This window comes from Trichomycterus rosablanca, chromosome 5 (assembly GCF_030014385.1).
Source record: "Trichomycterus rosablanca isolate fTriRos1 chromosome 5, fTriRos1.hap1, whole genome shotgun sequence".
Classification (NCBI taxonomy): Eukaryota; Metazoa; Chordata; class Actinopteri; order Siluriformes; family Trichomycteridae; genus Trichomycterus; species Trichomycterus rosablanca.
In genome coordinates this window covers 49,375,364-49,479,350 of record NC_085992.1, presented here as the reverse complement: position 1 = coordinate 49,479,350, position 103,987 = coordinate 49,375,364, and the positions used below count along the sequence as shown (strand labels likewise).

General features: G+C 40.8%; 2 protein-coding genes across 4 annotated transcripts; one reads left to right on the top strand and one right to left on the bottom strand.

Moving 5' to 3' along the window:
* Nucleotides 1-17,302: 17,302 nt before the first annotated feature.
* phactr2 (phosphatase and actin regulator 2) lies at nucleotides 17,303-69,959 on the top strand. Of its 3 annotated transcripts, XM_062996256.1 has the most exons (13): nucleotides 17,303-17,515; nucleotides 38,725-38,892; nucleotides 41,356-41,430; nucleotides 44,267-44,407; nucleotides 46,317-46,589; nucleotides 52,390-52,846; nucleotides 55,849-56,015; nucleotides 56,862-57,018; nucleotides 58,502-58,557; nucleotides 58,960-59,021; nucleotides 60,643-60,780; nucleotides 63,698-63,774; nucleotides 68,323-69,959. In XM_062996256.1, the coding sequence occupies exons 1-13, from the start codon at nucleotides 17,473-17,475 to the stop codon at nucleotides 68,336-68,338; spliced, it is 1,830 nt and encodes a 609-aa protein (XP_062852326.1). In that variant the 5' UTR covers nucleotides 17,303-17,472; the 3' UTR covers nucleotides 68,339-69,959. The 3 variants fall into 3 exon arrangements, with proteins under 3 accessions (XP_062852326.1, XP_062852328.1, XP_062852327.1); XM_062996258.1 differs by lacking the exon at nucleotides 46,317-46,589 and having other exon boundaries at nucleotides 55,852-56,015; XM_062996257.1 differs by lacking the exon at nucleotides 46,317-46,589.
* Nucleotides 69,960-81,129: 11,170 nt separating this feature from the next.
* Nucleotides 81,130-86,350, bottom strand: sf3b5 (splicing factor 3b, subunit 5). Its single transcript, XM_062995323.1, has 2 exons — nucleotides 86,238-86,350; nucleotides 81,130-81,554 (listed from the first exon to the last, which is right to left on the bottom strand). The coding sequence occupies exon 2, from the start codon at nucleotides 81,523-81,525 to the stop codon at nucleotides 81,265-81,267; it is 261 nt and encodes an 86-aa protein (XP_062851393.1). The 5' UTR covers nucleotides 81,526-81,554; nucleotides 86,238-86,350; the 3' UTR covers nucleotides 81,130-81,264.
* Between the last annotated feature and the right edge of the window lie 17,637 nt (nucleotides 86,351-103,987).

Below are 103,987 nucleotides of genomic sequence, written 5' to 3'. Positions count from 1 at the left end.
ATTATAGGTCAGATTTATCAAGGATTTATTCATTTTATAATTATTAAAACCTTCCGATTACATTTGTAGCATTTAAGAGACACTTTTATCCAAAGAGACTTACAATTACAACGGTACCTTGAAACTCGACGTCAGTTGGTTCTGGGAGTGGCGTTGAGTTTTAAAGACGTTGAGTTTCAAGCTATTTTTCCCCTTAAGGATGTTTGGGAAACCTGTTAATACGTTCCATGATCTAATGTAAAATAATGAGGTTGTTTTTGACCCTTATACACAAAAAATAACACAAATATATTATAAAAACACTGAAATACAATAAAAGAAAAAGTTAAAAATACAATAAAAGCTGCATTTTACTTCTTTATTGTTTCATTATGCTGCTTAATCGTGGAGATGCTTGATCTTGGACTTCTGTATTCTTTAGCACGTTCAGTAAGGGTGCGTTTACATGAGAAGTGACAAAAAAATACATTAAACCACGTTAAGCTTTTTTTTTTAACGATAAGTGTTTTAGACTCTGGGAGAAGCTGATTCTGACACTGGATCTGACGCTTATTCCACACAAATGCACCACTCTAGACTGAACACGTTGAGTTTAAGGGTACACATTTCTCCATGAAGGGCGTCGAGTATCAAAGATTTCGAGTTTAAGGGACGTCAGGTTACAAGGTACCATTGTATTGATTATTTACAGTTTGTCCTGTTAAGGGCCTTGCTCTGGGGCGCATCAGTAGCCATTTGGCAGCAACATGGGGCTTGAACTGGCAACCTTCTGATTACTAGTCCAGTACCTTAATCACCAGGCTAACACTGCAACAAAGAAAAGAGAAGCAGATTTTATTTTTAGGTTATGTTTAAATGATCAAACTGTATTTTTTGTTTACTGTTCTCTCTCGCTTGAGTGACACAATGACACAGTGAATGACCAATGACTTTTTTATTTTAAATAATGGTTTGTCTCCTCTATGTACCACATTTATTTGGCAGTATTAGATGTGCAAAACCTCGGGAGTGATTTTCAGTTTTAGTGTTTCAGTTCGTCAGTATTTCTGACATACCTTGTTTACTCAGCCCTCTTCTGGTCACACCACAGAACTTCCATAGGCTTTTAGGTCAGAATCCAAACGTTCTTCTTTTTTTATCTGTTCTTTAGTTGTTTTATTTAGTATTTCTTCAGCTTGAGGTCATGGACTGCTGGCTTCACATTCTCCTGTACAATGTTTTCATACACCTTAGAATTTAATTTTTTTTCTCAATGATCACAAGGCGTCCAGGACCTGAAGGCAGCAAAGCAGCACCAACCCCTGATGCACCCTCCAAGGTTTTGCTGGTTTTGGTGTTGCCTGTCTATAGAACATAAAGCTGCAATGTATATACACAGATCATCCATAACATTAAAACCACCTCCTTGTTCTACAATTACTGACTGTAGTCCATCTGTCTCTCTACATGCTTTGTTAGCCCCCTTTCATGCTGTGCTTCAATGGTCAGGACCACCACAGAGCAGGTATTATTTAGGTGGTGGATGATTCTCAGCACTGCAGTGACACTGACATGGTGGTGGTGTGTTAGTGTGTGTTGTGCTGGTATGAGTGGATCAGACACAGCAGCGCTGCTGGAGTTTTTAAACACTGTGTCCACTCACTGTCCACTCTATTAGACACTCCTACCTAGTCGGTCCACCTTGTAGATGTAAAGTCAGAGACGATCGCTCATCTATTGCTGCTGTTTGAGTCGGTCATCTTCTAGACCTCCACGGGGCGCTGTTGGCTGGATATATTTTGGTTGGTGAACTATTCTCAGTCCAGCAGTGACAGTGAGGTGTCTCTGTGGTGGTCCTGACCATTGAAGAACAGCATGAAAGGAGGCTAACAAAGTTAACAAACAGTTTAGTCAGTAACTCGGCTTTCTGTGCTTTTAATTGAAGAGCAAAGCACCTTCCAACCTCATTTTCTTAATTAAAACATCTTTTCCCAATTAGCTTCTTGGAGAAGTCATTAACACGGAGGTTCACTTCATATTCCGTGCTTGTTAAGACATGAACAGTTCAACTACTGGGTGTTATTAGTTTAGTTAGATCAAATTTGTCTGTAATTGTGACTTATAAAACAGACACATTTTATTAGTATTCCAGGTAACTCAGAGGGGTTCACTTACTTTTACTTTGTCTTCCAACTATATGAAGTACCTGAATGATTCATTAGCTTTTTAATGCATTTTTCTCCCAATGTAGTTGTATTCGTACTCGATCACATTTTGCCTCCTGACCGAGGAGGGTTGTAACTAACACACGGCTCCTCAGACACAATTACATTAACGATAGCTTCTATACACCTGCACACATCATCTAGAGATCCGCATCATGCACAGAAAGCACTGATAACCATCATCCTCCATCAACCTTGCATCAACCATCCAGCAGAGGGCGTAATTTCAGCAGTTGTGAGAAACTCTAAGGCCTCGCTCAGACTCAGACTCGGCTTTATAGTCATTCAACCCCGTACTTGATAGAAAGAAATACAGTTACCCAGGCCTCGGTGTGTGTGACATGAATAAAATAAGAATAGAGTATGATAAGTATAAAAATAGAATAAACTAAGAAACTAAAAATGTACAAATAAAAAGTATTTACATTTTAAAGTATTGCACAAAATTGTTTGTTTGTTTATTAGGATTTTAACGTCATGTTTTACACTTTGGTTACATTCATGACAGGAACGGTAGTTACTCATTACACAAGATTCATCAATCACAAGGTTATATCAAACACAGTCATGCACAATTTTGTATCTCCAATTCACCTCACTTGCACGTCTTTGGACTGTGGGGGGAAACCGGAGCACCAGGAGGAAACCCACTCAGACACAATGAGAACATGCAAACTCCACACAGAAAGGACCCGGACCTTCTTGCTGTGAGGCGACAGTGCTACCCACTTAGCCACTGTGCCGCCCCATTGCACAAAAACTGCAGCAGCTTATGTTGTCTAAAGTGCATAAATGCAAAAAGTGTGGCAGCAAAACTAAGCAGCAGATTGGTAAAGTGACAGTGTGCTAGTTGTGTTCAGTATGGCAGCGTGTGTAGTGTTTATAAATGGTTGATAAGGTGTTTAATATATATGTAGGTTGTTAGGAAGTATGTTTATATAAGGTGCATAGACAGTGTATCACAGCAAGAAGGTCCAGGGTCCTTTTTGTGTGGAGTTTGCATGTTCTCCCCGTGTCTGTGTGGGTTTCCTTCGGGTGCTTCGATTTCCTCCCACAGTCCAAAGACATGCAGTCAGGTTAATTGGAGACACTGAATTGCTGTGTCTGTGTGTCTGCCATGCGATGGACTGGCACCCCGTCCAGGGTGTTACTGTGTGCCTTGTGCCCATTGAAAAGCTGGGATAGGCTCCAGCACCCCCATCCCCCCGCGACCCTAACTGGATAAGCGGTTAAGAAAGTGAGTGAGTGAGTAATATAATATAATAAATAATGTACAAGAACCAACCACAAATCAGTGTGCCTTAGCCAGCCAACCCAAAACAAGACCCAAGCATACTGTTAAATTACTGGAGAGGGCTCTTCTCAGCACCCAGGTTTTGTAGGTGGTGGTGCTACAAAAAACAACCTTCTATTTTTCTACCAATACTTCCTTCAAACAAGGTTGTGTCATTAGACAAAATAATCCACTTTTGACTGAATGGGCACAAATTCCCACAGACCTACTTCAAAGTTTTGTGAGAAGCCTTCTCTAAAGAGTGTCTGTTGTTATAGATGAAAAGATCACATACAGATCACTCTACTTTAATACCATTTGTCCAACAAGCTTATGATCTGTGTACGTGTGGTGCCATTGGAAGAGTTTGGTATGTTCTCTGCTTTTTCTGAGCGTTTACTTATGAGCTACCAGCCTCACACACATCCAGTCTCTCCTCCCCCGCCTGGACTATCTGTTTAAAGGTCATCAGACAGTGAACACTTGACCAGGAGATGGCGCTGTTTTCTGGGAGCGTTTGACAGTCTGAGGAGGATGAGGAGGAGGTTGGTACCTCAGTGACTCACCGAGACGCCCACATTAAACCATCACTAACAAGAAAACATTATAGGATGCTGTGAGTCAGCACTCTGGTGGGCATCAAACACAGACTGTGCTCTATTCCAGCATATTCCCAACAACTAAGAAGTGGAGCGCCTTTATTTGTCACATATACACACGTACAGTACAGTTTATTTATTTATTTATTAGGATTTTAACATCATGTTTTAATGTCAGGTAGTTACACAAGTTACAATATATATATATATACACCCCCACAGGACCCCCACAGAGCAGGTATTATTTAGGTGGTGGATCATTCTCATCACTGCAGTGACACTGACATGTGGTGGTGTGTTAGTGTGTGTTGTGCTGGTATGAGTGGATCAGACACAGCAGCGCTGCTGGAGTTTTTAAACACCTCACTGTCACTGCTGGACTGAGAATAGTCCACCAACCTAAAATATATCCAGCCAACAGCGCCCCGTGGGCAGCGTCCTGTGACCACTGATGAAGGTCTAGAAGATGACCGACTCAAACAGCAGCAGTAGATGAGCGATCGTCTCTGACTTTACATCTACAAGGTGGACCGACTAGGTAGGAGTGTCTAATAGAGTGGACAGTGAGTGGACACGGTGTTTAAAAACTCCAGTCGCGCTGCTGTGTCTGATCCCCTCATACCAGCACAACACACACTAACACAACACCATCATGTCAGTGTCACTGCAGTGCTGAGAATGATCCACCACCTAAATAATACCTGCTCTGTGGTGGTCCTGTGGGGGTCCTGACCATTGAAGAACAGGGTGAAAGCAGGCTAAAAATGTATGTAGAAAAATAGATGGACTACAAATAGTAATTGTAAAACTACAAAGTGCTTCTATATGGTAAGTGGAGCTGATAATATACAGTGTATCACAAAAGTGAGTACACCCCTCACATTTCTGCAAATATTTCATTATATCTTTTCATGGGACAACACTATAGACATGAAACTTGGATATAACTTAGAGTAGTCAGTGTACAACTTGTATAGCAGTGTAGATTTACTGTCTTCTGAAAATAACTCAACACACAGCCATTAATGTCTAAATAGCTGCAACATAAGTGAGTACACCCCACAGTGAACATGTCCAAATTGTGCCCAAATGTGTCGTTGTCCCTCCCTGGTGTCATGTGTCAAGGTCCCAGGTGTAAATGGGGAGCAGGGCTGTTAAATTTGGTGTTTTGGGTACAATTCTCTCATACTGGCCACTGGATATTCAACATGGCACCTCATGGCAAAGAACTCTCTGAGGATGTGAGAAATAGAATTGTTGCTCTCCACAAAGATGGCCTGGGCTATAAGAAGATTGCTAACACCCTGAAACTGAGCTACAGCATGGTGGCCAAGGTCATACAGCGGTTTTCCAGGACAGGTTCCACTCGGAACAGGCTTCGCCAGGGTCGACCAAAGAAGTTGAGTCCACGTGTTCGGCGTCATATCCAGAGGTTGGCTTTAAAAAATAGACACATGAGTGCTGCCAGCATTGCTGCAGAGGTTGAAGACGTGGGAGGTCAGCCTGTCAGTGCTCAGACCATACGCCGCACACTGCATCAACTCGGTCTGCATGGTCGTCATCCCAGAAGGAAGCTGACGTACAAGAAAGCCCGCAAACAGTTTGCTGAAGACAAGCAGTCCAAGAACATGGATTACTGGAATGCCCTGTGGTCTGACGAGACCAAGATAAACTTGTTTGGCTCAGATGGTGTCCAGCATGTGTGGCGGCGCCCTGGTGAGAAGTACCAAGACAACTGTATCTTGCCTACAGTCAAGCATGGTGGTGGTAGCATCATGGTCTTGGGCTGCATGAGTGTTGCTGGCACTGGGGAGCTGCAGTTCATTGAGGGAAACATGAATTCCAACATGTACTGTGACATTCTGAAACAGAGCATGATCCCCTCCCTTCGAAAACTGGGCCTCATGGCAGTTTTCCAACAGGATAACGACCCCAAACACAACCTCCAAGATGACAACTGCCTTGCTGAGGAAGCTGAAGGTAAAGGTGATGGACTAAACCCAATTGAGCACCTGTGGCGCATCCTCAAGTGGAAGGTGGAGGAGTTCAAGGTGTCTAACATCCACCAGCTCTGTGATGTCATCATGGAGGAGTGGAAGAGGATTCCAGTAGCAACCTGTGCAGCTCTGGTGAATTCCATGCCCAGGAGGGTTAAGGCAGTGCTGGATAATAATGGTGGTCACACAAAATATTGACACTTTGGGCACAATTTGGACATGTTCACTGTGGGGTGTACTCACTTATTTAGACATTAATGGCTGTGTGTTGAGTTATTTTCAGAAGACAGTAAATCTACACTGCTATACAAGCTGTACACTGACTACTCTAAGTTATATCCAAGTTTCATGTCTATAGTGTTGTCCCATGAAAAGATATAATAAAATATTTGCAGAAATGTGAGGGGTGTACTCACTTTTGTGATACACTGTATATGATTATAATGTATTCTAATGTTGATTATAATGGGGGATGCAGCGGCGGGTGCTGTCGCTTCACAGCAAGAAGGGCCTGGGTCCGAATCCCAGTGTTCTTTCTGAGTGGAGTTTGCATGTTCTCTCTGTGTTTGTGTGTTTCGGGATCTCTGGTTTCCTCTCACAAGTCCAAAAACATTCAATGTGGCCAATTGGAGCTACGAAAATTACCCTAGTGTGTGTGTGTGTGTGTGTGTTTGCCTTGTGATGAACTGTCGACCTGTCCGGAGTGTTTCCTGCCTTTTGTCTAATGAATCAGACCCACTGTGACCCTGACCAGGATAAAGCGGTGGTAAAACAGACAGTAAATGAATGTTTACGGTGTATTATTTATTGTACTGTAACACAAGTGCACACACTGAGTATTGAAGCAGGTTTATCATTGTTTGTCAAGGCCGCGTTGATATTGAGTTAGAATATTGCTTTGCTCCTAATGTAAATATTTGGACAGTATGGTGAGGACACTATGTGGTGTTCCGGTGTCTCTCTTGGCCACTGTTTTGTGATCAGAAGCAGGCTGTGCACGCTATCAGTTTCACATGCCGTCATTTTCTAGCCGTAAAAGCAACCGGCGGCTGATGTCGGGGGAGCTGAACGCTAAATACAATCCAGACTGTGACGAACCACAGTGACGTCCTTTAATAGCTAAGCTTGTGTCCAAACCACTTACATGGGGTGGTCAAAATAATGAAAACTCATGAAAATAGATTAATATAAAGGACCTAATGTGAAGAGGGGCCAGTTTTGCCTCCAGAACAGCTTAATCCTTCAGAAAACGCTCTCATTTAAGTCCTGTATAGTTTGTGGTTAAATCTTTCCAGCTTTTTATAAATAAATCGAGCAGAATTTACTTTACAGTCTGTGTTTGCATTGCAGAGTGAAACCTGCTGCTGTAGAATCGCCTCATATTTGTAGACTGTTATACAATCATTTAGGGCAATTACTGGACATAATGCTTCCACCAGATAAACACTGACAGCCTAGTGGGTAGAGCTCTGGGTTATCAATCAGAAAATTTTGTCCAGGCTCATGTGTAGATGTGTACACTGATCAGCCATAACATTAAAACCACCTCCTTGTTTCTACACTCACTGTCCATTTTATCAGCTCCACTTACCATATAGAAGCACTTTGTAGTTCTACAATTACTGACTGTAGTCCATCCGTTTCTCTACATACTTTGTTAGCCCTCTTTCACCCTGAGCAGGTATTATTTAGGTGGTGGATCATTCTCAGCACTGCAGTGACACTGACATGGTGGTGGTGTGTTAGTGTGTGTTGTGCTGGTATGAGTGGATCAGACACAGCAGCACTGCTGGAGTTTTTAAACACCTCACTGTCACTGCTGGACTGAAAATAGTCCCCCAACCAAATAAATATCCAGCCAAGAGCGCCCCGTGGGCAGCGTCCTGTGTCCACTGATAAGGGTCTAGAACAGGGGTATTCAACTAAAATTTAAAGGGGTCCAGTTAGAGAAAATTTCTTGAAGCAAAGGTCCGGAATGTTTAACTATATATATATATATATATATATATAATGTAAATATATTGATATTTACATTTACATTTTCAGCATTTAGCAGACGCTTTTATCCAAAGTGACTTACACAATGAGCGGAACACAATGAGCAATTGAGGGTTAAGGGCCTTGCTCAGGGACCCAACAGTGGCAACTTGGTGGTGGCGGGGCTTGAACCGGCAACCTTCTGTTTATTAGTCCAGTACCTTAACCACTATAACATACAGTGTATCACAAAAGTGAGTACACCCCTCACATTTCTGCAAATATTTCATTATATCTTTTCATGGGACAACACTATAGACATGAAACTTGGATATAACTTAGAGTAGTCAGTGTACAGCTTGTATAGCAGTGTAGATTTACTGTCTTCTGAAAATAACTCAACACACAGCCATTAATGTCTAAATGGCTGGCAACATAAGTGAGTACACCCCACAGTGAACATGTCCAAATTGTGCCCAAATGTGTCGTTGTCCCTCCCTGGTGTCATGTGTCAAAATCCCAGGTGTAAATGGGGAGCAGGGCTGTTAAATTTGGTGTTTTGGGTACAATTCTCTCATACTGGCCACTGGATATTCAACATGGCACCTCATGGCTAAGAACTCTCTGAGGATGTGAGAAATAGAATTGTTGCTCTCCACAAAGATGGCCTGGGCTTTAAGAAGATTGCTAACACCCTGAAACTGAGCTACAGCATGGTGGCCAAGGTCATACAGCAGTTTTCCAGGACAGGTTCCACTCGGAACAGGCTTCGCCAGGGTCGACCAAAGAAGTTGAGTCCACGTGTTTGGCGTCATATCCAGAGGTTGGCTTTAAAAAATAGACACATGAGTGCTGCCAGCATTGCTGCAGAGGTTGAAGACGTGGGAGGTCAGCCTGTCAGTGCTCAGACCATACGCCGCACACTGCATCAACTTGGTCTGCATGGTCGTCATCCCAGAAGGAAGCTGACGCACAAGAAAGCCAGCAAACAGTTTGCTGAAGACAAGCAGTCCAAGAACATGGATTACTGGAATGCCCTGTGGTCTGACGAGACCAAGATAAACTTGTTTGGCTCAGATGGTGTCCAGCATGTGTGGCGGCGCCCTGGTGAGAAGTACCAAGACAACTGTATCTTGCCTACAGTCAAGCATGGTGGTGGTAGCATCATGGTCTTGGGCTGCATGAGTGTTGCTGGCCCTGGGGAGCTGCGGTTCATTGAGGGAAACATGAATTCCAACATGTACTGTGACATTCTGAAACAGAGCATGATCCCCTCCCTTCGAAAACTGGGCCTCATGGCAGTTTTCCAACAGGATAACGACCCCAAACACAACCTCCAAGATGACAACTGCCTTGCTGAGGAAGCTGAAGGTAAAGGTGATGGACTAAACCCAATTGAGCACCTGTGGCGCATCCTCAAGTGGAAGGTGGAGGAGTTCAAGGTGTCTAACATCCACCAGCTCCGTGATGTCATCATGGAGGAGTGGAAGAGGATTCCAGTAGCAACCTGTGCAGCTCTGGTGAATTCCATGCCCAGGAGGGTTAAGGCAGTGATAATAATGGTGGTCACACAAAATATTGACACTTTGGGCACAATTTGGACATGTTCACTGTGGGGTGTACTCACTTATGTTGCCAGCCATTTAGACATTAATGGCTGTGTGTTGAGTTATTTTCAGAAGACAGTAAATCTACACTGCTATACAAGTTGTACACTGACTACTCTAAATTATATCCAAGTTTCATGTCTATAGTGTCGTCCCATGAAAAGATATAATAAAATATTTGCAGAAATGTGAGGGGTGTACTCACTTTTGTGATACACTGTATATACAATATAGTATAATGTAGCCTAGTAGTTGTATCAACATCTGCATGTTATCAATAACTGTCAAATCAAATGTCTGTTTGTTTATTAGGATTTTAACGTCATGTTTTACACTTTGGTTACATTCATGACAGGAACGGTAGTTACTCATTACACAAGATTCATCAGGTCACAAGGTTATATTGAACACAGTCATGGACAATTTAGTATCTCCAATACACCTCACTTGCATGTTTTTGTACTGTGGGAGGAAACCGGAGCACCGAAGGAAACCCATGCGGACACGGGGAGAACATGCACACACAGAGAGGACCCGGACCGCCCCACCTTATAAAACCTTTCTCTTATCAAATTAAGAGAAAATAAAAATAAATTGTGCTCCAGTGGGAAGTAAGAACAGAAATGAGTCTCTCCATCACGGATTAAATGCTGTATTTTTGCTGTACACGTTTCTTTTTTGGAGAGCGCTATTTGTCTCCTGTCTCACTCGTCTTTTTCTCAACTTTCTCCGGCACGGTCGTCTGTATCTCTCCCTTCGTTTTTTCTACGTTCGCTATCTTTCTTTTTCTTTCCACCGTCTTTTCACATGCAACTCGCCTCTAACTCTCTCAACTGTCTGCACTGTAGAGTCGCAGTGTTTACCGGCTGGAATGCACAGACTTGATTGGCTGAGTGGTGTCACGTGATTGGTTCTCATCCGCTAAACCGCTACCGTAAAGACTACAAAAGCTGCGCCGGTTAAAATAGAAGCGCTCCGTCAGGTTTCAAATCCTAACTTTCTGTTTTGGCTATAGGTCCGGGTCCGTATGGGACAGCTTCTGGGTCCGGACCCGGACCGCGGTCCGCCTGTTAGTGACCTCTGGTCTAGAAGATGACCGACTCAAACAGCAGCAATAGATGAGCGATCGTCTCTGACTTTACATCTACAAGGTGGACCGACTAGGTAGGAGTGTCTAATAGAGTGGACAGTGAGTGTGTCTGATCCACTCATACCAGCACAACAAACACTAACACACCACCACCATGTCAGTGTCACTGCAGTGCTGAGAATGATCCACCACCTAAATAATACCTGCTCTGTGGTTGTCCTGTGGGGGTCCTGACCATTAATGAACAGCATAAAAGGGGGCTAACAAAGCATTCAGAGAAACAGATGGACTACAGTCAGTAATTGTAGAACTACAAAGTGCTTCTATATGGTAAGTGGAGCTGATAAAATGGACAGTGAGTGTAGAAACAAGAAGGTGCTTTAAATGTTATGGCTGACCAGTGTATATACAGTGTATCACAAAAGTGAGTACACCCCTCACATTTCTGCAAATATTTTATTATATCTTTTCATGGGACGACACTAAAGAAATAAAACTTGGATATAACTTAGAGTAGTCAGTGTACAGCTTGTATAGCAGTGTAGATTTACTGTCTTCTGAAAATAACTCAACACACAGCCATTAATGTCTAAATGGCTGGCAACATAAGTGAGTACACCCCACAGTGAACATGTCCAAATTGTGCCCAAAGTGTCAATATTTTGTGTGACCACCATTATTATCCAGCACTGCCTTAACCCTCCTGGGCATGGAATTCACCAGAGCTGCACAGGTTGCTACTGGAATCCTCTTCCACTCCTCCATGATGACATCACGGAGCTGGTGGATGTTAGACACCTTGAACTCCTCCACCTTCCACTTGAGGATGCGCCACAGGTGCTCAATTGGGTTTAGTCCATCACCTTTACCTTCAGCTTCCTCAGCAAGGCAGTTGTCATCTTGGAGGTTGTGTTTGGGGTCGTTATCCTGTTGGAAAACTGCCATGAGGCCCAGTTTTCGAAGGGAGGGGATCATGCTCTGTTTCAGAATGTCACAGTACATGTTGGAATTCATGTTTCCCTCAATGAACTGCAGCTCCCCAGTGCCAGCAACACTCATGCAGCCCAAGACCATGATGCTACCACCACCATGCTTGACTGTAGGCAAGATACAGTTGTCTTGGTACTTCTCACCAGGGCGCCGCCACACATGCTGGACACCATCTGAGCCAAACAAGTTTATCTTGGTCTCGTCAGACCACAGGGCATTCCAGTAATCCATGTTCTTGGACTGCTTGTCTTCAGCAAACTGTTTGCGGGCTTTCTTGTGCGTCAGCTTCCTTCTGGGATGACGACCATGCAGACCGAGTTGATGCAGTGTGCGGCGTATGGTCTGAGCACTGACAGGCTGACCTCCCACGTCTACAACCTCTGCAGCAATGCTGGCAGCACTCATGTGTCTAGTTTTTAAAGCCAACCTCTGAATATGACGCCGAACACGTGGACTCAACTTCTTTGGTCGACCCTGGCGAAGCCTGTTCCGAGTGGAACCTGTCCTGGAAAATCGCTGTATGACCTTGGCCACCATGCTGTAGCTCAGTTTCAGGGTGTTAGCAATCTTCTTATAGTCCAGGCCATCTTTGTGGAGAGCAACAATTCTATTTCTCACATCCTCAGAGAGTTTTTTGCCATGAGGTGCCATGTTGAATATCCAGTGGCCAGTATGAGAGAATTGTACCCAAAACACCAAATTTAACAGCCCTGCTCCCCATTTACACCTGGGACCTTGACACATGACACCAGGGAGGGACAACGACACATTTGGGCACAATTTGGACATGTTCACTGTGGGGTGTACTCACTTATGTTGCCAGCTATTTAGACATTAATGGCTGTGTGTTGAGTTATTTTCAGAAGACAGTAAATCCACACTGCTATACAAGCTGTACACTGACTACTCTAAGTTATATCCAAGTTTCATGTCTATAGTGTTGTCCCATGAAAAGATATAATGAAATATTTGCAGAAATGTGAGGGGTGTACTCACTTTTGTGATACACTGTATATGCATATTTGCCATGACCATAACAGTCCACTGACCTTATCTCTAATGAAAAACTATTATTAGGGCCCTACTAAATTCACGGGAAGCGGATATGTGCTTAATTTCACCACATTTCACTACGAGCCACATTTCACTACGGTCATTAAATTACACTCATAAACTGAATGATAGAATAAATAGAAGCTACGATACACAGCACAGCTACCTTAATAGTTGAATATAAACCTAGAACATCCAGTGAGGGTGCGAAGCTTCATGTTCTGTCTCAAATATGAAAATACTTGCCCATGTTCCCACGTCCACAGAATCGGTTGTTAGTTTTCCAGACTCAGTTACCCCGAGTCGTGTTTTTATCTGCTTTACACTTTGACATCTTGGACATTTTGACTAAGCGATTGCTAACTGAATTGCTGTAGGATTGCTAGACACTTGCATGAAATGCTGCAAACCATGAAACCATGAAACTTTGAAAGTCTGAATTTCAGAGCAAATTGCATATTACACTGAAACGGCTTGTTTCACTGTCCGTGATGTGATTTTCACAGCCGTGAATTATGTACGGCGTCACTTATGTGGTAAAGTGCTCTCCGTCTTAAGAGCATTAGAGATAAAGACCTTGTACTCATAAATCCATACAAACGAAGGCAAAATGCTGGTGTCCCAATCAATGCGACACATGAATTTGTTAAATATTTGTATTTAAACTGTGGAATTGTGCTCGTGCATCCTGTCACGGATCCCAAACAGTCATAGAATCAGTGTTGTGATAGTAAAGTGGGCGATCAGGCGATCAGGAGCGCTGGGAGTGCAGCTGGATGACAAACACAGTATGAACATGTAGAACAATGCTTTCCATCTCTAGAGCAGGCTCGTTTCCGCAGGACTTCCTGACCGGATCTCTCCCACACACCCCCCGCTCGCTCAGACAAAGGGGAACTGAATCCAGCACGGCTTTCGGTCTATCGTTACTTAGATGCCAGCGCTGAATCGAACCCAGTAGTAGCACTGCCATGTTTATTCTACATTCTGCCATGTACATTTTATTTACATTCTTCCTGTACCACCCACCCCCTTATTTACACTTTATTCTTTATTATATTGTTATATATTTTTAATCTAAAGGTCAGGCTTGCTACAAACTTCAGATTTGTGAAGCTCATGACGTACCATCATGAACCGGGTTCTAGAGACGCTCGTTTAATTCTTGCTTTGTACTTTGTGACTATACTTAAAGCATTTGAAGAAGATTAAATAGAATGATAAAAAGTGTGCAGTGTGTGAAAATTAAAGTATGAACACTTTGATTTTAATAAAATAGTAATACTGTAATATTGTTTTAGGCCAATATGTGCATATATGGATTTCAAACATGCAAGAACACACTTAGAGATTGGCGCTTCAATTCTAAACTCCACACAGAAAGGACCGTGGCTGCTCGGCCAGGGAATTGAACCCAGGCCTTTCTTGCTGTGAGGCAAAAGCGCTACCCACTGCGCCATCGTGCCAGCGCTCCAATAGTTTCTAATACTGGTCAGACAGCGGCGTACCTTCAACAACAGACTCATTAAACTCCTGTTACAAGAAAATGTACAAGAGGTTGTTTATTCCGACAGTGAAATCACTGTCACAGTCACTTTATATTTGATGCTTTTTGCACATACAGTGCCTTGCAAAAGTATTCAGCCCCCTTGAACTTTTCAACCTTTTGCCACATTTCAGGCTTTAAACATAAAGATATGAAATTGTAATTTTTTGTGAAGAATCAATAACAAGTGCGACACAATTGTGAAGTGGAACGAAATTTATTGGATATTTTAAACTTTTTTTAGAAATAAAAACCTGAAAAGTGGGGCGTGCAATATTATTCAGCCCCTTTACTTTCAGTGCAGCAAACTCACTCCAGAAGTTCAGTGAGGATCTCTGAATGATCCAATGTTGACCTAAATGACTGATGGTGATAAATAGAATCCACCTGTGTGTAATCAAGTCTCCGTATAAATGCACCTGCTCTGTGATAGTCTCAGAGTTCTGTTTAAAGCGCAGAGAGCATCATGAAGACCAAGGAACACACCAGGCAGGTCCGAGATACTGTTGTGGAGAAGTTTAAAGCCGGATTTGGATACAAAAAGATTTCCCAAGCTTTAAACATCTCAAGGAGCACTGTGCAAGCGATCATATTGAAATGAAGGGAGTATCAGACCACTGCAAATCTACCAAGACCCGGCCGTCCCTCTAAACTTTCAGCTCAAACAAGGAGAAGACTGATCAGAGATGCAGCCAAGAGGCCCATGATCACTCTGAATGAACTGCAGAGATCTACAGCTGAGGTGGGAGAATCTGTCCATAGGACAACAATCAGTCGTACACTGCACAAATCTGGCCTTTATGGAAGAGTGGCAAGAAGAAAGCCATTTCTCAAAGATATCTATAAAAAGTCACCTGGGAGACACACCAAGCATGTGGAAGAAGGTGCTCTGGTCAGATGAAACCAAAATCGAACTTTTTGGCCACAACGCAAAACGTTATGTTTGGCATAAAAGCAACACAGCTCATCACCCTGAACACACCATCCCCACTGTCAAACATGGTGGTGGCAGCATCATGGTTTGGGCCTGCTTTTCTTCAGCAGGGACAGGGAAGATGGTTAAAATTGATGGGAAGATGGATGGAGCCAAATACAGGACCATTCTGGAAGAAAACCTGTTGCAGTCTGCAAAAGACCTGAGACTGGGACGGTGATTTATCTTCCAACAAGACAATGATCCAAAACATAAAGCAAAATCTACAATGGAATGGTTCACAAATAAACTTATCCAGGTGTTAAAATGGCCAAGTCAAAGTCCAGACCTGAATCCCATCGAGAATCTGTGGAAAGAGCTGAAAACTGCTGTTCACAAACGCTCTCCATCCAACCTCACTGAGCTCGAACTGTTTTGCAAGGAAGAATGGGCAAAAATATCTGTCTCTCGATGTGCAAAACTGATAGAGACATACCCCAAGCGACTTGCAGCTGTAATCGCAGCAAAAGGTGGCGCTACAAAGTATTAACGCAAGGGGGCTGAATAATATTGCACGCCCCACTTTTCAGTTTTTTATTTCTAAAAAAAGTTTTAAATATCCAATAAATTTCGTTCCACTTCACGATTGTGTCCCACTTGTTGTTGATTCTTCACAAAAAATTACAATTTCATATCGTTATGTTTAAAGCCTGAAATGTGGCAAAAGGTTGAAAAGTTCAAGGGGGCTGAATACTTTTGCAAGGCACTGTATTATCTTACATATTACTGTTCTATTCTCGGTATGAATGTTCACTGCACTGTTTTCATTGTTGATATATTTTATTTTGCAATATAAATCTCTATACTATACTATAGAAATAATAATAAACAATAGTGATTTATCTGTTTATCTATCTGTCTGTCCGTTCCTCCGTCTGTCCATCTATCTGTCTGTCTGTCTGTCTGTCTGTCTGTCTGTCTGTCTGTCTGTCTGTCTATCTATCTATCTATCTATCTATCTATCTATCTATCTATCTATCTATCTATCTATCTGTCTGTCTGCCTGCCTGCCTGCCTGCCTGTCTATCTATTTAGCTATCAAGCTATCTTATCTATCTGTCTGTCTGTCTGCCTGCCTATCTATCTATCTATCCATCTATCTATCTATCTATCTATCTATCTATCTATCTATCTATCTATCTATCTATCTATCTATCTATCTATCTATCAAGCTATCTATCTATCTACCTATCTATCTATCTATCTATCTATCTATCTATCTATCTATCTATCTATCTATCTATCTATATATCTATCTGTCTATCTGTCTATCTATCTATCTATCTATCTATCTATCTATCTATCTATCTATCTATCTATCTATCTATCTATCTATCAAGCTATCTATCTATCTATCTATCTATCTATCTATCTATCTATCTATCTATCTATCTATCTATCTATCTATCTATCTATCTATCTATCTATTTAGCTATCAAGCTATCTTATCTGTCTGTCTGTCTGTCTATCTATCTATCTATCTGTCTGTCTGTCTGCCTGCCTGTCTATCTATTTAGCTATCAAGCTATCTTATCTGTCTGTCTGTCTGTCTGTCTGTCTATCTGTCTGTCTTAATATCTATCTATAGTAGAGCCTTAAGTAATGACAGTGGACTGTAAAGGCCACAGCACAGGACTTGTTGTAAACACTAAAGACTAATGTTAGATGAGGATTTTGGTGGTATTTGATCTGTTTTATGATGATGTTCCATCCCTGCAGTACAGCAGAGTAACAGAAGTACAGAACCCAGGTTGAGTTGCTGAATGTTCTGGTGGATCAGAAGAGTAAAACTGTGGTATAACATGTAAAATAGTTACTTTATTTCCTGATATATATATTGCTCCGAAGACTCTTGGTGTGGTTTCTCTGTGCTGAAGTGTGTGTGTGTGTGTGTGTGTGTGTGAGTGTGAGTGTGTGTGTGAGGAGGAGTCAGACCGCTTCCTCCGTCTGATCAGTGCCGCCCTACACACACACACTTCGTGAAGCGATGAGAAGGGTTTGAGACGTTTCGAGTCGTTTTCTCAGCAGTCGCAGCAGCTTTGTGCTCCAGTCTGAGTTAACTGAACCCTGGACAAACTTCAGGTCAGAATGAAGAAGAAAAAGTAGCGATGGAAGCTCGCGCTGGGTTCACTTAACGATCCGGTACAGCGGAAAGACTCGGACATGGGTCAGACATCAGTGTCCAGCCTGGGTCCCGAGAGCTCCGGTGAGTGTGTTCAGTGTGAGATAAGTCTGTGTTTAGTGTGTACAGTGTGTGATGAGTCTGTATGTAGAGTATGGAGTGTGTAGAGACTTGTTATGGAGTGTGTATTTAGAGTATGGAGTGTGTAACAAGTCTGTATGGAGTGTGTATTTAGAGTATGGAGTGTGTATTTAGAGTATGGAGTGTGTAACAAGTCTGTATGGAGTGTGTATTTAGAGTATGGAGTGTGTATTTAGAGTATGGAGTGTGTAACAAGTCTGTATGGAGTGTGTATTTAGAGTATGGAGTGTGTATTTAGAGTATGGAGTGTGTAACAAGTCTGTATGGAGTGTGTATTTAGAGTATGGAGTGTGTAACAAGTCTGTATGGAGTTTGTATTTAGAGTATGGAGTGTGTATTTAGAGTATGGAGTGTGTATTTAGAGTATGGAGTGTGTAACAAGTCTGTATGGAGTGTGTATTTAGAGTATGGAGTGTGTATTTAGAGTATGGAGTGTGTATTTAGAGTATGAGTGTGTATTTAGAGTATGGAGTGTGTAACAAGTCTGTATGGAGTGTGTATTTAGAGTATGGAGTGTGTAACAAGTCTGTATGGAGTGTGTATTTAGAGTATGGAGTGTGTATTTAGAGTAGGGAGTGTGTATTTAGAGTATGGAGTGTGTATTTAGAGTATGGAGTGTGTAACAAGTCTGTATGGAGTTTGTATTTAGAGTATGGAGTGTGTATTTAGAGTATGGAGTGTGTAACAAGTCTGTATGGAGTGTGTATTTAGAGTATGGAGTGTGTATTTAGAGTATGGAGTGTGTAACAAGTCTGTATGGAGTGTGTATTTAGAGTATGGAGTGTGTAACAAGTCTGTATGGAGTTTGTATTTAGAGTATGGAGTGTGTATTTAGAGTATGGAGTGTGTATTTAGAGTATGGAGTGTGTAACAAGTCTGTATGGAGTGTGTATTTAGAGTATGGAGTGTGTATTTAGAGTATGGAGTGTGTATTTAGAGTATGAGTGTGTATTTAGAGTATGGAGTGTGTAACAAGTCTGTATGGAGTGTGTATTTAGAGTATGGAGTGTGTAACAAGTCTGTATGGAGTGTGTATTTAGAGTATGGAGTGTGTATTTAGAGTAGGGAGTGTGTATTTAGAGTAGGGAGTGTGTATTTAGAGTATGGAGTGTGTAACAAGTCTGTATGGAGTGTGTATTTAGAGTATGGAGTGTGTATTTAGAGTAGGGAGTGTGTATTTAGAGTAGGGAGTGTGTATTTAGAGTATGGAGTGTGTAACAAGTCTGTATGGAGTGTGTATTTAGAGTAGGGAGTGTGTATTTAGAGTAGGGAGTGTGTATTTAGAGTATGGAGTGTGTAACAAGTCTGTATGGAGTGTGTATTTAGAGTATGGAGTGTGTAACAAGTCTGTATGGAGTGTGTATTTAGAGTATGGAGTGTGTAACAAGTCTGTATGGAGTGTGTATTTAGAGTATGGAGTGTGTATTTAGAGTATGGAGTGTGTATTTAGAGTATGGAGTGTGTATTTAGAGTATGGAGTGTGTAACAAGTCTGTATGGAGTGTGTTTTTAGAGTATGGAGTGTGTAACAAGTCTGTATGGAGTGTGTATTTAGAGTATGGAGTGTGTATTTAGGGTATGGAGTGTGTAACAAGTCTGTATGGAGTGTGTATTTAGAGTATGGAGTGTGTAACAAGTCTGTATGGAGTGTGTATTTAGAGTATGGAGTGTGTAACAAGTCTGTATGGAGTGTGTATTTAGAGTATGGAGTGTGTATTTAGAGTAGGGCGTGTGTATTTAGAGTAGGGAGTGTGTATTTAGAGTAGGGAGTGTGTATTTAGAGTAGGGAGTGTGTATTTAGAGTATGGAGTGTGTAACAAGTCTGTATGGAGTGTGTATTTAGAGTATGGAGTGTGTATTTAGAGTAGGGAGTGTGTATTTAGAGTAGGGAGTGTGTATTTAGAGTATGGAGTGTGTAACAAGTCTGTATGGAGTGTGTATTTAGAGTATGGAGTGTGTAACAAGTCTGTATGGAGTGTGTATTTAGAGTATGGAGTGTGTATTTAGAGTAGGGAGTGTGTATTTAGAGTATGGAGTGTGTATTTAGAGTATGGAGTGTGTAACAAGTCTGTATGGAGTGTGTATTTAGAGTATGGAGTGTGTAACAAGTCTGTATGGAGTGTGTATTTAGAGTATGGAGTGTGTAACAAGTCTGTATGGAGTGTGTATTTAGAGTATGGAGTGTGTATTTAGAGTATGGAGTGTGTAACAAGTCTGTATGGAGTGTGTTTTTAGAGTATGGAGTGTGTAACAAGTCTGTATGGAGTGTGTATTTAGAGTATGGAGTGTGTATTTAGAGTATGGAGTGTGTAACAAGTCTGTATGGAGTGTGTATTTAGAGTATGGAGTGTGTATTTAGAGTATGGAGTGTGTATTTAGGGTATGGAGTGTGTAACAAGTCTGTATGGAGTGTGTATTTAGAGTATGGAGTGTGTAACAAGTCTGTATGGAGTGTGTATTTAGAGTATGGAGTGTGTAACAAGTCTGTATGGAGTGTGTATTTAGAGTATGGAGTGTGTAACAAGTCTGTATGGAGTGTGTATTTAGAGTATGGAGTGTGTATTTAGAGTATGGAGTGTGTAACAAGTCTGTATGGAGTGTGTATTTAGAGTATGGAGTGTGTATTTAGAGTATGGAGTGTGTAACAAGTCTGTATGGAGTGTGTATTTAGAGTATGGAGTGTGTAACAAGTCTGTATGGAGTGTGTATTTAGAGTATGGAGTGTGTATTTAGAGTATGGAGTGTGTATTTAGAGTATGGAGTGTGTATCAAGTCTGTATGGAGTGTGTATTTAGAGTATGGAGTGTGTAACAAGTCTGTATGGAGTGTGTATTTAGAGTATGGAGTGTGTAACAAGTCTGTATGGAGTGTGTATTTAGAGTATGGAGTGTGTATTTAGAGTATGGAGTGTGTATTTAGAGTATGGAGTGTGTATCAAGTCTGTATGGAGTGTGTATTTAGAGTATGGAGTGTGTATCAAGTCTGTATGGAGTGTGTATTTAGAGTATGGAGTGTGTAACAAGTCTGTATGGAGTGTGTATTTAGAGTATGGAGTGTGTATTTAGAGTATGGAGTGTGTAACAAGTCTGTATGGAGTGTGTATTTAGAGTATGGAGTATGTGTGTGTAGTATGGAGTGTGTACAGAGTGTATATGTAGAGTACGGAGTATGTATGCAGTATGGAGTGTGTAGAGAGTCTGTATGTACCATGGAGTGTGTACAGTGTGTGTATGTAGAGTATGGAGTGTGTACAGCCAGTATGTGCAGTATTGAGTGTATATAGAGTGTATATGCAGAGTATAGAGTGTGTACTGAGTGTGTATGTAGAGTATAGAGTGTGTACAGTGTGTTTGTTTGGAGTAAGTGTGTGTGCACAGAGTGTGTATATAGATTTTGGAGTGTGTATAGAGTGTGTATGTATGGTGTAAGTGTGTGTAGTGTGTGTACAGAGTGTGTATGTACAGTATGGAGTGTGTATGTACAGTATGGAGTGTGTACAGAGTGTGTATGTACAGTATGGAGTGTGTACAGAGTGTGTATGTACAGTATGGAGTGTGTATGTACAGTATGGAGTGTGTACAGAGTGTGTATGTACAGTATGTAGTGTGTACAGAGTGTGTATGTACAGTATGGAGTGTGTACAGAGTGTGTATGTACAGTATGGAGTGTGTATGTACAGTATGGAGTGTGTACAGAGTGTGTATGTACAGTATGGAGTGTGTATGTACAGTATGGAGTGTGCATGTACAGTATGGAGTGTGTACAGAGTGTGTATGTACAGTATGGAGTGTGTACAGAGTGTGTATGTACAGTATGGAGTGTGTATGTACAGTATGGAGTGTGTACAGAGTGTGTATGTACAGTATGGAGTGTGTACAGAGTGTGTATGTACAGTATGGAGTGTGTATGTACAGTATGGAGTGTGTACAGAGTGTGTATGTACAGTATGGAGTGTGTATGTACAGTATGGAGTGTGTACAGAGTGTGTATGTACAGTATGGAGTGTGTACAGAGTGTGTATGTACAGTATGGAGTGTGTATGTACAGTATGGAGTGTGTACAGAGTGTGTATGTACAGTATGGAGTGTGTATGTACAGTATGGAGTGTGTACAGAGTGTGTATGTACAGTATGGATTGTGTATGTACAGTATGGATTGTGTACAGAGTGTGTATGTACAGTATGGATTGTGTATGTACAGTATGGAGTGTGTACAGAGTGTGTATGTACAGTATGGAGTGTGTATGTACAGTATGGAGTGTGTATGTACAGTATGGAGTGTGTACAGAGTGTGTATGTACAGTATGGATTGTGTATGTACAGTATGGAGTGTGTACAGAGTGTGTATGTACAGTATGGAGTGTGTATGTACAGTATGGAGTGTGTACAGAGTGTGTATGTACAGTATGGAGTGTGTATGTACAGTATGGAGTGTGTATGTACAGTATGGAGTGTGTACAGAGTGTGTATGTACAGTATGGATTGTGTATGTACAGTATGGAGTGTGTATGTACAGTATGGAGTGTGTACAGAGTGTGTATGTACAGTATGGAGTGTGTATGTACAGTATGGAGTGTGTACAGAGTGTGTATGTACAGTATGGAGTGTGTATGTACAGTATGGAGTGTGTATGTACAGTATGGAGTGTGTACAGAGTGTGTATGTACAGTATGGAGTGTGTATGTACAGTATGGAGTGTGTACAGAGTGTGTATGTACAGTATGGAGTGTGTATGTACAGTATGGAGTGTGTATGTACAGTATGGAGTGTGTACAGAGTGTGTATGTACAGTATGGAGTGTGTATGTACAGTATGGAGTGTGTACAGAGTGTGTATGTACAGTATGGAGTGTGTATGTACAGTTTGGAGTGTGTACAGAGTGTGTATGTACAGTATGGAGTGTGTACAGAGTATGTACAGTATGGAGTGTGTACAGAGTGTGTATGTACAGTATGGAGTGTGTACAGAGTGTGTATGTACAGTATGGAGTGTGTACAGAGTGTGTATGTACAGTATGGAGTAAGTGTGTGTGTAGTGTGTACAGTGTGTGTATGTAGAATAGAGAGTGTGTATGTAGAGTAGAGAGTATGTAGAGTTTGGTGTAAGTGTGTGTGTAGTGTGTACAGAGTGTGTGTGTGTGTGTGTGTGTGTGTGTGTGTAGTTTGCGTTTGATGCCACTTGGTTGTTGGTATGAACAGGGAGGTCTTCAGACTCACTGAGCACTTGGGTCTCGTCTGACAGTCGTTTACTGTAATATGGTACAGGGTGGCATGATCGCTCGGTTAATAGCACTGTCATCTTACAGCCAGAAGGTCCTGGGTTTGAATCCCAGACGTAGCGATCAGGCTCCTTTCTGTGTGGAGTCTGCATGCTCTCCCCGTGTCTGTGTGGGTTTCCTTCAGGAGCTCTGGTTAAATTGAGGAATTGGATCCAGGAACCATTTAAACCTGCTCTGCTATGAATTAGAGGCTGGCTGACGCTGTTCACAGTCAAGTGAGTTTAAAATTGCCATTGCTTAAAACCTCTGTTCATGCTTTTTATCGTCCATACGGTCATTAAAGTGGCGGATTCTGGAGCATGGGCTGTTTTTAGCCTCTAAACCCATTACTTATATCTCAGAACATCTAGATTGTCCACGCTGGTCCAGTTTTGGTCTTGGTTGTCTCAGTTAAATAATTCCTGCCACAAACATTAGAAAGACTTTGGAGAGCTGAAATGGCAGCTGAGATGGTATTTGTTTTGCTAATTGTGAGGAGGCAAAAATTCAAATTAGTTTGGCCTTGTTTAGGACACTTCCTGTTTAGTCTCCGCCTCCTTTCTGGCTCATCTATAAACCTGCTGCAGTTCTTCATCTTTGCTTTTTATTTTAGTTGAATCAGATACAGCTCTCGGACATTTAGGAGCTAATTACCCTTGTTCTAGGTGAACCAGGGTCACTGTTCCACATATTTAAACATATTTATTCAATAACAGGACATAAACTCACACACAGCTACGTACAATTTACAGTAGACGGTTTTATACACACCTCTTTTACAACAACAAAGAGCTGGTGATAAAAAGAGGAAAGGCGGGTAATGTTACTATGGTTACGCTAGGACTATCTTCCCTGCCCATCAGCTGCTTGTGTCACAGGTTTGCTGGTTCCAGACCAGCAACATTATGGACCCAGAACTGTACCACTTATAATAATATGGTAGTGTGTGTTGTACTGGTACTAGATGCTGCAGGATATCTGTTTTTTTAATATTTGTTACACTTATAATAATCTTTATTAACCTTTTCTTATCTTATGGTTGGCCTCACTGGCCCTGACTGAAATGTCGTTGCAATCTTTTCTTGGGGGAACTCCCTACATATTTATCCACAGGCCAATTCTGCTGGTCTATACTGTTGACGTCTATGGGTGTGTGTCCTCTTTGTAGCTATTTATAGACTGTTTTCAGTAATTTATTGGTATTTCTGTGGTAGCAAATATAGCAATAACGCTCCGCTAGCCTTTTATTATTGGGCATTTTTTAAACAGAGGATACTGTTGTCCTTTTTGCTCAAAGGACTATTTTCTTCCCAGCACTGACGTTTTAGTACATTGTTGTACCTATAACACTCATACCTGTACAAAGCAGTACCATGGTCATATACAGGTGCGTTTAGACTTATGATGGGGTTCTGTTCTAATAGCCCCATCATAAGATGAAAATATCGTAAATCAAAGACAGTGCTATGGTAGCCAAATCGAAGTCTAGCCTACAGTAATCAGTAGGGCTGGGTATCGCCACTAATTTCCTGGATCGATTCGATTCGATTCACAAGGTCCCGATTCGATTCGATTTCCGATTCGATTCGATTTCGATTCAACACAGTTAGGCATATTTGAGTTACATTAACAGGTTTTGTTTAAATATGTACAGATGTTCAGAGAACGAATGTGATAATTGTTTAAAGAACACTCATTATTAGGGCTGAAACGATTCCTCGAGTAACTCGAGTAAATCGATTACTAAAAATCATCGATTCAAATTTTTTGCATCGAGGAATCGTTTAATCCGCACAACCATATACAGCTCACGGTGTTTTACACGGACGACTTTCACTTTTGCGCAGCGTGTTTAACGCTGTGTGCAGGTGACGTGAAGAATCTGAGGGCTGCGTCCCAAATATCTTAAACATAAACAGAACTTAACAGGACTTGATCCGGGTTCTTTTTGCGGACAGTTTAATGAACACTACGTATTTGGACACGTTCGCCGCTCCTGCGAACTGAACGTATCGGTTTAGGACGCAGCCGAGATTTGATAGCGCGGACTGCAAAATATAGAGAGAAAATAGCGAACAGGAGGAGACTGGACAGAGAAAACCACAGAAAGTTTGAGATCATTTTAAGCTGATAAAACTAAAACTCAGTATAACATCCACACCATCAGAGCGTTGTGTTTACTTTACTCATGTTTACTGACTTTACTTCGTTTCAACCACCACAGGCTTTTATGAAGATTTAGGCAAACACACACACACACACACACACACACACACACACCAGATCTACCTCATCTAGAGACACAATCCTGACAGATTTTTATCCCCCTACAAACACCACAAAACCTCCCAACAAAATATTAAAGCTTTATGTTCTGCGTGAGCTGTAGCTGAAACTTTGAGTTTTGAAAGTTGCACAAATTACAGGCTTATGTTCATTTTAAAAGTAAATTGATTTATTTTTGATTTATTTATTTTTGCATTTAAAAAATGTTAAACTGTCCTGTATGCAAGGAATACAAATGTACAGTTTGGTTTAAGAAACATGTCTTATTTAATCTAATATGTATTTGTTTTTGCTCTTTGTTAAAGCAAAAGTATTTCTTATCCGATTACTCGATTAATCGCTGGAATAATCGATAGAATACTCGATTACAAAAATAATCGATAGTTGCAGCCCTACTCATTATTAAAAATATTTGTGTATTTTGTTTACATAAATAATTAATCCAAAACAGAAAACAGTAACATTCATTTTTTATTATTATTTTATATGTCTGACACACTACAACATTGTAAATGTAATGTAAACATACACCTGGCTGTTGAACAGCTTATGCCAAGTTTACACTACACGACACTCTGATTTGCCGGGTCGCTGTAATGTTCACACTACACGACTCACAGGTGATAGGGGGGGTTTCACACTACACCATCTATCACCAGCTGGAATCACAGGCGAGCTTCTCTGCTCTCCAAAACTACGTTTTATCACGAAAACAAACGTGAGAAGTGATGAAAGGTTTAATGATACCACGTCCAAACATGCACATCAACAAGTAGCGAGAGATCAAAGTTTGTGCGCTGATGTAGAAAACAGAGAAAAATAAATGAATCTGAGTGGATCTGGCAACACGAGCAGCATGGCTTGTTCTATAGTGAGTTGGAGGTTAATAAATATTTTGTTTTGTAGAGAACGATCAGGTCAGAAATCCTGTAAAACTCGTGTGCTGATGTATTCTGATAGAAACTATATTACGCCCCTGAACCACCTGTTTACAACCTCGCCCCTGTGTTTCCCCTCGCTGTTTCTCACATTGATCGAGAGCCGAGTTTTGATCGCAGAGCGAACACCGAGTTCCTCCCGAACCTAGCGCCGACCCGTCGCCGAGCGAAAATCAGGGCAAAAATCGTGTAGTGTGAACCAGACATAACTTGAGCTTCTGCCGTGCTGAACTGATGTGCAGGTCAGATCTCGTTGCGCAAAAAAAACACTGGCCGGTCACGCGAAATGAAAGGGGGTAACAGATTTCCGTGTGCACCGTAAAAAGGGGCGTATTTAAAAGATCGATCTCGCGTTTATATGAATCGATATCGGATCGTTCAAATAAAGATCGATTCGAATCGAAAAATCGATTTTATAAACCCACCCCTAGTAATCAGTAATTTGTCAAATTTCCTAATATTTTAACATGAAACATGGTCATCGTGCTATTAATGATAATAATAGCAGTTTACAATAACAAGCATTATTTTGTGTCGGTTCTGTACTCACCTGTTGAAGCTACTGAACGCAAGATACTCTGAATTTTTCAGAAGGAATTCAACATTCTAAATGCAGTTAGGAACAGAGCTTCAGAAGCGATACGTTTACAGGAGATTAACTTGGGCATTTGGTAGACATCATTGTTTACACATGTATGTCTGGATAACAAATACAGAGGTACCTTGTAACTCAACGTCCCCTAAACTCAAAACCTGTGAAACTCAACACTCTTCATCAAGAAAACTACCGTTTTGTTCAGCGCTCGGCTTGAGTGGTGCAATAAAACATCATTAAAGGGATAATATGAGACGAATCTGCATTAGTGTGGAATAAGCATCAGATCCAGGGTTACAGCTCCACATGTATCTGTGTTTATCTGGATTTTCCTCCCTGTTTCACTTTTAAACTTGTGTTACAGCTCGAGCTTCTGAGAAATGGTGAGAATCCGAATCAGCTTCTCCCACACTTAACGTTAAAAAAAAGCTTAACGTGGTTTAATGTAGTAAAAGAAGGAGACAGGAGCACTAAACTTCTCTTCATTATTACTGCTCATAAGTTCTCTCTCCGATTAAGAAGAATAATATTGTAAAGTGGACAGATCGTAACTAGAGGAGCATCTGTAATTGCAGTACTGAGATTATTGTCCACTGTTGGACCGTAGGGTTTTTATACTTACAGTGTACCTCGACAGTGTATGGTAGGTGTAGCTCATAAAATGGTTAGCGTCCCTTTTTTTTAATCAGTGCCAGTATATTAAAGGTTTATGGACTTGGTATTTTACCTGCAAATGAAAGCATTCTATTCACACGGCTGTGGAATTTAAACTGGGGTGGGGGGTTGGTGTTAGCGCTGGAGGTATGACGGTGTAATTATGTGTCCGGAGGCCCGGAATTCCTACTGCTGTCCCTGACCAGTGGTCTGTGTTTGGCTGCATTTTTTCACCACTTGCAGCTGATGGTCTGGAATCGATGTTTGGAATCAGAAGACGATGAGATGATGTCGTGATGTTATTTATCCTGGTCAGTGTTGCAGTGCTCTGGTTTCCTTGGAGTCACTGGGCGCGATGCAGTAACACATCCCGGACAGGGTGTCAATCCCCCGCCCTCAGACATAGATACCTGACTGGTTGGTAGCACCGCTGGAGATTCAGACCCTGGATCCCAGCAGTATTGGGTTTAGCTGTGCTGAAATCTGCTGCGACTCGACTGTGATGACTCCTGGATGCTGAGCGGGGGTCGCTTTCCATTAAAATAAATAGAATAGAATACCCTGCACAGGGCGGCAATCTTCTTGCTACTGATTTCAGCAAAATGAAGTTTTTAAATAAATCAGACACCATGGGTCTGTGTAAAAAGCTAGTGAGCTGCATCACAGCCTCAGTAGAGAGGATTCTGATAAGACGTCAAACTCATACAGCAGATTATTTAGATGCTTTACTTAGACAGAGATGACCCTTTCTGGTCCGACTTGGGGCTTGGGTCCGGCACTGAGAGTGCATTGGCAAATGCATCTCCCAATGACTAGGGCAATCATATCCATGCAGATGCTCGACCGGCTGATAGCACAGCTGAGATTTGAACCCTGGATCCCCAGATCAGCATACTTAACTGAGCGCTCTTTTTAGAGTGCACTATGATACACTGTTTAAATTCATGTAGAATTAGGAGCTAGAAGATTAATTAATCCCCATTATACCCCAAATCTCCTTTTGGGGTATAATGTCCTCCTTTTTGGGGTATGATGTCCTCCTTTTGGGGTCTGATGTTCTCCTTTTTGGGATCTGATGTTCTCCTTTTGGGGTATAATGTCCTCCTTTTTGGGGTATGATGTCCTCCTTTTGGGGTATAATGTCCTCCTTTTTGGGGTATGATGTCCTCCTTTTGGGGTCTGATGTTCTCCTTTTTGGGATCTGATGTTCTCCTTTTTGGGGTATAATGTCCTCCTTTATGGGGTCTGGTGTTCTCCTTTTTGTGATCTGATGTTCTCCTTTTGGGGTATAATGTCCTCCTTTTTGGGATCTGATGTTCTCCTTTTGGGGTATAATGTCCTCCTTTTTGGGGTATGATGTCCTCCTTTTTGGGGTATAATGTCCTCCTTTATGGGGTCTGGTGTTCTCCTTTTTGGGATCTGATGTTCTCCTTTTGGGGTATAATGTCCTCCTTTTTGGGATCTGATGTTCTCCTTTTGGGGTATAATGTCCTCCTTTTTGGTATCTGATGTCCTCCTTTTTGGGGTCTGATGTTCTCCTTTTGGGGTATAATGTCCTCCTTTTTGGGATCTGATGTCCTCTTTTTGGAGTCTGATGTCCTTCTTTCAGGGATCTGATGTCCTCTTCTTTGGAGTATGATGTCCTTCTTTTAGGGGTCTGATGTCCTCCTTATTAGAGTCTAATGTCCTCCTTTGTGGGGTCTGATGTCCTCCTTTTTAGAGTCTGATGTCCTCCTCTTTGGGGTCTGATGTCCTCCTTTTTAAGGTATGATGTCCTCCTTTTTAGAGTCTGATGTCCTCCTTTTTGGGGTCTGATGTCCTTCTTTTTGGGGACTGATGTCCTCCTTTTTAAGGTATGATGTCCTTTTTTGGGGGGTATGATGTCTTCCTTTTAGGGGTCTGATGTCCTCCTTATTAGAGTCTAATGTCCTCCTTTGTGGGGTCTGATGTCCTTCTTTTTAAGGTATGATGTCCTTTTTTGGGGGGTCTGATGTCCTCCTTTTTAGAGTCTAATGTCCTCCTCTTTGGGATCTGATCCCATCTCTTTGGGGTATAATGACCTCTTTTTTAGAGTCTGTTGCCTTCTTTTTGGGATCTGATACCCTGATCTGATGGGGACTGATTTCTTGTCCTGTCAGCATTTCATTTAATTTAGTTCAGTTTTAATGTTTGGGTAGCAGGTGGACAGCAGGTTCTGATGACTCCACCCTTGACAGTCAAGTGCAGAAAGTCCCCAGTGTTCCACATAAAGGTTGTAGTCAGTCGTCCGGGTATTTTTAGTGTCCTGTACTGTGCTGAATTTCCTAGAGCGCCTAAACATACCAGATTATTTCGTGTAAAGTGTAGATTAGCTCATGCTTCTATATAAACATGAGTGATGTATTCTGGGTGTTTACGTCACACATGATGACACGTCAGAATAACGGAGAAGATCGTGTTAAGTTATGATATATCGTCCATACTTGCTGTGTAATAAATAAAGGATCCTGACCTTAATGGTATTGATCAGGTCCAAACATGATCTGTTTATGTATCGATGTAAAACGCTAATGTCTTAAAATGCAGCATTATTGTTTAATAGAAGTCGTAGATAATTCTGGACATCACGGCTCTTCCTGATACATAACTGAGTAAAACATTCTCTGAACTGATTATTATTTGGTCGATTCTTTGTAATATCAGGAACTGAAACATCAAGATCAGGAAATAGGAAGTGAAGTTAAAGACGACAAAACATGAGTTCCTTCATGTTTGGTGCAGTGCAGACGATGTGTCTTAAGAGTCGTGTTTCTGTAGCTGGGGAGTGTGACCCCTCGGTGGGTCGCCAAAACAATTTGAGGGTCGTGAGATGATATTGTTCTGATATTGTTTTTAACATTTAAAACTGTGACTTTTAAAGATTGTCGCAATTGAGAGTGTTTCCTTCCTCCAAAATAAAGAGACTGGATGCCCTGTCCACACAAACTCAGATTTCTTTTTTTCCTCCCCAGTTCTATCCCAGAAAAAATCTCACTCAATTTTCATCAACTGATTTATCCTGGTCAGGATCGCACCAGGAAACACTGGGAGCAAGACATGAATACCCTAAATTGGATATGAAATGGAGCACAAACAATTCCAGCAAACGAGAGTTTAAAACCAGTCAAAATGAAGAAGCATTTTGAAACGAGACGTCATGATCAATATTACAAACCTAGAACGAATCTGGTCAGTGAAAGGACACAAAAGTGTCTGAACTAGGGTGTCAATCTGTCCGGTTTTAGGACGGACATACCGGTTTTTCATCTGCCTGTCCGCAGCCTGGCGCAATGCCTAGACAGACATGTATTTTTCCTCCTTTGGAAGCTACCAGATTCTTGTAACGATCATAATTAATTTGCCGTGGTTGTCTTACGAACATGTCAAAAGAAATTACTCGTATTTCATTGGTTTAAAGCCGTCACTTTCCGTAAGGACGTCCACCACTTTATGTGGAACGTCCAGTCCTGAAATGTTCCTTAATTACTGTGATGATCTCCTTTTTGGGACCTGGTGCCCTTCTTTTTGGGGTCTAATGTCCTTTTTGGGGTATGATGTTCTCCTTTTTGGGGCCTGATGCCCTTCTTTTTGGGGTCTGATGTCCTTTTTTGGGATCTGATGCCCTTCTTTTTGGGGTCTGATGCCCTTCTTTTTGGGGTCTGATGCCCTTCTTTTTAGGGTCTGATGTCCTTTTTTGGGGTCTGATGTCCTCCTTTTAGAGTCTGATGTGCTTCTCTTTAGGGTCTGATGCCCTTCTCTTTAGGGTCTGATATTCTCCTTTTTGGGATCTGATGTCCTTCTCTTTAGGGTCTGATATTCTCCTTTTTGGGATCTGATGTCCTTCTTTTTGGGGTCTGATGTCCTTTTTTGGGGTCTGATGTCCTCCTCTTAGAGTCTGATGTGCTTCTCTTTAGAGTCTGATGTGCTTCTCTTTAGGGTCTGATGTCCTTCTCTTTAGGGTCTGATATTCTCCTTTTTAGGGTCTGATGTCCTTTATTTTGGGATCTGATGTCCTTCTTTTTGGGGTTTGATGTCCTTTTTTGGGGTCTGATGTCCTCCTTTTAGAGTCTGATGTCCTTCTCTTTGGGGTCTGATATTCTCCTTTTTGGGGTCTGATGCCCTTCTTTTTGGGGTCTGATGTTCTCCTTTTTGGGGTGTGATGTCCTTTTCTTTAGGGTCTGATGTCCTTCTCTTTGGGGTCTGATATTCTCCTTTTTGGGGTCTGATGCCCTTCTTTTTGGGGTCTGATGTTCTCCTTTTTGGGGTGTGATGTCCTTCTCTTTAGGGTCTGATGTACTTTTTTTGGGGTCTGATGTCCTTCTCTTTAGAGTCTGATGTCCTTCTCTTTAGAGTCTGATGTCCTTCTCTTTAGGGTCTGATGTCCTTCTTTTTAGGTTCTGACATCCTTCTTTTTGGGGTCTGATGTCCTTCTCTTTAGGGTCTGATGGAAGTGACCACTCTAGTGTGAACACACATTTTCTTCCTCTCCTTCACTTCATTTCCTACACAGATTGGCTGCTATGACTTTTTTTTCTTTTTTACGTTGCACTTTCTGTTGTTAAGAATAATCACTGCGTTTTAGCTTCTGCTTTGCGTTCTGTGGCGTGGTTAATGCTTGAGAAAGATTAGCCGTGACAGTACGCTGTCAAATCAGTGGGTTTGGAAAGAGGGGTGGCGAGAATCACTGCTGTAGGACACGACGAGTAATCTGTCCAGGTTTTTCAGAAGTTGGAGTAAATGACGGTAAATTGTACGAATATACTGGACAGACGCGTCATACTTGTGTTTAAATCCACGAAACTAAAGTCGTTCTTTTTCGTCCCCCCTCACTCTTATTCTCTTGCTCTATATTTAGCAGCTGATGTTCGCCAACACTATGACTAACCTAATGTGAAACACGTTGCCTGCAGCGCTGACACAAAAGACACGGTAACACACTTAAATCCCTCTCGTATCTATCTGTAACCCTGCCTGCTGAAGACTATCATTTATCCAGCCAGCTAATCTTAGCCATGCTCATAAAGTTGTATTATTATAATAGCTCTATATTATGTGGTGTTGTGTGGAGTCGTAAACCTCCGAAGCTGAAGTCGTTGGCATTTTTCTTTCCCTGAATTATTTTGTGACTTCCAGAATAAGCTGCTGAGCTTGCTGACCAATCCTGGACGGATTAACCACTGTTCTTTATTTAAATAAAATGATTCTCACTATATCTGTTCTTTACCATTTTCAGACTGATATACACCAATCAGGCGTAACAATATGACCACCTTCCTAATATTGTGTTGGTCCCCCTTTTGCTGCCTCATACGCACCAAACTGTGATGCTCTGTGTATTCTGACACCTTTCTATCAGAACCAGCATGAACTTCTTCAGCAGTTTGAGCTACAGCAGCTCGTCTGTTGGATCGGATCACACGGACATCAATGAGCCTTGGCCGCCCATGACCCTGTCGCCGGTTTACCACTGTTCCTTTCTTGGACCACTTTTGATAGATACTGACCACTGCAGACCGGGACACACCCCACAAGAGCTGCAGTTTTGGAGATGCTCTGAACCAGTCGTCTAGCCATCACAATCTGGCCCTCGTCAAACTGGCTCAGATCCTCACGCTCGATTTTTCCTGCTTCTAACATCAACTTTGAGGATAAAATGTTCACTTGCTGCCACAGGTGTTCACAGGTGCCGTGATGAAGAGATAATCAGTGTTATTCACTTCACCTGTCAGTGGTCATAATGTTATGCCTAGTCGGTTTTGTTCAACATTTGTATAATTAAAATATTTTTTATTGCTTTGCTTTGATCTGACTGCTTGACCTTGTTGGTCAGCTCTAAGATGAGTAAGATTTACAGATCTACAGGGCTAAAATATATAAAAACGATCTACAATATATGCCGTGTTTACCCAAGTTCTGTTTGTGTGATACTATGGTTTTTTTTGGCTGCGTCGCTACAGCGGATCTGGTCTGTATACTGGTTTCCTGTGTTTGATATAACCTTGTGAACTGATGAATCTTGTGTAATGAGTAACTACCGTTCCTGTCATGAATGTAACCAAAGTGTAAAACATGACGCTAAAATCCTAATAAACAAACTGATATTGATATAATGACAATAAAGTTGAATTCAGGGCAGTGCAGGGACTGGGTGTCGTACGTATCATCGCAAAAGCAGTATGCCAGTAGTATTTCTTTTGGGATGCAAATTTAAAAACCTTGGCAATATTGATGTTGTTTTCTTAGAGATGCAAATTTAAAACATGAATTCTGTCTTTTTTTTTTCACAAGTATAATCTTGGATACTGAAATAAACGTGTGTTTATCCATCACAAATGCAAGCGACAATGAAATAGTCTGAACTGAACTAAACCTATTTAAACGTAATAATTCCCTGATATTTGTTTAAGTGTGAGTTCCGTTATGGTTCTTTCACCATGTTGTGATGGTAAAGTAAACCACACAAGGTAATACATCTGATCAGGGTAATTCAGACACTGTTTTTTTCTGTCTGTTGTCTTACACTTTATTACTACCTCAGACCTTGCAAATTTTCTGTATTGACCATCTATGCACCTTTGTCGTGTGTTTTTTGTCTGTCGTCTTTTATATCTACACACCAGTAATAGTCTGACAGTCTTTCATTATACTGTAATCAAGTCAAATCAGTCAAATTAAATCAAAGTCGTACACAGTACAGCTGGCAGTGAAATGCTTTAGTGACTGCTCAGCCACATTAGTAATAGAAATGTTTTTAAAATGTAAAAAGTGTAAAAAATTTGAACATTTAAAATAAAAAAAGAAACTTAAAAATAGAAGCAATTTGAAGTGAACAACGTGAAGAAAATAAGAACATTTACAAATTAAAAAAGGGAACTTTAAAGTTTTTTTTTTTCATTTTCTAATTTTATACACTTTTCACTTTAAATTGCTTCTATTTTGTTTTTAACATTTTAGGTGAACAAAGAGAGAAAATTAGAAAATTTTAAATTAAAAAGAAACTTAAAATAGTTTAAAAAAATAGAAGCAATTTACAGTAAACAAATTATAAAAATTAGAAAATGTAATATAAAAAAATTAAACTTAAAATATAATTTAAAAAATAGAAACAATTTACAGTGACCCAAGTGTGCAAAACTGACGAAGAAAAGTCGTGCAAGAACTGAACAGAATACTGAACATAATAATGTGCAACATAATGCTGTGACAGTTGTGATTTTTATATATATTAATATAACATATATGTATGTATGTGTATATATACAGGTCCTTCTCAAAAAATTAGCATATTGTGATAAAGTTCATTATTTTCCATAATGTAATGATAAAAATTAAACTTTCATATATTTTAGATTCATTGCACACCAACTGAAATATTTCAGGTCTTTTATTGTTTTAATACTGATGATTTTGGCATACAGCTCATGAAAACCCAAAATTCTCTCAAAAATCTCAAAAAATTAGCATATTTCATCCGACCAATAAAAGAAAAGTGTTTTTAATTCAAAAAAAGTCAACCTTCAAATAATTATGTTCAGTTATGCACTCAATACTTGGTCGGGAATCCTTTTGCAGAAATGACTGCTTCAATGCGGCGTGGCATGGAGGCAATCAGCCTGTGTCACTGCTGAGGTGTTATGGAGGCCCAGGATGCTTCGATAGCGGCCTTAAGCTCATCCAGAGTGTTGGGTCTTGTGTCTCTCAACTTTCTCTTCACAATATCCCACAGATTCTCTATGGGGTTCAGGTCAGGAGAGTTGGCAGGCCAATTGAGCACAGTAATACCATGGTCAGTAAACCATTCACCAGTGGTTTTGGCACTGTGAGCAGGTGCCAGGTCGTGCTGAAAAATGAAATCTTCATCTCCATAAAGCTTTTCAGCAGATGGAAGCATGAAGTGCTCCAAAATCTCCTGATAGCTAGCTGCATTGACCCTGCCCTTGATAAAACACAGTGGACCAACACCAGCAGCTGACATGGCACCCCAGACCATCACTGACTGTGGGTACTTGACACTGGACTTCAGGCATTTTGGCATTTCCTTCTCCCCAGTCTTCCTCCAGACTCTGGCACCTTGATATCCGAAAACAGTACTTTGGACCACTGAGCAACAGTCCAGTGCTGCTTCTCTGTAGCCCAGGTCAGGCGCTTCTGCCGCTGTTTCTGGTTCAAAAGTGGCTTGACCTGGGGAATGCGGCACTTGTAGCCCATTTCCTGCACACGCCTGTGCACGGTGGCTCTGGATGTTTCTACTCCAGACTCAGTCCACTGCTTCCGCAGGTCCCCCAAGGTCTGGAATCGGCCCTTCTCCACAATCTTCCTCAGGGTCCGGTCACCTCTTCTCGTTGTGCAGCGTTTTCTGCCACACTTTTTCCTTCCCACAGACTTCCCACTGAGGTGCCTTGATACAGCACTCTGGGAACAGCCTATTCGTTCAGAAATTTCTTTCTGTGTCTTACCCTCTTGCTTGAGGGTGTCAATGATGGCCTTCTGGACAGCAGTCAGGTCGGCAGTCTTACCCATGATTGCAGTTTTGAGTAATGAACCAGGCTGGGAGTTTTTAAAAGCCTCAGGAATCTTTTGCAGGTGTTTAGAGTTAATTCGTTGATTCAGATGATTAGGTTAATAGCTCGTTTAGAGAACCTTTTCATGATATGCTAATTTTTTGAGATAGGAATTTTGGGTTTTCATGAGCTGTATGCCAAAATCATCAGTATTAAAACAATAAAAGACCTGAAATATTTCAGTTGGTGTGCAATGAATCTAAAATATATGAAAGTTTAATTTTTATCATTACATTATGGAAAATAATGAACTTTATCACAATATGCTAATTTTTTGAGAAGGACCTGTATATATATATATATATATATATATATATATATATATATATATATACTATATACGTATATATATATTTAAATTATTATTTTATTATTATTATTATTTATATATATATACGCACATACATGTATCCTCTCTGTTTTCACCTTCAAGTCGCGAAAACGCTTCCCAGACTGTAACAGAGAAGACAGTCCATTACTGGGATGACTGTACAACTCTGTACTGGTATAAAGACAATAAAGTTGAATAGAATTGACTTAAATTCAGGGCAGTACGGATTATCACAAACCAGTACACATTTCCATTTCTTTTAGGATGCAAATTTAAAAACCTTGGCAATGTTGTTTTTGTAGAGCTGCAGATTAAAGTATCTTAACGGTCTTAAGAAGATGCTGCTCACCATTTCCTCTATTAATTCCACTTTGTTTTAAATGTCATTTTTAAGTGTACTCGGACTGTTAGATCGGTGAGGTCAGAGCCCCACGAGTCCCGTGATAGAGAGAGGTGATTAAGGGCAGGAACATGCTGGCATTTTAAAGTGCTGGGTGAAAGATCAGGGTAGATGAACCTGTCGTGTTCTTTATTGCACATGGTCACTAATGAACTCTGTCACTGCCGTGTGAGGAGGAACCTTGTAACTGTGCATTCCTCTGAGACGTGTTAGTCATGCTGGTCAGGATATTTACTGGATGGTGTTGTAGGGGTGGAAGTGAATAAAGATGGTCGGTGTAGGCCAGTCTAGTATATGCAGGGCCCTAATAAATTGCTTAATTTTTTGGACCTTGTTTTTTAATTACAGATTTCACAGATTTCTTAAAGAAGAGAGCCTCATTCCACAGCAGTCATTAAATTTAATGATAGAATCAATGGAAGCTACAATACACAGCACAGCTACCTTAATAGATCTGTAAATACTTGTCCGTGTTTTGTGTTGTGACCCCCTCTCTGCATCCACAGAATTGATTGTTAGTTTTCGGAACTCCGTTACCCCGAGTCGTATTTTTAGCTGCTTTACACTTCCACATCTTGGACATTTTGACTAACCGATTGCTAACTGAATTGCCGTAGGATTGCTGGTGTAACCGAGCGTCTTTAAAGTTTGCTGAGTTTATAAAGAAAGTAATAAACTAAATATTTAAGCATATCCGAATAATGGGGCAGAGGGGTCATGTCCCCCACAATATATATTGTGATTACGGCCTTGATCAACAAATGGATTACACCGATCACCACATACAACAGTGTAAATACTCACTGCAGTTTCAACCACACTTAATTATTTACATTTTTTATTACATTATTTAGCGTACAGTAGACTCTTGAGTTACTAACGGTTTACCATACGAACATTTCGGGTTACGAACGATCTGTTTCAACTTAACGTACGAACAAATTTCGGATTACGAACCGAAATTCGCGAAACACGTGATGTCATGAACAAGTTGACTCCGACCGTCTCTCTCTCTCTCTCTCTCTCTCTCTCTCTCTCTCTCTCCCTCTCTCTCTCTCTCTCTCTCTATATATATATATATATATATACATATATATACAGTGAGCGAACATTCGGACAGTGGACGGTGTTTTTTCAGTGTTTTCTTTATATTTTGTAAAATTCTATATTAAACTGGCCCCAAAGAAGGTGCAGAGGAAGTGTAGTGGTGAGAAAATCACTATTTGTTGTTGTATAATTAGTCCAGTAGGTGTCATTGTGTATCAGACAGAGGGGACAGTGAGTGAGAGAGAAGAAGGAATTCGGCTCAGTAAAGTATTCTTTCTTTCGTGCAGTTACACCTACATTATACAACACTACTGAAATAAAGAAGGAAATTATAGAGAAATATGAGAGTTATTGTTGTTTCTGGTAGATACATTTTATATAAAAGAAGGAAATGTATTATGGTGTATGATACAGCACACGTACTGTACTGAAATGTGATGTGTGTTTATGTACAGTACTACTGTGTATTGTTGTTTATTATTTACATTTACATTTTCGGCATTTAGCGGACGCTTTTATCCAAAGCGTCTTACATTATTGTGACAGTGTACAGTCTGAGCAATTGAGGGTTTAGGGTATTGCTCAAGGGCCCAACAGTGGCAACCTGGCAGTGGTGGGGCTTGAACCGGCAACCTTTTGGTTACTAGTCTAGTACCTTAACCACTAGGCTACACCTGCCCTACTATTATTGTTTATTACAGGAATGTCTATTCTATAATTTAAGATTTAAGGGAAAATATGCTTGTATTTATAACAAAAAAGAGCATTTAAGACATTAGAGAGGTTAGGGGTAAGGGAGGTTTGGGAGGTCTGGCATGGATTAATTCTATTTACATTATTTCTTATGGGAAAAATAGGTTTAACTAACGAACATTTTGACTTAAGAACAGCCCTTCAGAACCAATTACATTCGTAAGTCAAGGGTCTACTGTATATTTAACACTATTCGCCCCCAGCTCTCACGAGAGTGCCGCCCACTCTCGCTAGCTCTGAGCGAGCCAGCCGCTCACCACAACGTTTTATCCGGCCGTCTCACTCATCGATCTGTTTGTGTTCTTTCTCTGCAGTGGAGGGACTGGAAAAAGCTTCTCTGGCCAATTGCGACATGGTGGTAGACGCTTCCCAGGCCTCTCAGCTGAAAGGAAAGGGCAAGCTGTCGTCGCTGGGCAAAATCTTCAAACCCTGGAAGTGGCGCAAGAAAAGAACCAGCGACAAGTTTCAGGATCTATCCAAAGGTGAAACTTCATCTTCTGTTCCCTAAAGTGGATATTAAAAAGTTTACACACCCCTGTTACAGTGTGATGTAAAACAAATCAGATCAAGATGAATTATTTCAGAACTTCTTCCACCTTTAATGTGACCTATAATCTGTACTTTGTTAAAGAACCTGTTGATTTTACTCCAGCGTTCATTGTTTGGGTTGGAGTCTGTCAGCATGGCACATCTTTCCCACTGTTCCTTACAGAAGTTTTCCAAATGTGTCAGGTTGCGAGGGCGTCTTCTGAGCACCGCCCACTTTAGGTCACCAAACAGAGTTTCAATTGGATTCAGGTCTGAGCTCTGTTGGTGCTTTTCCATCAAAAGAACTCTGGTCCTTGGCGCTCAGGTGGCGCAGCGGTAAAACACGCTAGCACACCAAAGCTGACATTTCAAACTCGTCGGTTCGAAAATCAGCTCTGCCATCTGCCTGGGCTGGGCGCCTACATGACAACGATTGGCTTGTTGTTCATACAGGGTGGGAGCCAGATAGGGTGTGGCTTTCCGTACACAAAGCTGATCCGCATATGAACTCGCCACGTGCAGGTGAAAAAACTCACGTACTGCACACGTGTTGGAGGAGGCGTGTGGCAGTCTCGCTCTCCTCACTCAGGGGCGGAGGCCAGCATTAGTAGAGAATTGGGTAAAAATTGGACACGCTAAAAAGCAAGAGAAAAAGGGACAAAATGCATAAAAAAGAACCCTGGTTCTTAAACCGGTTCTGTTCGGGTTTCTTTGAACCTTGGTGTTTTATAGAGAACTCGCCCGCATTTCCACCAGTTTTTGGGAGCCAAGGATGCGTTGACAACGGTGGGCACTGCACAACGAAAGTAAAGAGCAGTAACATGATGGAGCATGTAGATTACCTGTGAGGATTTGTGCTTTTGTTACAGATGTTTGTTTTTGTGCAAAAAGCGTTGATTATCGACTAGGGCTGCACGATATATCAGTTCAGCATCGTCATCGCGATGTGTGCATGCGCTATAGTCACATCGCAGGACGTGCGATGTCACTTAATGCAAATTATATCGAATACGTCATGCTACAACTTTTTTGCTGCTTGACACAAAACGAAAATTCACACCGTTCTCATTTCCCATGACGTATCTACACCTGTGTGTTCGAAAACCTAGTGAGCCGCCTTGCTGTCTTACTACCTACATAGGCAGCTGCTTCAGTAGAGAGGATTCTAATAAGTCATTGACTTATAAGGCAGGTTATTCGAACGCGCTACTTAGCGATTCCATCGGGTTTCGCGTTTAGCATTTAGCATCTTGCCATTAAAACCAATAGAATGAGGTGGGACAGCGCTAACATGTCAATATAACATCTCGATTCGTCTACAGAAAACTGTTACATTTGCTGACAAGCCCAAACTTGCAAATAAAAACACTCGTTAAAAATCTATAATTATTTATTTACGTTTGAAAATAACTTTGTCCGCACCGTCAGCCATGTTTATTTTTCTAGAATTCTGTGCCGCAATGAATTCTGGGATTGCCTCCATCACTAAGGACGCTTCCAATTCTCACTCGTTCTTGAGTCAAAATAACATTGAAATATTAAGATGCCTCAGTAGTGAGCTTAGTAAGGCATCTCGGATTTGGAACAGGTGTATAGCTGCTCTTTTGTTTGTATAGTTTAAAAAAAAATAATGTTTACTACTTGAAGAGGTTTTGATTGTGAATCAAAATATTAAATGACCCATTTTGTCAATCCTGTTAATTCCCTCATGGGATATTGAAGCTTTCTTAGTTTAATGCTCAATTTCAACCCAGTACAAAGATGTAGCTGGTCATAATCTTTTGTATCCCTTGTAGGCACCACCCTTTTTCACAGGTGAGCCCCTTATTTAGAGTAGATACATGCATTATTAATATTATTAATAATGTGGTGAAAATTCCTGCATTTTTTTAATATCGCAGTATACAGTATATCGCAGGAAAAAAAAAAATCGCAATGTCAGTTTTTTCCAATATCGTGCAGCCCTATTATCGACTATTGTTGCTTTCTCCAGTGTATTTACATAAGAAGCGTTTTGTGCTTCGCTCACCGCGGCCCTCGGCACTTTGCTCAGCACTTGGTTTGTGAAGGATTGAGTCAGGGGCACACTCGGCGTAAAAACAAAATGGTGCCAAATCAGGTATGCAGACCAGAATGAGGGCAGCCAAAAGGAAAACACGGATGTGCTCTAAAAGATACCATTTGCAGTCTTTGTTGTCAGTGAGAACTTCTTAATCTGCACTCTCGGTTATATTATCCAATCTGAGTTCTGACATCATTATATGTCATATTTACAACATACCTGGATCATAAAGTCTCGTTACAGCGTGACTGTTGACTGTTTTTAATTAACGTGAGCCGTGTGCTGCACTGATAGCCGATCCTTCACAAGCATGACTTTATAATGATTAACTTTTCTCTTCTGTTTATTCTTTTAGTTCTGGAGAGGAAAATCTCCACCAGACAGACCAGAGAGGAGCTGATTAAGAAGGGGGTTCTTATTCCAGATCAAGGTACCATCATCATTCATTCATTTATCTGTTTTACTACAGCTTTATCCCGTTCAGGGTCAAAAGGCATCACAGGGCGCACACACACACACTCAAACCTAGGGACAATTTTAGTATCTCCAATTAACCTGACTGCACGTCTTTGTACTGCGGGAGGAACCGGAGCACCCGGAGGAAACCCACACAGACACGAGGAGAACATGCCAACTCCACACAGAAAGTACCCCACTGCTCCACAGGCTACAAACGCAACAACGGACTCTGCCTCCACCATTTTCTGTGCAGATATCCGGCTGATTGATAGCACAGTTGGGGTTCATACCTAAGAACTAGCACGTTAGACCGCCGTGCCACCCCGAGCGTCTGGTATTGCCAGACGTGTTTGATGGGATGAATATTAGGACAAGATCTTTTTGTGTGCGCACAACTTATTTCCAAATTATCAGGTCTTTCTGTTAGAAATCCTCCATAACGTGATGCTACCACCATCATATTTTAAAGCAGGGATGTCAAAGTCATTTTCACCAAGGGCCACATCTGCATTATGGTGGCCCTCAAAGGGCCGACTGTAACGTATCCTGCTGTGATTTTAAGTTTTGGACAATCTGTTGTTTTTCTTGGAGGCTAAATTCTGTGTTTGGTGTCAAAATGCCAAATTTATTCTGTATATTTATAACATATATCTACAGGGGTTGGACAAAATAACTGAAACACCTGTCATTTTAGTGTGGGAGGTTTCATGGCTAAATTGGACCAGTCTGGTGGCCAATCTTCATTAATTGCACATTGCACCAGTAAGAGCAGAGTGTGAAGGTTCAATTAGCAGGGTAAGAGCACAGTTTTGCTCAAAATATTGCAATGCACACAACATTATGGGTGACATACCAGAGTTCAAAAGAGGACAAATTGTTGGTGCACGTCTTGCTGGCGCATCTGTGACCAAGACAGCAAGTCTTTGTGATGTATCAAGAGCCACGGTATCCAGGGTAATGTCAGCATACCACCAAGAAGGACAAACCACATCCAACAGGATTAACTGTGGACGCAAGAGGAAGCTGTCTGAAAGGGATGTTCGGGTGCTAACCCGGATTGTATCCAAAAAACATAAAACCACGGCTGCCCAAACCACGGCAGAATTAAATGTGCACCTCAACTCTCCTGTTTCCACCAGAACTGTCCGTCGGGAGCTCCACAGGGTCGATATACACGGCCGGGCTGCTATAGCCAAACCTTTGGTCACTCGTGCCAATGCCAAACGTCGATTTCAATGGTGCAAGGAGCGCAAATCTTGGGCTGTGGACAATGTGAAACATGTATTGTTCTCTGATGAGTCCACCTTTACTGTTTTCCCCACATCCGGGAGAGTTACGGTGTGGAGAAGCCCCAAAGAAGCGTACCACCCAGACTGTTGCATGCCCAGAGTGAAGCATGGGGGTGGATCAGTGATGGTTTGGGCTGCCATATCATGGCATTCCCTTGGCCCAATACTTGTGCTAGATGGGCGCGTCACTGCCAAGGACTACCGAACCATTCTGGAGGACCATGTGCATCCAATGGCGGTGCCGTGTATCAGGATGACAATGCACCAATACACACAGCAAGACTGGTGAAAGATTGGTTTGATGAACATGAAAGTGAAGTTGAACATCTCCCATGGCCTGCACAGTCACCAGATCTAAATATTATTGAGCCACTTTGGGGTGTTTTGGAGAAGCGAGTCAGGAAACGTTTTCCTCCACCAGCATCACGTAGTGACCTGGCCACTATCCTGCAAGAAGAATGGCTTAAAATCCCTCTGACCACTGTGCAGGACTTGTATATGTCATTTCCAAGACCAATTGACGCTGTATTGGCCGCAAAAGGAGGTCCTACACCATACTAATAAATTATTGTGGTCTAAAACCAGGTGTTTCAGTTATTTTGTCCAACCCCTGTACATTTATATTGTCCTCCTTTACCACAGACATGGCCTCATAACGCAAGAGACGTACAGGTTTCTCTTCCTGAAGCACAAACTAGTTTTCACTTTCACATCTTTCATTAAATTTCCTCCTTCTGCTTCAATTTTCTCTTCTTGTACATTTTGGGATTACTTGTAAATATTTCTCAGCATCACTTGTTAGAAAACCGCCTCAGTTAAACGCTGATGTAGTAGCGGGATGCGGTCACTTTGCGGGTCTTAAAATCGCCATGCATTGTGGGAGATGCAGTTTATGTACGATTTTACAGTGTGTTATAAGACAATCGTACGCGGGCCACATAAATGATGTGGCGGGTCTGATTCGGCCCACAGGCCTCGAGTTTGACATGTGTTTTATAGCATGAATGGTATTACCTGACTTATGTGCCTTGTTAGATTTATACCACACATACTGCTTTTCAGTGGTGACTCGGTGGTTAAGGTAATAGACTAGTAATCTGTAGGTCATTGATTCGAGCCCTACCACTGCCACCTTGCCACTGTTGGACCCCTGAGCAAGGCCCTTAACCGTCAATTGCTTAAATTGTATTCAGTCAGAATTTGGGTAAAAGTGTTTGATAAATGTTGCAAATGATCTTAGAGCCGGGCTGTTTATCTTTCTAAAAATGTACAAATGGGATTCACTGGTGTGTAGTTTTTTTTATTTAGATAGTGTATTGCATCCATTCACAAAGGATATTTGTCATTTTGGGGCATTTTTTTTGGTCTGGTCAGTGTGGGTCCAAAGCCCGGATAGAAATAGGAGGGTTACGTCAGGACCAGACCGTGCCAGGTCTGGTATGCAGACCAGCAGGAGCAGCTGAGATAAAAAATAACTAATGTAAGAGTTCAGTGACGGTGTTGTTTGTCATTTTTCAGATGAAGCGGTCAGCACCGAGACTCCAAACGGACATGCGGTTTCCAGCGGAGTTACTGAGGAGGTGAAAGTGGATATCGAGTCTCCAGAAACTCCGGCCGAGGTGAAGACAGAGGCGACAACAGAGGCCCAAATCACAGAAGGTGACGGATTTTAAACTGTGCTGTGTTTGCTTGTATTGTTTTTTGGGATTGTGTTTGGGATTTTTTGAACACCCACTTCTTTACAGGAATAAAGGTTCATGTATTAAGATTTGCAGTATTTTATTTGGTTAATGTTTGAAAAGGAAGTTTTACAAAGTGCAAAACGAGACAAAAACTAAACTGGACAGAGCAATAACCATTGATCTGAACCAAAACAGTGGGTGAACAGTGACCATGGTAATGCTGTACTATGCTGATGTTTAATGCTTTTGATAATTGCCAATCCAATGCTAAACACCCCTACTTTAAGCTGCTCTTAACCATAAACTAGGAGAAGCAGGAATGCTAAAACCTATGCTAATGACTACGCTAAGCTAACAGACTAAACAGTGACCATGGCAAGGACCTGGGACAGGAAGCAAGACAGGAACTCATTCTCGATAACAATCAAGATAACAGTAACAATAACAATGACCATGACTGATGAGGGGGGCTGTAAACAATGGGACCTGACATGAGAAACAACTGGGGGTGTTTAGCACAAGGACGAATTAGGGAAAAAAGGGCGGAGACCAGAGGGGTGTGTAATAAAAACAAACAGAGTAGACCGTGATCATGACAGCAATATCACCACCGTGAACAATGTGCAAGATTTATATATATATATATATATACTGATGAGGCATAACATTACGACCACCTTCCTAACATCGTGTTGGTCCCCCTTTGCTTCCAAAACAGCCTTGACCCGTCGAAGATGTGCTGATCCTTTAACTCCTGTAAGTTGTGAGGTTTGGCCTCCATGGATCGAACTTGTTTGTCCAGCACGTCCCACAGATGCTCGATTAGATTGAGATCTGAGGAATTTGGAAGCCAAGTCAACACCTCAAACTCGTCGTTGTGCTCCTCAAACCGTTCCAGAAGCATTTTATCTTTGTGGCAGGGAGCATCATCCTGCTGAAAGAGGCCACAGATATCAGGGAATACCTTTACCATGAAAGGGTGAACATGGTCTGCAACGATGCTTAGGTAGGTGCTACGTGTCAAAGTAACATCCACATGGACGGCAGGACCCAAGGTTTCCCAGCAGAACATTGCCCAAAGCATCACACTGCCTCCGCCGGCTCGTCTTCTTCCCATAGTGCATCCTGGTGCCGTGTGTTCCTCAAGTAAGCGACACACACGCACCCGGCCATCCACGTGATGGAAAAATAAACGTGATTCATCAGACCAGGCCACCTTCTTCCATTGCTCCGTGGTCCACGTGCCCATTGTTGGCACTTTCGACGGTGGACAGGGGTCAGCATGGGCACCCTGACTGGTCTGCGACTATGCAGCCCCGTACACAACAAACTGTAATACACTGTGTATTCTGACACCTTTCTATCAGAACCAGCATGAACTTCTTCAGCAGTTTGAGCTACAGTAGCTCGTCTGTTGGATCGGACCACACGGGCCAGCCTTCGCTCCCCACGTGCATCGATGAGCCTTGGCCGCCCATGACCCTGTCACCGGTTTATCACTGTTCCTTCCTTGGACCACTTTTGAGCTGCTGTTGAGTATAATGTGCTGTTATTTATTTATGAAGGAGGTGTCAGAAGTTTATTCCCTTCAGCAGTGTTTGTTCTGGTACAATAAGGGTTCTAATCCCTTTTATCCACGTTTGAGGGAATAATCAGAGAGTGTCACACTAATCAAATGATCTTTCCTTTTGAAAGCGAAATGTCATTTATTTTTGTTCTTTTTATCTATTTCCACTCATCATGACATGAATCAAGCTGTGATTTATTATTTCTGACTCCACCGAGTCACCGGAACACCGGAACTACCACATACTAATTCTCCTCTCCATCTTCATCTCCATCTCTTCTCTCCACTTCTTTTCACATTTTCATCCCGAACGCACCAGAGAGCTGTCGCCCCGCCTGCGCACCGGTAGAAAAGAAAGAAAAGCCACGCAGCCCGAAGGCCGGCACTTCGGCCGCTCAGAAACCGGCCGCTAAAAAACAGCAGGCCGCGGCCAGCAAGGCACCGAGCGGGCCGGCGGGGGCGGCGGGCGCGGGGGCCAGGAAGGACGCCAAGTCGGGGGGTAAAAAAGTACCGAAGGGTACGGGCAAACAGGCCTCCGCTCCTCCGCCCAAACAAAACACAAGAACCACGACCACCACAGCACGTGGAAACGGTGAGTGTCGGGGCTCGAGATGGTGAAGGAGCATCGTGGTTGCATGTGCAGTGGACTCTCTGCATGGGCTTTACGTTATTACTCCTCCTGGTATTATCAGTTATTCAATAATCCCAAACTTTGTGTTTATTTAATTAATATAAGTAATTAAATAGGTTTCGGGGCGGCACGGTGGCTAAGTGGGTAGCACTGTCGCCTCACAGCAAGAAGGTCCTGGGTTCGATCCTCAGGTGGGGCGGTCCGGGTCCTTTCTGTGAGGAGTTTCTATGTTCTCCGTGTGCTCCGGTTTCCTCCCACAGTCCAAAAACATGCAGCCAGGCTAATTGGAGACACTGAATTGCCCTATAGGTACCTGGCCGCTAGGATGCATAAACGAGTGCATTGTAGTGCCGGTCCCAAGCCCGGATAAATAGGGAGAGTCGTGTCAGGAAGGGCATCCAGCATAAAAACTGTTCCAAATCAATAATGAGGATCACGATCCGCCGGCGACCCCTAACGGGAGCAGCCGAGGAAATAGATGTAATTAAATAGGTTTCATAATAAATAACATACATGCGGTGCTTTCGGCCAGCCGGGTGTTTGCATCCTGTTCAGGATATTCAAGCCTTGCGCCCAGTGTTTCCCATCAAACAGCGCCCTCTGCGACCCTGACCAGGATAAAACCGTTAATAAAAAGTAAATAAAAAAGGAATACACTCGACTCAAACTCAAACGTAGCTTTTAGGGACCTTCGTATTGCCAAAGCTTGGTTACGTATTTAGGAAATATAATAAAATAAAAGACAATAATAACAATAAAGATATACAATATATTAAAAAGTTACAGATATACATATAACAATTTATAAAAAAACAGTGCAGGTGGTAACAACAATAATAAATATTAAAAATGAACAGTGACAGTAATAATAATAAAAAACTATACGCATTAATTTACATTTTTGGCATTTAGCAGACGCTTAAATCCAAGGGCCCAACAGTAAGCTCATGTTTACATCAGACATCAGAATAGAACAGAACATCTGTATTTGTCATATATACATCTACACGTGTACCATTGTACAGCACCCATGGAGCCGACAGGGTTAAAGGCCTTGCTCAAGGGTCCAACAGTGGCTGCATAGCAAATCCTGGATTCGAACTGACAGTCTTCCGACTGATCACCTAAAGCTCTACCCACCAGGCTTCCACAGCCCTGGAATGGGGACCCCTTGGGTGGCGCAGCGGTCTAACACGATACTCCACCACTGCAGGGATTCTGATCAAGTCTCAGCAGTTATGACGGCCTGCTCAGGCTCGCCACAGTTCTCATGAACCCTGTATGAGGGATCTTCAAAAAGTTTCCGCACTTATATTGTGGTTATAAGCGGTGAGGGTGCAGTAGGAGGAGGAGTAACCGGTTGTGTCTGAGAGACTGAGAGACGCTTATAGTCCGGATTTAGCTCCATCTGATTACCACCTTTTTGGACGCTCAAAGAAGCTTTAAGGGGAAGAAGATTTTCATGTGATGATGTGAATGCAGCAATGTATTAGTGGCTACAAGCTCAACCAAAAAGTTGGTGCAACGCTGAACAAATGCATCAGAAGGGGACCGTGTAAGAAAGTGATGGAGTTTGTTTTTGAAATTCTTAATAAATAGAGTTAAAATGTGCGGAAACTTTTTGAAGAACCCTCGTATAAGAGACGGCTAGGTAGAGACCCGTGGAAGAATACAGAGAGTGTAGTGTGAGTACAGTGCGAATAGGAAATATCTAAATTGATAGGAAAAAGAGTAAAATACAAGAGCAACAACGATACTCTTTAAGAAAGAAGTAACTGGGTTTAGTGGTTGCTTCGTTTGCTAAAATGAAATTGAGGAAACGTTCACCATGTGCATCCATCACAACTTCTCCATTTTCACTTCCAACTCATGTAAACGCTCCGTGAAATGTTCGGATATACACTGATCAGCCATAACATTAAAACCACCTCCTTGTTTCTACACTCACTGTCCATTTTATCAGCTCCACTTACCATATAGAAGCACTTTGTAGTTCTACAATTACTGACTGTAGTCCATCTGTTTCTCTACATGCTTTGTTACCCCCCTTTCATGCTGTTCTTCGATGGTCAGGACCCCCACAGGACCACCACAGAGCAGGTATTATTTAGGTGGTGGATGATTCTTAGCACTGCAGTGACACTGACATGGTGGTGGTGTGTTAGTGTGTGTTGTGCTGGTATGACTGGACACAGAGTTTTTAAACACCTCACTGTCACTGCTGGACTGAGAATAGTCCACCAACCTAAAACATCCAGCTAACAGCACCCCGTGGGCAGCGTCCTGTGACCACTGATGAAGGTCTAGAAGATGACCGACTCAAACAGCAGCAATAGATGAGTGATCGTCTCTGACTTTACATCTACAAGGTGGACCAACTAGGTAGGAGTGTCTAATAGAGTAGACAGTGAGTGGACATGGTATTTAAAAACTCCAGCAGCGCTGCTGTGTCTGATCCACTCATACCAGCACAACACACACTAACACACCACCACCATGTCAGTGTCACTGCAGTGCTGAGAATGATCCACCACCTAAATAATACCTGCTCTGTGGTGGTCCTGTGGGGGTCCTGTCCATTGAAGAACAGGGTGAAAGGGGTAAAGAGCATGCAGATAAAATGGACAGTGAGTGTAGAAACATGGAGGTGGTTTTAATGTTATGGCTGATCAGTGTATGTACTATGAGCTGATTTGAGATGTTTAGCATGTTGGTTGACTTGCATGACCTGTAGTGTGTAGGTGATGTGATGTCATGTGATCACGTGTGCTCGTCTTGCTGCATCCTGTGTCGTTTTGCATGATGTTTGTTTAAACCCACATGTGCTGCATGCAGTCTGGGTAAAGAAAGGTGTGGCTCCTTGTTTGCTAATGTTCATGTCCTGTCAACTCATACTATGTGAAGTTAAAAGCCTCTACTAGGAAATCATTTTTAAAACTACGTATATTTATATTATATATAAGTGCAATAAGCAGCAAGTGCAGTGGGCAGTGGTATGAACAAGATATACAGGTGAATATATTATTGAATGTACTATAAACAAGATATATAGATTGCTATGGACATAATATATATTCGGTACCTTGAAACTCGACGTCAGTTGGTTCTGGGAGTGCCGTCGAGTTTTAGAGACATCGAGGTTGAAGGTATTTTTTCCCATAAGGATGTTTGGGAAACCTGTTAATACGTCCATGGTCCCATGGAACTGCTTATATTTTAGTCTAATGTAAAATAATGTGGTTGTTTTTGACACTTATACACTGAAAATAACACAAATATAATATAAAAACACTGAAATACAATATAAGCTGCACTTTAGCTTTACTTCTTTATTGTTTCCTTACACTTCTTGATCGTGGAGATGCTTGGTCTTGGAATACCGTATTCCGTTTAGCACCGGCGCATTCACATGAGATGTAACAAAATCACTTTTGTGCTGCTGTGCCGTTATTTCCTATGGAGTGTGACGGCGGTGCACAAAACTTAACGTGACTTACTGTAGTAAAACAGCGAGTGAGGAATGTGATCAGTGGAGGAACTTATGATCAGTAATAATGAAGAGAAGTTTAGTGCTCCTGTCTCCTTCTTTTACTACATTAAACCACGTTAAGCTTTATTCTAAACCAGAAGCGTTTTAGACTCTGGGAGAAGCTGATTCTGATTCTCACCATTTCTCAGAACCTCGAGCTGTAACACAAGTTTAAAAGTGAAACAGGGAGGAAAATCCAGATAAACACAGATACATGTGGAGCTCTAACACTGGATCTGACACTTATTCCACACTAATGCAGATTCAGCTCAGATTCACACTTTGATGATGTTTTACTGCCAAACATGTCAAGTTTAAGGGTATAAATGTTCACGACGAAGGGCGTCAGGTTTCAAAGATTTCGAGTTTAGGGGATGTAGTTACAAGGTACTGCTGTATAAACGGTTTATTCTTGAAAATCTAATGCATTTGTATTATGATGTACAACATTGTAATTATTATTAGATTTTATTTTTTTTATATTTAAGGTTTTCTTTATTTGTAGAAATGCAAAGTCAGGTTATTGGATCAGTAAGACCAAGACGGTGCATGAATGCTAACTGGGTTTTTATATCTGCATGATTGAGCTTCCTGTAATTCTAATAATTCTGAACTCATATAAATAACATATAAAAAAACATATTTATTCGTTTCTCTCACATAGGAATGATATTTAACAGTCAGATATTCCGTCATTTCAGTTCTATACAAGTACAAACTGAAATGAAACAACGTTTCTCCAGAATCAGGATCAGGGTGCAACACAGAACCTACAATAAAAACAATACAGGCATTTCTAATCTAAAGAAACTGAGGGGGACGGGACCAAAGATGAGACTAGTGATGGTCAGTACATGGTACTGAGTAAATGATAAGTGAGATAAAAACATATTCTTTTGTACAGTTAGCAGTGTAGGGTTTAAAGCAGCAGAGATCTAAAAGAGTAATATGCAAAAATACGATATTGTGCAAAGATGCAAGTTATGCCAAGTTCACACTACACGACTTTCCAGTTGTTCAGGTCGCTGTACAGTTCACACTACACGACTGGATCTCTTGTAATCGGGAGTCTTTTAAATCGTTGTGTATTTCACACTGCACGACTGATCGGTGATAGGGGGTTTCACACTACACCATCTACCATCATGAGGAATCGCAGGAGAGTCTGTCTGGTCTCCCAAACTACGTTCTGTCACGAAAACACACAAGAAGTGATGAGGGGTTTAATGATACACGTCAACAAGAAGTGAGTGATCAAAGTTGTTTGTGCGCTGATGTGCAGCATGAAAGCAAGTAGGAAAAATAAATGAATCTGAGTGGATTGGGCAACACGAACAGCAGGGATTGTGAGTTGGAGGTTAATAAATAATTTTTGCAATGCAGCGTGGGTGTTTTGTAGAGGACGATCAGGTCAGAAATAATGTAAAACTTGTGCGTGCTGATGTATTCTGATATAAACTATATTATGCCCCTGTTCCACTATTTTACACTCCTCCCCCGTGTTTCCCCTCACCCTGAATCCTGTGTTCTCAGCTGTAGTTCGACACTGCATTCATTGCCAGTTGCACGACTGACACAGATATTTAGAATGCTAGATATTTTTCTTGAGTTGAGCCGCTTGGATCGAGTTGTTTAACAGTTCACACATAGCGATCGAGGGCTGAGATCCTCGAGCGAATGCTGAGTTGCCTCCGAGCCTGCTCATCTAGCGGTGTCCTGTTGGCGAGCGAAAATCAGGGCATCTAGTGTGAAACCCCCTATCCCTGATCAGTTGTGTAGTCTGAACTTTACAGCCATCTGAACAACTGGTCAGTCGTGTAGTGTGAACCTGGCATATGTAGTTGTGTATTGGAGTTTTCAGAGTCCAGGGAGCAAGACTGTCTATTGGGTGGCACAATTGGGTGGCATGGTGGGTCGGTGGGTCAGTGGGTAGCACTGTCGCCTCACAGCAAGAAGGTCCTTTGGTCGATTTCCAGGTGAAGCATTACAGGTCCTTTCTGTGTGGAGTTTGCATGTTTTTCTCGTGTCTGTGTGGGTTTCCTCCAGGAGCTCCGGTTTCCTCCCACAATCCAAAGACGTGAAAGTGAGGTGAATTGGAGACACTAAATTGTCCATGACTGTGTTTGATATTAAACTTAAACTGATGAATATTGTGTAAGGAGTAAAGTGTGTAAAACATGACGTTAAAATCCTAATAAAATAAATAAATTCACTGAAATTGTGCTCTCACAGGTAAACCCTCCAATCCTAAAAAGACCACCGCCGCTTCTAAGAGCTCCCCTCAGAACTCCGGAAAAACCTCAGCGAGCGGCGTGAAGAACCACAAGGACAACCTCTCTGAACTGACCCCACCGGAGACCAAGTCCGGAAAGAAGTCCAGATCGCCTCAGCCGCGGGTCAGAACCACTCCGGCTAAAGACGCAAACTCTTCCGCTAAAGAGCAGAAGAGCGTCGGCGTGGCTCCCGGTGCGGACGCGAAGGCGAGTAAGGAGGCGTCTCAGGTTCACGAGGAGGTTCAGAAACAGACTGAATCTACTGCGCAGTCGAAGGAACGTCGAGCACACGGGGATAAAGCTGCGGAGGAGACGGCCTTTACTGCGAGTGCACCTTCTACTGACACGTCAGGAAACGGTCGGGGTCCAGAGCCCACCCCAGAGGGCACCACGACTAAAGCAGATGGAGACCAAGAGTGAGTACAAGAGCCATCGTACCTAGAGATGCAGGCACATGAACACAAAGTTAACTGGTACACGGGCGCCCTTTGGAGGCTTTATGTTACATTTTGTAAACCACAGTGGGACCAGATTGACACCGTACAGGCAGCTGTAGATACGCCCCAATCCACATCGTTCCGTACTATATACATGACATGACAATAGTTCTATTTGTTTAAGATGGGATTTTTGTTACAGTGATCTGGTGAAATGAACTGACTCACACTAACAAACCACCAGTGCACAGCAGTGTGTTTTCCACCGAATACCTTAGCAAGAATGTCTTTGTGAACGCAGCCTTAGACGTACACTAAAGGGGTGTTCTGGGTAAATAGGTTTTTCAGGTTTTTTCCCAGTACTGGCAAATATTTAAAATTCCAGTTTGTGGAATCATCACACACACACACACACACACATTCAAACAAACATTGTTGTTATGACAAAATATAGACATTCGTACTGCCAAAGCGTAATTACAGTTTTAGAAAATATAATAAAAAGAAAATAATAATGATAGAAAATGAACAATATATTAAAAAAGTAGCAGATATACATATAATCATTTTAGTAGTAACAATAATGTAACAATAAAAGAATGTATAGGGCTGTCACACGATTAAAATTTTTAATCAAGAATAATCGTGATTAAAGAACCAAATTAATCACGATTAATCAACTGCAAAAATAATTAAGCTAAATTTGAAGTTATGCACATTTTTATTGAAAGAAAAAAATACGGTAAAACAAGGCGAGTTTATTTGTATAGCACCTATCAAACACAATTCAAAAGTGCTTTACATAAGGAAAAATTAAAAGCATTAAAACATTCCCTAGAACCTAGATCTGGAACCTCAAATATGCCTATATAGAGTTGTTAACAGCTCCCATCTTTCAGCCAGTTATTTAAAATGACAAATCTGTTCACATTATCTGGTAAAAGTGAGAATCTCTTCCTGTTCGTAACCCTGTCACTGAAAACGGGCGCTCAGGGTACTAACATGAACCATTTCTATATGCAACACGTATAACATCATGTAAATCCACATCGTTAACTATGTTAAAGCGTCTACAGTCCATTGCGATCTATTTAACAGCAGTGTTTGTAATGTTCCCACGACGTGTACAGTTCATGGACTTTACATCCAAATTCCCCAGAAATAAAGTCAGACTGAGTCTGAGCTCATTTTGCCTGTAACGCGTATCCAAGCGCTCAGACGCCCGACGAGACAAACACGTGCTCTGACCAAAGATGATATTAAAGCGTCAATTAATAACTGTAATTTTGTCTAGTGATGATTTCTCACGCTTTTTGAAAACAAATTTTTTATTTAAAATATCCTACATTTCGCAATATGTAGCAGCAGCTCGAGTGATTTGTACCGGTGTTATCGCTATACAGTATAAACACAATGTTACTGTGTTAGAGCAGCGCAAATGACCACAGTGATGCATGTTTAAAGAGGCACAAACAGCCCAATAAAACATAGTTTGATTAAAAATTTCATTTTTTTAATTGCAATTAAAAATTTTAATGCCCTGCTTAAAAATAAAGATATTTAAAAACATTTATGTTGCTAATAGAATCAGATCACAAATTAGATTTAAATCTCAAGTAAAGTATATTTCATTTTGAACAGCATTTATATTCATAATTATGTTAAAGTAATTATTCTTGCTCAGCTTTAGCTTCACGTCTATATACACTTTTCATCCAAAAGTATGTAGACACCCTTCCAAATTAATGAGTTCATGTCTGTTAGCCACACTCATTTCTATCAGGGGATAGCACTGTCGCCTCAAGAAGGTCCTGGGTTCCATCCCCAGGTGGGGCGGCCCGGGTCTTTTCTGTATGGACTTTGCATGTTCTCCCCGTGTCTGTGTGGGTTTCCTCCGGGTGCTCTGGTTTCCCACAGTCCGAAGACGTGCAAGTGAGGTGAACTGGAGATAATAAATTGTCCATGACTGTGTTCGATATAACCTCGTGTAATGAGTAACTACCGTTCCTGTCATGAATGTAACCAAAGTGTAAAACATGACATTAAAATCATAATAAACAAACAAACATTTCTATCAGTTCTATTATATGAATTACATTTCTCCAACTCTGCGGTAACAGTTTAGTTTAGGTCCTTTTATGTTCCGGCATGACTGCGCCCCTGTGCTCGAATCAAGGACCACAAACATATGAGGTCTATCTGTAAAATCTAGCTCTCTCTCTCTACATAGATGCATTTTACGTCATTGTACACTACCTACTAACCCTAGAAGGCATGTCTAAATTCTTAGATCCCGTTTACTGGTAAATCTGCATTATGAGACGTCCCAACAATCCTACAGCGATTCAGTTAGCAATCAGTTAGTCAAAATGTCCAAGATGTTAAAGTCTAAAGCTGCTTGGTTGGAAAACTCCCAATCAATTCTGTGGACGCAGGAAGAGGGTCAAAACATGGACGAGAATTTTTATATTTGAGACACATCATGAAGCCGCGCACCGTCGCTGGATGTTCTAGGTTTACATTCAACTATTAAAGTAGATGTGCTGTGTGTTGTAGCTTCTATTTATTCTATCATTTAATTTTTGAGTGTAATTTAATGACTGCTGTAAAATTTGGCTCTGATTTTTAAATGACAAAATTGTCCTGTGAATGTAGTAAAACTCTACATATAGTTTAACCAGTTTACATACGTGTGAGTGGGTGTGTGTGTGGCATTGCTTGTTTTCGGTTGAGAATTGGCTTAGTGTGAGCCAACTTCCTGTGGTGTAACTGTGGATAAAACAAGGCTAGTAATAAAACAGCTAACATGCGTTTGTTGAATAATGACATAAGCAAACAGAGAAGCAACTCATGCTCGAGTAAATACAAATATGGCATTAAATTCCATATAACATGTCAGGATCTGTGGGATGTGATGAGTGTAAGCGTGTGCCGGTGTGGCTGGGTTGAATTGGAATGACTCTAATGTGGTTCTTCTGCAGCAGTGACGGAAGCAGGAAACCACAGGGTGTGAACGTGGAAAGTCCAGAAGTGACCGTCATCCCTGATTCTGCCCGAGAGACGCAGGTCAGCGACTCCGACTCGGATGGACCCATTCTGTACAAGGATGAAGACGAGGAGGAGGATGAGGAGGACGAGTATACCTCCAGTACGTGTTATTTAGCGCGGTGTAAAGCGTGTATAAAATAATATGTATAATATTCTACCTACATTTTGCTGCTGTGCTGCTGGAGTTTTTAAACACCGTGTCCACTCACTGTCCACTCTATTAGACACTCCTACCTAGTTGGTCCACCTTGCAGATGTAAAGTCAGAGACGATCGCTCATCTATTGCTGCTGTTCGAGTCGGTCATCTTCTAGACCTTCATCAGTGGTCACAGGACGCTGCCCACAGGGCGCTGTTGGCTGGATGTTTTTGGTTGGTGGACGATTCTCAGTCCAGCAGTGACAGTGAGGTGTTTAAAAACTCCAGCAGCGCTGCTGTGTCTGATCCACTCATACCAGCACAACACACACTAACACACCACCACCATGTCAGTGTCACTGCAGTGCTAAGAATCATCCACCACCTAAATAATACCTGCTCTGTGGTGGTCCTGTGGGGGTCCTGACCATTGAAGAACAGCATGAAAGGGGGTAACAAAGCATGTAGAGAAACAGATGGACTACAGTCAGTAATTGTAGAACTACAAAGTGCTTCTATATGGTAAGTGGAGCTGATAAAAGGGACAGTGAGTGTAGAAACAAGGAGGTGGTTTTAATGTTATGGCTGATCGGTGTAAGCTCAGATTCATTCTTAAGCAAGAGAGGAAGCATGTGCTGTGCGCGGTCAGTAGTTTTACAGGATGTATTTCTTACCAGTCTGACTTTTACTTCATACTCTCTCTCTCCGTCTCTTGCTTTCATTTCGCCTCCACCCTGGTTTTATGACACTTTAATGGTGGCGCGGCGCAAGTACGTGAGAGGGATTAGCGCGAATGTTTGTTTCCACAGGTTCCCTTGCCAGTAAAATCCGCCGCAGAGACACACTGGCCATCAAACTGGGCAACAGGCCCAGCAAGAAAGAGCTGGAGGAGAAGAATATTCTCCCGAGGACGTCGGAGACGGAGAGACAGGAACTGCGACAGCGGATTGGCTGCAAACTAGTGAGGTGACGTGAAAGCAGCACCTGCTGGATTCTGTTTTTAGTCCAACTGTCTGGCGAGTTTTTAAACCTTCAGTCTCTGCAAATGAAAATCATCCGGTATCTCTCCTCTACTGCTCTAGACCTAACACACGCCCCCTCGTACACGCGTTCATTTGCCAACCGCTTCTTTTCACCCGCATGACACAACTTCACACAGAGATCAGTATCTCGTATGTAGAGCCACTCACTGATCCCTATTATTCCTCCAGAGGTCGCAAAAGCAGCAGTAATGAAGAATTACTTCGACTCGACGTCCCCTGGGCATAGCCAATCATCTCTGATAGCGGTTTGACTATATTTTGGGCTATTTTAGCTTCTACGCAAGTTAAAGTCCAGTTCTTTGCTAACTTCTGATGGAGGCTCCTGGCCTACACGAGGAATGTCATACACATTAATGTATTCATCGTCTGTTTCACCATGGCTTTATCCTGGTCATGGTCATGCTGGGACTGATTTATTGGGCAAAAGGCAGGAAACACCACAGACAGGTCACAACGGGCACAATGTAGTAACACACACAATTAACAGTAGACTTACGATTGTAATTGGTTCTGAAGGGCTGTTCTTAAGTCAAAGTGTTCGTTAGTTAAACCTATTTTTCCCATAAGAAATCATGTAAATAGAATTAATCCGTGACAGACCCCCCAAACCCCCCCTTACCCCTAACCTCTCTAATGTCTTAAATGCTCTTTTTTGTTATAAATACAAGTATAAATCTTAAATTATAGAATAGATAATACTGTAATAAACAATAATAAACAACAATACACAGTAGTACTGTACATAAACACACATCACATTTCAGTACAGTACGTGTGCTGTATCATACACCATAATACATTTCCTTCTTTTATATAAAATGTATCTACCAGAAACAACAATAACTCTCATATTTCTCTATTATTTCCTTCTTTATTTCAGTAGTGTTGTATAATGTAGGTGTAATTGCACAAAAGAAAGAATACTTTACTGAGCCGAATTCCTTCTTCTCTCTCACTCACTGTCCCCTCTGTCTGATACACAGTGACACCTACTGGCAGGAGTAATTATACAACAATGAATAGTGATTTTCTCACCACTACACTTCCTCTGCACCTTCTTTGGGGACGTTTTAATATAGAATTGAATAGTCTAAATGTTCGCTCACTGTATATATATATATATATTTGAATAGAAATTTGTTCGTACGTTAAGTTGAAAAAGATCGTTTGTAACCCGAAATGTTCATATGGTGAACCGTTCGTAACTCAAGGGTCTACTGTACTTAGCTTGTCTTTTCCTGATTCGAGCTTTTAGTCTGTCACATCACATCGATTTTTTCAGCAGAACGTTTTGTTATTATTTTTTCTGGTTTTAAGTATTCCCAGAGTGACCGTATCGAGTGACGCGAGTAGAACATTCCTGCTGAGATTTGTCATTAGCAGCGGTTCTTTGTGTTCCCCTGCAGACGGCTGAGTCAGAGACCCACCACAGAAGAGCTGGAGCAGAGGAACATCTTGAAACGTGAGTTAGAACTCGTTTAGCTCTCTTACTTTGCAGCTTTATGGTTAGATGAACAGATAATTGGTGCAGATTATGGACAGATAATAGAATTTTGAATCACAGGCCAGTTGCCATCGAAGTAAAACTTTAAAGGTCAAATATTTACATTCATGTGTTCAGCTGAGTAAAGTAAAATTTATTTATACAGCGCTTTTTACAGTGGACATTGTCTCAAAGCAACTTTACAGAATCCAGGACCAACAGACCAACAACCCTTATTGAGCAAGCCGAGTCATAGTGGCCGTTGTTGATTTTGTTAATACAAATATTATTTTGCTGTTTAATTGCATTATTCTCTGTAAAAAGTTTTCCTTTATTTTTAAGTATAAGATACCAAGTGTTATTTTCGTTATGATGCTGCAGAAAAGAACGAGGAAGAGGAGCACGAAGCCAAGCAAGAATTAAAAAGGCGACTTTCTCGAAAGGTAAAAACTCTTACTGCACATTAGTGTTTTACTGTGTGTGTGTTCTTTTCATTTACATTTGTGGCATTTAGCAGACGCTTTTATCCAAAGTGATTTACCGTTAAAGCAGTTCAGGGTTAGGGGCCTTGCTCAGGGGCCACTTAGCAACATTCTGATTACTAGACCAGTAGCCAAACTGAACTTAACATTCATTTACATTTGACTTTATCAGATGTTTTTATACAAAGCAACTTACAATTATGACTGAATTGAGGATTAAGGGCCTTGCTCAGGGGGCCCAAACAAGACCCTTAATATTACTTTTCAGTCTAATTGATTCATAAAGATTTTGCATGGTAATAATGTCTGGGTAACATTTTAACATTATAATTGTAATAATTAACAATAATAATATAACATTTAATTATTAATAATAATAACAATAATAATGACAGCAATAATAATAATAACAGCAATAATAATAATAGTAATAATAATGACAATAGTAATAATAACAGCAATAATAATAATAATGATAATAATAATAATGATAATAATAACAATAATAATAATGATAATAATAATGATAATAACAATAATAATAATAATGATAATAATAATAATGATAATAATAATGATTATAATAATAATGATAATAATAATGATAATAATAATAATGATAATAATAATGATAATAATAATAATGATAATAATAATAATGATAATAATAACAATAATAATAATAATGATAATAATAATAATGATAATAACAATAATAATAATAATAATAGTAATAATAATAATAATAACAATGGTAATAATAATAATAGTAATAATAATATTAACAGCAATAATAATAATAATATCAATAACAGCAATAATAATAATAATGATGATAATAATAATAACAACAATAACCCTAAATACGAATAATTATAAAAGTAACAGTAAAAATAATACTAATAAGAATAATAGTAACAATAACAATAATAACACTAATTACTGTCAATACTAAAAATTATAAAAATAACAGTAAGAATAAGATAAGATTATGATTCCTTTATTAATCCTCATGAGATGTATAATATGTAAAAATAGCAGTTATATTAATAATACAATTAAAATGATTATTGTAATATTAAAATGCTAATAGTAATAATAATAACAATCGTAGTAATAAAAATCTGATTCTATAGTGCAGCATACTAAATCATTTCCCTTTGTGCTGTGAGTACATTGCACCATCTGGTGGATGAATGAAGATTACGACGTATCAATTATTAACTATTTTATCAATTATATATATTTTTTAAGTTTTAAAGCAGGGTTTAATAATGTGAGTATAATTTTGGGATTCTAGCAGTTTCCCCAAAGCACATGAATAAAATCATAAACATTTATAGTTTTAGAGAGATTCAGAATTATGTAAAGTATATTAAATGTAAGACTTGAGCACCTCACTGGAGCCTAAAAATAAATCAGTTGGTGTAAGAAAGGTGCTGTAATATCTCCCATCGACCTAAACATTTAATACATGTACCTGATGTTATGTACTAATAGCACAGTAGCTCTCTGGATTACAGTTACCAATAGGAGGTTGAAGGAGCTCTGATGAACATTTCTGTCCTTCTCTTGTGTGCAGCTGAGTCTCAGGCCCACGGTCGCGGAGTTAGTGGAGCGGAGGATCCTGCGCTTTAACGAGTACGTCGAGGTGACCGATGCGAAGGACTACGATCGACGTGCGGATAAACCCTGGACCAGGCTGACCCCTGCTGACAAAGTAGGTTTTTTTATTCATTAATCTTGATCTTTTAAACCTGCTCAATTAAACACTCACAGCTGCTTCATTAACAACATCTGTACACTTTATCATCTGTGTAATTATCCAATTAGTCAGACGTGGCAGCAGATCAGTCCATTAAATAACACAGGAATGGGTCAAGAGCTTCAGTTAATGCATTTATAGTTTTTATAGAGCAAAAATTTGGGGGACAAGTAAGGTGGTGTGGTGCCTGAGGGACAAAAAACAAAGTCTCTAGGGGTTTACACAGAAATAATAACAAAAGAAAAGATAAATAAATAAATAAAAGAAATAGATGTATTTGTTTCTTAATTGAGCAGGACACAGTCCGGGTCCTTTCTGTGTGGAGTTTGCATGTTCTCCCCGTGTCTGTGTGGGTTTCCTCCAGGAGCTCCGGTTTCCTCCCACAGTCCAAAGACGTAGAAGTGAGGTGAATTGGAGATACTAAATGATCCATGACTGTGTTTGATATAACCTTGTGAACTGATAAATGTTGTGTAATGAGTAACTACCGTCCCTGTCATGAATGTAACCAAAGTGTAAAACATGACGTTAAAATCCTAATAAATAAATATAGTTAGGAACAGAGATGGGGACTCGCACACACAGCGACTTCAGACTCGACTCAGACTCGTTTCAAATGACTCGGACTCGACTCGTGACTCACATAAAATGACTTGTGGACAGCAAAAGACAACAACATTAGTTACGTGTTATATTATATATATATATATATATGACCCGACATCATTCCGATCGTGTCATTTTCTGCTCTCTAATAATAATAACGCTCCGGTCGTCTTAACCTGCAACACACGCAATGTGTAAATGTTCCAGCCAGCTTCCGGCGTAGTGATAAATTGGTGGAGTACCCTACGTAGTGCACTTCACAGTAACAGATAATGTGAATGGAACGCTCCTACAGAATTGGTGCTAATGATTGTAAGAACCACTTTCTGAACCAGTCAGAGCTTCTGATTGTAATTGTTAGTAAGAAATGCTGTTATTTGCATGTATTTCGTTTGCAGCGTCACACAGATGACGTGGTAATGAAACGCTCGATCGGCTTTCTAACGACTTCCTGTTTTACTTCACAACCGGTAAAAGTTTGGAGGTTTTTAATTATAAGCACATTTACAGAATAACGGATTCTATTCCTAATGGGACACACGCTTATAAATGTAATAGCATCTGGAAGAACAGAAGCTAAGGTAAGCAGCGGTTATGATTTTTTTTTGTTGTGTTTGGGATTTTGGCCGCTGTGCCGTAATTTGCAATGAAAACAAAACGTCAGTTTAAGCTTTTAACTGGTACCTAGGAAAGTAAAAGCACGAAGTAAAACGGCAAAATACAGTCGCTAATCTGTTGTTGTTTTTTATCTGAATTTACAGATTATTTGTTTATTTCTACGCTACATTTATAATATATGTTTTGTGTTTATTATATTGACTCGTGACTTGACTCGGACTCTAGCATAAAGACTCGTGACTTGACTCGGACTCGTATTTTGTGACTTGTGAACATCTCTGGTTAGGACAGCAGTGGCAGTATAAAGAGAAAGCTTTGCTTTGTCAGGCTTGAAGTTGATTTGCTGTAATTGAGAGAAGAATAAATTCCATTCTGTCCGAGAATTCCTGAGGTGTAATTGTGTTTTACAGCTAGTTTTGATCCAAAATACATAATTAAACCCACATCAAAATGAAAAGATCCAAGAATCAATTTGGTGGTGGTTTATTCAAGGTCCTGATACAAACCCAGTAGAGGTGCTTTGGTGGAACCTGCTATAACCAGTATAACCAGTTTATGCATATTAAGTTGGATTTGATGTTAGGTTCACTGTTTGCTTCTGATATAAGTGTAAGACGTTCCCTTTTCAGGCAGCACAGTGCTGGGTTTGATCCCCAGGTGGGGCGGTCCGGGTCCTTTCTGTGTTGTTTGCATGTTCTCCCCGTATCTGTGTGGGTGTCCTCTGGGAGCTCCGATTTCCTCCCAAAGTACAAAAACATGCAGTCAGGATAACTGGAGCTACAAAATGTATCCATTTTATCAGCTCCACTTACCATATAGAAACACTTTGTAGTTCTACAATTACTGAATGTAGTCCATCTGTTTCTCCATGTAGTTTTTAGCCTGTTTTCACCCTGTTCTTCAATGGTCAGGACCCCCACAGGACCACCACAGGGCAGCTATTATTTAGGTGGTGGATCATTCTCAGCACTGCAGTGACACTGACATGGTGGTGGTGTGTTAGTGTGTGTTGTGCTGGTATGAGTGGATCAGACACAGCAGCGCTGCTGGAGTTTTTAAATACCGTGTCCACTCACTGTCCACTCTATTAGACACTCCTACCTAGTCGGTCCACCTTGTAGATGTAAAGTCAGAGACGATCGCTCATCTATTGATGCTGTTTGAGTTCATCAGTGGTCACAGGACGCCGCCCACAGGGCGCTGTTGGCTGAATATTTTAGGTTGGTGGACTATTCTCAGTCCAGCAGTGACAGTGAGGTGTTTAAAAACTCCAGCAGCGCTGCTGTGTCTGATCCACTTATACCAGCACAACACACTAACACACCACCACCATGTCAATGTCACTGCAGTGCTGAGAATCATCCACCACCTAAATAATACCTGCTCTGTGGTGGTCCTGTGGGGGTCCTGACCATCGAAGAACAGCATGAAAGGCGGCTAACAATGTATGTAGAGAAACAGATGGACTACAGTCAGTAATTGTAGAACTACAAAGTGCTTCTATATGGTAAGTGGAGCTGATAAAATGGACAGTGAGTGTAGAAACAAGGAGGTGGTTTTAATGTTATGGCTGATCTTAATGCTGTTTAACAATCATCAGTGTTATTCTGTTTAACAATGTTTTATTAAACATGCTTTTTTTATTCAGGCTGCTATACGGAAGGAGCTTAACGAGTTCAAAAGCAAAGAGATGGAGGTTCATGAGGACAGTAAACAGTTTACCAGGTGAGTCAGCATCCAGCGGCCAGTTTATTAGGTACGCTCCTTTTTCCCGTCAGTAGATCTGATTCATTTCTATGAAAAAATCCTCTGTCCTGAAAAAACAGCGCTCTCTAAAGTACGTCTGGACTGATGGAAATGATGAGCTGTGCACTAATTGACTAAGCGAAGCACGAATTAGAGCCGGAATGAACCAATTACATTTTTCCCTTTACGGTACAAAATGATTTTCTGAGCATTGATTTTTTTATCATTCCTTCGAACTAAAGAGGTTTTTTAAAGGAGTTACAGTGTAGACAACATTTGCCTTCATTGTCTGATCAGTGAGGCGTGTTTTACCAGTAATTGTTTTGTTGTATTTGGTTTATTTAATTAAATATTGCTTTATCATTCCCAGTGTGTGTCTGAGCTAATTAACCACCAATTTTTCATTATTTTATCATAATTGGTATACCACTATTACCAAGGGTAAAAGTAATATTATTTTATTATTTTATTTATGCATTTTCTCCTCTTTTTCACCCAATTTATTGTCGCCATTTTGTCTTCTGCTTCTGGGGACCCCGGTCATGTCTGAGGAGGGTATATTTGACAGCCAGACGCTCCCTCCGAAACGTGCACACTCCACCGACCCCTTCTTATTTGCCCGTACTTTGGTAGATTCCGCCGCGCCTCGGGCTACTAACCAGGGTCCTTACACAGCGTCGAAGACCCCGCCCCCTTTTTTTAGTCCAGTCTTTTTTCACCCAGCAGACTTTAGTGCACTGCACTGTCGATTATGCCCGCTAGGGGGCGCCCAAGCCGACCGGTAGCAGAGATACACACACACACAGATAATATCTACACACACAGATAATATCTATACACACACATAAATATCTATACACACAAATATCTTTACCCACTCACATGTATATTTACACACACATATACAGTATCTATACACACACATAAATATCTATACACACAAATATCTTTACCCACTCACTCGTATATTTACACACACATATACAGCATCTATACACACACATAAATATCTATACACACAAATATCTTTACCCACTCACTCGTATATTTACACACACATATCTATACACACACATAAATATCTACACACACATAAATATCTATACACACACATAAATATCTACACACACATAAATATCTACACACACATAAATAACTACACACACAAACATCTATACACACAAATATCTATAACACACATCTACACACACATAAATATCTATACACACATATCTATACACACATATCTATACACACACATAAATATCTACACACACATAAATATCTATACACACACATAAATATCTACACACACATAAATATCTACACACACATAAATAACTACACACACAAACATCTATACACACAAATATCTATAACACACATCTACACACACATAAATATCTATACACACATATCTATACACACATATCTATACATACACATAAATATCTACACACACAAATATCTATACACATACAAACATCTATCTATACACACATCTATACACACACAAATATCTACACACACACACACACATCTATCTATACACACATCTATACACACACATAAATATCTACACACATAAATATCTGTACACACACACATCTATCTATACACACATCTATACACACACATAAATATCTATACACACACACCTGTCTATACACACATATCTATACACACACATAAATATCTATACACACAAATATCTACACACACACATCTATCTATACACACATCTATACACACACACAAATATCTATACACACATCTATCTATACACACATATCTATACACACACATAAATATGTACACACATAAATATCTGTACACACACACATCTATCTATACACACATCTATACACACACAAATATCTACACACACAAATATCTATACACACACAAACATCTATCTATACACACATCTATACACACACATAAGTATCTATACACACACACATCTATCTATACACACATATCTATACACACACATAAATATCTACACACACAAATATCTACACACACACACAGCTATCTATACACACATCTATACACACACATATCTATACACACTCATATATCTACTCACACATATATCTATACACACATAACTATCTATACACACACACTCACATATATCTATATATACATAAATTAATATCTATACACACATATAGCTACACACATACAGTGTATCACAAAAGTGAGTACACCCCTCACATTTCTGCAAATATTTCATTATATCTTTTCATGGGACAACACTATAGACATGAAACTTGGATATAACTTAGAGTAGTCAGTGTACAACTTGTATAGCAGTGTAGATTTACTGTCTTCTGAAAATAACTCAACACACAGCCATTAATGTCTAAATGGCTGGCAACATAAGTGAGTACACCCCACAGTGAACATGTCCAAATTGTGCCCAAAGTGTCAATATTTTGTGTGACCACCATTATTATCCAGCACTGCCTTAACCCTCCTGGGCATGGAATTCACCAGAGCTGCACAGGTTGCTACTGGAATCCTCTTCCACTCCTCCATGATGACATCACGGAGCTGGTGGATGTTAGACACCTTGAACTCCTCCACCTTCCACTTGAGGATGCGCCACAGGTGCTCAATTGGGTTTAGTCCATCACCTTTACCTTCAGCTTCCTCAGCAAGGCAGTTGTCATCTTGGAGGTTGTGTTTGGGGTCGTTATCCTGTTGGAAAACTGCCATGAGGCCCAGTTTTCGAAGGGAGGGGATCATGCTCTGTTTCAGAATGTCACAGTACATGTTGGAATTCATGTTTCCCTCAATGAACTGCAGCTCCCCAGTGCCAGCAACACTCATGCAGCCCAAGACCATGATGCTACCACCACCATGTTTGACTGTAGGCAAGATACAGTTGTCTTGGTACTTCTCACCAGGGCGCCGCCACACATGCTGGACACCATCTGAGCCAAACAAGTTTATCTTGGTCTCGTCAGACCACAGGGCATTCCAGTAATCCATGTTCTTGGACTGCTTGTCTTCAGCAAACTGTTTGCAGGCTTTCTTGTGCGTCAGCTTCCTTCTGGGATGACGACCATGCAGACCGAGTTGATGCAGTGTGCGGCGTATGGTCTGAGCACTGACAGGCTGACCTCCCACGTCTTCAACCTCTGCAGCAATGCTGGCAGCACTCATGTGTCTATTTTTTAAAGCCAACCTCTGGATATGACGCCGAACACGTGGACTCAACTTTTTTGGTCGACCCTGGCGAAGCCTGTTCCGAGTGGAACCGGTCCTGGAAAACCACTGTATGACCTTGGCCACCATGCTGTAGCTCAGTTTCAGGGTGTTAGCAATCTTCTTATAGCCCAGGCCATCTTTGTGGAGAGCAACAATTCTATTTCTCACATCCTCAGAGAGTTCTTTGCCATGAGGTGCCATGTTGAATATCCAGTGGCCAGTATGAGAGAATTGTACCCAAAACACCAAATTTAACAGCCCTGCTCCCCATTCACACCTGGGACCTTGACACATGACACCAGGGAGGGACAACGACACATTTGGGCACAATTTGGACATGTTCACTGTGGGGTGTACTCACTTATGTTGCAGCTATTTAGACATTAATGGCTGTGTGTTGAGTTATTTTCAGAAGACAGTAAATCTACACTGCTATACAAGCTGTACACTGACTACTCTAAGTTATATCCAAGTTTCATGTCTATAGTGTTGTCCCATGAAAAGATATAATGAAATATTTGCAGAAATGTGAGGGGTGTACTCACTTTTGTGATACACTGTATATCTATACACACATAAATGTCTATACACACACACTCACATATCTATATACACATAAATAAATATCTATACACACACACATCTATACACACATAAATATCTATACACACAAATATCCATACACATAAATATTTATACATATACACACACACATCTATACACACATAAATATCTACACACACTCACATATATCTATACACACACATAAATAAATATCTATACACACACATCTATACACACACATAAATAAATATCTATACACACACAAACATCTATACACACATCTGTACACACATAAATATCTATACATACACAAACACACATCTATACACACAAATAAATATCTACACACACACATATATCTATACACACATACAAATCTACACACACACACACACATCTATACACACACACATACAAATCTACACACACACATATCTATACACACACACACACATATATCTATACACACACAAAAATCTACACACACACATATATCTATACACACACACATATCTATACACACACACACACATATCTATACACACACACATCTATATACACACATAAAAATCTATACACACAAACACACACATACGATGATATATTATAGGTAAACAATATTTTTGGTTCCTTCTTGAAGCACCACGCTGTTTTTTTTTCATGATTATGACTGAATCTGTTTCTCATTTCCCCGCTGTGACTGTGTTAAAATAACCTCGACTCCCTCTTGTGTTCTGGCAGGTTCCATCGGCCCTGAAGCCTCCTCTGGTCCGAGAGGCTGGACCGGTGCCCTGAACGGCCTCACTTCCTGTTACTTCACTTTGTACTGTGGTGCCAAGAGCCGAGCTCCGTCACACGCCGCCGCGCCGCGGATCAGCCGGACCGCCACAGAGCGAGAGACCTCGGCGCAGGGACTCACGGGGGCCTCGCTCTGTCCCGGCTTTCTTTGCACACACACTAAGGACGAGACGTGGATTATTTTCAGTTTGTCTCAGGAGAAGCGCCGCTGTGTATAAGGGGGCAGGGTTTAGCCGGGCGGGGGGACCCCACTAGCTGTAACGTTGGTAGAAGATGCCCCCATTTCAAATATACAAATAAATTATTTAATAAAATGTGATCCACATTTTAGCCTGTGTTCAAAATGTCATTGAAATAGTTCCTTCTCAGTCGGTTATTCAGTCGGTTTGGGACAGAACATCAACCTTCAGTTTGTGGAGTGTCTGTATTGTGGTGCCATCAGCCAATCAGCATTCATTAGCATGCTAAATCACGATAATACAGCTAGCGGACGCCGTTTTAAGACCTGGAGGTCATGCTGACCACTCTCTCCAGTTCCTGGTTAGCGCACCGTCATGATTACGTGTCCACGTCCAGAAGAAATCCTTTTTCTACGTTTGACTAGTTTTAAAATGCTATTACGAGGTTATAGGTGGAGTCTTATATTCTAAATATTCCTGCATGCTAAAAATAAAACTATATCCTCTTTTTTTGGTAATTTAGACCCAAATTTGGACGTTTGAATGAATTCTGAGTAACGAGGGCTGGGTACAGAATCAAAAAATCTGATTTTCGACCTTATTACACTCGGGTATTGACAGACAGGTGACGAATTTAAATAAAACCAAGTAAATAATCATTGTGAGCGTATAATGTGGGAATCACAGCAATTCAGAGCGTCAATACAGGTATAAAGTGGATATTTTATTGGAAGAATGAGGTTATCATCCTCCAGTCCCATCCAGAGACTTATATTGATTATAGAATCTACACCTAGGTGCATTAAAGCTGATCTGAAAGCTCGGGCATCTCTCTTTGGTATCTCTCATTTTCCTCATCACACATCTGTAAATTCATTTTTAAATAATATTCTAGGTATAACTAAATGGTTTTGTATAGCATTTAGCTAATTTTGTACCTACAGTCTGTATCGATCGGCCTGAGCGTTGCGTTATGAATCATGTATTGATCGCGGTAAGATCGGACCCTCGGGCTTCTTTTTAACTCATTACCGAGACGCTATTTACACATTTGAACTAAATTCTAGCTGTACACATGTAGTCGATGTATTTAAGATGAACTTTTAGAGTTTTACATGCAGTTAACTCAAACAGAACCAGAAGCTCAACGTTTTACCTCTCATCTGCACCACCACCACCTCTGGACTCCCATCAGTTTTGAACATAATAAACTGTTATATTTAGGTTATATTGAGATCAAACTACAGGTGAAGACGTCGTACGTGTGCTCGTGTCGGACGCTGAGTCTTATTTTGTCACTGCAGAACATCCTGAATACATTTAAATTATTTTGAATCAGTCCATGTACAGAATCTGAGTATAAAAATACGAGTGTAAATATAAAACATACGCTGAAACCCAGACTGAGTTTTTGTTTTGCTGTACTGTGGTGTGTTTAATAAATAATTCACACTTATAGAGTGATTTCAAGATAAACTGTTTGGATTTGTTACCTCACTAGACGCTCGGTTATGCTATCAGCCGGTCAGGCGTCTACACAGACATGATTACCTGCATCTGAGCGGAGGGGTGGACCTGCGACCTGCTTTGCACCATATGAAGCAGTTAATAAAGATAAAATACAAATAAATAAAACTGTTACCTCACTGATTTCAAAACCAGACGTTCTTTCTAGGTTGTAAATGTTTGGGCAGTGCTGATTATTTTTCAAATGAAGAAGTAAACACAGCCGTTACAGCAAATCTGTTATTTTATCAAGTTTTTTTCTGCATTTTTTTTATCCAGTTTTTCTTCCAATCCAGTCGTATTCAACTACCTGATCATATTTTGCCTCCAATAATATTACTAGTAATAATAATAACAATAATAACAATAATAATAACAATAATAATAACAATAATAATAACAGTAATAATAATAACATAACAATAACAATAATAATAGTAACAATGATGACAATAATAATAACTAATAGTAATAATAACAACAATATTAATAATAATAATAACAATAATAATAACAATATTAAAATAATAATAATAATAACAATACGAATAATATTAGTAATAATAACAATAATAATAATAATAATAATAATAATAATAATAACCAGTGATAGCTCAGTGGTTAAGGTACTGGACTAGTAAACAGAAGGTTGCCGGTTCAAGCCCCGCCACCACCAAGTTGCCACTGTTGGGTCCTTGAGCAAGGCCCTTAACCCTCAATTGCTCATTGTGTTTCGCTCATTGTGTAAGTCACTTTGGATAAAAGCGTCTGCTAAATGCTGAAAATGTAAATGTAATAATACTAATAATAATAATATTAATAATAACTATAATATTATAATAATGACATTCATAATAATAATAATAATAACAATACTAATAACTAACAACTACAACTAATAATGTTAATAATAATAATATGAATATGAATAAAAATAATAATATTCCTACTACTAATAATAATAATTTGTATAATAATAAAAATTATTATTATTATTACATAATTATAGTAATAGTAGTAATTATAATAATAATTGTAATAATAATCATCATTATCATCATAGTTATAATAATCATAATAATAACAACTGTATTACTATTAATAATTATAAATAAAAAGGTGTATTAGCCAGGAAACAGCCAAAGCTGCTCAACTGGTTTAAATCAACCAAAAAAAAAACCCACATGGCTTTGGAGATTTGAACCCCAAAGAAGTTTAATTTCTCATCACTCATCTGTCCACAGTACGTCTTTTCTAAATGCCTCTGATTTATGTGCTTGTTGATTTGCACGGCCTGAACGCTGATTTCTGATTGCAGAAGTTTCCTTCCTCTCATCACCACAACTGTGTCAGTTAAACCTCACTGCAGGTCATGTGGGGGTTTTGTTTTACGTTTCGGGTCATACTACAGTAAACTGTGACAGCATTTAGTTTGATAGAAAAAGCAGATAGATAACGCTCAGTAGATTTTATAGATCCGATCTGCTTTTTCGCCATTTAGCAGACGCTCTTATCCAGAGTGACTTACAGAAGTGCTTCCTTAATAAACATTTTACTACTTCAGCTCAAGGGACAGTGGTAGCGTAGTAGGTAGAGCTTTGGGGTACCAATCGGAAGATCATAGTTCAAATCCAGGCTCTGTTATACAGCCACTGTTGGGTCCTTGTGCAAGGCCCCTAACCCTGTCTACTCCAGGGGCCGTATAATGACTGACCCTGCGCTCTGACCCCAACTTACAAACAAGCTCAGATATGCAGAAAAAGGCATTCTTTGTCTTTTTCTTCGACAGTCCAAGGATACAAATCTGCTGGAACCCTGTTAGAACTTAGGTTAGATGAGGTGATAAAGGTCAAACAGACAGAGGAAGCTTGTTCCACCACTTGGGTGCTGGTACTTTTAGAGAGCAGAAATATCTACTGTTGATAGGTCAATAAATGTGCATCCTAAATTCATAAAAGTTATATACAGTGTATCACAAAAGTGAGTACACCCCTCACATTTCTGCAAATATTTCATTATATCTTTTCATGGGACAACACTATAGACATGAAACTTGGATATAACTTAGAGTAGTCAGTGTACAGCTTGTATAGCAGTGTAGATTTACTGTCTTCTGAAAATAACTCAACACACAGCCATTAATGTCTAAATAGCTGCAACATAAGTGAGTACACCCCACAGTGAACATGTCCAAATTGTGCCCAAATGTGTCATTGTCCCTCCCTGGTGTCATGTGTCAAGGTCCCAGGTGTAAATGGGGAGCAGGGCTGTTAAATTTGGTGTTTTGGGTACAATTCTCTCATACTGGCCACTGGATATTTAACATGGCACCTCATGGCAAAGAACTCTCTGAGGATGTGAGAAATAGAATTGTTGCTCTCCACAAAGATGGCCTGGGCTATAAGAAGATTGCTAACACCCTGAAACTGAGCTACAGCATGGTGGCCAAGGTCATACAGCGGTTTTCCAGGACAGGTTCCACTCGGAACAGGCTTCGCCAGGGTCGACCAAAGACGTTGAGTCCACGTGTTCGGCGTCATATCCAGAGGTTGGCTTTAAAAAATAGACACATGAGTGCTGCCAGCATTGCTGCAGAGGTTGAAGACGTGGAAGGTCAGCCTGTCAGTGCTCAGACCATACGCCGCACACTGCATCAACTCGGTCTGCATGGTCATCATCCCAGAAGGAAGCTGACGCACAAGAAAGCCCGCAAACAGTTTGCTGAAGACAAGCAGTCCAAGAACATGGATTACTACAATGCCCTGTGGTCTGACGAGACCAAGATAAACTTGTTTGGCTCAGATGGTGTCCAGCATGTGTGGCGGCGCCCTGGTGAGAAGTACCAAGACAACTGTATCTTGCCTACAGTCAAGCATGGTGGTGGTAGCATCATGGTCTTGGGCTGCATGAGTGTTGCTGGCACTGGGGAGCTGCAGTTCATTGAGGGAAACATGAATTCCAACATGTACTGTGACATTCTGAAACAGAGCATGATCCCCTCCCTTCGAAAACTGGGCCTCATGGCAGTTTTCCAACAGGATAACGACCCCAAACACAACCTCCAAGATGACAACTGCCTTGCTGAGGAAGCTGAAGGTAAAGGTAATGGACTAAACCCAATTGAGCACCTGTGGCGCATCCTCAAGTGGAAGGTGGAGGAGTTCAAGGTGTCTAACATCCACCAGCTCCGTGATGTCATCATGGAGGAGTGGAAGAGGATTCCAGTAGCAACCTGTGCAGCTCTGGTGAATTCCATGCCCAGGAGGGTTAAGGCAGTGCTGGATAATAATGGTGGTCACACAAAATATTGACACTTTGGGCACAATTTGGACATGTTCACTGTGGCGTGTACTCACTTATGTTGCAGCTATTTAGACATTAATGGCTGTGTGTTGAGTTATTTTCAGAAGACAGTAAATCTACACTGCTATACAAGTTGTACACTGACTACTCTAAGTTATATCCAAGTTTTATTTCTATAGTGTTGTCCCATAAAAAGATATAATAAAATATTTGCAGAAATGTGAGGGGTGTACTCACTTTTGTGATACACTGTATATATATATATATATATATATATATATATATATATAACACATATATACACATCTTATCACCTGCACTTTGACGAGTGCAGTGCAGCTCAGCGTTGTGTACGGAGAGACACACCCTGACAGCACTCTTTTCTCATCTCTGTGCAGGCATCATCAATCTGTGCAGTCATGGGAGAGAGACCCCATCCGGCTTAGCCCCGCCCATATCTGAACAACAGGCCAATCGTTGTTCATGTGGCCGCTCAGCCTTAGCCGGCAGGCAGAGCCAAGATTCGATACGAAGTATTCGAGATCCCAGCTCTGGTTCCAGCGTGTGTTTTTACCACTGCGCCACCTGAGCGGCTTAAATTCATAAAAGTTTTAAGATGACTCGGAGACCTATGGCTGATGCGTGTTCCACTAGTATCCAGCCCAGTTGATCCATCAAAAAGGCAAACAGACCGCGTATTTCTTTGTTTGTCAAACTTTATTTATAACTATGAACAAATAAAATAAATGTTTGTTTGTTTATTAGGATTTTAACGTCATCTTTTACACTTTGGTTACATTCATGACAGGAACGGTAGTTACTCATTACACACGGTTATATCGAACACAATCATGGACAATTTTGTATCTCCAGTTCACCTCACTTGCACGTCTTTGGACTGTGGGAGGAAACCGGAGCACCCAGAGGAAACCCACACGGAAACGGGGGGAACATGCAAACTCCACACAGAAAGGACCCGGACCGCCCCACCTGGGGATCGGACCCAGGACCTTCCTGCTGTGAGGCGACAGTGCTACCAGCCGAGCCACCACAAATAAAAAAAATAAAAAATATAAATACTTGTAGGTATCTTAGGTGTGTAATTATTCTAGAAAACTGTCAGGCTCCATCCTCAATCATCTTAATCTGACCTGCACACTCACACTGAGCAAAGCAAATATAACTGTTGTTCTTAAAGTGACAGCTATCACTGAACATGCCAAATATCAAAGCAATGTGGACATCCAAATTCAGTAATAACACAATAATTAAAATGCTAAAAAATATCCACAAACAAATACAATATAACACAAACTTTAAATGACTTTATTACCTAGTGGCGTTTTTGGCACCTACAATGAGAAATGGGGCGGCACGGTGGGTAGCACTGTCGCCTCACAGCAAGAAGGTCCTGGGTTTGATCCCCACGTGGGGCGGTCCGGGTCCTTTCTGTGTGGAGTTTGCATGTTCTCCCCGTGCAAGTGAAGTGAATTGGAGATACAAAATTGTCCATGACTGTTCGATATAAACTTGTGAACTGATGAATCTTGTGTAATGAGTAACTACCGTTCCTGTCATGAATGTAACCGAAGTGTAAAACATGACGTTAAAATCCTAATAAACAAACAAGAATTACTTCACATCTCAGAAGAAAATGGATCTGAGAAAATCCTGCACTTTAAATTCCAACCTAAAAAAAATGCTTAAAGAAAATACAGTGTATGGATAACGGTATGTGGACACCTTTGGGATGAATTGGAGAACTGACCGTGAGCCAGGCCGACCTTAGTGCCTCACATTCGACCTTAAGTATGCTCTCTCGACTCGGTGGGCACGAAATCCCACAGACATACTGCAGAAACCTGTTAAAAGCCTATTAATGGCTCATCGTCTGATGTTCTCATCCTTTTTTATCGTGTGTATCAAAGATATTATTCGTTTGACTAATTTGTCCATTCTTTTATGGGAAAGAAGCTATTTTGAGCCGCCGAGCTGTTTGGAACGGGCAGATGGCGTGTCTAGTCCCTCGATTATCTGTAACGACATCGGTTCTTGAAGGTATAATGGTGATAAAACACCGGCAGTGCAAACACTCTGGATGAGAAGCGGCTCGGGTACCGGAGACGAAAGCCCTGCATCAGGATGTCCGGCTGAGTTCACTCCGATAGCACAGATTGGGCGTCGGCTGTAAAACTGGAGCTCGGCTTTAATCGTGCTCTCTGTCGTACTGACGGTGAAAAGCCAAAGTTCAGTTTCCGCTCCGCTGCTGTTCAAACACCATTCTGGTCTGGAGCTCTCGCTGTGATTGCTCGCTGTTCCCACAGACCCACTCAGGTGTAGTTCCGCCCGAGATCGTTTAACAGTGAATACAAAAATAACAAATATAAAACTATCAAATTATCAATTCTGATTCGGTACAACAATTAAATTCCACTTAATTGGAATTAAAGCCTATTAAAAAATTAAACCTTCAAATCGAGGCATTTATTAATCTTTAAAAATATATATCAATATTTCCAAACATGCACAATAACTTTTATTACTTTAATTATTTTAATATGGTTTAAATTTGTGCTCTGCCTCATATTTTTTAAAGATCATAATTAAATGTAATTCATTTGTACAATTAAGTATTAAATGGTGAATCACTTCTATTAAACATTCATTCATTCATTTTTTAACTGCTTATCCAATAAGGGTCGCGGGGTGGGGGTGCTGGAGCCTATCCCAGCTTTTCAATGGGTGCAAGGCACACAGTAACACCCTGGACGGGACACCAGGGCAAACACACACAAATACATACACACACCCATACATTCACACACCCATTCACTTATAGGGCAATTCAGTGTCTCCAATTAACCTGACTGCATGTTTTTGGACTGTGGGAGGAAACCGGAGCTCCCGGAGGAAACCCACGCAGACACGAGGAGAACATGCAAACTCCACACAGAAAGAACCCGGACCGCCCCACCTCAGGATCAAATCCAAGACCTTCTTGCTGTGAGGTGACAGTGCTATTCACTTAGCCACCGTGCCGCCCCTTCTATTAAACAGTTTTATACAATTTAATAAACAGATTTATTCATTCATTTATTCTACCCAGCGAGCCACAGTTCTGCCCATAATACCATAATATAGAGATATAAAATACAACCCCAAATCAGAAAAGTTGGGACAGCATGGAAAATGCAAATAATACATTGACTTTTATTTGATGTCAGACAGGATGAACCTGAGATATTTCATGTTTTATCTGTTCAACTTCATTTCATTTATTGATAAACATCCATTCCTGCATTTCAGACCTGCAACACATTCCAAAAAAAGTTGGGACGGTAAAGCATTTACCACTTTGTAATGTTGTCGTTCCTTTTCACCACTTAAAAGAGGTTTTGGCACCGAGGAGACCGAGTGATTTAGTGTTTCGGCTTTTATTTTGTCTCGTTCTTCCTGCAAACACGTCTTAAGATGTGCAGCAGTACGGGGGGTCGTCGTTGTCGCATTTTTCACTTCAAAATTCTCTATCGCCGCGGCGGTTTTTGATGCAGTGCCCTCTGAGGGATCGAAGATCACAGGCGTTCACACATTTGTGGACAAACTGGATCCTCTGATCATCTTTACTCATCAGAGACTCTCAGCCTTTCCTGGATGCTGCTTTTGTACCAAACCATGATTACAATCACCTGTTTGGAATCACATAATTATTTCGTTTTTTCACCTCATTAATAGCCCTAAATTGCCCCTGTCCCAACTTTTTTTGGAAAGTCTTGCAGACCTGAAATGCAGGAATGGATGTTTATTAATAAATGAAATGAAGTTGAGCAGATAAAAGATGAAATATCTCAGGTTCATCCTGTCTGACATCAAATAAAAGTCAAAGTCAATGTAAGAAACTCTGTTTTTTTTATTTTATTTGCATTTTCCATACTGTCCCAACTTTTTCTGATTTGGGATTGTAAATATAAATAGATATAAATATAAAATTAATTGACTGTTTTAACACCGCTTTATCTATCCAGGGTCGCAGTGGGTACAATTTACTGGGTGAAAGGTAGGAAATACCCTGGACTGGTCACCACTTACGAATGTAATTGGTTCTGAAGGGCTGTTCTTAAATCAAAATGTTCGTTATTTAAACCTGTTTTTCCCATAAAAAATAATGTAAATAGAATTAATCCGTGCCAGACCTCCCAAACCCCCCCTTACCCCCTAACCTTTCTAATGTCTTAAATGCTCTTTTTTGTTATAAATACAAGTATAAATCTTAAATTATAGAATAGATAATACTGTAATAAACAATAATAAACAACAATACACAGTAGCACTGTACATAAACACACATCACATTTCAGTACAGTACGTGTGCTGTATCATACACCATAATACATTTCCTTCTTTTTATATAAAATGTATCTACCAGAAACAACAATAACTCTCATATTTCTCTATTATTTCCTTCTTTATTTCAGTAGTGTTGTATTATGTAGGTGTAATTGCACAAAAGAAAGAATACTTTACTGAGCCGAATTCCTTCTTCTCTCTCACTCACTGTCCCCTCTGTCTGATACACAGTGACACCTACTGGCAGGAGTAATTATACAACAACAAAAAACTGCGCTTTCTCTGCACCTTCTCTGGGGACATTTTAATTTAGAATTTTACAAAATATAAAGAAAACACCAGAAAAACACCGTCCGCTGTCCGAACGTTCGCTCACTGTATAGAGTGAGAGAGATGGTCGGAGTCAACATGTTCGTGACGCCACGTGTTTCGCGAATTTTAGTTCGTAATCCGAAATTTGTTCGTACGTTAAGTTGAAACAGATCGTTCGTAACCCGAAATGTTTGATGGTAAACCGTTCGTAACTCAAGGGTCTACTGTAATTTGTTGTAGCCTGGAACTAAACAACAATTAAATTCCACTTCACTACAATTAAAGCCTGTTAAAAATTCACCCCTCAAATCGAGACGTTCATTATTCTTTAATCTAATTACTTTACTTATTTTAATATGGTTTAAATTTGTGCTCTCAAAGTGAGCTCTGCAATTACTGTCAATAGGTGCCTCACATTTGTAAAGATTATAATTACATTTAATTAAATAAAATAAGTATTAAACGGTAGATTCATCACTTCTATTAAACAATGTCTATAAAATATAATGATTCATTCATTGTTTGTCTTAACACCTTTTTTGTTTTTTTATGTTATTCTGGGTTACAGTGGGTGCAGTGCACTGGGTGAAAGGTAGGAAACACCCTGGACAGGTCATCACTTACACACACACACACACACACACACTTTTACACACACACTTTAGTTTCTACACTTAACCTGACTGCATGTTTTTGGACTGTGGGAGGAAACCGGAGCACCCAGAGGAAACCCAAACAGACACGAGGAGAGCATGCAAACTCCACACAGAAAGGACCCAGATCGCTCCCACCTGGGAATCGAACCTAGGACCTTCTTGCTAGGAGGCGACAGTGACACCCACCAAGCCACAATGCCGCCTGTAATATGGACATGTAAATATAAAATTCATTCTCTGTCTGTTTTATCACTGCTTTATCCTACTCAGGGTCGTGGCGGGTATAATTTACCAGGTGAAAGATGCTAAAGAAACACCCCGGACCGGTCACCAGTCCATCACAAAGAAAACACATGAACCTGACTGCAGGTCTTTGGACTGTGAGAGGAAACCGGAGCACCCGGAGGAAACCCACACAGACACCATTGAGCCAAAACATTAGGACTACCCACTCTAAACCATCTAGACATTGTCTCCACAAGACGTCTGAGGAGGTCCTGTGGTATCTGGTACCGGGACTTTACCACCAGGTCCGTCAACTTCTTTCCGCTGAAGGTGGTCATCCTGCAGGGCATCCTGGTGCCAGCTCGTCCACGGGTAAACGAAGATAGGAGAACAGAATTCGTCGGACCAGTCGACCTTCCTCCAGTGATGTAAACGTCGTTGTTCACTATACAGCCAAAAGTATCCGGACACGTTTACATTTTCAGCACTGCTCAAGGGCCCAACAGTGGCGGGGCTTGAACCAGCAACCTTCTGCTTACAGGTCCAGTACCTTAACCACTAGGCTACAACTGCCCACCTTATTAGGAAGTTCAGGTGTTTCAGCCATACTTATTGCTTTCGACTCTGTTTCAAAAGCCGTGTATCCCAGATAATTTAGACTCTAGGGTCAGAGCGCAGCGCAGGGTCAGTCATTGTACGGCACCTTATGGAGCCGAGTGGGTTAAGGGCCTTGCTCAAGGGCCCAAACGTGGCTGCATGGCAGTGCCAAAATGAGAATAATAAGAATAAATCCTGATCTTATTCATATTAAACACCTTGGAGATGAATTAGAACACTCACTGTGAGCCAGGCCTCAAATGCTGTGTTGTCACTGATGCTCTTTTGAGCGAGTGGCACAAATGCCCACAGGCACACTCCGAAAAGCATCGGAAAGCCTTTTTAGAGGAGTAGAGACCGTTATGCTGTAAAGGGGGGTTGAAAGTGGAGTCAGTACTGTAACTAATGTCCACACAGACACGGAGAACATCTCTGCGAGTGAGATAATGCAGGTAGCCCGGAGGTGCCAGCCGAACTGGCACACACACACACACACACACACCTGAGTCTGACTAATACACGTCCTGCTAGGATCACACACAGAGCACCTGTTCGTTCTACACACTCTTAAATAACACTCACCCTGATGACTTCCTTTATTAAAAACAATAAATAATAAGTTATGAACAGCAGCCGCATTTTCTGAGATTGTTCATTTGAAGTCGTAGAAATCACGGACGCTGCGACCGGCGCGGAGGGCGAGAACAGAGCGGCTCGCCCAGCATGGGTGTCAAAACCAGGATCTGCTGGCTGTGACACGCCAAGTCTGACACAGCAGAATCGTGCCATCACGAAGCCAGAATCAAACTGTGGGGCCAGCTGGTCAGGAATTACCCTGTCACACACACACACTGATCAGCCGTAACATTAAAACCACCTCCTTGTTTCTACACTCACTGTCCATTTTATCAGCTCCACTTACCATATAGAAACACTTTGTAGTTCTACAATTACTGACTGTAGTCCATCTGTTATTCAAAGAGTCAGGACCCCCACAGAGCAGGTATTATTTAGGTGGTGGATCATTCTCAGCACTGCAGTGACACTGGCATGGTGGTGGTGTGTTAGTGTGTGTCGTACTGGTATGAGCAGATCAGACACAGCAGCGCTGCTGGAGTTCTTAAACACCTCACTGTCACTGCTGGACTAAGAATAGTCCACCAACCCAAAATATCCAGCCCACAGCGCCCCGTGTGCAGCGTCCTGATGAAGGTCTACTGTAGAAGATGACCGACTCAAACAGCAGCAATAGATGAGCGATCGTCTCTGACTTTACATCTACAAGGTGGACCGACTAGGTAGGAGCGTCTAATAGAGTGGACAGTGAGTGGACACGGTGTTTAAAAACTCCGGCAGCGCTGCTGTGTCTGATCCACTCATACCAGCACGACACACACTAACACACCACCACCATGTCAGTGTCACTGCAGTGCTGAGAATGATCCACCACCTAAATAACAACCTAAACAGATGGACTACAGTCAGTGATTGTACAGTAGAACTACAAAGTGCTTCTATATGGTAAGTGGAGCTGATAAAATGGACAGTGAGTGTAGAAACAAGGAGGTGGCATCCTCTTGGCATGGTGTGCTAGTGGAATAGAAGGAAAATAAATTCAGAACATCATGTTTTGTAGCTTTACTTTTTATTTTATTCACACTCAGCTTGTGTCTCCAACACAAAACAAAATATAAAAGGTTTTTCAGGCTATAAAAACTCATTCAAACTTGAATCGAAATAAGTCCGAGTCCCGGCGCGCCTCCCTAAGCGTCATCGGGTTTGTCGGCCGGCGGTCCGCAGGGCTGCAGCATCTTTTCCATCAGGTTGAATCGAACCCGAGCCTTGCTCTCGTTTTCGGCGACGGAGAAGTAATTGAGGAGGTCGAAGTGACCCATGTAGGAGCAGTACGAGTCTCTGTGCTGGTTCACCAGCCATTCCCACTTGGTGGTGTCCGCGTGCCCCGTGCCGATGTACTTGGACTGCAGATGTTCCAGCTGGCTGTGGATGTTGTAGCGGTCGGTCATTTTTCACTCACGGCTACGGGGGGGATCCACTGAGGACGGAACAGACAGAACGTTCGGGTTAAATCGGGCTGTTTTGTAAGACCTCGGTGACTAATGAGGTTTGCGTGGATCGTGAATGTACCCACATTGTACGGTTTTAAAGCTGAAGCTTTTCAAACACCGGCGTGTTTCTCCCTCCCGCATTCAGGGGTCACCACAGCGGATCATTCTGGTCCACATACTCTATTTGGCAATTTTTGTTTTTACACCAGATGCACTTTATGACTCAGTCGAGCTTATTTTTATCTGGCACTGAGAACAAACTGCACCTCGCAATGGTTAGGCAGTTCGGCCCTACCTACCGTACCCCCTTAAACAAACCCGATCGTGCCTGTGTATGTCCCCGACCGGCCGACCAACCAGAACCAACTTCATATGCTTAAATATATATATATTTTTTTTAAATAAAATGACGGCCAGTGCATCACAGGGACTCCACTCCCACCCACTGAGGACGTCCAGAGGAAACGCTGTCTGCGTCGAGCTCGCGGCATTCTTAAGGACTCCTCGCACCCTGCACACAGACCGTTTGCCCTTTTGCCCTCTGGCAGGCGCTTCAGGAGCCTCCGGACCAAGACCGATGGGATGCACCGATCCAACTTTTTCAGTTCCGATACCGATCCGATACATATACTTTGCATATCGGTCGATACCCGATACCGATCCGATACCATTGTTGAATTAATAAACCGTATACTTTATCATGTGGGAAAGACTTAAGGCATCAGGATCGTTTGCAAAACAAAATATAATTAACACAGATATAAATGTACTGAACTGCTATTTATTTGTCAATAAAATAATAAACAATTGTGCAGGACCTTGGCACAGCATTCAAATTCAAAATAAAAAAAGGCAAACTTCTTAAAATATTTTAAAATAAATTAAATGTATCAGCTGAAACTGAAGTAGTTACACAAACTATTCAATCTTATTTTTTAAATATGTAGTGTAAACAGTCATTCCAAATAAAATCTAGCAGCAGAAGAAGAACCTGAGAATAAACCAATACCTTGGTACAATACAATCAGTAATCAAACACTGTAAACAAGCAAACATCTAGTGCAATTCAACATAAAGGGTGTGTTCGAAAAGCTAGTGCGCGCTCTACATAGACGCATTTTACGTCATCCTGCGCTGCGCTGCGCTCCCGAGGAGGAGGCTGTTCCGAATCTTCTCTCTTTCTCTCACAGAAAAATAAACGTGGCTGACGGGGCGGAGAAACGAATGGAGTTATTATCAAACGTAAATAAAATATTACTGATTTTTAACCTGTATAAACTTGTACCGAGTGTTTTTATTTGCAAGTTCGGGCTCGTCAGGAAATGTAACCGATATCGGTACCTGCAGGGAGGTGTTATATTGACGTTAGCGTGCTGTGCTACCTCAATTCATTGGTTTTAATGGCAAGATGCTAAACCCTTAAAGCGCTTAGTGTTTCATTTTTCTCCGGTTTACAATTAGAAGCAATGGATAAATCAGCAGACTTACTATTCCGAGATTTAATCAAGTCTGTAAGTTCACTAAAAAAAAACCTGGTGACTGCCATGCGAAAATGAATCGGTATTGTGTATGAACTGTGCTTGATTGGTTCAAGACTCGTTCCAATCGTTGTGTTACATTAGACATGTCAGGCGGAACATGAGGAGAATTTGAGCTCGGACTAACATCGGCCCTCCCTCCGTCCGCAACGGATGGCATTGCAGAGGAATAATTATACGGTGTGTCATAGGTACGACTTCGTGTAGGAATTTCAGTCACTGGCTCAGTTTCAGTTACTGAATCGTTGAAACATTTCAATAAAATGGTTCTATTATCAACTCCAGTCAAGTTAAGATGTGCGGTAAGGGATCTCAGACTTTTCACAAAAGTCATTTTTTGGGAGATGGTAAAAGATCGAGTACATTTTTAAGATCGGACACAGACGCAGGACTTATTTTATACTGTGTAACAACAAGATCGCGGTCAGATGACATTTTCACGTCAAACGAAAATGTTGCGTTAACAGGAGACAGATCGGGGTGTAGTTTTAATAACAATAAAGCTGGATCTAATCTAATCTAATCTAATCACTAGAGATGCACGAGTACCGATACTGGTGTCGGGTATTTGCCCGATACCGCGCTCATTAACAAATGAGGCTCCGATACTAAAAATCCGATACCGTGTGCCTAGTGCACGTCGCTGCGTTATGCCTGGTTCACACTACACAATTTTTGCCCTGAGTTTCGCTCGGCGGCTGGTCGGCGCTAGATTTGCCGGCTCGGGAGCGACTCGGCGTTCGCTCGGCGATCGAAACTCGGCTCTCGATCGCTAAGTGTGAACTATCCAACGACTCGATCCGACCGGCTCGTCGAGCGCTCGAGTTTTCTAGCACGTCAGATATCCGATCTGAGATGTGCGACTGGGAACGAGTGACATGTCGAACAGCCAATGAGAACGCAGGATACTGTGCGAGGGGAAACGCAGGAGAGGAGCGTAAACAGGTGGGACGGGGGGATAATATAGTTTATATCAGAATACATCAGCACACACACACACGTTTTACAGTATTTCTGACCTGATCGTTCTCTACAGAACATAACAACAAACAAAAAATATTTATTAACCTCCAACTCACTACAGAACGATCCGTGCTGCTCGTGTTGCCAAATCCACTCAGATTCATTTATTTTTCCTCCTTGATTTCATCACGTCAGCGCACAAACACTTTGATCACTCGCTGCTTGTTGACGTGCATTTTTGGACGTGGTATCGTTAAACTTCTCGTCACTTCTCACGTGTGTTTTTGTTTAAAAAAACTGTATTCTAAATAGGTATCGGTATCGGCAAGTACAAAAATACATGCACTCGTACTCGGTTGGGAAAAAATGGTATCGATGCATCCCTACTAATCACCTTAAAAATCTAAAGCAAAATGACCTTAAAATGAATAAACCGGCACCATTGAACAGAGGACTGTGCGTCACAGAAACACTACGGCAATAAACCTCTTCAATTTGACTATTAAGAGCATTTAATGGACTTGAAAAAAAGAATAAAGAGACCTGAACATATACTACCATTCTGCTTTATCAAATGCAAACTCCCTGATTAAAAGCATGTTAGTTAGGATTATATATAAGATTGATGTGTTTGCTTTTGTTTACTTTATTACTTTAACATTAATAAGTTTAATAAGAGTTTTTACTCTTTATAGAACACTTGGCGTGAAATAAGAGATGTTGATGACCGATAACTGACAGAAAAACCTTCGTTCCATCAATACTGTTGGTTACAACGTTCATCAAATTCATTTTCAACAAGTGAATATACACCGATCAGCCATAACATTAAAACCACCTCCTCATTTCTACACTCACTGTCCATGTTATCAGCTCCACTTACCATATAGAAGCACTTTGTAGTTCTACAATTACTGACTGTACTCCATCTGTTTCTCTACATACTTTTTTAACCTGCTTTCACCCTGTTCTTCAATGGTCAGGACCCCCACAGGAGTGTTAGTGTGTGTTGTGCTGGTATGAGTGGATCAGACACAGCAGCGCTGCTGGAGTTTTTTAAACACCTCACTGTCACTGCTGGACTGAGAATAGTCCACCAAACAAAAATATCCAGCCAACAGCGCCCCGTGGGCAGCGTCCTGTGACCACTGATGAAGGTCTAGAAGATGACCGACTCAAACAGCAGCAATAGATGAGCGATCGTCTCTGACTTTACATCTACAAGGTGGACCAGCTAGGTAGGAGTATCTAATAGAGTGGACAGTGAGTGGACACGACATTTTAAAACTCCAGCAGCGCTGCTGTGTCTGATCCACTCATACCAGCACAACACACACTAACCCACCACCACCATGTCAGTGTCACTGCAGTGCTGAGAATGATCCACCACCTAAATAATACCTGCTCTGTGGTGGTCCTGTGGGGGTCCTGACCATTGAAGAACAGGGTGAAAGGGGGCTAACAAAGCATGTAGAGAAACAGATGGACTACAGTCAGTAATTGTAGAACTACAAAGTGCTTCTATATGGTAAGTGGAGCTGATAAAATGGACAGTGAGTGTAGAAACAAGGAGGTGGTTTTAATGTTATGGCTGATCGGTGTATATATATTATTTAGGAATTAAATATTAGTGACATGACAATATTAACACAATATTCTTCTACATATAAAATACTACATTATTTATTTTGTTCGTTCATTTGCTGCATTAATCAACTGATAAAGACTGAATTTAAAGCAAAGTCGAGCTCTGAAGAACAGTTTAGAGTTATAAATCCTTATTTATTTATTTATTATTGATGTGGTTAATATTACCGATTGTAGCTGCACATTAGCTCTGCGGGAGAGCTCAGATAGCGTTAGCATTGTGCTAACTAAACACTGATGCGATGAAGTTTTTTAAAACAAACAAAGCATTAATTCCACATGTTAGTATAATTATATTATTAACTCTAAACGTTAATATAAACATGATGAGCTGGAGTTTTTACACTGATAAACTAGAACATTATTCAGTGTAGCAGAGCTAAAGCTAATCTAACGCTATTGTTTCAGCTAACTCCGCTAGCACAGTAGCTAACAATATACCGCAACTTAAAACAACCGCACCGGGAAACAAAACAACTCTTAAATTCTTGGTTTATCTTAAATTAAGAAATAAGATCTTACCGAAAATCCGACTTTAGTGACTTTATTCAATTAACTCCGATCTTCTGAGGCAATGTGGAGCATCAGCTGAGTAGCACAGCAAAAGCGGAAGTAGTTGCTCGTAAAAGTGTCCGTGTGGAACAAAGCAGCGCGTCAGAGTTCTGTGTGTGTGCGGTGACTGTGAAGGCTGTGAGGTAAAGCTTACTACTAATAATAACAACATTAATACCTCTAATTATAATAATAATCATAATTAATAACAACAATAATAATTAATAACACCAATACCTCTAATAATAATAAACATAATTAATAACAATAATAATAATTAATAACACCAATACCTCTAATAATAATAATAATAATAAACATAATTAATAACAATAATAATAATTAATAACACCAATACCTCTAATAATAATATTAGTAATAAACATAATTAATAACAATAATAATAATTAATAACACCAATACCTCTAACAATAATAATAGTAATAAATATAATTAATAACAATAATAATAATTAATAACACCAATACCTCTAATAATAATAATAATAAACATAATAAATAACAATAATAATAATTAATAACACCAATACCTCTAATAATAATAATAAACATTATTAATAACAATAACAACACAACAATAACAACAACATTCATTCATTGTCGGTTTTACCGGTTTTATCCTATTCAGGGTCACGGTGGGTCCGATTCACTGGGTGAAGGGCAGGAAACATCCTGGACAGGTCACCAGTAAATCACAGGGCACAATAATAATAATAATAATAATAATAATAATATTATTAATAACAATAGTAATAATAATAACACTAATAATATTAATAATAATAACAATAATGATAACACTAATAATAATAATAATAATAATCTTAACTAATAACAACACAACAATAACAACAACAATAACAATAATCATTATTATTAATAAAAACACAATTACAACACAACACCACTGCAACCAACAACAACAACAACAACAATAACAATTATAACAACAACAACAACAACAACAACAACAATAATAATGATAGTATTGTGGGGGGGGGGGGGCATCTGAAACCCCTTTTAAAATGTTTGTATAAAGTTTTCTTTCCTTTATTTCTATAGACTCTATTTCTAAAAAGTTTGGGGAAAACAAGAATCTGTGATGTGTCAATTCTCTCGAACTAACAAAAGTACAAATAAATAATGTTTAAAATTTAGGCTAATTTAACTCAAAACTGACTGTATTTTGTAAATATAGAATCTGACGCCTGCAACAGGTATTAAAAAAGAAAAAAACAGCAGGGTAAAATAAGAGTAATAATTCATAGAATATTCCATTATACTCAGGGCAATGGTAGCTCTTTGGTTTAGATACTGGACTAGTAATTCAAAGGTCGCTGGTTCAAGCCCACCACTGCCAGGTTGTCACTGTTGGGCCCTTGAGTGGGGCTCTTGACCCTCAATTGCTTAGACTGTATACTTTCACAGTACTGTAAGTCACTTAAAAGTGTCTGCTAAATGCAGCAAATGTAAACTAAGTACCGCTGAATATATTTACAGAAACCTGATTAATGTAAACTCAGTACAGACGTGCTAAATGAATCTTATAGTACAAATACAGACGTCTTTTCCTCGAATGCTGAAAAATAACTGCAGACTAACAGAGGATTTTGTATTATTTTGCTGTGTTATCATTTATAAAGCTTTATACTGATGAAATGGAGCATGTGGGCCCTGAGCACCTCTCAGACAGACATCACACCATAAACCCACGGCACTAATCTATTATACTCAGCCACTCGGTTCCGGCTCATCAAGCTTATTTTGGATTAGAAGGCGTGAAAACTGAATCTGACTTCCTCTCTGATGTGATGCCTGTTTATGACCACACACATTTATTTCTCCCTTAATGCTCCAGTGATGGGAGCTGTCTAACAGCTCAGTGCACAGTTTAATTGCCACTCGTAAAGTGACTAATTTACTTCTTTTCAATCGGGATAAATGACACTTTATATTAATAATTATCTTAAACTCACAACTGCAGATGAAAATGGATACACAAAAGTTCAATTCTAATGACATACAACATTACATATTCGACATTTAGCAGACGCTTTTATCCAAAGCACCTTTGGATACGACTTTGGTACTGTGACAGTATACTGTCTAAACAATTAAGGGTTAAGGGCCTTGCTAAAGGGCCCAACAGTGGCAGCCTGGCAGTGGTGGGGCTTGAACAGGTGACCTTTCGATTACTAGTCCAGTTCCCTAACCACTAGGCTACAACTGCCCATGACCCATTTGTCTGGCAGGGCAGTTGGTGGCTTGGTGGATAGCACTGTCACTTCACAGCAAGAAGGTCCTGGGTTTGTTTTCCAGTTTGAGCGGTCCGGGTCCTTTCTGTGTGGAGTTTGCATGTTCTCCCCGTGTCTGTGTGGGTTTCTTCCCACAGTACAAAGACGTGCAGTTAGGTTAATTGGTGCCCCTAGTTGTGTGTGTGTGTGCTCTGTGATGGACTGGCGACCTGTCCAGGGTGTTTTCTGCCCACTTTTGCCCAGTGAATTGCACCCACCGTGACCCTGACCAGAATAAAGCGGTGGTAAAACAGATATGAATGAATTAATGATTCATTTCTGCATTACAGGCCTGCAACATGTTCCAAAAAAGATGGGACGGTAAAGCATTTCAAAACGTCTTTTAGGTGGTGAAAAGGAACGGCGACATTACAAAGTGGTAAATGCTTTACTGTCCCAACTTTTTTGGAATGTGTTGCAGGCCTGAAATGCAGGAATGGATGTTTATTAATAAATGAAATGAAGTTGAGCAGATAAAACATGAAATATCTCAGGTTCATCCTGTCTGACATCAAATAAAAGTCAAAGTAAATGTAAGAAACTCTGTGTTCTTTTATTATTTGCATTTTCCAAACTATCCCAACTTTTTCTGAATTGAGGTTGTACATCATTAATATAACTTGTTCGATATACGAGGGAACTTCAAAAAGTTTCCGCACTTTTATATTTTGGTTATAAGCAGTGAAGATGGGAGGAGGAGTAATCGGTAGGGATGTAACGATGCACTCTACCCACGATGCGATGCGATTTACGATACTGGGTTCATGATACGACTTTTTCCCGATTTTTTAAACTGAAATTGAAGACAAATGATGACAAAGTTTCCTTTTATTTTTTTTCCTATATAATGAATGCCCTTTTATTTTTGAGGTAGGTACAAACTATGCAAAACAATTTTGAATTAAGCCCAATTTGGCTGGAAAAAACCCTAATCTGGCAACCAGGCGTATAACTCCAGTGACGTCAACCAGGCGAGGTGGATAGCGCCAGCACCCTCTGCTGTTTAAAGTCAATATTGATTCATTTTACATGTCAATTTGATTTGAATCGTGGAATTTTTGAATCAGTTATTAACTGTCTTGTGGTGCATCGTTACATCCCTAGTAATCGGTCGTGTCTGAGAGACTGAGAGACGCTTATAGTCCGGATTTAGCTCCATCTGATTTCCACCTGTTCGGACGCTCAAAGAAGCTTTAAGGGGAAGAAGATTTCCATGTGATGATGATGTGAAAGCAGCGCTGCATCAGTGGCTACGAGCTCAACCAAAGTTGGTACGACGCTGAGAAAAATGCATCGGAAGGCGACGGTGTAGAAAGGTGATGTCCTCGTATAAGCCTGCTTATGAATACCATCATTTCCCTGGATGTTGTCCTGATAATAAACAACAAATTGGACTGAAGCACCCGGTCTCACAGATCTGTTTAGTGAATTGCTGGGAAAATAAGATTCGGCTTATAAAGGCTCGTATAATCGAACTTACTCAGATTAATATGAGTGCAGCCCCCCCCCATCCCCCCCCAGTGAATAAGAAAAACAGAAAAACAGAATCTCATAAACAAACAGGAGCTGCAGGGCGAGCGGCCCAGCATATTTATCCTCCTAAATAGATTAAACCCTGCCGTCCCTGAGCAGCTCATCTTATCGTCATATTTTCTGGTCACAGATAAAAAATTATCTCGCAGCATCACTACCAGTAACAGTTCATCGCCAGGATGTTAGGAGGTGAAGAAACTACAATGTAAATATAATGTATAAGGTAAAATGTGATTCTGATCAGAAAGCCCGGCGGGATCTGCGTTCTCTCTGGCCACGCCGTGCAGTGCGGTATATTAGTTATGGGACTGGTGTGCACAGAGGCAGCCATTCAGCCCGATACTAAAAAAACGTAGTCGTTAGCCATTACCTTTACCAGTAATGACACAGGTCTGTGTGAAACCCTACTGATCTCTCTACACAGATGCATTTTACATCATCCTACACTTCCGAGAAGAGGACGTGTCTAAATTCTTAGATCCCTTAAAATGCTCCTACTGAGGCGCCTCAATTCTGAGTGATGATCTGATTGAATATCGAGGGAATCATGAAGGATGGTATCGTTAATTTATTCATTTATTATCTGTTTTACCAAAGCTTTATCCTGGTCAGGGTCACGGTGGGTGAAAACACACACACATTCACACTTAGAGCAATTTAGTATCTCCAGTTAACCTGACTGAATGTCTTTGGACTGTAGGAGGAAACCGGAGCTCCCGGAGGAAACCCACACAGATACGAGGAGAACAAGTGGCATTCTTGGACGACACAGTGCCACAGTGAGTAGCACTGTCACCTTACAGCCTTACGAAGAAGGTCCTGGGTTTGATTCCCAGGTGGAGCGGTCTGGGTCCTTTCTGTGTGGGGTTTGCATGTTCTCCCCGTGTCTGTGTGTGTTTCCTCCGGGAGCTCCGGTTTCCTCCCACAGTGGAAAGACGTGCAGTCAGGTGAATTGGAGGTACTAAAAATGCCCGGCGTATGTGTGTGAGTGTGTGTAAGTGTGCGTGTGTGCGTTTTGCCCTGTGATGGACTGGTGACCTGTGCAGGGTGTTTCCTACCTTTCACCCAGTGAATTGTACCCACCACGGTTCTGAATAGGATACAACTGTGGTAAAAAATAGACAATTAATGAATGAATGAATAAATGAATATACACAGATCAGCCATAACATTAAAACCACCTCCTTGTTTCTACACTCACTGTCTATTTTATCAGCTCCACTTACCATATAGAAGCACTTTGTAGTTCTACAATTACTGACTGTAGTCCATCTGTTTCTCTACATGCTTTGTTACCCTCTTTCACCCTGTTCTTCAATGGTCAGGACCACCACAGAGCAGGTATTATTTAGGTGGTGGATCATTCTCAGCACTGCAGTGACACTGACATGGTGGTGGTGTGTTAGTGTGTGTTGTGCTGGTATGAGTGGATCAGACACAGCAGCACTGATGAAGTTTTTAAACACCTCACTGTCACTGCTGGACTGAGAATAGTCCACCAACCAAAAATATCCAGCCGACAGCGCCCCGTGGGCAGCGTCCTGTGACCACTGATGAAGGTCTAGAAGATGACCAACTCAAACAGCAGCAATAGATGAGCGATCGTCTCTGACTTTACATCTACAAGGTGGACCGACTAGGCAGGAGTGTCTAATAGAGTGGACAGTGAGTGGACACGGTATTTAAAAACTCCAGCAGCACTGCTGTGTCTGATCCACTCATACCAGCACAACACACACTAACACACCACCACCATGTCAGTGTCACTGCAGTGCTGAGAATCATCCACCACCCAAATAATACCTGCTCTGTGGTGGTCCTGTGGGGGTCCTGACCATTGAAGAACAGGGTGAAAGGGGGCTAACAAAGCATGCAGAGAAACAGATGGACTACAGTCAGTAATCTCGAAATATCTCAAAGCATTATTTAAGGTCAGGTTTCTAAAGATATCTAAATATATTAAATGTATAAAGTGAATTGACTCTTATGGCTCATACACCAAATGTTTATCATGAAGGTCTGGGAATGTGAGCCCTGAGAGCCTGGTTATCAGTCTCTGTGTGTGTGTGTGTTTGAAGTGCAGTGACAGATTTAGTTTTATACGATGCGACTGTACCATATTACGACCTCTTTAGTGCAGATTATCTCCACCTGGTGAAAAACAGACGTTAAAGTGTAGCCGTAAGACCGCGAGGACGTTCGATTTTTCCTCAGGTGATTATTACAGTGATCTATTATTTATGTTGGTTCTGCTTTCACCACCAGGACCTTGGGGTGTAATTTTCAGCCTGCTGAAATGCCTTCGATGTTAATTGAGTGTGTGACAAATTGTTGTTTTCACACACTGGCAGGGCAGCACGGTGCCGAAGACAAGCATGAACATTACTGCAACGTATTACTGTTCAGGAAATAAATAATAACAACAGCCGGAAAAATTTAAGTACTGCTGTAACACGACAAGAAATACAAGAGTCGCCTCACAGCAAGAAAAGCCTGGGTTTGATTTCCAGGTGGATCGGTCTGGGTCCTTTCTGTGTGGAGCTTGTACACCGAACAGGCATAACATTATGACCCCCTTCCTAATATTGTATTGGTTCCCAACAAACTATGATGCTCTGTGTATTCTGACACCTTTCTATCAGAACCAGCATTAACTTCTTCATCAGTTTGAGCGACAGTAGCTCGTCTGTTGGATGCCTTCGCTCCCCATGTGCACCAATGAGCCATGGCCGCCCATGACCCTGTCCCCGGTTTACCACTGTTCCTTCCTTGGACCACTTTTGATAGATACTGACCACTGCAGAACGGGAACACCCCACAAGAGCTGCAGTTTTGGAGATGCTCTGACCCAGTCGTCTAGCCATCACAATTTAGCCCTCGTCAAACTCGCTCAAATCCTCACGCTCACCCATTTTTCCTGCTTCCAACATCAAATTTGAGGATAAAATGTTCACTTGCTGCCTGATATATCCCAACTCCTAACAGGAACGGATAATTTCCACTCCAGATTGAGTGGTCCTTCTCAAAGTCCTGACTTAAACCCAGTAGAAATGTTGTGAAAATGACTAGTAGACTAATATTCCTTCACAGTGATGTGAAAGATTAATATCAAATTATAGGAAGCATTAGTGGCAGTCGTTGCTCTTTTTTCTTTTTTGCGTTATGCTTCCTCTCCACCAATGCCGATCCCCGCTCTGATTGAGGAGAACGAAGCTAACCCACGCCCCCTCCGACACATGGGCAGCAGCCGTATGCATCTTATCACCTACACTTTGACGAGTGACACTTTGACTGACAGCACTATTTTCCCGTCTCTGTTCAGGTGCCATCAATCAGCCAGCAGAGGTTGTAATTGCATTAGTTATGAGAGAGACATCATCCGGTATAATCCCGCCCATATTTGAACAACAGGCCAATCGTTGTTCATGTGGCTGCTCAGCCCAGCCGGCAGGCAGAGCTGAGATTCGATACGGTGTATTCGAGATCCCAGCTGTGGTTTCAGCGTGTGTTTTTACCGCTGCGCCACCTGAGCGGCCTGCCATTGCTCTTTTTAAGCTAATAATAATAATAATAATAATAATAATAATAATAATAATAATAATAATAATAATAATAATAATAATAATAATAATAATAATAATAATAAATGTTTATTTATATGCACGTTTCATGAAACTCAAGGACACTGTAGAACTACGGGCCTAAAACAGCACAGAAAGTAATCAACATAAATAAATAAATAAATAATAACAGACAGCAATCAAACTGAAATGAATGGAAAATATAGAGCAATAAAACAAAACGTAAGCAAATTAAAATTACCCATCAGGTTAAGCAGTGAGAAAAATTAGGGTCTAAGGGAGCAGTTAATTTCTCTACAGTAATATAGATGTTTGATAATCTTGCTCATTAAACAAATGAAATGAAATTACGCTTTACAGAATTTTTTTTAATAATCTGAAATCATTTAGTGAGCCAAATGATGCAGTGACATGAGCAATCAGACAGGAAGTCGTTAGGTTTTATTATTTCAGGGCCATAACCATAAACTGAACATGGGGGGAGAAAGAATCTACATTGGGAAAAAAGAGGAAGGGTGGGGGTCCTGCGATTCCTAGCACAGAACAGAATAGAACAGAGCAGAATCTTTACTGTCATTAGACTTGTACAATTAAATTTAGTTTGACTCTACTAAAAGAGATAAAGAGAAGTACTATACATTAGGATATTTACTTTACAAAGGAAGAAAGGCTGCATGGTGGCTAAGTGGGTAGCACTGTCTCCTCACAGCAAGAAAGTCCTGGGTTCGATCCCCAGGTGGGGCGGTCCGGGTCCTTTCTGTGTGGAGTTTGTATGTTCTCCCCGTGCCTGCGTGGGTTTCCTCCGGGAGCTCCGGTTTCCTCCCACAGTCCAAAGACGTGCAAGTGAGGTGAATTGGAGACACTAAATTGTCCATGACTGTGTTCGATATAAACGTGTGAACTGATGAATCTTGTGTAATGAGTAACCACCGTTCCTGTCATGAATGTAACCAAAGTGTAAAACATCACGTTAAAATCCTAATAAACAAACAAACAAGGGAAGAAACAGTACAATCTGACAAGAAATCCACAAAGGTAAAGCAGGAACTGAAAAATAAGATAAATTATGTGTGTGTGTGTGTGTGTGTGTGTGTGTGTGTGTGTGTGTGTGTAAAGTGACTGTACACAGATTTGAATATGTACATAATGAGAAACAGAGCACTCGGTGAAAAATCTGTAAAGGTGCCTGCTCTATAAACAACTGCTGGGAACCGACAGATCCTATTTGACGATTACATCACCACAGTTTTAGCTTACTAAGCTAACACAGTTATGGTCTAAGGCGGCACGACCCGCTAACGTCGCCCTCTGTGAACCGAAAACGGTTAAACTGTCCCTGACGAGCCCGAATTTACAAATAAACGACACTCCTGCAACTTTATACAAATTAACCACTCACTTACTCACTCACTTTCTTCACTGCTTATCCAATTAGGGTTGGGGGGGAAGGGGGGGCCTGGAGCCTATCCCAGCTGTTCAATGGGCGCAAGGCACACAGTTACACCCTGGACGGGGCGCCAGTCCACCGCAGGGCAGACACACACACACACACACACACACACACATTCACCTATAGGGCAAGTCAGTGTCTCCAATTAACCTGACTGCATGTCTTTGGACTGTGGGAGGAAACCGGAGCTCCCGGAGGAAACCCACGCGGACACGGGGAGAACATGCAAACTCCACACAGAAAGGACCCGGAGCGCCCCACCTGGGGATCAAACCCAGGACCTTCTTGCTGTTAGCCGACAGTGCTACCCACTTAGCCACCGTGCCGCCCATAAATTAAACTTCAACGAGAATTTATTTACATTTGAACAGAACTCTGTTGGTTGCTCCGCCATGTTTGTCAATTTTTGTGAGAAAAGCCGTGCCGCACTGAATGCTGGGATTGGCTTCAGCGCTGAGGAGGCGTCGGACGCTCCCTCGTTATTCAGTCAGATCATCACTCAGAATTAAGGCGCCTCAGTAGGAGCATTTTAAGGATTCTAAGAATTTAGACACGCCCTCTTTTCGGGAGTGTAGGATGACGTAAATTCGCCTATGTAGAGAGAGAGAGAGAGATTTTCAGACACACCCTTTGATTTGTAACCATATAGCCAACAATATCATCAGAGCCAGATGTCATCAGCAACTGACTATTGAGGAACGAATGAAGAAACAGTGAAGATTGAGATGGTTTGGACACGTGTGTAGAACGGATGTGAGTCGAACAGCCCATCCAATGGAAAATCCAATGTGGACCAAGCAAATCAAAGAAGATTTAAATAACCTACAGTTGGACCTAAACCAGGCAAGAAAAGTCAGCATGGACCAAAAAGCCTGGAGAAATGAAGCATATTGGTTACAAGGACCACATACCTCGTAGGCAGCAGGCAGCAGCGAGGGACCAGAGAGAGAGAGAGAGAGAGAGAGAGAGAGAGAGAGAGAGAGAATGGTGCTGCAGTATTTCACAGCTGAGACCCGAGCATGGCGGTTCAGCCCGACAATAAATGATCAGTGGATGAAATACCAAGACAGTAACACAATATTTACAGTCTGTTAAAAAACAATATTTGTGCTCTGATAAAAAACAGATTCATCAGGAGGACGTGAGTTCACATGCAGCAGGTTTATTTACATCATAAATGAATATAAAAGCAAGAAAGGCAAAGTAATACCAATCCAAATGGGAAATATTTAGTGTACACTTATAAATTAATTCACTGCATTAATTAATTCATGTGTTTAATTATCAATCTTTGTACAACCCTGGATCAGAAAAAGTTGGGACAGCATGGACAATGCAATTAAAATAAAAACACAGAGTTTCTTACATTTACTTTGAGTTTTATTTGATGTCAGACAGGATGAACCTGAGATATTTCATCTTTTATCTGCTCAACTTCATTTCATTTATTAATAAACATCCATTCCTGCATTTCAGACCTGCAACACGTTCCAAAAAAAGTTGGGACGGGGGCAATTTAGGGCTAGTAATGAGGTGAGAAACAAAATGATGATGTGATTTTAAACAGGTGATTGTGATCATGGTTTGGTACAAAAGCAGCATCCAGGAAAGGCTGAGAGTCTCTGATGAGTAAAGATGATCAGAGGATCCAGTTTGTCCACAAATGTGAGAGAAAATGATTGAAATGTTTAAAAACAATGAACCTCAAAGAAAGATTGGAAGGGATTTGCATGTTCTCCCTCTACAGTGCAGAATATCATTAAACTATTCAAGGAATCAGGAGGAATTTCAGTGTGTAAAGGCCAAGGGTGCAAACTTAATCTGAACGCTCGTGATCTTCCATCCCTCAGACGGCGCCGCATCAAGAACCTCCACTCAACACTAGCTGATATAACCACATGGGTGAGGGATTAGTTTATCAAACCTTCATCAAGCTCTACAATACAGAGTTACTGCACAAATCATACTTAACACTTTACTGTGTAAAAAAGAAGCCTTATGTTAACCACTTCTCTGGGCTCTGAGGCATCTAGGATGGACCATCACACAGTGATAACGTGTATTGTGGTCAGATGAATCAGCATTCCAGGTCTTTTTTATGGATAAAATTGACTATCCAGATTGTGTATGAGGTTTGGTCAGTGCTCTTGGCAAAAGTCATTTACACTTCTGTGACGAATTAGAGCTGGGTGAATGTTCCTGAGTCTGGTAGCCTGCTGTAATGGTTTTTAGATGATAAAAGATGTTCAGAGATGTTCAGAGGGATGTTATCTGAAGCTGATTTCGATTTTATCTGTCTGCAACAGTCTCGATGATTTCCTGTGCACTGCTGAATACCCGCTCCTCTGCATAGTGGTTCAGCTGATGTACCATGCTCAGAGTAGTCAGTAATTATGCTCTCAATACTGCAGCGGTAAATGGCGGTAAGAACATCTTTATTAAGGTTAACGTTCCTAAGTGCTCTTAAGAAAGCGCCTGTCATGATGACTGTCCAAGAACGATTCTTTGAAAGAGAAGTGTTTGCCCACACTGTAATGAAGTACAACAGTATCTTACTGGATTTAATATTAATTGTAAAATACTGTTAAACATCACATAAATACACCGATCAGCCATAACATTAAAACCACCTCCTTGTTTCTACACTCACTGTCCATTTTATCAGCTCCACTTACCATATAGAAGCACTTTGTAGTTCTACAATTACTGACTGTAGTCCAACTGTTTCTCAACATGCTTTTCTTCAATGGTCAGGACCCCCACAGGACCACCACAGAGCGTGGATCATTCTCAGCACTGCAGTGACACTGACATGGTGGTGGTGTGTTAGTGTGTGTTGTGCTGGTATGAGTGGATCAGACACAGCAGCGCTGCTGGAGTTTTTAAATACTGTGTCCACTCACTGTCCACTCTATTAGACACTCCTACCTAGTTGATCCACCTTGTAGATGTAAAGTCAGAGACGATCGCTCATCTATTGCTGCTGTTTGAGTCGGTCATCTTCTAGACCTTCATCAGTGGTCACAGGACGCTGCCCACGGGGCACTGTTGGCTGGATGTTTATGGTTGGTGGACGATTCTCAGTCCAGCAGTGACAGTGAGGTGTTTAAAAACTCCATCAGCATTGCATACCAGCACAACACACACTAACACACCACCACCATGTCAGTGTCACTGCAGTGCTGAGAATGATCCACCACCTAAATAATACCTGCTCTGTGGTGGTCCTGTGGGGGTCCTGACCATTGAAGAACAGCATGAAAGGGCGGTAACAAAGCATGCAAAGAAACAGATGGACTACAGTCAGTAATTGTAGAACTACAAAGTGCTTCTATATGGTAAGTGGAGCTGATAACATGGACAGTGAGTGTAGAAACAAGGAGGTGGTTTTAATGTTATGGTTGATAGGTGTATGTTCACCTCCATACTGTCGTTGCTCTCTTCTCTGTAGTTGGACACTTGAGCCAGATATCATCGAGTCTAAATGTACTGATTTACTGTAACTTCTTAGATCTGTATTATTTCTGCTCATGAGTAATCAATGATTTTATATTCTCATCAGCGTATTTTAGTTTAAATAAATAGATTGTTTCTCATGATATTCAGTAAATTAATTTATCATCCAGTCATTCTCAGTAACTGCTTTATTCCTGTCATGGTCAGCTCAGAGAACAGCTCTATTAGACACTCCTACCTAGTTGGTCCACCTTGTAGATGTAAAGTCAGAGACGATCGCTCATCTATTGCTGCTGTTTGAGTCGGTCATCTTCTAGTGGACGAAACTAAGCAAGAGGTCCATCAGGTTTTCCTGATCTTGATATGAGTGTTGGCTGTATAGTGTAACTGAATGTAAGGAGAGTGCGGATAATGTGCTCTGTTCACTACATGGGAAAAATAAAATAGCAAGAAATCCTGTTTCATCACTGTTCTGTATTTGATTCATTATTACAAGAATCTTAGTAAATGGTCACTTGAAAGTCAATTTCACCCTCAGTTTTGGTCACTTTTCTCAACAGGATCAGACCTGTGCTTTTCTATTTCCATTTCTATTTTCATTTCCAGTATTTAGCAGACATTGTTATCCAGAGCGACTTTCCAGAACTAAGCAACACATGAATCTCTGAATTGTCTAAACAACCAGGGCTGAACTACCGCTGACCTCAGAGCTGAATTTCTCAGACGTGCTACATATTCCATTCAAGTAAAACACACACAACTTCACAATATACAGAGGTACCTTGTAACTCGACGTCCCCTAAACTCGAAATCTTTGAAACTTGACGTCCTTCGTGTAGAAATTTGTACCCTGAAACTCGATGTGTTCTTCCTCTTATTTAATTTCAAATTAACAATGAACAGTCGCTTTGTTCAGCGCTCGGCTTGAGTGGTGCGGTAAAACATAATCAAAGTGTGAATATGAGACAAATCTGCATTAGTGTGGAATAAGCGTCAGATCCAGTGTTACAGCTCCACATGTATCTGTGTTTATCTGGATTCTCCTCCCTGTTTCACTTTTAAACTTGTGTTACAGCTCCAGCTTCTGAGAAATGGTGAGAATCAGAATCAGCTTCTCCCAGAGTCTAAAACGCTTCTTATTAAAATAAAGCTTAACGTGGTTTAATGTAGTAAAAGAAGGAGACAGGAGCACTAAACTTCTCTTCATTATTACTGCTCATAAGTTCCTCCACTAATCAAATTTCTCGCTCGTGGTTTTAGTACAATAAGTCTATATAAAAACACTGAAATACAATTTAAAAACTGTTAAAAATCAATATAAAATACAATAAAAGCTGCACTTTAGCTTTACCTCTTTATTATTTCCTTATGCTTTTTAATTGTGGTGATGCTTGATCTTGGAATACGGTATTCCGTTCAGTACCGGCGCATTCACAGCTGGTGCACAAGCGGTAAAAAAGCGCAAAAGCGATGTGAATGTGCTGGTACTGAATGGAATACGGTATTCCAAGATCAAGCAACTCCACAATTAAAAAGCATAAACAATAAAGAAGTAAAGTGCAGCTTTAATTGTATTTCAGTGTTTTTATATTATATTTGTGTTATTTTCAGTGTATAAGTGTCAAAAACAACCTCATTATTTTACATTAGACTAAAATATATGCAGTTCCACGGGACCACGGACGCATTAACAGGTTTCCCAAACATCCTTATGGGAAAAAAACCTTGAAACTCAACATCTTTAAAACTCAACGCCACTCCCAGAACCAACTGACGTCGAGTGTTAAGGTACCGCTGAATATATTTTGATGCTGTGTGTGAAGATTTTTTTGTGCATTTTTCTAATAATTAAAAATATCTTGGCGGGTAAAACAGAACGTCCACCAGAAAGTTCAACACTTGAGCCAGATACTGAGTCTAAATGAACAAATTTATATAACCCAAATCAGTAAAAATTGGGACAGCATGGAAAATGCAAATATAATAAAAACACATAGTTTCTTACACTGATTTTTATTTGATGTCAGACAGGATGAACCTGAGATATTTCATGTTTTATCTGCTCAACTTCATTTCATTTATTAATAAACATCCATTCCTGCATTTCAGGACTGCAACACATTCCAAAAAAAGTTGGGACGAGGGCAATTTAGGGGTAGTAATGAGATGAAAAAAAGAAGCTGTATGTTAACCATGTCCAGAAGCAATGTCAACTTCTCTGGGCTCTGAGGCATCTAGGATGGACCAACGTGTATTGTGATCAGATGAATAAACATTCCGGCTCTTTTTTGGAAGAAATGGACGCAGTGTGCGGACCATCCAGACTGTTATCAGTAACAAGTCCAAAAGCCAGGGTCTGTCATGGTATGGGGGTGTGTCAGTGCCAGGGTCTGTCATGGTATGGGGGGGTGTCAGTGCCAGGGTCTGTCATGGTATGGGGGCGTGTCAGTACCAGGGTCTGTCATGGTATGAAGGTGTGTCAGTACCAGGGTCTGTCATGATATGGGGGCGTGTCAGTACCAGGGTGTGTCATGGTATGGGGGTGTGTCAGTACCAGGGTCTGTCATGGTATGGGGTGTGTCAGTACCAGGGTCTGTCATGGTATGGGGGTGTGTCAGTACCAGGGTCTGTCATGGTATGTGGGTGTGTCAGTGCCCTTGGTAAAGGTCATTTACACTCTGTGATGCAGCATTAATACAGAAAAGTACGTTGAGATCTTAGAGCAACATGTGCTGCCTTCAAGACGTCGTCTTTTCCAGGGACGTCCAGCATTTTTCAACAAGACGATGCAAAACCACCTGCTGCACACATTACAAAGGCGTGGCTGAGGAAGAAGAGGGTACGGGTACTGGACTGGCCTGCCTGCAGTCCTGACCTGTCCCCAATAGAGAACGTGTGGAGGATTTTGAAACAACGACGACCCCCCGTACTGCTGCACATGTTCTAACGTGTTTGCAGGAAGAACGAGACAAAATAAAACCCGAAACACCAAATCACTTGGTCTTCTCGGTGCCAAAACGTCTTTTAAGTGGTGAAAAGGAACGGCGTTATTACAAAGTGGTAAATGCTTTACCGTCCCATCTTTTTTTGGAATGTGTTGCAGGCCTAAAATGCAGGAATGGATGTTTATTAATAAATGAAATGAAGTTGAGCAGATAAAAGATGAAATATCTCAGGTTCATCCTGTCTGATAACAAGTAAAACTCAAAGTAAATGTAAGAAACTGTGTTTTTATTTTATTTGCATTTTCCATGCTGTCCCAACTTTTTCTGATTTGGGGTTGTATAAAATCTGTGTAATTTCTTCTCATGAGTAATTAACAATTTTATCTTTTCATCAGTTTTTTTAAGGTGAATAAAAAGATCTTTTCATGCTCAGTAACTGCTCAGTATTTCTGTCATGGTCGGGTCAGAGAATAATAACTGAGATGCTTTGAATGACACCAAGAAAACTTCATCACTTCATCATCAGTAGTGAAATTAGTGACTAATAACTTTTATAACATCTCTTTTTTACATTTAGCAATAAAGCTGAGTTGTCTAAATGACCAGGGTTGAACTACTGCTGACCGCAGAGCTGCATTTTTCTAAACCGTGCTACATATTCCATTCAGGTACAGAAACACGACACCAATTTCACAACAGATTATTTATTTTGCCATAAAAAAACCTCAGTGATGTTGTGTGTGAAGATTTTAATGTGTGTTTATCTGAAAATTAAAAGATTTTGTACATATCTTACCAGGTGAAACAGAACGTCCACATGCAGGTGAAGAGCGTGTATTTTAATATACTGTACATTCTTTATGGAAATAAAGCAGAATTTGCATAATCATGCATGTCACCACAGAAGCATGAGATCTGCATGTAATGCAATGAATTGTTCACACTACAGTTTAACTCCAATGTGCATCTGCTTATATATATATATATATAAACCAAACACGCTGTGTAACAGTCACACAGAATAATATTCACTGTACAATTAAAAAGATGTCCGATTTAATCATGGACTGAACACGACGATTACAGTTTGCAAGACAAAATAAGACAGCTGTACATTGCTTGTTGACATGTGGTATCATTACTGGGACAGTGGAAGCCTACTGGGTCGAGCTGCGAGTTACCAATAAAAGGTTGTGGCTTCCACTTTGCAGAGCACTTTGTAGTTCTACAATTACTGACTGTAGTCCATCTGTTTCTCTACATGCTTTGTTAGCCCCCTTTCACCCTGTTCTTTAATGGTCAGGACCCCTGACTGCTGCTGCTGTGCCTGATCCCCTCATACCAGCACAACACACACTAACACACCACCACCATGTCAGTGTCACTGCAGTGCTGAGAATGATCCACCACCTAAATAATACCTGCTCTGTGGTGGTCCTGACCATTGAAGAACAGGGTGAAAGGGGGCTAACAAAGCATGTAGAGAAACTACATGGACTACAGTCAGTAATTGTAGAACCACAAAGTGTAGAAACAAGGAGGTGGTTTTAATGTTATGGCTGATCAGTGTATATATGACAAATAAAGGCATTCATCTGCCCCTAGATTATCCTTATCCAAATCATGCAACTTTTTTGTACAGAATGCAATTAAATTGATTTCAGGTACAAAAGAGTAGTACATCCATCCCACAGCCAGTTACTAAAATGCTGATTTGTTATTCATTAAAAGATAAAACAACAATACATGTTAGCAGTCAGCAACAATGAGTAGTTTTAAAAGTAAAATGTGTTTATAAAAAGCTTGTCTATGACAAAGGATTAAATCCTATTCTGTAATTTAAATAACTCAACCTAACTCTTATACAGACTTTTCTTTAAGCAATATGGAACTGAACGTCAGAGAACCTTGTCTATTCATGGGTCAGTTTATGGTCCTTCACCTGGTTTTGTTTTTATACTATAACCATCAATCCATCAACCATCAACCGACTAAAAAAACCCAGATTTACACAATAAACATCTTTAAACCTCAGCAACCTTTCCTCTTAAAGAGTACTCTATTAGATCTTACATTAGAAACCGTATTTTATAAAATATTAGCACAGTGTCCTTCTTACAGTATCCCATATAAAAAAAAACGTACATAACACACAGAACATATTTACAAAAGTTCATTATAGAAAAAAGAACCAACACCTTCTGACCAATGAGTTCTATTATACACATGAATATAAATTTTACATTTACATGAAATACAACTCTGGTTATTTCTGATAAATATAAATACTGTTTTCTTATAAAAATATTTACAATATGTGACACATTTCATACTTTAAGCATAGAAAAGAAATGGGGATTATAAGCCTTTAAAAGGAACTGGGTATAAAGACAAACGTTCTGTTTCTTATAATATAATAAAGAAAACACGGGGAGACTTTA

Excerpts from the sequence above, each read along its gene's own strand:
- sf3b5 (XM_062995323.1), bottom strand. The coding sequence starts at position 81,525 with ATGACCGACCGCTACAACATCCACAGCCAGCTGGAACATCTGCAGTCC.
- phactr2 (XM_062996256.1), top strand. The coding sequence starts at position 17,473 with ATGGGTCAGACATCAGTGTCCAGCCTGGGTCCCGAGAGCTCCG. Across the intron at positions 17,516-38,724 it reads CCTGGGTCCCGAGAGCTCCG|TGGAGGGACTGGAAAAAGCT; the intron begins GTGAGTGTGTTC and ends CTTTCTCTGCAG. Across the intron at positions 41,431-44,266 it reads GGTTCTTATTCCAGATCAAG|ATGAAGCGGTCAGCACCGAG; the intron begins GTACCATCATCA and ends GTCATTTTTCAG.